The 113,359-nt window shown below is 36.5% G+C and overlaps 2 protein-coding genes and 1 long non-coding RNA gene across 8 annotated transcripts; 2 read left to right on the forward strand and 1 right to left on the reverse strand.

Annotated features, from left to right (window-relative positions):
• The first annotated feature begins 6,924 nt into the window (after positions 1–6,924).
• LOC144432969 (protein DOP1A-like) lies at positions 6,925–71,664 on the forward strand. 3 transcript variants are annotated; one of them, XM_078121284.1, is made up of 24 exons: positions 6,925–7,027; positions 16,733–16,885; positions 21,142–21,494; positions 21,916–22,105; positions 26,293–27,102; positions 29,768–30,761; positions 33,494–33,643; positions 34,243–34,511; positions 35,064–35,216; positions 35,506–35,609; positions 36,192–38,225; positions 39,005–39,224; positions 40,869–41,069; positions 41,598–41,870; positions 42,695–42,855; positions 43,229–43,428; positions 43,917–44,059; positions 45,050–45,159; positions 45,912–46,061; positions 46,969–47,030; positions 48,072–48,364; positions 50,563–50,765; positions 67,574–67,673; positions 68,674–71,664. In XM_078121284.1, the coding sequence occupies exons 2-24, from the start codon at positions 16,739–16,741 to the stop codon at positions 69,031–69,033; spliced, it is 7,680 nt and encodes a 2,559-aa protein (XP_077977410.1). In that variant the 5' UTR covers positions 6,925–7,027; positions 16,733–16,738; the 3' UTR covers positions 69,034–71,664. The 3 variants fall into 3 exon arrangements, with proteins under 3 accessions (XP_077977410.1, XP_077977407.1, XP_077977408.1); XM_078121281.1 differs by lacking the exon at positions 6,925–7,027 and adding an exon at positions 11,074–11,258; XM_078121282.1 differs by lacking the exon at positions 6,925–7,027 and adding an exon at positions 12,000–12,109.
• Positions 43,646–76,886, reverse strand: LOC144432970 (uncharacterized). Of its 2 annotated transcripts, none has more exons than XR_013480757.1 (3): positions 76,354–76,886; positions 46,263–46,443; positions 43,646–44,050 (listed from the first exon to the last, which is right to left on the reverse strand). It is a non-coding gene; the product is annotated as an uncharacterized LOC144432970 (long non-coding RNA). The 2 variants fall into 2 exon arrangements; XR_013480758.1 differs by lacking the exon at positions 76,354–76,886 and adding an exon at positions 68,697–69,029.
• A 229-nt stretch (positions 76,887–77,115) lies between these two features.
• LOC144453927 (xaa-Pro aminopeptidase 1-like) lies at positions 77,116–108,135 on the forward strand. 3 transcript variants are annotated; one of them, XM_078145293.1, is made up of 21 exons: positions 77,116–77,359; positions 84,621–84,760; positions 85,668–85,778; positions 88,805–88,868; positions 90,287–90,391; positions 91,089–91,196; positions 91,749–91,910; positions 92,636–92,731; positions 93,104–93,185; positions 93,574–93,808; positions 94,764–94,850; positions 95,227–95,339; positions 96,820–96,897; positions 98,778–98,849; positions 100,447–100,510; positions 100,979–101,048; positions 101,357–101,461; positions 103,469–103,540; positions 103,968–104,044; positions 105,184–105,282; positions 106,156–108,135. In XM_078145293.1, exons 1-21 carry the CDS (start codon positions 77,317–77,319, stop codon positions 106,366–106,368), a joined length of 2,196 nt encoding a protein of 731 aa, XP_078001419.1. In that variant the 5' UTR covers positions 77,116–77,316; the 3' UTR covers positions 106,369–108,135. The 3 variants fall into 3 exon arrangements, with proteins under 3 accessions (XP_078001419.1, XP_078001420.1, XP_078001421.1); XM_078145294.1 differs by lacking the exon at positions 96,820–96,897 and adding an exon at positions 96,998–97,075; XM_078145295.1 differs by lacking the exon at positions 96,820–96,897.
• Positions 108,136–113,359: the final 5,224 nt, after the last annotated feature.

Genomic DNA, 113,359 nt, shown 5'->3' on the forward strand with positions numbered 1-113,359 from the left:
AGCTCAACATCGTCATTCTTCCACCAAAAAAGAGACCCAAACTATAACTTTCCACTCTAAGATTTCTAACATGAAATTTCTGCAAGAAGAAACCATAATCAAGGTATTGCCCATTAATCTATACCATCTTCTGTTTGTCTCAATAAAACATTCCTAAAATCAAACACACTATGCAAATCAATCTTCACAATGTCCAAATAAGGTAAAGCCTAGCTTCAACTCCAAATAAGGTGAAATCTGGCTTCATCTCCTTATTAGGTAAATCACTGCCCAATCATTCAGGTAAACTCATGAATATTCATAGCAAAGATATATACATGCTAAAATTGACTGATGGCTACATCCAGTTCACTGTAGATACTATGTCAATCTCATTTTTTATGGCAAACCAATATCCTGACGTGTTATCACACTTGTCTGGTATTTCCTAATTTTGTCATCTGGATGATGTTCAATGAAGTGTTTGTTTAGGGGTGAGATCAGTAGGATAAAAAAACTAAATTCTTCGTCTGTGTCAAATAAACACATACATACCTAGCAACTAGTCCATGTTCGCAGCAATAGTCAAATAATGATGTATATTGCAAAACAACATGGATGGTTACTAGGCAACTGGATTCACTTTTTTTTAAAAATTGACATATAGTCTCCCAGCAACTAATCTACAGCCAATACAACATTAAAATGATGGCTTATATTGCATAGGTAACAATGGGGGTGGATCAGCATGTGGATAAACATTTTAAATATAATACATAAACTACATAGTCGTGCTACAACACCATTGGCACTATTTTTGTAGGATAACAACTGAAATGGTTCAAACCCCCACTTTCAAACTAAAAGAACAAAGTTTTTTATCTATGTTGAATTATTGATCTCACTCCTAATAACACCGACCTGTCCAAATCGGTCCTAACCTTTCTAAACCAGTCCAAACCAGTTCAAACTGGTCGAAACCAGTCCAACCCGGTCCAAACCGGTCCAAACCTGTTCACTGGAATATTGACTCAATTTGTACTCACTGGTATAAATCATGTTTTGAGGTTATTTTTGGAAGTTTATAGATCAACACGATGTTTTTTTGTTTTGTTTTGTTTTTGTACCTTTGCATTTAGGGGAGGGGAGGGGGAGGGGAAGGTTAGTATAGAAAGTTCTTCCATACTGATTCTTGCAGTAAATGTACAAGGGCAGCTAGAGACAACCAAGTCATTATCTTAATTCTTTGTGTTTTCTATCATTCACTTTTTTCAAAGAAGCTTGTTTTTAGAAAGAAAAACTTTGCTGTAAGGTCAAAAGGAAAGCACTACACAGTTTTGATATTAATATGGAAATTGAAATATAATATACAATCTATCAGTACCAGTAAAATTAGTCTAGAGGCTGTCCATGGCTTTGATTCTCAAGATTTCTCTTCACCCTGTCTAGCTCAATGTGAAATGAGGTACCAAAAGTTGGTTATGCAAATGAGTAAAGCCCTAACTGTGAGAGTGATGAAAACAGTGTACAAGTAGTGTCCTCATATGACAAATATACCATATTTGGACATTATGTAAATCATCTTGACAAATGTACCAACCATATTTGGGCATTATGTAAATCATCCTGACAAATGTACCAACCATATTTGGACATTATGTGACTGCCCCCAATAAACACTAAATTATTATTGAGCAGAATTATGGGATTTAGTTACAAAGACATAATGTTAATGACAGTGTGGATGGCTTCAGTTGAATTTGACATTTCATCCCGGCTCCTCATTGCGCTAGACTTGATGAGAGATATGAAGCCACAGCTAGCATCTAGACTATATAGTAAAGTACACCATGTACTACATTCGATTTTTGTAACTCAGAGTTGAGTTTTTATTTCAACTGAAAAAAAAAGTTTTGACATTTAGGAAAAGTCTTTATAGAGTGTTACTTTACAACTTGTCCAAGAGACAGAAAATGCAGAATAAATTATGTACTGTAATCTTTTCAAAAACAGCCATTGAAAAAAATGCAACTTCGTTAGAAATGGTACATTTTAAATGTATTGTACTGTAAGTGAGGGAGTGACTGTGATAGCGTAGCAATGAATAGAGGCACACTGCTAGACTGATCATAGAAGAAACTGGTAAATACTCACTACAGTATTTTTAGTTGTGTTTTCCCTTTCAAAAAAAGTAGATTCACCAAAATGTTTGATATTTTACGTGTGATGTTCTGATCAAAAGGGAATGTTACATATTACTCTAGTTTCATTTCCTCTTCTTTCATAATATATATGTAATATAAATATTTACAAAATGATTAAGAAATTGCAAATTGAGAGATTACCAAGTTTTTTTTTTTAAATTGCGAAATAATTTATTTGTAGATTGTATAAAGAAGTTGAGTTACTGTGTAAAGGGTATCCTTGACTACCTTAAAAACGGTTTGTTTTGTTGTCACTAACAAGAAACTGAAACTGGTCTTACAAAGTATCAGGAATTAAAAGTTAGTGCTCTCTACTTGAGTTTTACAATTAAATATCATGCTCTAAGTAGCTGTAATTGTATTTTCTATTTTTTGCTGATTTTTTTGAAAGATCAGCTAACGTTTACTTGAGAAATGTTTTAAGGAAAGTTCCAGCTAGTCATTATTATAACTTCTACTTACATTGAAATGGTATTATCACTGAGCATTTAATTTCTCATGTGATATGAATTTCTAGCTATGTATTTCGCCATATTGCGATGACAAAAGAGCCCTCTAGTGGTCATCTAAGGTAAATGTTACCAGATCATGTGAAAGCTGAGGATGCTGTTGTTGGTACATGTACATTGTGATTTCAGGTGGATTTGAATCAAAAGTGTTCACTATGTTGGAAATACTGACAGTCTGTTCACACTGCTTGTGGTTGCCAAAGTGACCTTGTACTGACATCTAGTGTCCAGGGATTAATAGTACTCTCAGAATGAGGCCAGGGGTAGGAACTACCGGTACCTTTACTCCTGAAACCCCCATGTGTCAGTACAGCCAAATTTTGAAGATCTAAAATTAGTGGATTTTCTACATGTCATGCATGTGTAACATGGAACATGCAACTCTTCTGAGAAAGAAATCACAGAAGTTGATAAAAGTGAATCATACAATTTAAAAAAAGAGTGAAATAAAGCATTGCTGGACCTTTCTTTCAGTCCTTTGGATTATTAAGTGGTCTGTAAGATGGACCATGTTGGGGGCGCCCTCACACATCAACCAAGATAGACCATGTTGGGGGCGCCCTCACACATCAGCCAAGATGGACCATGTTGGGAGCAGTCTCACACATCAGCCAAGATAGACCATGTTGGGAGCAGTCTCACTCATCAGCCAAGATAGGCCGTGTTTGGGGCAGCCTCACACATCAGCCAAGATGGGCCATGTCAGGACGCCCTCACACATCAGCCAAGATGGGCCATGTCAGGACGCCCTCACACATCAGCCAAGATGGGCCATGTCAGGACGCCCTCACACATCAGCCAACCTCCTTTGGAAAGAGTAGACTGATGATGGAGGAACAACATGACATATCTCACCTTGTCATTGTGTCCACAGAATTAAAATATGTGTCCAAACAGTATGAATGAGCAGTCTGGACTATTTGAATTGACACTGCTAGAGTTTGATAAACATTGGATCACTCAGTAGTTCAGCAAATACCATCTCAAAAAATTAGTCAAAATAAAGAATAATGGAATGATGTAAACCAAGTGAAAGTGACACAAGCTGATGAGTCTAGAACCTTTTCACCCAAAGTGTAAATACCTACATAAAAATTAAACTATTCTTAGTATAATGTTAAAGTGGTCATATGGATGAGGATTGGGTATTTATTTTGGAATTTCTAATTTATAAAACAATGCTATCAGGGCTTCCTACTTGACAAATCAATGTAAAACAACATATACCAAGTCTGTATTTGTAACTCAATACATTGCAAAAGATTAATAGATTGCAAAATGTTATTGTACATACAACAAACTTTTTACACATTTTTGAACTTTTTGCAATGTATTGAGTTACAAACACAGACTTGGTCAATGTCGTTTTACATTGATTTGTCAAGTAGGAAACCATGATAGCATTGTTTTATAAATTAAAATTCTGAAATAAATACTCAATCCTCATCCATATGTCATTGATCACTTGAACACCGATGCTTCTATAACTTAACAGTTGTCATCTGGCATCGTCAGAACACGTGATAGCATAGTATGTAAGGATTGCCACAACTTTTTATTTTTTATTTTTTTTTTTTATGTATAATAAATTACATCATTGGATCTTGTAAGTTATATCATATTACCAGGTTTGAGTTGAGTCAATTGCAAACAGTTGTCAAATTTTCTTCATCAGTATGCTGGCTTCTTATACTTTACAGCAAACATTATGCCCTCCAAAAAAACGTCTAAACTCAACTTGTGTCACTCTAAAGGTACTGAGGCTTTCAATCTATTTTATCATTTCTAATACCCCACTTATTGATTCATTACCTTGTATCTGAGGTATACATGAAGGATACTGGAACAAATCTTCTAAAAATAACATTTGCTGTTTAAATAGTCCTAGAAAGAAAAGACAAAAGTGATACATGAACTTTCCTTGTGTTGAATATATTTGACCATGATTTTCACACTTTACTTTGAGTAGCAAAATAAATTAGGGTAAGCAGTTTATATATTGAACCTATAGTATCCAATAGTCACCAAATCCATACCTACCATAAGCATTATTGAAATCTATCATTTGTTGATGCAGCATTTTTTTGAGTGTGACCATTCATTTGTCCACAAGACAGCTGTTGTGCCAGTACCAGTGGGTGGAGATAGTGTTAAATCTCTCAAATGTGTATAATAAATGGAACTTAGCTCTTATTTAGGTTTTTTTTTAAAGCCAAATAAATGTGTTTTGACAACTTTTTGGTTTGTTTATGTTTAATATAAATGGGGCACATGTGATGTTTGGTGTACATGACCATGAACTCTGTATGTTGTATGTTTTGCCATGGACCCATACAGTGCATGTGGCTGTTCAATACATACGTGTACTAAAAATTGTTTACCATTGAACCCATACAGTGCATGTGGTCACACACTGGATGTATGTTTTTGTAGCAAAGATCCCATACATTACGTATGGCCATACACTACATAAGTGTACTATGTTTGCCAAAGGCCCATACAGTGCATGTGGCTATATACTACATATGTATACTACCGTAGAACCCATACAGTGCATGTGGTCACACACTGGATGTATGTTTTTGGCAAAGATCCCATACATTACGTGTAGCCATACACTACATTTGTGTATGTTTGCCATAGACCCCATACAGTGTATGTGGCCATGCACTACTAGTATATTTTTCCCACAAACCCCATATGTCGCATGTGACCATATACCCCACACATTTCATGTTGCCATACACTTGCTACATGAGTGAATGTTATAAACTCCATGCAGTGCATATATTATATGTATATTTTGCCAGAGACCCCATACATTACATGTGGGTGGCGACACTCACACACCCTCCCTGTTAGCCATCGTGGTGATGCTTTTTCTCCCTCAAATCAAGATTGAAGGGAAAAGGGGCTAGGCATATCCAAGCATAGGTTACAGTACAATGTGCAAAGACAACATTCTATTTGTAAAGAAATGTATGTATGCTGAAATTGATTGCCACTGTTATTTTTTAAGCTAGTGTACCATACAGTTGTGTAATATATAATTACCTAAATAAATGCACATACAAAACTCTTGGTATACACTGGGGTGGGGTGGTGTGTGTGTGTGTGTGTTGGGGGATGTGTGTGACATTTTTGAGAGTGCGAAGGTGGGGCCTTTACTAAAATTTACTTAACTATTTTCTCCTCAGTGCAGTGTTTTATGTTAGTTTTTTTTCACCTGAATAAAATAAATCGACATTTCTCTTGCCTGTATTCAGCTTTGACTGCATTCAAACTATTTTATCAACATTTTTTTTAAATAGACCAGAGTATCAATTTAGTCATACAGAAGAACATTGTGCACTCGCTGCTCAGACAAAAATAAACTTCTGACGAATTTATTAGTTTAATAAAAGCCACACTTCTTGAATCATTTACCATACAATAGAGACAAGCCTCATTGGCCCTTCTACAGCCAGAACCAATTTGAGGGTTTTTTGTTTCTGTTTTTTTTTGTGTTTTTTTTTTTGAATAAATAGCGACCCCAGTGGGACGGTATAGATATATCTTGGCCAAACATGAAACACTTATAAATTACCAGATATGAGAGTGGGGGAAATCAGGTTTAGTTATGTTTACGATAAAAAACAAACAACAACAAACAAGCAAGCAAGCAAAATCCATCAACATTGACAAACAAAACCGACATATGAGCGACAGTAAAATTATGTGTTACCATAGTGACCATTTCGTATATAGGAAAACATACTGTAATTCTTTTTGCATAGGAAATTTTATGTAATTACCCTGTCGTTCATGTATGTCAGTTTTGATAGACTTTGTTTGTTTGTTTGTCTGTCTGTCTGTCTGTCTGTTTGTTTGTTTTTGTTTGTTCATTTTTTTTTCATTAACATAACTAAGTCTATTTATATACTGTATATATATATAAGCTTAACGCTTCTATTTCTAAAGTTTTTAGTCAATGATCAAGATCAGAGAAATAATAGACTAACATATTTCTACAACAGGAGATTGTTTTGAAGTTAGCCCACTTTCCCTTCTTGATTGTATTGTAAAATACTCACAATACATGTTTTCTTTATTGTTGAACACCGTCACATGATATTGACTAATGTATAAACACCGCGGTCGTGTGACATGCGGCGTCAGCGATCGCGTCAGCGGTGCAACCTCACCTGACATTTCCGCCCTCTATCGTCCAAATTACTATTTCACTGAATGACAACATGGCTGGTCAGAGGATTATTTGTTGATTGATCGGACGCTCACACCTGAACGTGTTTGTGAACTTTTCAGAGTATTTTGTATCGGTAACCAAAGAATGAGGTAAATATTCCCTATATTTGTGCTTATTGTCTATATGTGTTGCTGGTAGAAATGACCAGCACAGTGAACGCAGGGCCTCTCAGCTGACAAATCACGAGGAACCCGATCGTTCACTGAGTCAGGTCACTTCCGCCCCGAGGAATACAGCATTCCCGTTAATTAGTTGTTGATATTGTCGGGTAATTTTAATTCACGTGATAACGAAGTAAAATGTTATAGTGTACCTTAACTGTATCTGTTTTAAGTCAAAATTATAAGTCGAATATTTAAAAACCTTGGCATTTACGATGTTGGATGAAAATCGACTGAGGGGATATTTCGTACGACCCAACAATATTGTTTCCCGATCTGGGTCTCCGTTTCTTTATCAATGTAATATTATTACGATCTGGTATGAAAATTACACAGTATCCATATGTCCCATTCAAGCACCCACCCCAGGACAGAAACGTTACGGTGAAAATTTTAAAATCACTCATGACCTAAATCTGTACCATAAACAGCTGATATTGAACACGGCTAATTTAGTAATAAATGTATTGTTTTGTTTTTATTTGACATGCTAATTTTGATAATATATGCATTTTGAAATTTAACATTGCTTCCTAAAATGTATGTAAACGAATGGTGTTTTCCAAAAGATTTTTTCCCCAATTGGTAGTTTAACATCTTCTATAGAAAATTAAAATTTTGATGTACTACATTTTGTATATTTATTAGCTAAATAACATGTTCAATTTAAATCTATCAAAGTAATAACAGATGTTAAAAATAAATTAGAAATTAGCAGTAATTTGATAACTGCTTTAATTTGAAATATTCACAGACGATTAATGAATGTAATTTGGAGAGAATGTAGTCAGTAAAACTCTCCACATTGGGAAAAATATGAGTTGCTGATAAATATATCTACCCATTTCCAATATTGGTGTGAATTGTTATGTAATATGTAGACATTTATGCAATGTGGTTATTAATTATTCATAAGTGTTATACCTGTCATGGAAACGTGATCAGTGCTGTGAGATGAAGTGTTTCTGGTCAGGACATTTTGTACATATATATATAAAGTGGTGCGACGACACAATTTATTTTTTTTTTTTTTTTACTCTCTACAAACCTGTGTCACTCAATCTACTGTTTATGGCAGTTACTGTTCTTTTTATTTAGTACTTTAGAGCAAGTGTGTGTGCTTGTTCATGATTGACTCTGCAGAACTTGTCTTCACTGAAGTAAGGAAGGTTATTTTTGTGTTTCCCCTCGGATCTGCAGACTGCATGGGCTTAACAAACACGAAAAAAAAGACTGACGTGAGGGTATTTAAGTGATATGTGCGCTGACCAGAAATACTTCTCTTTTTTTTGGCCTTATGTTGTTCACATGTAATTAAATCTTGATTCAGTGGTAGAATATTCATATACAGTCTAACTTTAGTGAGTTAGTTGTGGATGGCCTTGGTCCTAACAGGTTTGTACCTGTCAGAATTGCATAGGATTGTATAGGATTTCTTGTGTATCAGTAGAAGATTGGATGGTTAGTAGTTGTTTTGTTATATTTTAGTGGCTTGGGCTGGTAAGTAGTGGCTTGGGCTGGTTGATAGCAATTTTGGTTGATCAGAAGGGGTTTTGGTTTGGCATGATGTTTTTGGTTGATTGGTAGTGGTTTAGTTGGTCAGTAGTACTCGTAGTAGTTTTAGTTTGCGATGATTGTTTTGGTTGGGCAGTAATGGTTTTTGATTTGTTAGTAGTGATTTTGGTTGGTCAGTAATAGTTTTGGTTGGTTAGTAGTAGTTTTGGTTGCTTGGAAGTTGTTTTGGTTGGTCAGTAGGTGTTTTTGCTGGTTAGTAGTAGTTTTGGTTGGTCAGTATTGGTTTGAGTTGGTTAGTAATGATTTTGGTTGGTCAGTAGTGGTTTTGATTGTTTAGTAGTGATTTCGGTTGCTTCGTAGTTGTTTTGGCAGGTTAGTATTGGTTTCAGTTGGTCATAATGGTTTTGATTGGTCAGTAGTGATAACTGGTTTTGTCTGGTTAGTAATGGTTTTTGGATAGTCAGCAGTGGCAAATCAAAACTGTATGCTTCAAATGTAATGCTAGGAGATAAGATGGCACTAAAAATCCATATGATCATCAAACGTAGAGAGGGCCAAATTAAGACTTGAGAGTTAGTGCTTGCAGAGTATTGTCTATGATTCATTTATGCAGTCAGAACATGGTCTATATAATTATGCCATGTATCTGAACATTACCAACACTTGTACATTGGTGATGAAAAATTGGAAAGTATCACAGGTTTTATCATGCCATGTGTACATGTACATGTCATTCATAAGACAAAATATATTATACTGGTATTCACTTCAGTCTATTTTAGACCACTTGTACAACAGTGTGAGTCTTTGTTGATGCTGATGTGTTACCATTGCTAGGAGGTTTATTCCTATCCACAGTCCAAAGGCCTGAAAAAAAAAAGTTGTTTGGTTCTGGTTACCCGACCCCACCTAGTTTTTCACTGCTGACCTAAACTTTTTTTAACATATCATGTTCGAGAAAAAAATAATCGCCAGAAATAGTGGATGAGGAAAATGACATCAACTTTTAAAAAGACAATACAAAACTGCAATCTGTAATGGCTGTACATCTGATGAGAAGAAACCAATAACACAGAGACCATATTCATGTACTAGATAACAACGGAAAACATAACTACCTGAACTAGACTCACATATGAAAAAAAATATATAATAATAAAATTAAATGCAAAATCTACCTACTCCACCTATTTTAAAATTAAGTGTAATCAGAACTACACAATTTTGTTGTGTTAGGTCTAATCGGAATCTACATGTAAGCTCCTTAGGTTGATGAATATTGATACACTTTTTACACTGTGCCTTTGGTAGAAGTTTAAGCATGGTTTGTCACTAGGTGAATACAATTTACAAATGTGTACACTTGTATTCTCCATGTTTTGCCACCAAATTCTGGTTCAGTGTTTGGAAATCTATACAATTTCAGTTTTACCGGAGTTACCTGTTATCAAATAGTTGTGTATACATACAGGTACCCGGCCCGGTATGTACATACCTTGCTGTGGAAGCCTTTAGCTTCCAAGAACATAGCACTATTTATTTGTAGTACTATATTAGACATACATTAGTTTATATATTTATCACATGCAACCATTCTATTTAAAACACCATGTGGAACAATTTTGTAGGAAGACAAAACAAAGTGTAGTTTGGCAATAACAAAAATGTTCTCTAAATGTCATCTTTTCACTACTTCATTATTTGGTATCAGAATTTCATATAATGTGTCATGTTTATATAAATATGTCCCTGTGCATTTAAAAGGGTGCTGTGTACCTTATTTTGTTCGATATGCAAATTAAGTGTGAATGTGAATAAAAGTCAACATATGGGGGTACCTATTAGACCCTCTAACTTCATGATTTTTGTCACCATCTGTTGCAAAAATTATGCAAATGAAGCTGATCTGATGACTTTCCGAAAATAGAGCTCTATCTACCTGTAGCTATTGTATTGTGTTGTACAAACGTGTGCTGCATAACGATAACAAATCCGCTATTTATCGGCTTATCGGCACAGAAGGACGCATAGGAAATAGTAGAGCTTTTTGAATTTGAAATATTGAATGTTTGCATATATATACAGTTCTATTTATAGTATTAACAGTTGAATACATATATAAAAATTAAACATATCAGTGTTATATAATATGGAGTTTTCATATGTATTGAAGGTCGTTCCATTATTTTTGTGGGGGATGTGTAAAATTTGACATGGCAAAATTTGAAGAAAAAAATAGGGGCATGATACCCTTAATATAAAAAATGTGCATAATGTGAAGGTTGGAATAATTAGCTTCAATGAGTAGTATTGGAATATCAAAGACAATTTGATGATGAAAGAGACTCACGTGTGTTTGATGACAAAAACCATATGGTCATTGATTTAGAGGCGTAATTAGTAAACGAAAAAGCTGTTACAATGCCACTTATGAATAGAATTATTGTCACAATGTAAATATGTATGGAAGAGCATTGAATAACTGAAACTGGAGTGTAATAACTGGCTAATGACTGGAAAGATCAACTTATATGGTGTCGTTGACGGATAGTTTATGATGGCTTTAGAAGTGGCATCCCTGTCAGCTGCGGTTGTAATCGGTGCATTGTCTTATCGTAAGAAAAAAGTTGAAGAGGAGCTACGGGTAGTTACTTTTTTTTTTTTTTTTTTTTTACTTTTTTGTCTTCTTTTTTTCAAGGACAAAGTTTACACAAACTGATTCTTTCACAATACAATGTATGCATAGATTTAGAGTAGATAGTTCAGTATGATTTGTAGGGAAAGTGGAATAAATTTGGCAGATTTCTTCCTTAGAAGTTAGAAGGTCCGATCACACTTAAGATCAACACCACCTACTAACCGGGGTTTGAATCATGAGTACAGAAAAACAATTCACCCGGATCAAAATAAACTCAGGGAAAGAATAACCAAACAACATACCTTCTCAGACAGTCAAATTTTTACAGCTCCCAAAAAATGTAGCACAAATGTGTAATTTATTTCATTAGCATGCAAGAAATTTCCATTTTATAAAAGTTGAAAGTGTTTTTTTGTTTGTTTCAGTGTTAAACTTCAGTGAACTTTCTCCTAGTAGTTGCCATGGTACTTACATCTGTGTATTTTTGTCACCTGAAAAAAAATGAAAGAAGGAAATCATCATAGAAACTAAGAAATATATCACAATATGATGGCTTCATTTGTAAAATTGGTGTCATTTATTTCATTGAATTTGTATCGTAAATGTCAGCATATTGTTCCAAATGTATACAGTAATCAGCATGCGGTGAAAGCACGTCTGTGAAATTTTACCATGTACAAGCTATAGAATACTTGATAATTATAGTATATTTAGAAAGAATGTAAGGGACTGTGACAAACATGATGGTAGATTATATAGCTTCATGCTACAAAGAGATCGATGAACAATGCTGCGTGGATATTTATGTCGTAAAAGTGTTCCTAATATTTTAGTCTAGCTTTGAACTGACTATGGGGGTGAGTAGATACATGTACCATGGTTAAAACTGTGTATATTTATATCGTTTGCATTTGAAATTAGATGTAAAGATGTCATTTATTCCTGCACAGGTGTGGTTCTGTGTAATCCATATGTGTAAACCTAATATGGCTACCACTCTATATTTTGCTGGTACAGTGTTGTAGAGGTCAGTTTTCACTTTGCATTACAACAGGACTCTTCATTTATTTCGAAATGGTAGTTCCATTGCGTGGGCTACCTTTTCCAAAATGGTGACCATAACAGAAGGCTCATCTACATTGCAAACTGAAAACAGGATGTCCATTGCAAATACATGTACACATGTGTGTTATTGAAATACTTGCATGTGTTATACATGGCAGACAGTAACACAGAACATAACGCATGTGTAATAGACTGACTCACACCAAAGTAAACTACATTGTTTCATCTTCTAAATCATTTCACAATCAGTGGTGGCCCGAGCTGGCTACCAGGTGCAAATTATGGTAGCTCCATGACAATTATGTGTAGACTCTTGTGGATGTTGAATTATCGATAATTTCAAGCCCAATACTACATGTACAAATAATATTGATTCCATTCTGATCATGTTATTACATGTTTAGCAAAGACACAATGTAAAACTGCATGGATGGTGTCAACAAATCTCCATTCAAAAGGTTTTCTATAAATTCTAACTACATGTAGCTTTCACCATTTTAACAGAATCATCAGGTCATTTTGATTAGCACAATTTGTTTCAATTTTGGTACCAGTTGAAATTTATGGCCAGAGATGTTTGGATATTGGTAATAAATTTGAACATTCAATGTATGTTTAAAGGTATATACCAATATTTATGTCCATTCATCTCAAAGGGGGTCATCCATTTGTAATATTTAGTCTTTGTATACATATGTACTATGATCAGTTTAATTATATAATAGAAAATACCAGTAATTCAGCTGATTACATGGATTGAACAGTTTCTAGTAAAAGTTTGATGTAACTTGTATATCAGTTGGCAAAAATTGAACATAACTAACCGAATAAGTTAGAGGCTTTTAAGTTTCACATTGTCCTCTAAGCTAAAACATTTCAATTTGAACTGTGTTGTGCTGTATATCTTTTAAAAACAAAGACAGAAAACTTTAAGTGAAGTGCAGTTTTATTTTTGTGTCTTAGTAGGCGCTGTAGTTTGTTATTCTTGTCATGGGAAAAGTGTATTTTATTGATATCATTGGTTAACAATGAATTAATCTGTCAAATAATCTAGTTTTAGTTATCATCACCTTACACTAAGAGCTATCAGATCTTCATCTTGGATCTGTGTTAATGGTTCTTCTTACGACAGTGGCACTGGCAGTCGAGGTTTCGGATTTTATGATTGACACATTAAAACTATTATTTAGACAAGTAGATATACATGTACATGTACATGTAAGCTATCGAGTGGACACTGGTTTAATTATATTCACAGTAACTTAAAAGGTAGCATTTCTGATGGCTTCCATGATCTTGCAGTGCACATTTTTGGGATGTCCAGAGTTTAGACTGTTTTGAGTTCAGGAGGGATTACATCCATACAACAGAAGTACTGCTATCGCTGCCATCACCCACATCGAACAACAACAGTTTTAGTTTGTATTTATCATAGTGGACCAACACCTTGATTGCCACTGTAGTAATTCTTCCATAACCAGGCACCTTCAACTATTAAAGACTGGTACATGTAAAATTTGCCATCATTCTGTATTCATTCATTCATAAAGATATTTAAGCCACGTTTGTTGATCTAAAATTGGTTGAAATTCATTGTTTCATGTGATTCATTCATTTGATTGTGCATGTACAATGTAGATGTACAATGTATATGTTGTTGGGGGGGGGGGGGGGTATTGCGTGTATGTGGTGGTTGTAGGGGGATCCGGGGAGAGAGACATTTGGGAAGTTTGGAATGTACAATCATGTACATTTGTACTGAGTTTCTACTGGAGAGGGAAGGAGAGGAAAGGGCCGACTCTGTAGGGTTGGGATGTATTGAGTTTCTACTGGCATAGGGGAATGAAGAGAAGGGCATACTCTGTAGGGATGGGATGTATTGTCCTACCTACATTTGTAACTATTCAAAGAAAATATTAACAAACAAAATTCTGTACTACTAACATACATGTAGAATTGATCTCAATCAATCATTACACCAATTTACATTGTATATTTACATATAACATGCATGTCAATATAAAAAATAACAATATAGGCTAAATATAAAATTATGAACAATAATGTAAACCTTGGGTTGATTAGTTATTTTAATGTACATCATTTGATCATGGCTGGTTGTGCTACATCCCTTTGTGTGATCTTATTTGATAGCCCCCTCCCCACCCCCCATCCCACCCCAACCCCAAGCGCTATGAACATATTGAATTTTTGTTATACAGCTATATGTCAGCTCAAAACTGAAAATATAATTACGTACCTAGTATATAAAATACATATCATAGTTAATTTAATATGAAATTTTTAATCAATAACTTGATGGAATGTACATGTATATAGGTCAAAGGTCAAACCTAGAGCTTACCCCACCCAATAGTGAATGATATGATAGCCTAACTATAACATGTAAACACCTACAGTCAAATTTATTATACTATAAATATAATATCATAACTAGAGCAGTGTCATAAAAATATGACTTTCAAAACCTGTCATAGATAGGTCTCAGTGTGTTCATTTGTACTTCCTACATGTATGTAGCCGAACACCTGGAACATTGACAACACCTGTATGTACAATACACAGCTGGAGCCAAAATGGGTCTGCTTCGTTTACAGGTTCATATTTTCATTTCATTTTGGAATATTGCAATTTGATGTGATGTACATGTATATAATTCTGATTGCTATGCTATGGAACCAAGGTCTGGGATGTTTGCCGGGGATGGAAGGTTAAAATGACGGAGGTCAAGTGACAGATGCTGTCACAATTTATCTTGAATGTCTTTGATCATGGGTAAATTTGTAAAATTGGTAAAATTTACACAGTTTACTGTTAATTCAGTCAGGGTTGCTAAGGGTTAGAAACCTTGTACTCGTAACAGAAAAGGGAAAATCTTTCCCCAACCCTGTATCCCAGGAATGAGGAAACCTATGTCAGGTAGATTTTATGTTGATTAAACTAAACAAATACACTGCATAATATTGTTAGCCTGGACATTTTTGCTGAGCACTTCCTTTCACTTATTTCACTACAAAACAAAAACGCAAAATAAGTAGTAACTAACAGTGTACCAGGCTTAGTAATCCATAAAAAATTAGTTTTTGAGAATTAGTTGAAGACTGTAATTCGTAAAATTACAAATTTTCGAATGACAAAAATATCTAGCTTTACAGTACAGTAGTACTTGTGTATGTCAATAATTTTAATATCTACATTTAAAAAAAAAAGAAATTAAATTAAAAAAATTGCAGAAAAATGTAAAATTACATGTACCTACTAATTTTACATTTCTAGATTTAACACTTTGCAACTTTTGTTTCTAAATTTTGAGAACATTGCTCACATAGATTTGGATATCTTGTATAAAACTTGAAGTACATAATTGTAATTTTGATGAGCCTGAAGAGCTGGCAAATAGATTTTAGGTGTAGGACCAACACGATGACTAAAACATTTTGTAACGTCTGTCCATTTTTGCTGACTCAGACTTTGCAATGCAAACTCATGAAACTATTTATTTAAAACTGAATGTAATCTGGTGTGTTTACTACATGACTGTACATGTATATGTATTATACAATCTGCATGTCAGAAACTACAAATCATTTCACACCATTTTAGTAAACCTAATATTCGTTCAGTAAATTTTTAATGGCATTCAGAGATTAATAATAGTGGAGAAGTACAGTAGTGTTTGTGTATGTAGTTTTAATTTGATGAGTATACCAAATATTTTAAATTAGTGGAGAAGAGAAGTTTACACACTTTTACAATTTGAATACTGTAACAGTGTATTTAAATATGTCATTTGTGTGAGATGTGGATATCTGTTATCCAAATTTCTATCAGTAAATATGAAAGCAGATGTTCCGAGAGTTTCGGGAACCAAGGGCATTTGACGAGAGTTATCCTTGCTGGAACATCACATGTATGCATGTACAAGGATTTTACCATACGGAAAGGACAGATTAAATTAGTCATGGGTGTGAATACTTCATCACAGGTCAAGTTCTCCTCAGTCCCTACGTGTATTCAAAGTTTTCTAAATGAAATTTTTTGAGATGATACATCCTGAATTTCAGTAAAAATTCTGTAACAGGTGTGTTTTCCTCAGGCAGGTATTAGATAAGTGATATCTACCTCAGTTCCTGTTGTAGCATAATACATTTGCATATAGTAGTTTTTCTGAAATTTTTCATTAAAAAAACTTGCACCTATCGGTAGTACTTAATACCGAGGTATGCAGAAAACTGGAGGTATCACTAAGAGTTGCTAATTACAGCTACAAGAGTTTTGCAGCGTTTCTAGTAAAAAAGACAAGTCATTGCTGTCAACATACATGATACTGTACTTGGGACATGTGAACCGACATCAATTTGAGTAACATGTTATTTCTGTGCACTTCCTCACAGGCACTGATGGCTAGTCTGCACCAAGAAGAGAGTGAATGGGTTGGTGATGCCAAGTACAGGGCATATGTAGCAGCAGTGGAGAAAGCACTGAAAAATTTTGAATATTCCAGTGAGTGGGCTGATCTTATTTCAGCTTTGGGTAAACTCAATAAGGTGAGTTGATCAACATCTTGATTCATGTACATGTATATAGAAAGGTCAAATTCTTTAGTTGAAAGTGGCACAATTAGCTGAGTTCATAAGCTGATTTTACTAAAAGTGGTTTATAAACATTACTGACGTACATGTATCAAAAACAAAGTAATGATAATTTTGATGCATGCCTTTATTAAAAGTGACATTGAAAACCAATCTTCTGGCATTGTTAGCACTAGTAATCTGGATTTTCCTAACTTTAAGTATTTTTCATGTAATAAATAATATTATTATTAGATAATATAATGTCTGAATACCAAGTTTTAGAATGGGTCTCTTTTAAAATGCAGCAAAAGGGTTGTCGGTGTGTTTAAACCATTTGCCTCTTACCACTGCAGTCGCAGTTTGAACCCATTCAGGGTTTGATTAAATTTACCACACTGTATTAAGTAAAAAGAGTGTCGTTGAGCTTGACTCTACCGAACAACGCAGGTTTTCCCCAGGTACTCTGGTTTCCTCTTGCAGTACCACTGAACCTTCCTCCTGTTATTTGGGACAATGTCTGTTGGATGGTTTTATAAATAAATAAATAAATAAATAAATAAATAAATAAATAAGTAAATAGATAGATAAATAAACTGAATGTGTGGCGTACTTGGGGTATTTATGTGTGAGTGTTTGCAGTGTTCTCTGTGGCTGTACTTTCTCTCGCTACACTTATGATGTGCTGCATAAAACATTTGCAAGCACGAGTTCAAAGACCCCTATTTGGGTACCCACACTGGTATTCACATGGCATGGGGTTATGTTATTATTACATATATAAAATGTATCTTTATATATAAACATACATAGTAACATATTACATACATAAACATAAACATCATATTGTGTAATCACATGCTTTCGTGTAGAGTAAATGATTGTGCCCTCATTTGCATATCATTTGCATGCTGGTATGTAGTAATGTGTTTGGTATTGCACTGCAGTGCAAACACCACCAGTACATGTATGTGTGTGCACCGGTGCAAGTAATCTCTGGTACGTGCATATATGGTAATACACATTCTTGTACTGGATTTGATAGTATTACATGATTTATAGAAAGCAGAACAACAAGAATATAAAAACCATCTAGTTTATTAGATCTACAACAGATATTTACATAAAGTTACCATGTCTGTAGTAGTAAACATTGGGGGAAAAAGATAAAGTGAACTTTTAGTAAATAGAACTGTGTGTAGTTTTAGGTAGGGTGTCTGACAATGTGAAATATGTCAACTATTTAGAGCAGGAGACACTGAGTGTAGAAATACAATTGTTTATTGTGTTCCTACCTTGTTGTCAGTTGGTAGTGTTTAAGTGTTCCTCTCACTGTACAATGGGGGATTGTCAAGTAACTAGAGATGTTGTCATCTGACTACGTCATTGTTAACATAACCCGAGGTTAAAGGTCAGTATGTTAAGAGAATTGTCAGGTGAAGGTTTATGTAAACTAGTGTTTGTTACCAAGGTATTGCAGGAAAGCTGATGGGTGTGAATAAACATAACACCCCCCTCCCCCCTCAGGTCAGTAGAGGTTGACTTCTATATAAGTAAAGTAAAGGTTGTAAAATAAAGATTGTTACCAAGGGGATTGTAGGACAGCTGATGATATACCAGGGTTTTAGTAAACATGCTCTTTGTAGCCCCCCCCCCCCCCCCCCCTCCGCCTTCCAGGTTAACAGATGTCAATGTCTTTTAGTAAAGGGTCTATAAACTAGATATACCAAGGCAATGTAGGACAGCTGATAATAAACGTGGGTTTAAATAAAAGTTCTCTTTAAGATGAGGATAAAAAAAATGTAGAGAGGATCATTGGAGACACCCCATTAAGAGAGACTCTCTCAAAATGAACAAAGGTGTAGTCTGTTGATTTCAAAATAGCAGAGTTAATTGTGTGGCACATTGGATTCAAGTAGTGGATCTCCTAGTAGGATAATGAACAAAGGTGTAGTCTGTTGATTTCAAAATAGCAGAGTTAATTGTGTGGTACATTGGATTCAAGTAGTGGATCTCCTAGTACGATAATGAGATATTAGCAAGTGAAAGGTAACAAGTACACACAGGGAAAGTATTGTCAACACATTGTGTAAAGGCTATCTGGGCAAAGGATTGAAAATCACAGATTGCTTTTAGACTAGGGAATTTAGTATAAGTCAGGCATGGATGATCAAGATTTAGTTTTTAGATACAGTAAATGCATGCACTGGAGTGTGAGGTCAAAAGGTCAGATGTTGACAGATAGTAAACATTTCGTGTTCTAACGCTTCAGCTTGAATGATGCAAAAGGTAACATATGTCAATGAAAATTAGATGACAGAAAACATTTGATGTTGTTGATCTTGTGGTTATCACTATACATACATGGGTTCTACCAGGGCAAAGAATTACACCAACTTGAGAAATGCCATTTGTTCACTATTTTGTCCCTTTACATTGGAATCCTTGTAGTCTTGATTTACCCATCATACATAGCTGTAAATATGACTTGTAGTTTCAATTTATACATTCATGAAGAAATTTTTTTGGTAAAAATACAGCATATTCATCATCATCCTCAAACAACTCTCTGTTCAACATCTGTGACTTGTACTTTGTAAAGAAAGGTTTCTGTTAAAATGCTGAATTGTCATCCTGCGATCTAGTTTTCGATAGATTGCAGAAAATCAATTTTTATGAATTATACATATTAAATTCTCCATCTGTCTGAGTCTGAAAACGACAGATAACTACCCTATTCTATCTTGATGAAGGACAGCTGTCAAAGTATAATGAGTATAGCTATTGTTATAATGATTAGCATATCTATTGTTATAATGATTAGCATATCCATTGTTATTATCATTAGCATAGTTTTTGTCAGGGACAAAGTACCATTCATTTATTATTTTTCATAAACTTTTTGTCTAGTTGACAGCGTCAATCCGCCAGGTGGCATGTACATGTATTAACGACTTCAATATCTGTTACCTGCATTTGAATATTACCTATTTATATATGAATATTTCCTAGGGTCATATTATTCATTGTGTGTTGAAAAATTTGTTTCTATTTTAAAATGGTTTTGTGAATTATTCCTCAAAAATTTGATTAATTGAAACCACATTTAAAATGTGCAATTTTGGTTTTATAAGAATGTTTGTTAGTGTAAGCCATTATAGAACTAACTAACTAAATAATAAATATTAAAATATTAGAAATTGTAAATCAGCAGTATTATATATCATTCAGTACATCCATCTTTGGTTCCAATGGTGAAGTTGAACTGACATGTTGAATTTTGTAATTGCACATGAGGTCAGCGTTCATTTTGGGAAATGACTTTTGTAACTTCCTGATTGGTAATAAATGATAAATACAATACCAGTGTATTTGAGGTCGGAGAGTCCCAGTAACAGAAAGGGAGAAAGGGTTAAAAATAGCAGTGTTTTCCCATAGGCTATAATGGTAATTTTGTTTGGGGACCCAGGTGAAATGACGTGGAACCTATCTGATTTTACCTACGTATTGCCCTTAGCAAAAACACTGGTAGGGAACCCAGGTGAAATGACATGGGAACTCTGGTAGATTTTACCTACTTACCGCCCTTAGCAAAAATACTGCAATGCACAGAAACACATGTAAGCATGCAGTTCCCCAAGTGAATTCAGATGAAGATATGATCCATATGATAATGAGATATTCCCAAATATTTTTTTTTTATTCAACCAAGGAAAAAGACAAGCAACCTAAGGAGCTTTGTCACTTCAAGTCACTCGATGAATAGTGGTGACAAACCCTTAGTATTTTCTGACTGAATGAAGAAAAATATTGGAGAATATAATTATACCTCTTCAAGCATACTTCATGAAAAATAAGGAAAATTAATGGTGATTTTGAATGTTTGACTCATATTTCAAGCACCACAGAATTGGTGATGTAGACATGGGTTGCCATGACGTACAATGCCAAGGGTACATGAACATGTATATAATTCATGCTTGCTGTTCAAAGACAATATCCTGGCCTGTGCATGAATAATTAAATCATGCCCATTTCCAGAAATACACCTGGCTGTCATCCAATAACATAATAGGCTGCATGATAATAACATTGATTATGATTGGTTAAGATGACCTGTTTTGAGAAGTACACCTGGCAGACATCCAATCAAATGACAGGCAACCCATCAGTCTCACTTAATACCCAATTCACTTTCTTCTCATTAATATTAATATATTCACTGTTTACAGGTGCTTCAAGCTAATTCCAAGTACCCAGTTATCCCTAAACGATTACTGATTGGTAAACGACTAGCGCAATGTACACATCCAGCATTACCGAGTGGAGTTCATCTCAAAGCATTGGAAACCTACGACATCATCTTCAAAAACGTTGGTTCCAAGAGACTAGCACAGGACTTGTTTTTGTACAGTGCTGGTTTGTTTCCATTACTGGGCAATGCAGCAATGTCAGTGAAACCAGTACTTCTAAATCTTTACGAGGAACACTATCTTCCGTTAAATGAACACCTCAAACCCGGACTAAATGGACTTTTGTTGGGAATACTGCCTGGATTAGAAGAAGGATCAGAACACTTTGAGAGGTAAACTTGAAAAGATTTGAACATATTCGATTTGAAAATATTTGAAATTGGCAAAATTTGAGTACATTTGAAAAAATTTCAAAATTTTAATTTGTTTACATACATTGTAGATCTATCAAATTTTGACTAGATTTGAACATATTTGTCTAAATTTGAATATATTTGACTATAGTTGTCAAAATTTGAGTACATTTGAAAAAATTTCAAAATTTTGATATATTTGCATCTATAGATCTATCAAATTTTGAATATATTTGAATCAATTTGAATATATTTGTCAAAATTTAAATAGATTTGAATCATTTTGGTTGTAGTTTGTTGATAGTTAGCTTTCCATAGTAATTTCCATGTTAATAATGACCTCAAAACAGTCACTCTTCATTCTTTTAATAAAACAAATGAATATTTTTTTCGGTAACAGAACCAATAGTTTATTGGAACAAGTATGTGGTGTGACTGACAGTGTAGCATTCCATACTGCATTATGGGATTGTGTGTTGTGTAGTCCAATGGCTAGACTACCAGCTATCACCTTTGTCTTGTCGTACGTCAGTAAACACGTACCACTAGAAGGACAACTATACTTTATGGGTAGTGATACAACAAAGATGGTGAGTATAGTAAAACTAACAAACAATAGTCATTGAAGTCAAATTTATTTTGGAGATTTCCTCCCCTTCCGTGTTTCCCTCACCCCTCATTCCCACCCCTGTCCTTCAGTCCCCTCCTTGTCCCTCATTCCCTTCCCTGTCCCTCATTCTTTCCCCTGTCCCTCACTTCCTTCCTTGTCCCGTACTCCTTTTCATTCCATACTCCAGTTTTAAGGCCAAAAAAAAATATCTGGTTCTGGTCAGGGTAAACTTTCTAAAGTGGTGCGACAACGCGAATTTTTTTTTTCTTAATTTTTTTTTTTTGCAAATTAGTAAAAACACATTTTTTTGACACTTTACATACTCTGTTCTATCATATTTATTTCTTGAAAAACTTCCTTTTTCTTCGAAGCAGTTTAGGCTTTGTATTTAAGCATTCTTGGCATGTAGGGTAGATTTCAGCTGCTTGTTCTCCTGATATCAGAAATAAATAAGGAACGGGAAAGCAAAAATTATTGGAAAAAAAAGGATCGACGCGAGGGTATTCAGGGCACGCGCACTGCCCAGAACCAGATATATATATTTTTTTTTGGCCTAATACATGTAAAAAAAATGTATCCCACAAATTAACACTTTTGCCATTTCACAGTTACCTGACTCTACCAAGTGCTTCCCTAGCAACTATCTGAGTGTTTACTTAGTAATCATAGACCTTATAGATGCATGCTCTTTGAAAATTTTGAAATTTTACAATATACAAGATAATGATGGATATTTATTCCAAAGCACAGACAAATCATTAATGTGAAGTTGAAATGGCGATTTCTGTAACGTTATAGTAGCTGCGACAGGAACAATATTTTCTATAAGAGTTAGTTTTGATCATATTTCAACTGAACTTATTCATGTTGTAGTCATGGAAACGTGCACCAATCTAAACATTTTTGTTGACATTTTATGGGATTCCTCAGTCAATTCAATTCATAGTAAACATGTCTAGTCATTGGACAAATGGTCACATAATCACATAATTCTACAGAGAGCTATTCAGGGTTTGGGGCTGTGACAGAGCTGTGTTACACACTTGCTATTATGTCACTGTGTTACTGTCAAGGCTTTCCCTGTCAGTCCATCCCAAAGTCAACCAGACCCAGTAACACATGGCATTCCATGAGTAAGTAATATCCTCCCAGGAGTCCCTCAAATTTGCACTCGTATTGTGAGTGAGACATGACTGAATGATACAGCCTATCCATCGAGTCTGTACAACACTCACCGTGGATTTGGGTCGTTCACAGAAAAATCTCCGGTCTCCAGTGGGATTCAAATCCATGACTGCCTGTCTGCTAATTCTGAGCTCTAACCACTACGTCAGAGGGAGCCGCAGTTTGTGAAAATGTCACTGCTACAAATCTCTTGGTTACTATGATGAATAAGTTTATAGTATACAGTGTATGTTCATATTTAAACATAGTAAAACAACATTTTCGAGTGTTTTAATTTAAAAATAAACAATAAATGCAGAAAAAAAAGTGTTCAGTTTATAAACTATTATAACATATTTAATTATTCATATGACACAAAACAAAAAATGCAGAAAATGAAACACTTTACCATCTATACACCAGACTCAAATATTTACAGAGATTAATGTCTGGGAACTGGTTGCAAACCAAAGAGTTCACAGAATTTCCTTGTGACAAAAATATCAAAGTATACAGTGTGTTTGACCAACAGAACAGGTACATGTATTTCAAGGCTACACACATGTAACATTATTCATAGTTTCATAACACAACCCTGGAGCAATGCAGGGGGCCAGAAAAAAAATATAAACTGCACATTTTTTTTTTTACAATTTTTAGTGAAGGCTGCAGCTTTTGCAGAGTTTGTAATGTGATATAACATGGTAAATGTATTCTTCTGAGTTTTGTGTAGACACACATACCTGTACCAACATCTAAAATTATCTTGCTATGCATTTATAGTCAAAATGCTGGTAGAGTGTAGTCAAAATGGGAGGGGACCTCAGGCTAAATATGCTATTTCAAGACTTTGACGTGTTGAAAATTGAATGATAGTGCAAATATGTGTATGTGTTCAAAACAAGGTCAATTCATGTATTTAAAGATTTTTTGTTTATACACAATTTAGAAATAATTTTCCCCAAAGTTGCATATATAATTTTTATAATGTATTTAGGACATTCTTTTTTAGCATTTTACCAGTTAGTGCTATTGATGTATGGGTCATAAATTTGAGAAGGAATAAAAAAAAAGAAACGTTTCTCTATCACTTCACTCTGAAATAATCAGCCATTTTGAAAGTAGCATAGTCTGAGTTAATAATATAATTTTATTTAAGTGAAATTATGTATAAAATCTTGATTATTAACACTAAGTTAATTATAATATTGATACATGTCTATGACATTACATTTGTGTTCTGGCATTGTTAGAACAGTTGGTTTCATTGTACAGATTTTCTCAACATTTTTTAGACAATCATATAACAAATAACATCATCAAATCATTTATAAGTTGCATCTTACTTCATTCAATTGCAAGTGATGATTAAGTAAGTACATTACTATGGTTATCTTTTAAAATATTCTGCAACAAATTACGCCACAATATGTATAACCTCAGCTGGTGGCCATTTCAATATCATTATATCGGTACCTTGCACATGCCAAGTTGGACAAAAAAATATGACATGTATGCCCTGGTCATTTTACATCACGACAACATGTGTGTACCTCACTGGTTCTGCTGTATTTGAAATATGAGTTAAAAAGTTCAAAATTGCCATCCTTTTCCCAAATTTTTCTTTGATATCACTGGCGCTGGTATAATATGTTAATCTCCAATATTTTTCTTCATTCAGCTGGAAAATACTTGTGACCTAAGGGTTGTCACTACAAGTCACTAGACAAAGGCTCTTCTTTAGGTCATGAGTATTTTCCTTGGCTGAACGAAGAAAAAAATTGGGATATTATTCACCTCCAAAAAAAATTGTAACTTTATGTCATACATTTTTGTTGATACTCTTGGCCTTCGTATGTTTTCATCAAATATGGTTGGAAAATAGTGATAGATTTAAGACTGTCAATATTTGATAATTATTTGAATAATAAAATACTCTCCGCATGGTTTTGCATAATTTTTTGTCTGATCTTAATAGACACTATTGTTTGGTAACTATGGGTTGATTTTTGTTGACAAATTAATAGTCAAGATAAATTTGCTTATTCAAATGGTTAGACCTTGAATTCAGTTTTATAAGCATTTTTCAGTGTATGTGTGATATGTATTTACATGTACCCATCATATTGAAGGAAATTCAAGATAAAATGTAAATTTAGATTTGAAGGTCTAACTTCATATCCGACATGTACCATGACATTGACATAAATGCCAGTATGATATTACATCATCATATATGTTGCCATGACAACTAATACCATCTAAAACATGGTGTAAGTCATCGCTTCATGTATTGATGTCATCGTTATGATGTATAGTTCCATTTATATACAGTACAGGACAATACTTTCCATAATAAAGCGAGTCAGGAATCGATGTCCCTCAAAATCAACATTCTTACATAATATGTAAAATCTCTCCAAACTTTGCCAGCTTCAATTTTTTGGGTGCATCCTCTTGTTTAGGAAATCAGCCAGCTTTGAATTTTTCCCAAAAGTTTACAGCCGTATTGGATTGTAAATATTACAGTTACAATATCATTTTGACTTGTGTCTCAAAATTTTGAAGTGTAACCCCAGATTTTTTTCTTGATTTTAACTGCATGAGAATGGGTTATTAAATTTTCTTGAACAAAGTAACAGCAAAAAAAATCAGATTTGTATTTCTGAGATGCATTAATTTCTGTCAATTGTTTTTCAATAAAATTATAACATGCAACAGTTCATCAACATATGTTATAAATATTTTCACTAGGGTGTGAGACCACTGATTTTATTTTAATACTACAGTCCACCATAGTGCCATAGTATTCATTAATGAGAACCCCAGTATTAAAAAATGACTTTCAAAACAGAGTAGATTTTATCTACATATATTAATTGACAGTGCTAAACAAAAACACTGTGTGTGACAAGAATAGAATAGATTGAAGAAAAAATGACAGAAAAAATAAACAATTTGAAGATTCACTTAATAACTGCCTTCATGATGTTCTGCTTTTAGGTGACTGCTGTGACCGCTGCTCTACATGATGCGAGTGTACTAGTACAGAGAAGTATGTTGGATTTCCTTCTGCAATGTCTTCCAATGCACACAGAACGTCTTGAGAAAGAAGACACCGTCTTGGTGACTATGGCTTCCTTAAATGTTGTCTTGAGGCGCGACATGTCTCTGAATCGGCGTCTGTACGCTTGGCTTCTGGGTGGTGACTCGAATAGCATTTCTGCCGGTCAGGATTTTCGTCCGCGACTAAGCCACGCTGAGAGTATTTCCAGTTCTATTACAACAATCAGTGAAGATGAAGTATCGTACTTTGATTTACATTCTAAAGAGGTCTTGATTGAAGCGTTGCGGTGTCGTCTCCATGACGATCAGCTGAACACTGCATGGGGATCGGGTAGTGATAAAACTGCTGCGTTAAAACCGTATCGTATTTTAATCAGTTTGCTTGACAAGCCCGAAATCGGTGCCGCTATCTTAGAAGATATCCTAATTGAAGTTTTTCGATCACTATACATGCATTGTTTAAACGGAGCGGTTGATACCAGCAAAGTAACACGGAAGAAAAGACCGAAGACGCGAAGAAGTAGAAGAAACAAAGAAGAGAAAGGAGTGTCAGAGTTGATCAAGACAGCTAATCTGTTGTTTAGTACGTTTGAACCATACTTTGTGTGGGACTACATTGCTAGGCAGTTTGAGACATGCTGTCGTCTCAAACGTGTTATGAGTGATGAGGATAGTATAGCACATGGCAAACTGACTGTGCAAGAACTATGTAAACTGGTGGATTTCCTGCTTGATGTCATTTCCCTGGTAAGTGTTCGTGAAATGTAATTTTTTTTAAAAAGATTTTTAAATGATTTTTATTTTGAGGAAAATGGGTCCCAAGGTACAATCTACCATAAACTAGTCTCTAGGGATGTCATAAAAATAACAATCCTTCAATTTCTGAATTGACATCTTGACATCCTCTCCATGTGCTACAAATGCATAATTATGACATACACATGTATGTGAGAATAAAATGACCTTTTCTTGTTCTCTTTTGACCCTCCAGCAGTGTTCTGCCAAGGTTTCCAACTAGTGGGGACAAAGGCCCCCTGGTTGGAAAAAGGGGGGTCATTTGACAGGGAGTGGGGTCTATTATTTATTGTCTATGAAATTATATATATTACCTCAGACCACTATGGAGATACCGTGGTCTGAGATATTCCATTACACATAGACTATTACCTAACTACATAAAAAAATTCCATTCATAATAACAGTTCCCAGTAAGCTATTTTGTGAAAACTGTGCACTACACATTACACCTTAGAAAAAGAAGGCAATTAAGATTATGTAATTTTAAGTCATTTCTACAGAGTATATTATATATTGTTTAGAAAGATTGGACAGCCAGGTAGTCACAATTTTTAATCTGAATATCAATGAATAGCAGTGCTCAAATTTATGATTCCTTTTCTCAGACAAGGACAAAGAACAACTTCAAAATTAGAGAACATATGATTGATTAAAAAATTTGAGAAATCCTAATCTTGTAACCACTTGTTTCATTTTTACAACTGTTACATTGCCATGTTTATCATTCCCTCTTCAAATTCATGACAAGAGTTTTAAAAAAAAAACATTTTGAAGAAAATAAACTCCCTAACTTTAAAAAGTACCAAATGTGAACGAAAAACTTACAAATAATACAGTCAAACAAACTTTCAAATAATTTATTTTTATTAACTACCATCACTGGCTGTGTAACATGGTTTGGTCCTGCTATATCAAATGACAGCATTAGTTACATACATGTATTGTAAACTTGATACGGAAAGCTGACATTAGGTGTCCTTGAAACTCAGAGATCTTGAACTAAAACTATCAACAACGTCAAAGTTAGGATGCTTTGTAAATACAACTGTAATTATTTTCTGATTTCATCTCTGAGTTCATTCTTCATGTCTGACCGGGCGCACATGCATCGGCCGTCTCGAGTGGTTATGCCAGTGATCACTCATTGATTCAGTGCCCAACATTCACATGTGTCACTGTCAACATCATGCAATACGATCCCCTAACACAGCTTTGTCGGAATCAAAATACACATGTACTCATTTTGTTTCCATTAATTTAACCCATCAACAAATGAAAATCACAACCTGTCCCATAAAATTTGGTTTCCTAAGGCTTATGTGGCAGAGAGATGTTCCGATTTCCCGTAGCAAGTTCAGTGTTTCACACACGTCAGTGAGTAGGTCAGAGGTCGAGACAGTGATGCGTCGGTAGACAAAACATGTGAAGAGAGACGTCCATTTCGGCGCCTCATCTACTCCCTCTAATGTTTCAATTAAAGATTATGTTTTATCAAAGTTGGATCTTTTTGTTGCATTTGTTTGCATGTTGACAATAGAACTGCGCGTTGTCACTGTATCTTATATGATGTCAACAAAACTGTCGCTTACGGAGTCAGTATACTTTTTGTGGTATTGACGCCGGCCAGGGCAGGGGCTTGCCCTGGACTTAGGTGTCTGCCGTATTAAAAATGAATGCGCCAAATTGACGCAAGGTGGGAAAATTATTGCGCCATTTGTAATTTTAGGGGGCCAATGTCGCAAGGCCGCGGCCTCGGCAGAACACTGCTCCAGCATTATGTCAATAGGGAACTTGCAAACCCGCCATATTGAATGTTGCATCATGGGAAATGTGATAATAAATACTAATAAATTGGTATTGTAAACAATACTGTTACGTTGTTTGCAACCATGAATGGTCAATTCATAGTTACCCTGACTATTGTGGGAGGTTTTTTTATCAGTAGCTCCAGATTAGGTATTACGAAAACCACAGATAATCCCATAGTCCTTTGCATCTGAGCATGCTCAGTCTGGATTGCAAGTTCCCTATTGCTGTTGCAGGTACTGAGATCATCCATCAGTTACGGTCTCTAGATGTATGTGTACATGTACATGTAGTTGCCCCAGTAAACGTCTTCCAATTTCACAGTGAAATATTGTCTTCTGTGACTCACAGTCTCAACTAATGGTAGAGGAGAGAAAAACTATTTGGAAGATGTGTACAGTTCCTAACTTCTCAACTTCACATAAATATGGCCCACATATCATACAAAACTAATACCAAGACATTCACAATGCTCCTGACTTTCCCTTCCTGGTCTCCAACTGGCAAGGAGGTACCATCTAGTCTTGTTGCTAAACTGCTTGGGCTATTCTGCTTACTGTGAAGGCGACCAAAGGTTGAGACCGTGGGTGCTACCATCCTCAGTTATAGCGACGTTTGGTGACCTTTTAAAGCAGAACAGCCCAAGGGGTCTAGCATCAATGTGTCATCAGTCTCTGAGCCCATTTGTGAAAAGAATTCCAAGAAAAACCTTGCATGTTACATATATTTGATGTGAATTCTATATTTGATTGATTGATTGATTGATTGATTGATTGATTGTCTGATTGTCTGATTGATTTATTGATAGGAGACTTACATGGAGACACAGACAGAGCATCTTCCAGAGTTACTGTGTCAGCTGACTATGTCCATGACCAATCACAGTCTGATGCTCAGTGTAAATGACATCAATGAAGGTCTGAATCTCTGTTCTAAGATTCTCACCAAAGTCCTTCCCTCTATGGCTACAACCCCTATAGATGGTGCAATGACGACATCTGGTGAATACCAAGAATCAGTCATTGAAAATGATACTGGAGAAGTTAGGGTAGCAAAGAGTCCTGTTGTTCACCGAAAGTTGTCGAAAGCTCTCGACGAGGCTCAAGCAGGGGAAAGAGTCATTGAAAATGGTGTGATGGATGATGTCGCCACAAGTCAAGAAGAGGACTCTGTCAAAGATGATGATGCTGCAGCTGTTGTCAGGGAAACTGTCGCTAATGAAATAGAGGTCAGTGGTGATGAGAAGGAAGATGATGATGATCACTCAACCACTGTTGGAGAAGAGGAGGCTTTTGATCCTGATCAACTTGGGGAGGATGAAATTCCGATCGACAGGATGGATGAAACAAATGTGTCCTGGAATGACACCGATTCTAGTAAAAGTTCTTCTAAAACATCCAGTAAAGATGGGAAGGAGATTGTAAACCAAGCAGTCCAATCTGCTGAAGTCGCTCTCATGAAAGCTGGTAAAATTGCTCCACTTGGACAAGATACCGAAGATGTTGACGACGAAGATGAGGAGGATGATAATGATGATGAAGAAGAAGATGAAGAAACAGAATATGATGATGATGGTACCTCATCATCCATCACGAGAAGTGGTTACTCTGAAAATGCATTAGATAAGGAGGATCAAGATGAAACTGGGACAGTGAAAGACACAGAGAAAGAACAACCCCCACTGTTTTTGATGCAAGCATGCATGCAGTGCTACCAGAATTTCTTTGCCAAGTTCATCACAACAAAGATTCTGCCATGTTCTGAGATAGTAGGTACCTGCATGGAGTACATCACAAGCTCAGGTAAAAGTTCTAGAACTTGTTCTGACATAGCCACAGAAGAGCTGCAGCCAGAGACTTCAGGGAACGCTCCTAACTCTGCAACTGACGGCACTCTTTGCACAGCTGACGTTCTTCACTACTCTTGTCTCTTTAAAAGAGTGCATATCTCAGGATCCTGGGATATGTACTTGCATGACTGCTCATCTCATCCGCACTATCATCCTTCAACAGGAGTCAGGACTACCAGAGACATTGTTTTCTTAAGATATGGTAGAGGTGGGTTGCGATGTCTGTCACGTGGATGTCATGCGATAATCATGCTATGATCATGTGGATATTTTGTGGTGTCATGTGATTGTCATGCTATGGTCTTGTGGATATGTTATGGTGTCATGTGATAATCATGCATGCTGTGATCATGTGGATATTTCATGGTGTCATGTGATAATCATGCTATGATCATGTGGATGTTTTTTGATGTCATGTAATAATCATACTAGAATGTCAGCGTGGATCTGTGGTATTCTAGATTAACATGGCATGCTTATTTTGATAGTGTTGATTGCAAATCAGGTTGTAAATATGAAAATACCGAACCTGGATGATGTTTCCATGGCATTGGTACCACATACAATGTTTTGACAAAAATAGTTTACTTGTAGAGCCTTCATCAAAAAGGCTACCCCTTGATATACAAATACAGTCGAAATCTTTGGTGTAAACTACTTTCCCAAGACCCCTTTTCAGGTAAAACAAATGCAAAAAAAGCACACCCCATTTCAGACTTGGACACCCAAAAAGTAGATCCCTTTTGGTGGCATGTCATGCCTGTACATCTTTTCAATCGGGGGAGTATTGATCCCCCTAATTTGGGGCTCTAAATCAACATCTACAAATTAACTTAGCACATTTTCACAACAAAAAGACAAAAAATTAATTCAAGACAAGTTGTGGAACAAAATTCCCCCTCGTCATAAAGTGACAAATTTCAAACTTTGTCGTTGCAATCAATGCTATACTAGATTCTGTTGTTTTGAACTATAGTATTATACTCAAATGTTAGGGTGTGGTGTGGTGTGGTTTGGTGTGGTGTGGTGTGGTGTGGTGTGGTGTGGATTGGTTTGGTTTGGTGTGTTGTGGTGTGGTGATTGTGTATTTTGAAGTTGTGGGATAACTGACTGACTAAAGTTGTACTTCTACTCAATTTGCACTGTGTGTGGTGTGAGGATTATGTTAACACATAGGGTTTATTATCAATCATTCATTCCCATGGCAACAATTCATTATTCTATCATGGTTCATACACTCCTAGAAAGTCTTTGAAAGTCTTGGAAAAATATAATTTACTCCTGGAAACTCCTGGAAAAGAAGGCAGTAGATTGTCATCCATTAACTGTTCAAAAAAATTCCTATTTTATGATAAAGTTTCTATCACAACAAATCAAATGGCTAGATGTCTATTAGCGAAATATACCGGTACTACAAAATACTCCTGGAAAATTACAACAATTGACCATGAAAACATCGTGGAAACTTACATGACTTTTAAATATATAAGCTCTTTAGTTTTATATACTTCCCAGGGATATTTTTCTGACTCGTTTTTCAGGTAGAAAAATTGATGCAGAGTACGATTGGTCCATAGACTTTAGTTTCCACATAGCATTGCTGTAGTCCGTAATAGTTCTGTACTTCTGTCTATCTGTCTGTCTGTCTAACGTCTAACGTCAAATGTCTAATGTCTAATGCTTGCATGTACTTACATCTAGCTCTCCTCACTCACTGACAACAGTCGTTTGTGCCTTTTTTGCTACGTTTCATCTAAAACAAAGTCATCGCCTCGCTCCGTAGCACTGAATACTAATGCGTACTGATAGGAACTGCGATTGCCGAAGGCACGAACTGTGAGTGCTGAAGCTCGTGCCTCTGGCACTCGCTGATCAGTACGCGGCTATAGTATTCCTCCGGATCGAAGCGAGGAGATGACTTTAGTTTTAGATAAAACGTAGCAAAAAAGGCACGAACGATTGTAGACAGTCTAACTCACTGACTGTAATTTACATATTTGGTTTTTTTTCTCCAATGTCTGACAGAATGCATTTACTGCATGTACATTGTCATGCAATTTATAGTTTTGATGTAAACTTTTTAAAAAAATCCAAACTTTGGCCACAGTTCTGACTTGATGTTGTAAAAGTAATGTACCTTTCATGTGTATGTGAAAGGTTTTTTGTGGGTACTTATATCCTCTTTACAATAAAATGCACACTATCATAGTATTTTTCAAAGGAATTTGAAAAGCTAAAAATTTAAACCAGAGGTCTTCCTGACTGTAATTTACATACTTGATTTTTTTCTCCAAGGATATTTTTATGTGGTTCTTCTATACAAAAACTATAGTAAAATATAATGAAATCCACTTTCTGTTCTGTTACTAAAGTCTAAAATAAACTGTTCAAAACTATCCTGATGCATGTTGAGTCGACAAAATGAATATCATGTCAGGATATAGTCTGCAAACTACAGTACAGCGCCCTCTGTGTCAGAACCGTTGGCCAATTAGTATGGAAGAAACATTACTATCATTTTGAATGTGAATTATTTAATTTACATATTGATGTTCTATGTGTGCATTGTTTTTAATGACTCACCTGTTTTTTCATGCACTTAAAAGAAGCAATTTTCATGTGTGCCTCCTTTTCACATCATTAACATCTTACTTGACAACCTATGTAATTTTACCCCCATTACAGACTCAGTTAGGTTAGGTGGTAGTTCACTACCCAAGGCACAAATCAATGCATTTATAACTGCATGCCGTCTGCTGGTGGAGTTCTCCTGTTTTCCATTGTATTGTGATGAACACATCACAGCTAGTATGCTGCAAGATGCTATCAATAAAGGTAAGGACAATCTAAAACAGCTGGTTTGGGATGTCAATGCCCACAGTAATCTGTAAGGCATGCCATGATGGGGCGCCCTCACACATCATCAGCCAGTGAGGGTGGAACGACACAACATATCTTACAGTCTACACCTGCAGGTACTCAGTCACAAATTTAAAAGTTTATTGTATGGCTGTCTATCTGATTGAAATCTAATGAAAGAGAGATGATAAAATAATTAAGATCAAATAATCTCTTGGACATGGATTTAAAAGCCCTGTTCAAATTAGGATTAACTGCTTGATGTAAAAAACAGTTACCCCTGACAGAGCTATAGAAAAAGTTGGTCCAGAACAAAAGAATGACTGTATATTATTCTTATTACTCTACTAATACAATACAAATGAAATGCGAGAACCTGGGATTGAAACTCAGATCTTTGAAAAGCATCTTATAGATACTTACAGGAGCAACATGTCCTTGATGATGAAGCTCCAGACCCTCGTATTCATGTATATGTATCATGATTTCTCCTTAGAGACACGACTGTTAGGTATATGATATAATCGTAGTTCTAATAACCAGAAAATGGTATATTGTAATTATTGTGATTTCAGATCCAGATTCACTTCCAGATTGGCTTCAAGCTCTTGTCACATGCGCCTGTTTTGTCAGTAACTTTGAAATTCAAAGCACAGCTGCCTCTACCATGCTGGACCTGATTAATTTGACTAAATCTGTGCCGACTGAGAGTACTGGAAAGTCTCTGATTCAATCCCCACCTAGCAGTCCTGGAACTAGTCCTGGTAAAGTGGCTGTTGTTATTGTACCAGCTATAGCAAAGACTCATTTGGAATATATCACCAACCGTACAATGTTCTTTCAGGTAAAGCATGATGTTCTATTGATCTCGATTCGACCTATGTAAGTATACTCTGAAGGTAGTACAACCTGTAAAACACCCCCAAGTCAAGTAATTCCACTGTGTGCTGAAGGTAGTACAACCTGTAACACCCCCAAGTCAAGTAATTCCTCTGTGTGCTGAAGGTAGTACAACCTGTAACACCCCCAAGTCAAGTAATTCCACTGTGTGCTGAAGGTAGTACAACCTGTAACACCCCCAAGTCAAGTAATTCCACTGTGTGCCTCAATCAGTTATAGTATTTGTATCAAGTGTAAAAGTTTTACCAGTTTAGTTGTTGTAAATGTAATCAATCTGTAAACAATGTTAGCAATGTAAAGCAAGTAAATCATGAATGACTTTGACAGAACCTCATGACATATGATAGCAAGTGCATGCATTTGCATGAGTGTTCTCATACAAGTATGTCAGGTGATTCAACATAAATGAATACCCGGTACCATTATTTCAATCTATATATTGTACTTATTAAAAATATTTGACCATTGTTCCTTGATGCATTTTGGATATTTGCAGTTAGTTGCAAGGAATCTGTGGGGATGGTTGAGTGCCCAGACACCAGAGTATCACCAGAAGAGTGCAGATCTGTTCTATCAACTACACAGTGTATCACCCAATATGAACATATGTGAAGATGTCATTGGTAGATCATTGGTACATGAAGATAAGGTATTGATACTGTTTTATTAGCAGTGAGTTTGCTAAGCTTTGGGAATTCTGAAATGGGGGGGTCGAGGGGGGGGGGGGGGGTGGGGTGGTTAAAACTTGCTTAGATTTCTGTACCTTTACCATAATTTTGGTATGGGTAGATTTTACCTACTTTAATTACCACTAACAAAAGTACTGGTAGAACACTGCTAAAATGAATGGGGAAACCAGGTAGATTTATACTTACCATCTACTCCCACTGATCATGATTTTATTCTACAGTTCCTGACTCTTTTTTTGTGAATTGTAGGCAGTGTCTATTGAGGGACATGTAAAGTTTGCACTGTTGTGGCATCTAATACGTGGAAGGATACTATCAACAACTCCTGCTAGTGTACCACGGACATTTGACAGGTAAAAACACAGTATATAAACACCTCTCTAAGGGACATAATCCAATTTTTGTTGAAGTCACAATAGCTTTGCCTTTATAAGTATTTGTGTGGTTTTGTGTAGATAATGACATACAATACTCTTAGTGTTGTACATTGTGAAGTATACTATGTATATTGTATGAACTACATGAGAAAGCACCTCCACACATGCATTCTATGATGCAAATTTGATGAAAAATGATATTGGGTTTTCACCCAATGTAGACTTACTGGCATTGTGGCTATAGCATCATAAAATGTTTAAACAGTAATTATGCACTCTCATTAAAAAAATGGTGGGGGGGGGGGGGGGGTGGGGGGTGGGGGGGTTATTTTTTGACCATTGCTACAAACTGATGTATGAGGGCGCTCCATCATAATGTACCTTTACAGACTTCAATAATGCTTGAATGTATGTACTACTATGGAATGAAAACAAGTATCAGTATATATGGAATTTCCATCTTCAAAACTAAAAAAAAGGACATATGCTTCTGTAGAACTCTTCAACTGATACTTGATCCTCACAAAGGTTTCTGCTATTCTACTGTTTTATTTATAGATCTATGCTTAATATGTTGGATCATTTGTATGACACGGATAGTATCACAAAAGCTGTTGTTACAACATGGTTGAATCATGCGATAGAAAGAGGTGATGTTGCTAGGATACTAGAGCCTATGCTTCTTATACTCCTTCATCCAAAGACAGCAAGAGTCTCTGTTCAGTTCATGAGACTGAACTCCACCGACGCACTCCAGGCACAGCTTCAGATTCAATCAGATGAAGAGAAGGCAAAGGACGACGCACTGAGTGCTGCCGAGAGACGTATCCATGGCATTTCTAATGTGGATGGAGAGATTAGTTACTTTGTCGAGAGAGATGGTGCACAGACACTTATGAGGAATATGGAGAAACAAATTCCTGTGTTTGCCATGACGTCTATCGATGGAAAGGCCAAGTATGTCACTAAAGCAGATCGGGGTATCCTGTATCGGTTGCCATCTGAGTCGGAGATGAAACCTATGAGTGTGATTGTGAATCCATTTGGGTCTCAGCATTCCTTGGTTAGTGATTCTGGAAGTGATTTCAGTTCCACTGTCGTGTCTAGTACTTCAACAGCTAGTAGAAAAGTCAGAAGGCTTGCAGGATCACGGGATAGCCTCTTAGAGAGTGGTGGTGCTGCTGCTAAGGGAGAACATGATGATCCAACAGATGAGAGCATCTATGGAGGGGCTATATTTGAGCCTGAAGCTTTCTCATATAGTGTGAGCGAGTCCCCTCAGGAGATAGCAAGTGGGATCGTTAGGGACTTGGTTGATGCTGCCGTCTCTATCACATCTGTGGACGGGAAGGAGGGTAGCGACAAGGAAGAGGTAAAAGATGAGGATACTATCCTTTCAAGGGCAACCGATGTAGACAGTCATGTTGAGGATGATCCCCATGGTAACAGTGCGGATGATGAAGGGGGAGATGAGTTTGAATGGGATCACTTTGAAACCAAGTTGTCAGAGATTGATACTGAACCGAGTGAACTTGATTCCCCCAACCGCCAGATCAGTATGACATCGCTGACATCTGAGACCAGGCGATCCTTTAACAATGTCCATCCTCTCCACCAACACATGTTAATGTACAAACAGGTGTATGATTCTAGAAGAAGTATCTATGTATTGTCAGCTCTCAGAAACGTCCTTCAAGTTACCCCTAGAGCCTTTGTGTGTGCTGCATCCTCCACCAGCATCAGTAGCATCCATACCCCGCACCTAGCCACCATGCAGAATCTCCTGGCTAGGCACCGAAGATCTATTGTCGGAAAGAGCTTCTATGATGACCTTCCTCAGGAGGCCATCGCCAGCTTTAGAAGCAACACCTACTTAGAGATTCTGATATCCGTTTGCATGTATTTCATCCGTGGGTATTATCCCAGAGGCATGCAGACCACCTCGGAAGATATCCGTGGAAATAAGGATGTCCAGATTCTAGGCATTGAGATCATGACAAAGATTCTTGGAGAACTTGTTCAAGTAGTGAAGGAAAGTGGCAAAGGTACAGCAACATTCATCAAAGATTTGCTGTCAAGATGCAAAGTACAGAAAGCGATTCTTCACTGTCTTCTCGCGACTGTTCTAAATGCGAGGAAACAAGCATTACGACAAGGCTTTAATATGTCCGATAAGAGTTCTCAGGCAGTGCAGATTCATCTACTGCAGCTTGTCCACACTGTTATGATACTAGAAGAACAACTCTTCAGTTTGAAAGACGGCAGCGACAAAACAACCGTGGACGACGACTCTTCCAGTGAGTGGGAACATGTTAGACCAACGTTCCAGCAGCCGATGTCATCATTGCGTTTCTTGCAATCTGAGAGAGTCGCGTCTCAAGGGATGTTCCTGTGTGCAATTCTGAGTGCTCTCAGGCAACCTCACATGAGTCATGTGCATCGCCATTGGGTTGCTATAGTGACTGACTCCTTACCATATATGGATAAAGGATTGGGCAACATTGTGGTGCCAGTGGCCAATCAGCTTTGCAAGAATTTAGAAAGTTTAGCATATCTCTATGACAACAATGGTGGCGTCCAAAAGGACAAAAGGTAGGTAATATATCATAATTATGAATTAATGTAAATTTATAACGATTTCAAAATACTGAGGATATTGAAATTACAAACACTGATATTTCATTTGTTGCAGTAAATTTAATGGTGTACCTTTGACAACAACAAAAGTTATCAAAAGTTTTAAAGCCTTTCTTAGAGAGAATATTGCATATAAGTACGCGTATGAAGGAATCTGTATCCAATAAGAGAAAATGATATAATATAGTAATATTTAAAATGAAAGATGCAGCTGTTTTGTATCTAAAAGCTTAGTAATATGGTAGTTTTCTTGAAAAACTACTGTTGACGCTCCGAGAAAGTTATACATTTCACTTGTTTGTGTATGCAATTACTATACAGATTCCGATGTTCTTGGCACTCTCTGTTCTCCACTGTGTGTAAACTGTGTTTTATTAAGGGTTGCAAGTACATCAAGTCTATCTCAGTTCCCCACCTATTTAATTGGGGTTCTCCACCAAAATGATGGTAACAGTTATCATTTCAATCTGATGCAAGTGTTACCAGATTTCCCTCCTCTCTGTTCCTGTGATTCCCAAGCCTTCCCAATTACACACTCAAGTAGATTATAGGAGTGTGTTGTCGCTGAGAGGACCATATTTTACAGCCTGAGGTCTATGTATTTTAATCCTGTGCATGGACTTGTTGTTGGCTGATGACAAAGTTTCAGTACATACCACCTGACGCCATGCTGTGAAAAACTACTTACACGTGTAAGGACTCACTAGTATACCATGTGTATTGACTTCTTGTAGGCCGATGACAAAGTTGGAGTACATCCCACCAGACCACGCTGTAACACTTCTTGAGGGACTAACTACCATGTGTCACTACTGTTTACTGGAGAGCACAACCAACCTATCAGCTGTCAGCTCCAGACATGGTGTTACAACATCTGGCAGTGACAGTGAAAGTGTCAATGCAGCACAGTTACTCAGTAATCTGTTTGGTGCTCTGAGTGGAGATAAAGCCAAGGTAGGAGAAATTTAATATTACAGTTTGCACCGTGGAAAATATAATATGAATAACAGAAACTAAAATATAAAATTACAAAATGTTAGTACTTGTGAATCAAGAATTTCTATGCAGACCACCAGAAGACAGTATCAGTCCATTGTTGTTGTTGTTGTTGTTGTTGTTGTTGTTGTTGTTGTCGTTGTTGTTAGAATTACCAGCTAAAACTGATTACAACATTTTTTAAAAGTGAATAAATAAATAAATGAATAAATATATCCCTTGAGCATAGATAATAACTATTATACCACATGCAAGCCAAATTGAATGTGTTAGAACTAAAAATATTGGATTTATACCCTGATTGTTCTACGTCATGACAATATGTGTATGGCATACATGTATGTTCCTCTGATGCCAAAACAAGGAGTTCCAAACATTCAAGGTCTTCATTACTGCACCTGATATTTCATAAATTGTGCTTGCGCAACTGTAACGCAGAAAATGTGAGTGGTCCAAGGGTTTTGTTATGGCTTATGTCTTTGACTCAAAGTGACAAAGCCCCTTAGGCTAATCAAATTTTGCTCACATGAATGAGGAAAAATATTGGAGAATAATATGTACATTGTATGACATCCTGTGTTAACCATGCATCCATCTTGATGATATAATTCTATAACTCTTTCAATTCTGATGGTACTTGATAACAAGCACTCTATTACAGAACTAACAATCAACTCTTTTCTCTCTTTACTTTCCTCGTTCATTTCAATCCCATTTATTGTCATAATTTAATATTAATTATTTTCATATCCATCCCATTGATCCCCACATATTACAAAATGTATAATTACATTGTCTGATATTAATATATTAACATATGTTTTGTGAAATGACGGATGTTTTTTTTGTGCCTTGATTTTTTTTCCTGATCTGAATTTATATTTAACACAACTAAATGTCATTTCATTTTTTGTATGGCATACAAACTTTTCATTTGATCTCTAAAAACTATTGTTATTCTGTTCTGTTCGTTGTCTTTATTTTGATGAAAATCCTTGCCATTTCCCTTCTCAAATTTCCAACATTTATGTTTGTATTGTCCAAACCATTCATTCTTGTCAATTCTACCCTTTGTCCATTTTTTTGAATTTCTAAACTTTATCCCATGTTTCCATAAATTTCAATCTCTGCCCTTTATCCTTTACTTCCTTAATTCTTTATAATAATAACTGATCACACGCATTTTTTGCCTGAAATATGGTGACGTGTATACTTATTTACCTTAACACTCTGATTATTTCTAAACATGATAACAATTGTTTTGCACATGCATGGTGTTGTCAAATGTTGTCATTTTATCCCCATAAAAATTCACTCTTTATTTGAATGCCTACCAATTTCTTTGTCATCAATATCCACATCATAACATTCTTCTAACAATGCCTGATCTGCATGACCTTTGACCTCTCATGTTTGTTGTCTGTAACTTCCTTTCTCCATACCCTGCACATCTTTGGTCTTGGGTCTCCCCCCCCCCCCTCCCTTCTTTCTCCTTCGTGGCCCAATATCTTTTTGCAACTTGATGCATACATGATATAGAGGACGAATTCATGTATATTAGTCACAGCCGAATCTACAGAGCAGACAATGATTCATCAACAGGGTGTGTCATCTACTGCTGGCACACAGAGTGCTAACCCAGTCACGGAGACCAGAAAGGGACTATTGGCAATCTTACCACGTATTATGTCAGCCATTTCTGTACTGTGGTCAGCTGTTCATAACTGTGAGGCACAGCACAGTAAAGTTGGCAGTTACCAGAAAGAAGAAAAACAAGCTAACTGGTTGATTGGAACACCAAGGGTATGTCTACTTTGATAAATACCTTTAGACAGACAGATGAACAGATAGACAGATAGACAGATGGACAGATAGACAGATAGACAGATGGACAGATGGACAGATGGACAGATGGACAGACAGACAGACATATGTGGGAATTATGTTATCCAGAGTTGTTGTATATTGTTTGTTTTACAGTCAGTTCATAAGCAAAAGTTACCCATCAGATGGGAAGTATTCATGTTACTTAGAGTAGTTATATATGACATCCATCCATCCATCCATCCATCCATTCATCCACCCATCCATCCATCCATCCATCCATACATACATACATACATACATACATACATACATACATACATACATACATACATACATACATACATACATACATACATACATACAGACATCCATCCATCCATCCAGACAGACAGACAGACAGACAGACAGACAGACAGACAGACAGACAGACACCGGATGTACATGTACATGATACCCTTTAGATTTTAAATAATACATGGATTGACTGTATTATTTATTTCACAGGCTGTACGTCAACAGATGTTGGAATTCCTAAGTCCAATAGCATTACATCATGGCGTTAACTTACTTGGTGCTATAGGTGTTGTATGGAGTGATAGAAGGAAATACACCAGACCTGTCATGGGATCTCGTAAGGTGATTGTGATACCAGAAGCCAATGAGGAGCAAGCGTTACTGGTTGATTTAGTGAGTGCAATCAAAGCCATGCCAACAGATACTATTATACAGACAATTAGACATGTATTGAAGGGACCACCGTATACTATTAAAGACAAGGTAGGACACATTTTACATCTGTGGCTTCTCTTTTGACGTTTTTTTTTGTTTTTTTTTTATTATTGCAGTAAAGGGTTCATCTCTTTGTAAATAACATATTACCGGTAGTAACATCTTTATCTCAGTGAGGTCAGTATTCCAAAGCATTACAAGTAGATTGTACATTTCACTGAGGGCAATATAGTCAATATCAACTTCAGATTTACTGAGGTTAATATGGTTATATATCAACCTCAAGTCCAGTTATATGCATGCTATATATTTCAATGAGGTCAACATCATAGATATCAACCTTAGATTTTACTGAGGTTAATATGATAGATATTACCCTCAGAGTCCAATCCATTATATGCATGCTATATATTTAAATGAGGTCAATATCTTAGATATCAACCTTAGATTTTACTGGATCATATGACAGGTATTAACCTCAGAGTCCAACCCATTATATGCAAGCTATATATTTAAATGAGGTCAATATCATAGATATCAACCTTAGATTTTACTGAGGTTAATACCATCAATATCAAAGTCAGAGTCATTTATTATCATACACCATACATTGCACCGAGGTCATTATTATGGATATCAGCTGTAATCAGATACTACAGTAATAGTATAATTTGTCTATGAGGGCAATAACAGAATAAAATGAATATTAACCCAAAGTCTGTGTAATATATCATGCTAAGTTTGTGTGTCAGTGTGTGTGTATGTCTGTCTGTCTGTCTGTCAGAGTGTGTGTGTGTGTGTATGTCTGTTTGTATGTCTGTGTATGCTATGATGGCATAATTTATTGGCTCATTATATATTGTATTTCACAGAATCAGCCATCATTGGAGGTCAACATGCTACAGTTCTTTTACCAGTATGTCCAACGTAGCAGTACTTCTCAGTTGTTAGATTCCTGGACCACACTCTTAAATCTCCTAAAAGAAGGTCTACAAATAAACCTACCACCTCCAGGACAATTCTTACTATTTGGGTAAGTTAGTTAAACATCCTGGGACGAGCACATAGGGACTTCGCGTGTTTTTTATTGAAATGAGGCCAAAGTAATCATTTGAGTGTGACACTGCAGCACATAGCTGATGCATGGGGGCACTGTTCATATCCACAGAACTGAATTAGGAAAATGACCGATGAGGGCACTGTTCACACCCATCGAACATATTTGATGGGGGTGCTGTTGACATCCATAGAACAATATTCAGGAAAACCCAGCGATAGAAGTTATAGGTGTACACCAGGGATATTAAGTGTGTGTCTGCACCTAGAGCTCGGCTTTGTAGAGATACATGCATTATGAATATTCATCATTTTCATTATTAGAAATTCCTCAAATTTTTGTCCTCCAGAATTCTGAACGAGTTCATCATGAAGGCAACAGGGTTTAGTACAGACAGGAAGTATCAGAAAGACTTACAAGAAATAGCACAGAAGTGTATTGAGAACTGTTATCACATCGCTGGATCTTCACTAGGACAGACAAGATGGCTGAGAAGACAGAAATCTGTTATTACTGATCCACATGACGCATTCTCTGAAGATCTTGATTGTAAGCACATCATTTTCTTGTTAATATGACTTTAACAGCTTTGTGGCTTTCATTAAGGTGTAACAGAATTTTTTTAAGACAAAGAGATTGTGTTAACTGTGATGTCATTTCCTGCAAGGTTTTTCCCACAAACCCTTGCACAAAATCCCCAAAATGGCAGAACACATGCAGTGCAGTAAGGCTTCTTAACAAGATTTCAATTATATAAAGTTCTCAACGTTATATTTTATTACCCAAAACTCACGTAAGTTCAGTAATCAATACAAGTGTACTGAGGACAGAAATAAGTCTGACTGGACTTTTCCTTTAAGTTGATAGCAGTAATCAATACAAGTGCAATAAAGACAGAAATAAGTCTGACTGGACTTTTCCTTTAAGTTGATAGCAGTAATCAATGCAAGTGCAATAAAGACAGAAATAAGCATGACTGGACTTTTCTTTTAATAACCATCAAGAGAATGAATTTCTTGTATGTTTGTTTATCACAGTGGAAGAAAGTCTTGTTACACCTGATGTAGAGACATCAATGAGTAGATCAAGCAGACATCACGAGGTGTTGCCACCCAGTGCAACATCCAGTCCAACTAGTCAGGTAGCGTACAGTGTCCAGGCTCTCACTCTACTGGCAGAGGTAAGAAATATATAATACATAATAGTTAGTAATATAAAACAATGTATGTGTTTAGGGTAGAACCAAAAAGATGTGGCTTTTTTAGTTATTTTTCTCGAACAGTTGATGCGTCATTTTTTGCCCAATTGATTTAGTGTGTGTCTTGTAAATGGTCAAATCTAGGTAGATACACATATTAAAGTATGCATGTGTTTATCACTACATATTACACTATAGGGTAGAACCAAATGCTTTTTGGTTATTTGTTATTTTATTTTTATTTTTTTCTTACGCCGTTGATGTGTCATATTTATGTATTTGACCATAGACCCTCCACATGATTTGACTAAGCGATCTAGTGTGTATTTTATAAAACGGTCATGTGATGTCAAGACATGGACAGACACTCTCATAACATTTATCAGTCACTGGCTGCAATATGAAATTATAATTTTTGGGCAATATAAGAATATGACAGAACCTCATGGCATTAGTGTCACGAAGGCATATTTAGGATACTTGGGGGTTGTTGGTGGCCATGCAGTTAGATTTATTTACCTCTTACGACTGCATTATTCCATCTGGCCATACTTTCACAAGTGATGCAAGGGACAGTGCAGTAGAAATTACTGCAAGCCAGGGTGCTAATAACCCAAGTACACGCATTGGCACTCCTGTGACTACATGACATTAAGTTCTGTTATTGCATATGTTTATCCATACACCACATTTTGTATTACTGTGAGTTAATTCATTTTATTTTATGTATATCATGGGACACAGACATGTTCATTTTGTAATGTGTTTGGTAATGTAATAGATTGCAAGATAGTTAAAGCCATGTCATGCCATTCTCGCCAGCCTGTGAAAAAGGTTGACTGATGTGTGAGGGCGCCCCATCACAGTGTACCTTATGAACTGGTAATGTAACTGCAGTGTAAAAACATATAGTATAGGTATACACTGATGCAAGTAATCTGTAACTTATTTCACTTTCTTGTCCCATCACAGAATCTGGCACTCATGTTGGATGTCATATATGGTAGTGAAGAGAAAGAGAAAGTGGTTCCTTTACTGACCCAAATTATGCAGAATGTAACACCATATCTACGAAATCACAGGTAATTCAACCACAGTAATTAACATGACGTGCATCTCTAAAAATTACTTGCTTGCATCTGCACAGCAACATTCTCTACTTGTAGAATAGCATATTAAATTTTTGTGTTTGCCCACTGTAATCTATGTTTCATGTTGTGTTTCTCAAAAAAACCCTTAAAGGGAATACTCAGCAAATTGTACACTGCTGTATATGTCTTTAGGCACTGGATTTATTTCAGGTGAATAGTATGTTAATGTAACTTACTTCTATGGAAAATACTTTCATTGCATGTATTGCAATAGTATCATATTTCTGTATTAAACTGTTACTTATACAAAAGGTGTCAACAACAGTTGTATTGAATACTGCAGACTGACCTGATAAGTTACTTGCAATTAGTAGTGTTTACCTTCCCTTGCACTGTCCGCCAAATTAAAGTGTGCCGGAAACGTCTTAAATTGTCACAGTATGTAAATGTATGAGGAAGATATTTCACCTGTATTGATGTTGTATGAAGTACATGAAGAAATTGAGAAAGTTGGGGGGAGGACTCTACCAAAATATCACATCATTATAGACAGACTTTCCTTGACCCCTTCTGGATGTATATGTACTACCCCTCTCATCAACTGCTGTAGTATTGCCACTGCTTCTCATTTTCTTCATTGGCTAAGTCTTGAATGAATGAAAACTTTAGGAAGGGGTACAAGTAGTGGATTTTCTGAATCTACGACGGAAATTCTGACATCACATCTTTGCATTGCATTCTAGTGCTGCTAACATGGCTGCATTCCGTGCCTGTGTAGCATTGTTGTCCAGTCTTAGTGGATATCAGTACACCAGGAAAGCTTGGCGGAAAGACACTATAGAACTATTTATGGATCAGTCATTCTACAAGATGGATGCTGTGTGTATCAATGGGTAAGTTGGTGTCAATATTATCGTTTCCGATGGTCTGTGTGTGACCTGTGTTCATTTTTTCTGAATGCTGCCCTCTGTGCAGTCACTGGATATGTAGCCGTGGGACATATTCTATTGTAGGAGACACTTTCGTAGAAATATGGCATGAACACCACAAAGTTATTAGTCTAGCTGCTAGACCCCTTGGGATATTCTACTTACTTTAAAAGCAACTGAAGGTCGCCACAGATGGCGCTAGCCCAGACTAAAGTACACATCACCTTTCAGCTTTATTCGGCAATCTTTCAAGGTGCAGATCTGAGGTCTTACTGCAAGACTACACAGTTACTGGATGTGTTGTGTTAATGTCCTTCATATCTCTGATGTCATCTTCATTTGTCACCTGTCATATAGAGAAATAAATAAACATGACATATCACACGAAGAACATAAAATATTATTTCCCAATATTTTTTTCCATCAATCTGAGGAAAATACGAGTGACATAGGGGGCTTTGTCACTCTGAGTCAAAGACGAGAAGTGATAAAACCCTGGTATATTATGTCACAAGTATTTTTTAGCTGAATGAAGAAAAATATTGGAGAACGATATCATAAAACCTGCATAAACTTGATTTAATAACAAAGGGAAGGGCATGGCGATTCTGAATGTTTGCCACATATTTCAAATACCACAAATCAAATAATGTAGATATGTATTGTTTTGCACCCAGAGTAATAAATTTCATGTTTTCTGTTTGAATGTGTATAACTTGACTTGTGAGTGATGTAAAGGCAAAAAGACTTTGTGTATGCAACAACCATTATAACAAATTAATCTGTTGATAGAGGTTAGGTTCAGTGAGTGTATAAATTTCAAGACTAAGCAAATATTAATATGGATAATTTTCTACTATTTATCTGATAGATGGCGATCAATTGTTGATAATTTGATGACACATGACAAGACAACATACAGAGATCTTATGAGTAAGTATACATTACTAAACAGGAGTTAGAATTTATTACATATTTTGGGATGTAATTCTTGTAGATTAAATGATACCTGTATTACTAGCTGCAACTTGAACATTTTTTTGAAACTTTTTTGATAGATATAATGTTGTAATCATAATATCATACACTCTGAACAGTATTGAATCACCTGTGGGTAAATGCATTTGTGTAGTTGTACACATACATGTAGATTGATAGAATAAATTTATTTCTATGTCTGTACTCAAAAATCATTGCCCCCAATGTAATCATGACTTCAACCAATTACTGTACTACTTCTGGGTACAATCGACCCCTAATTAACATGACTGTACAATGTCTAATTAGAATATTGGTATTTTAATCATTTTCAGAGAATATATTGTCGGTTGTCTGATTGAAAAAAAAAATACTCCAGTTAGGCCCCCCCAAAAAAAAATTATCTGGATCTGGTCAGGGTAAACTTTCTAAAGTGGTGCGACGATGCAAAAATTTATATTTTTTTTCTATTTTTTTTTTTTTTTTTTTTTTTTGCAAATTAGTAAAAACACATTTTTTTGACACTTTACATACTCTGTTCTATCATATTTATCTCTTGAAAAACTTCCTTTTTCTTCGAAGCAGTTTAGGCTTTGTATCTAAGCAGTCTTGGCATGTAGGGTAGATTTCAGCTGCTTGTTCTCCTGATATCAGGAATAAATAAGGAACAGGAAAGCAAAAATTTCGGAAAAAAATTGGATCAACGCAAGGGTATTCAGGGCATGCGCGCGCTGACCATAACCAGATATATTTTTTTTTGGCCTTACTCTAGTGTAGCTTTAATGTATACATACAATGAGATATCTTTTAGTTTAGTGTGGAATGTGGTATTGATAGTTACTCATCAAAATATACTTAGAACTGGAGATATATTGATAATAACATATGACAACAGGAAGGAGGGGGTTGTCTGTAGCATGCTTGTCAAAAATCCTTGTACCACTCTGAAAATTGCTGGTACGATATTTGACATCATTTGATTTTTCTTTTATCTAGGTAAAGTGACAGCTATCAACAACAGTACTTCTCTAAATCTATTTACCAACAAGGAGGCTGAAATGGAGCAGAGAGCACAACTCCTAAAGAGGCTGTCCTTTAGTATCTTCTGTAGTGAAATCGACCAGTACCAGAAATTCCTACCAGACATTCAAGAAAGATTAGTTGAGAATCTACGTATGACCAACGTACCCAATGTCCATGAACAGGTGTTTATGTGTTTCCGTGTACTACTACTCAGAATGTCTCCCCAACATCTGACAGGACTATGGCCTACTGTCATATCAGAGATGGTAAGTTAATGATAATGATAATAATAGTACTTGTAAAGCGCCATATATCCTAAAAGTTCATAGGCACTGAAACACTACAAAAGCGATAAAAACTACTAGTGGAAAACATACTAAAAGAGTCTCAAAGTTCACTGACAATTTAAAGAGTCCCATGTAATAAAAGTCACTAGTGATAAACAAGAATCACTGGTAAAAAGTACTTGTGATAGCAAAAAGTCACTTCTAGAAGTCACTAATGATAAATAAGAATCACCGGTAAAAAGTCACTTGTGATAGCAAAAGGTCACTTCTAGAAGTCACTAATGATAAATAAGAATCACCGGTAAAAAGTACTTGTGATAGCAAAAGGTCACTTCTAGAAGTCACTAATGATAAATAAGAATCACCGGTAAAAAGTCACTTGTGATAGCAAAAGGTCACTTCTAGAAGTCACTAATGATAAATAAGAATCACCGGTAAAAAGTCACTTGTGATAGCAAAAGGTCACTTCTAGAAGTCACTAATGATAAATAAGAATCACTGGTAAAAAGTCACCAGAAAGTGTCATCTGTAATAAAAGAAAAAAAAAATATTAAAGAAAAGTCACTTATGTTAAAAATGCTTTTCTGAACAGGTGAGTCTTCACTTTAGTTTTAAAACACGATAGTTCATCACACTGTCTGATGTCAAGAGGATTGCAGTGGATTTTATCCCGATCTGTATATTTCATATAAACAACATGTGAATGGCTGAAGGGCCCAACTTTATAGGGTTCCATACCATATGGAATTTGGTTGTAATGAACATGTTGACATGTGCAATGCTTTCGGCTACCATTAGTCTCAGTTACCCATACTCTCCACCCTCAAGCAGAGAGTTTGGGTATTACAACACCAATGATTTGAACAAGATGTCAACGCCAAGAGGCTGACCTTAACATGACCTCTGTAATAAAATCACACGGTAGCAACTCTTTCTGAGAGTATTTTGGTTAATCTCCTAACAAAGATAGTTTTCAAAACGTTTATACTATGAATTCTGTTCAATATATACAGAGGTAATGAAAAAGAAAATTCAGAATCATATCAGTTGACTGTCACAGATCTCAAAAACAGCCGTGTTGCTTTTACAATAGGTTACAACGTAATGACCCAGACTGTCACTAGGTGAGTGTAGCCCCCAGCGACAAGAGTCTGCATGGGTAACGGAGACTAGGTTACCATAAGATTTTACTTGGACAAGTTTAGAACGGTGGCTATTTGTGGTGGAACACTAAATGGTGCAAATCTGGTGATAACATCACAAATATGCTAATATCTAAAGTTTGTTTTCACAAATACAAAGCATGTCAACACAAAGAGATTGAGGTAGATGTGATGTCATCACCAGAGGTTTTCCCAGAAACCCTTGCAGGAAATCCCTAAATGACTGAACACAGGTCAAGTGCAGTAGGGTATTTTGTTTATAAGATTTCAAAGTTGACTAAGTTATCAATGTGTTATTTTATCACCAATGATCATATGCAATTTGATACAGCAATGCATACAAGTGTACTAAAGACAGAAATAAGTCTGACTGGACTTTTCCTGTAAGTTGATAGCAGTAATCAATACAAGTGTACTAAAGACAGAAATAAGTCTGACTGGACTTTTCCTGTAAGTTGATAGCAGTAATCAATACAAGTGTACTAAAGACAGAAATAAGTCTGACTGGACTTTTCCTGTAAGTTGATAGCAGTAATCAATACAAGTGTACTAAAGACAGAAATAAGTCTGACTGGACTTTTCCTTTAAGTTGATAGCAGTAATCAATACAAGTGTACTAAAGACAGAAATAACTCAGACTGACCTTTTGTTAAACTCGGTAATGAGTATGTATGTGTCAATTGTACGAAATGTGCAGTTGATGAGATATACTTGAAGATGTCTAACCATATTTCTTGTCCTTATTTTAACCCTAACCCTAACTTCCTAGCTTGGTTACAAATCTGTGTCTGTTGCAGAGTTGGTCCACTCTTCAATATATACAGTCATGCCTTAAAGGGCCATGTTTCAGTCCCAGATCATCACATTAGTCAAGCCATGAGGATTACATGGGATCATTCTTTTGTTCTGGCCCAACTTTTGTGCATAGCTCTACTACCAAAGAACTGTTTTTCACAGCTAAATTTTAATCGTAATCCGAAATGTGCCTTCAACGGTTTCTATTTTTCACCACAGGTTCAAGTGTTCCTACACATGGAGGAGCAATTATTTGGTGGTACAGAAAGTACGTCAAGTTCAAAGGACTTGCCAACATTTATATCACTGAATGGTATGCCAGCAAGATACCAGACATGGTGGCTAGCATTGTATCTTAGTGCTTGTAAATTACTGGACCTTGCTTTGGTTTTACCTGTCGATATGATGCCACAGTTTCAACTGTAAGTATACCGACAGACAGTTACAAAGTTTTATCAAAATAGAGTATGCTGTTGAGTGTAGATTGTCAAACAGCAAGTCTCTTAGCTAGCATGTTGCCTGTGAGTCCGGGGGCCCGAGGCTACTCTACTTATTTGAGTATACATATATGTGCTGCCCATTTGGGTGCATTTCTAGCATTTGGTCTAAAATGAGGTCTTTTTTTTTTGAGCTGAAGAGTCTAAAACAAGGTCCACTTTGCATTTTTTTTTTATTTTGCTTGGTCTAAAATGTGGTCCATTCTCCATTACCAAATCATAACTGCCATTAATTGTCCCAAATGTTGCCTCCTATAAAGGAAAATGTATTTAGAGGCCTAAACTTTCATCTTTTAAAAAACTTGCAATGGTCTAAAATGGGGTATATTATCTTTTGGCAGTACAATGCCTATGAGTCACCACATAGTAAGGGATAGGGGAACACCAGATTTTGGTGCATTACAAGAAATTGTTATGGATCAGTGGCATATTAAATTGACTTGGATGTCGCCCTGCTTTTTTGTGTATTGCCCACCTCAAAAACCATTTCAAAATGTTGATGTGTGAGGGCGCTCATCAAGTCACTGAATAGCCTTAGGCTATTAAAAGTATGTAGAGTAAATAAATGCTGCTAATATAACTATAATGAGTTGTACTGGTAGTGTAACGACCCTAGATTTATACAGATTTACAGGGGTCCCATTTCAATGGTGTTATGTTCCTGTTCAAAATAAACATAGTCTGTGCAATTATAAATATTTACATTTTCGTCATTATATGAACTTGTCCAATCTTGTTGAGATAGTAAAAGAGATGGGTGGGTACTCTGGGTGGGTAGTAAGTTCATTAAGGGTTAATAACAATTTCAAATGGAACACAACTTGGTATTTATAAACAAGTAAAATGTTGTATTTTGATACGGAGTCCGTAGTGTTTTCATAGGAGAGGAAGTTTAGAATGATGTTGTGACTTTGTATAAAAAACAGAGCACTAAGTGATGATTGCATAATGTCACACAGGTTCAATCTTGGCTAGCACACTGCTGAATGAACATTCACAAATGTGACATTGTCACATGTATATTTTAATTTAAACCATGGTGAAAATTGTAGTGGTCAAACCACTATGATTGATACAATAAACATACATGGTAAACATATTAAAATATTAAACTTGAAATCAAGTAAATTTTAATCAACTTATCAACATCTCAGTAGTAAATACATGAACGTTTTAACTCTGAAAGTTTTAAAATTTGGTGAGCAATCACATAGATGTCAGACCCCCCCCCCCCCATGAGTTTATCATCAAGCATGGTGTGACATTGCACCATGACCCTAACTGAGTTTAAATTCTTGTTTGTCATAATCTGAAAGCTTGTTTGATAACAATCACTTCATATGTGTTTTATATGTTAGTCTTTGGTGTAACTACAGTTAGTATTTGGTACCTTATCAGTTTTATAGTTCTCAAGTAGTGTTTACTTAGACTGATTTAGTATATCTCTGACTTTTACTAGATGGTGGCAAACTTTTACCACCCCAAATGATGAATTGAGTTTTAATTCAGACTGGAGTGGCAACACTTGGACAGAAAAATTTTTGTACAATGGATCTATAGCAATAGTAATAAAGTTATATCATATCATATCATATATTCATAACCACGTACAGTCTGAGTCTCATACATGGATTTAAAGTCCAATAACGCCTGTGGCTGTTATTGTACACTGCAAATGCAGTTATAGCATTAAGGGAACTGCATACAACTCACAAGTCTTCAAACTATACGTAGGCTTGTTTTCTATGATCTCTCTCCACCGAACTATACGTGGACTTGTTTTCTACGATCTGTCTCCACCGAACTATACGTGGACTTGTTTTCTACGATCTGTCTCCACCAAACTAGACGTAGGCTTGTTTTCTACGATCTCTCTCCACCGAACTATACGTGGGCTTGTTTTCTATGATCTGTCTCCACCAAACTATACGTGGGCTTGTTTTCTACGATCTGTCTCCACCAAACTATACGTGGGCTTGTTTTCTACGATGTCTCTCCACCGAACGATATGTGGGCTTGTTTTCTACGATCTCTCTCCACCGAACTATACGTGAGCTTGTTTTCTACGATCTCTCTCCACCGAACTATACGTGGGCTTGTTTTCTACGATCTCTCTCCACCAGACTATATGTGGGCTTGTTTTCTACGATGTCTCTCCACCAAACTATATGTGGGCTTGTTTTCTACGATCTCTCTCCACCGAACTATACGTAGGCTTGTTTTCTACGATCTCTCTCCACCAAACTATATGTGGGCTTGTTTTCTACGATCTCTCTCCACCGAACTATACGTGGGCTTGTTTTCTACGATCTCTCTACACCAAACTATACATGGGCTTGTTTTCTACGATCTCTCTCCACCGAACTATATGTGGGCTTGTTTTCTACAATCTTGCTCCACCAGACTATACGTGGGCTTGTTTTCTACAATCTCTCTCCACCAAACTATACGTGGGCTTGTTTTCTACAATCTCTCTTCACTGAACTATACATGGGCTTGTTTTCTATGATCTGTCTCCACCGAACTATACGTGAGCTTGTTTTCTATGATCTCTCTCCACCGAACTATACGTAGGCTTGTTTTCTATGATCTCTCTCCACCGAACTATACTTGGGCTTGTTTTCTATGATCTCTCTCCACCGAACTATAAGTGGGCTTGTTTTCTACGATCTGTCTCCACCGAACGATACTTGGGCTTGTTTTCTATGATCTCTCTCCACTGTTTAGTCTAGCACGACGTTCCGTTCCTACCACCAACAGTGGTAGTTTATTGCTATTGGAGCATTGAGATTAACATGATGATGATATATTGCATTCTCACGTGACATACTTTAAACTGGAGGTTGAGTTTGTAGTAAATTGATTGATGTAACTCAATCACAACCACCTGTCAGTGTGTGATGGATTACTACTGACATGTGCTGTTCACCCTTTCCCCAGCATTCAATTTTGCTAGATTTTCAGTTGAATTGTTCATTTGATTACACATAGAGAGAGAGGTCATAGAAAACGAGCCCATACGTATAGTAACTAGACTAAACATGGGTCTGATATCACATCCAACTCAATACAGGGATTACTTGTGATAATAGTCGATATGTTGTCAAATCTAGGACTAAGATCTGCTACACTTGTTCGCTATCCATGCTGTTGATAGCAGATCAAGTCACACTAGATCCAGCAACTCTGGCACTACATCCAATTCAATACACAGACTATCAGATCGAGGTCCGTCTACATTGCTGGATTTGCCATCTAAAGTATATCCATGGCCTCTCTTCTAAAGAGAGATATTTAAACCCAATGGATAGCCTTTAGACTACTGGATCTGTAGTTGGGTAAAGAGATCTTTAGATTCAAACCCAGTGGATCGCCTGTAGACGACTGGATCTGTGACTCTACTATACTTGTGGTGAGATTCACTAAAGACCAGGGCTGACAAGTCTGTGATCTGTGAATGGAAATGGAATAACATGATTCAACCTGTAGATAAGCTAGTATAGGTGGGTCCTGGGAATGATCATAAATTGAAATGATAAATTAGTGTATATTCCAAAATAAATGTGTCTCCCGTATCAGATTTGTCATAAAATAACCTTGAAGGTATTTATGATGTGTGTGTAAAATGAAATAATAGTCACACTCCGTCTGTGAGTTATTATTTAAAGAGCGATTATTGTGCACTGTAACCTGACCTAAGTCACAGTACACACAGGGATATGTCGTTAATGTCTGCTATTTCATTGAGAGATTAAGATTTGTGTCAAATGTTAACGATTTAAGGTCACTCTTAGTATTATTTGTCTAGAAGGCTATCCATCACTAAGAAAGATACTCAATGTAATAAAAGTTTGTTTGCACAAATGTGCTACCCTTCACATTTAAAATGGGGTCTCCTTCCATTTCTAATAGTTTCTACACTACTTTAAAAGCATTTGTTACCCAGGAATTTCACAAACCAACTTTTTGAAATATTATAGACAGCCAGTCAATCTTTTTTTTTTTTTACAATGTAACTCATGGCACATGCAAATACACCACATAATGCAAAAAGGTTCGTACAAAATTAGAACTTGGTCTAAATTTGGGTGGGTGGAAGGGGGGGGGGGGGTGTATTTGTAGACACAACTGGGATCATGCTCCAGGACAACACATCTCTTCTAAACCAGTGGGTGAGTGGTCCAAACGTAACAGACTAATAATGACTGGGGCTTGGATTCAGGGCAAATAGCCTTGAGACTTGTCAGTCTTTTTATCTCTAGTTATCAGAGACCAAGTACAGAAAGTTATGTCTCTGGGCTACTAGACGTATATAGTCCAAAACTGAAACTTTTCATTTTTATCACTAGCCCAGTGACTTGGCTATCTGACTTGACAGTATATAGCCCAGAGACTTGGCTATCTGATGTGACATACTAGCTTGACAGTATATCTATCTATCCCAGGGACTTGGCTATCTGACATAGCATACTGGTTTGACAGTATAGCCCAGGGACTTGGCTATCTGACATAGCATACTGGTTTGACAGTATAGCCCAGAGACTTGGCTATCTGACTTGACATCCTGGCTTGACATGTTTTGGCAAATAGCATTTTCAAGTCAGATAGCCAAGTCTCTGCCAGGGCTATTCCATCACCATGATGTATTGCCAAAACACTATGTGAATAATATCTGGGCAAGTGAAGTATATAAGCTATTGAGACAAGACTGTTAGTAATTTAAGTTCTGGTTTGAACAGTTTTGAATATTTGCCAACTATATTACCCAATTAGCTGGGAATGCAGAGTGTCCTGAAGTCACTATGCATGCTATGTAGTGATCAGTGGGGTCAAAGGTCACAGAGTTTACTACTGAGCTACATGTGCAGTCCAAAACTAGAATTTAATTTTCTTTAATGCAACATATTTGTTATTTTAGTGTGTATGTATATTTATACATTTACAAATTTACTATAATTTGAATTATAATATCTTCCATTCAACTGAATTTCCTGACTCACCCTCTATCAAGATACATGTATCACGGTCACCATGTAGAATCACTGAACCACCCCAAAATAAGAGAGAACAAAGCAGGAACACTTCCAAAGTTAAGTTCATGTGGCATGGAATCTCAAGATCTCTGGTGGTATTGAAAGAGATGATTGGATACCATCAGTAGCTTGTAGATTAGATTTCAACATGTGTAACATATAGAACCAATTAGCAAATAATGCATGCTGACTTTATAGTCACTATTATATTAATGATATATTAAAGGGACACCATTTCTATCTCAATAAACAGACTACATGCTGTCCAAAATCTTTTTTCCCCGTACTCCATAACAGCAACAACAAAAATAACGGCACTTTGCAAAAGCCCCACACTGAATGATACATAACTGCATTAAAACTCACATGTTGTGATATGATTGGTATACATGTACATATATCAATATTGCCATGACAACAGTACTAGCAGAGTACCTTACTATTAAAGCTTCACTCATTCATTCTAAAAATTTGATTTTTCTCTTCTCATGAATGTGTGTAGCTGGGGGGAAAACAGACCAACGAGTTTGATAATTTGGATCAGCAAATAATTTATGCTCTAGGCCACAGACACTTAGTCTAGTTCCGATATGATATCGATATCAATACGATTTACACTGTGGTTTAGTTTAGTTAGAGACCACGTTGGTATCCGGACTACAGACACTTGTTTTCCCTGAGATATATTTAAGAATATAATAAAATATCAATAAAATATCGATGTGAAGGGGTAAAGGGACCATCACACAATGTTGCACAAGCTCAACAAATGAACATTGTTCGTTTAGGACAACATGCATGTATCTCGGGAAACAAATGTCTGTGATATAGGCCTGGTACTCATTTGTCAAGTTTCATACCAGCTAATGTACCACATATTAAAAACAGTGCAATCGGTTTACTTGGAAGTTTTGCACCAGCTAGAGATGTACTAATCTAGTTCCTATACGACGCTTTACGATTACTACGATTAGCTCCACTCACATATCGGGAAAGTCGATATTCTCAAGCAGAAATCTGTGCTACCCCCACTGGGCGAAGGGTAAATGACACATGTCAGTAGTTATTCATCACAAATTGACAGGCAGTTGCAATTGGTTAGTTCCTTTAGAGAATTGCTCATTAACCAAACTCCACCTCTCCACTCTGAAACTAAAATCATATGGGGACATGATAACATCATTACATTTATATGAATGCAGTGGGGAGTAGCACAGATTTCTGTGCTAAATAATGACTATATCCCTATACATGAGTGGAGATGATCGTAGTATTGTAACATGTCTTTAAGGAACTAGACTACCGATGTACTAAACATCATTTATGATACACACAGGTGTATTACAATAAACTTACATACACACATAACATGTACTCTGATGTTTAACATATAACCAGGATTCCATGCTGGGATATTTTATTTCCCATTATTAGGCAGCACAAGTCAGCATGGATTCCAGTTGACATTACACAAAAAAACAATTAGCACTCCATGGTTGAACTCTAAACTTTATGTATTGGCCAAAATATAAAGTTACCATATCTTGTAAAAGTTTTGATATGAGTGCACTGTACCTCATAAATTTGAATTTTGATATATTTGTTCAGTGAATTAAAACAATAGAGTTCAAAATACATATATGTAGGAAGTAGATGACCTATATAAACATTGGTTTGAACAATAATTCATACAACCTCCAAACAAAAGAAAGTTTACTTCTCAACAAATCTGATTGAGATCTGATTGTTTAGGGTATTGTGTAGTGCTGCTCCTTGCACTAGGAAGAGGCCCTTAAACCATAGACCCTACACATATAGGGTCTATGCCTTAACCTCAAACCAGTAATGAAATGGTCTGAGCCTTAACCAAGGACATAAAAAGTGAATGAAGTCATGATATGAAGGAAATAAAGAGATCAATGAAACTGAACTGGTTCCTAGATCAGATTTTAATCAGATTGCTTCTTCACATACCTCATCCCTCCCACATTTGTGTGACAAAAGTTTCCCAAAAAACTCAATAGGTTTACCAGCATTATTAGCATACCACTTGGTCATCAGTTAAAAGTATATATGCAAGGACACAGTGCAATTTATCATTTTTACACCCAGCATGAGTAATACTATCTGATTCCCTGAGACCCAGGGAGAGAATAAATTTGGAAATAATCTGTTATTAATTGGATTCAGTCCAACAAGTATGTAAGGAAACCGTTCCATCAATAGCCAGCCTCATGTCCATGGAATCTGGCAAAGTATGTCCATTGATATGTAGCCATGGTCTAGTTACTCTACATGCAATCGACGTCATCGTTTCTATGATCACTCTCTCCACAATCGGATCGCATTGTAATGTGTATAGTAGACTAATGTTGTAAGCAATCCATGCTGTTCTACACTTGTGAGGAAAATGTTCCATAGATAGTTAAAACCTTAGTGTCCATGGAGACCGTCAAACTATGTCCATTCATTCCAGCCAAGAATCCATACTGTTCTATTATACTGTTCTTACATCCAGTAAATATTCAGTTCAATAAATACCTATAATAAGGAAATCGTCCAGTAACTACAGGCAGCCTAGTGTCCATGTAGTCCATCAAACTTGTTATCCATTCATGTAGCCAGGAATCCATGCTGTTCTGTTCTACAGTTCTAACATGTTATGCCTGATAGTTAACATGGGATATACAGACCCAGGACATTGTGGAAGTAATGCAGTCTATTTTTCTATATACAAAATAAGTGTTGAATGGACAACTAATACCAATAAGTACAAAAAATTTCATAATTTTGGTTGATTATGGCATGTGTGATAATGAAAAAAAAGGCAAGAGATATAAAAACTGAAATTCAGACAGTTCCTTTGAATAGCTACAGTCTAAGAATCTGTCATGTGTGTGTGACCTTGTTTTCTATGATATCTCTAACCACCGTATAGTCAAGTAGCACATTGTAACCGCTATCCTACCAGGTCCCCAATTATACAGCTGAGTTTGACTGAGGCACAATCTTGGTTCAACTCATGTAGAAGGATTTTAGCTATTCAGAAATAAATGGTGCGATGGGACTCGAATCCACAACCTGCAGATTCAGTCACTTTTCAGCTACAATTTCACGATTACTCACTGGTAAATGTCTACCAAACAAACCTGTTATCCATTGCTCAGTATTCTTTCTCAGTGCAGTGAAACAGGTTTCTAACGAAAACATTACACATGGACTTGCTGATTTTAATGGCTGCAATTGTTTATTTTCTAACTGATAATCAACATTTCAACTTGACTACTTCTACATCCCCACTGTGTAAGGCACCTAATAGTATGTAATTGTTAATTTTGCATTTAAAAGTTGTCTGAATGTGTGTATTAAATGTCATGTTACATGAGTGAAACACCAAGCCAGCCTCATTTTAGCTATAAGTGTGGCTGAAACAAAATGGAAGCTTTTGCCGACCTTTCTTATCTATGGTACCATGTAGTTTGAAAACTCCTCTTAAAATAAAATATAAAATAATATAAGAGATAGATAAATTTGTTTGTTTTGACTATCATCTCTTGACATACATAAGATAAATGATTTGCCTCACTGTTATTAGTCTGGTGTCTGTTGATAAGACAGTCATTAATCATATTATTACATAGTTTAAGTGTCATCATAGACAATTTATACAAAATAGTACTTGTATCTTTTGACATTTTTATATAACTTTATTGAAAGATTGTAGCTACAACAACAGTCCTAGGCAATGTCCTTGATCTATCAGTTTTCAATAAGCCAAAAAAAAGAAGAATTGTTTTTTTGGTCAGGACAGTTTGTCTGAAATGGTGTGATGACACAATTTTTTTTTTAAATTCTCAACAAACCTGTCACTCAGTCTACTATTTATGGCAGTCACCGTTCTTTTTAAATTAATACTTCAGAGCAAGTGTGTATGTGGGGCAGATGTCATTTGCTTGTTCATGATTGGCTCTGCAGTTGTCTTCACTGTAGTAGGGAGGGTTATTTTTGTGTTTCCCCACGGATCTGCAAACAGCATGGGCTGCCATGGACAAACACACACAAAAAGACTGACGCGGGGGGGGGGGGGGGGGGGGGGGGGTATTTAAGTGATGCGCCCACTGACCACAAACTTTTTTTGGGGCCTAATACTACATTATGAGATAAAACATATTGCTGTGTGTTTATGAAAAGAGATAGATTTAAGTTAAAGGGCCACATGTTGAGTTTATATGCTTTTGAGTGTTCATTTTACTACAATATATTTATCAGATACTCGCAATGTTCTGCTTATTGAGGCATACTTGACTATCACTTGTAATTGACTGACTGCAAACCTGCCATTAGGATAATATCCGATGATGTAATTTATCATACGTATGAAAAATGTAGAAGAAATCCCTTCCAAGTTCTATGCTATCAACTGTTCTAACTATGTAATACTGTAGTAATGTCATAGATGACATGCATCAATATTATTTATTCTAGAATAGTTAATCAGTTATTTATATAATTATTTTCACTTGAATGAGTAAAAACCTCTCAGCTTGTGTCACTTTAAGGCCACAGCAAACAGGACAAGGTTTTCTGGGTCACTCAGATATGAATTGGATAAGAAATCAATATTTGATTTATGGCATCTCAGATTACACAGAATCAATAGTACACTGCATCTCAGTCTACCAAGTCAGTGTCACCTTGACCATTTTGACATAGTGTGGGGGCAGTGTGCCACCATAAATAACAAGCCAATCTTGGATACATTACAATACAATAGCCTGATTTACTGAAAATCTTATTACAGTTGTGATGTTACAAATTGGCAAATTGTCAAAGAATAGAAAGTATATGAATTACTACCAAACCAGAGTGACTATAGAGTTTCAATTACTACGAAATTAGAATGACTATAGAGTTTCAAATACTACCAAACCAGGGTGACTATAGAGTTTTAATTACTACCAAACCAGAGTGACTGTAGAGTTTCAATTACTACCAAACCAGAGTGACTATAGAGTTTCAATTAGGTGGCATGCTGGGTTTACATCCAACACAACTTTTTTTGTTATGAATTACACAAACTACAGGCAATGATAGCATACACACACATAATATGTTACATTTTATCTCACTTTAAAAACACATTTAAATAAAGAGCTCTGTATTTGAATCTTCCTTGTCTTGTCATTGATGTTGATTTGTCTTCACAGTGAGAAAACGGTATCATTTTATATAATAATACTTGTGTGCTATCAGTGTCTGTATTTTGTTTTATGTAATTTGTAACAAAAATTTTGTATGAGATATAAAAAATATCATGCTGACTGTAATTGAAACTCTATAGTCACTCTGTGATTTGATAGTATGAATATGACCAACTTCAGATTAACTTATTAAGCAACAACACAGTATTACATGCCCCCCCCCCACCACCCACAACACAAGCGGATACACCTCAGTTACAGTTCACTAAACAAAAGCAACTGAATGTATTCCATTCAGCTGTTCAACCTGCTATACCCCCCCCCCCCCCCCCCCACACACACACACACAATGTTATAACATACAAAATATTATTTTTGTTAGTCCTCAAATCAAGTTATACAGCTTAGCAGTACTTGGCAAATAGAAATGACAGCCTGAGTGTATACTACTGAACACAACAATTCTTTGGGATAATTCTTTAGATACCAGCTGGACAAGTCTGATACTGACCTGATCTTTGTCTCCGTTATCGGAATCAAATCATCCTAACATCTGGAAATATTTCATCATCTTAACTATGAAATATAGGTTATTACCAGAGGTGTGGATGTCACAGATATCAAACTGTGTCAAAATACACAACATCATACTAAATACATCATTAGCTGAGAAACCATGTTGCCTTGCAGGCACTTTCCTACAGCTGTAGTGTCTGGAAAACGGCAGTCTGTAATGAAGGAAACCACTGTACACATTCTTTACTACCCCCATATGTAGATCTATTAACCTAAGCCTACCTGTAGATGTGAAATAACACTACTACATTATTGTCGCTATCCTTTCTGTATTTGTCAAACTATAAGACAGTGTAAGAGATTTTAATGGACAATCGCACAATGTCACACAAGCTCAATAAGCGAACTTCTTCATTTAGGGGGAGGGGAGGGGGTCTGGCATCAATGCAATAGCTGAACTTCATTTTCGCACTTTCAACCAAATTTTGATGAAAAAATTTCACTCCTTCAATGATAACAGCTGTTAAATTTACTACTAACTGTAATGTGAGATATGGTGCTGGATTTCATGTACTATTTTAATGTGTTTACAATCATGTTTTTACGTTACACCAATTGTAGTGGTGTGACCACTGCCGTTTTCATCATAGTTTACATCATATATATAAACGTTTGATGTTGCACTTGTGAACGTTCGATGGGGGGAGGGGAGGGTGTCAATATGATTAGAATCAACTCGGGAAGGTTGAGCTATACCAGGTGGAGTGTCTGTGGCTATACGGTGTAAATATAACTACCATATTCAATTGGGGTTGAACGTCACTGCAGGAAATCATAGACTAATTATAGAGTTTAAATAAATGGCCACTAGTGAAAAGCCAGGCGTGGTAGGGGAAAGACAGAAGCCAAAAATCCCCACACAACTGCTATGACTGAAAAGGCGGTATGACACATCATATCTTACAGGCTAATTGTAATCCAGTGTTTATCTAAATGTTTTGACAAATACAGACCACTTCATTCTGTCCACATTGTAGTCTAATTTATAACAAATGGGTATTGTGGAGTATTTTAATACTTGAGTTATAAAGGTGATCAATCACAAAATACTTGAAATAATCATTGTTATTACCACCCAAAAGTAAATATTACCAGGCACATTTTTGACAGAACCTGTTTCAAAATCCAATAAACAGTATGCCATTTATTATATTCTACTCTATTGTTTTGTGATAGAAATGTCAATAACTAATTGTATCAGATATGTTACTAGGTTATCGCTAACAGTTTGTTTACTTTGCAAAGGTGTAACTTGATAATAAAAAATGAAGCAAGTTTATAAAATAGAGATGTAGCACTGGCAGCAATAATTTGAAACTCAATAAACAATAGACTATTTATTATATTGTGATTTCTTGTTTGATGTGCTATGACGATGCTTTGTTGAAATAAATAGGTACTGAGAAATGTCAGTTTTGTGTGCACAACAAAGTTTGAAATATGACAACAACAATGTCAAAAAAAACTCTAAAAATAGAGATGGTGTAATCAAATCTAGCTCTTGTCAGAATCATGTGAACTTCTAGAACAATAGGCTGTTAGTACTAAGTGGATTGTTTTTGGATACAAATGTCAAAAGTCTAATTCAGTGTGTGACAACATTCTTTGTGAAATGTTGACATAAAACAGTGAACGCTGATATCAGTCACTGCACCAAATGAAGATGTGACATGATAGGCAAATTGATAAAATGTACAAAATGTATAAAATGGAGGTTATGCAAACTGCCATATCTCTCTCTCTCTCTCTCTCTCTCTCTCTCTCTCTCTCTCTCTCTCTCTCTCTCTCTCTCTCTCTCTCTCTCTCTCTCTCTCTCTCTCTCTCTCTCTCTCTCTCTCTCTCTCATTTTTGACAGAATTATTGACAATCTATAAAGAAAGGATGATTTATTGTTACCAAGTCTATTACTTCTGAATATAAATTGCAAAAATCTAATTTTATGAGTGATATTATTGTCACAAAGACATATCAAAGAAAATAGTGTACAGACCAAAGGTGTGATGTGATAACAAAATTGATAACACTATCAAAATAGAAATGATTACAATTATTGTTATTTAAGACTATGCAAAAGTAGGTCTGAGTAACGAGGTCAGCTTAGTTTAAGAGTTTTGTGTATATAAGTTCAGTGGTCAAAATGTATCTGAATACAGGCAGGTAAGATTATGTCTGTGTATTACAAGGTATGCATGCACACTACTGATATGCAGGCACTCACCGGTACATATGTCTGAAATATTATATCTGCATATTGCAAGGTGTGCATGCACAATATGCAAGTAATCACTGGTATATAATGTATGATATGCAATATATACATGTAGTCCAAGGCTATCCGTGGCGATGAATCTCTTCTCATCAGTGTCTAGCTCAATAAGGATCTGAGATGAAATTACAAATTCAAATGAAACCATCACACACAGTCAAAACATTGATGTCTTTGTTAATCAATCACAGAATTCTGGCCACTAGTTAAGGTCGTATTTATTGGGGCAGTTACATGTTACATGTTATATTTGTCAGATGTTATGTTCATGTATACATTATTTACATCATTCTACCAACAATTGGGTGTTTACTCATTTGCATGAAGAATTGTGGTTCATAATTTCTCACTGAGCTAGATAGGGTGAAGAGAGATCGTGATATTTAAAGCCATGGATAGCCTCTAGACTATATGTAATATTTTATGACAGAGCCCCATGATATGTAAGTGTAAATGCAAGTGCGGTGTGCATATTCAGGGAATATTTGCATGAGTGCTTGTGCATGTTCTCAGTGGTCATGTGCTCGTGAAAGTAGTCCCGACAGTGTATTAACACAGAACCCCTGAGGTATAGTACAAATCTTTGAACTTAATCTGTGGAAAGTAAATATTTGTTTCCCATATTCTTATTTCCAGCATTTTAAACTCCTTATCTCTGTGTTTGTTCATGGTAATGTATCGCTTGCTTACAGTGCTAGCAGTACGTATTTATATCCCATACCATGCTTGTGACTAGAATTGCCAAGAGCTGATTTTATGATTTGGCAATCTCAATGCATAATTACCCTATCAGTTTGTTCGTCAGCGGGATGTCATATGATTTACATAGATATGTTAACAAATTTACATGCAAGTTGTATGTAAATGATCGCACTTTTCTACCACCAGAGCTTTAATTGTACATGTAAAGGGATCAGGGTCAATCCGAGGTCACTCTTCCAATTTCTGCCATCTGGGTGTCATTTCCAAAGAAATGCAAGACTGTCTGACAACATTGACCTGGAACCACTGAGACTTCTTTAAGTTAAAGTATTTTTTGGTGATGCTTGTCAATCGAGACTATGTCCTGCCTTATTTATTTGTTAATGTTACCTCATTGTTCATCTTAGCTGCATGTGTTCATCTACATATTATTAATGACTTCATTTGAATGCACACATGTAACATACCACTGACGAACGACCTGATTGGGCAATAGTGCGTCAAGATTTTCAAATTGTAGTCACATCTCTATGCAGATCTACTAGGCACAAGCATGTATGAAGGATACCTGTCGTACACTCTTCAAGTCTTGATATGTTTTCCCTCTCTGAACATTTTTTAATCACCCTTCAGTTCACTACACAACATGGAATGCAAACACTTGTGTATCGCAGTGTGTTCAAAGTAGAAATAAAGCTGTCATTGTTTTATATGCAAGGATACAATACATGTATACTCATTCTTAAAGATTCTCAAGTGTACCTTAGTTACACTGTAGAGTCAAGCTGTTGCCTTTAAGATATTAAAATATGTATACTATAAATGTGTATGTACACAATCATTAGAGTTGTTGGTGGTCTAGTGGTGAAATCACTGCCCTTGGTTACTACTGTGGTTTGGATTTGTGCCCAGTATGTAAGGTGTTTAAAGGTCATTCAGTTTGATTCTACCTGACTTACTTTAAGACTGAAGGTTGAGTTTAAAGTAAACTGAACAAACTAACCATACAATTGCCTGTTATGGATTACTACTGACAGCACTGTTCACCCTTTCCCCAGCAGGACATGTAGCTAGATTTTTGGTACTAGAGAATTGTCCATTTGACTAAAGGTGGAGAGAGAGATCGTATAAAATGTATAGTTACTAGACTTTTGGAGGCCAGCTTCTGTATTAGCTTAGAGACTTGGCTATTTGACTTGACATATTGGCGAATGACATTTTCAAAGTCAGACAGTCGTCACTGAGCTACTTCTGTTATATTACAGATGAATTGTTCAGGTGATCAACATAACGTGTAGTGCATAGAAATCTGATTGTAGGGGCTACAAATGTTAAGGAAATACAGTCATACTATCATGTACACAGTCATACCAGACTTCTTTGTTTTCAAAAATATACAAACATGAAAAACATGCAAAGGAAAAAGATTTGTTCAATGAGCCACAGAGTACATTGTATATGAAGTGAAGCCAAAACAAATTCCAAGGGTTAAAGCAGGTGAGACAAACACTTATGGTACTTGCTTGTGCATTTGATGGTATATTAAGTAGAGTGTTTTTCCTGGCATGTTGCCATGTACTACATGACATAAAAGTTTGACCAAATTATGCCAAATCAATAAATGTCCCTGACCTACTTGTAATTTTAGCGTAAACAATTGGCTTTTAACACCATTTTGTGGCCTGCACAACCTAACGACATATTCCCTAATTTGTAAGATTTTACCACAACATCTAACCCTTTCATGATATACACAGAATACAATGACACAGTTGTGATGACTAAAATTATTCTTAAAATACATAACTTGCATTAATTTCTTCTTCCAGGGTTGTTGAAAGTGCTAACGCGGATACATTCATGTCTTTACATGAGTATTGCAATAAATACCATGAGTGTTTAGCACTCTAGTTGTTGAAAATTTCCAAGTAAAAGTTTTGTTGAAGGACAAAACTTAAATCAAACTTTACCAAGTATTCAATGTCAGGTTCTCACTTTTAGTACTTTCAGGTCACCCTTTCTTTGTTGTATGGTTTGAATGAGATATTCTCCAGTTTTATATGAACTACCCCCAGTTTATTGGAACATATGATGTCATGCAATTTCATTACAGGCCAGGGATTCCATCCCAGGTTCTTCTTGCATTGGTGTTATCTTATCAATGGAGAGATAATGATTATACAGAATCATTCTTTTGTTCTGAACCAACCTTCTCTATAGCTACACCAGATGGTTTTAGTCTCACAAAGGAGGTATCATTACATTGGGCTCTGTCTACTGTCCATCAGTCCATACATTGCACTGTCCGTTATATCTCATTTCTCAGACATGCAATATCTGATTTCTTGCAAACCTGTTACAAAGGTGATATGACTCATATGGGATATATGCATGTCTCTTTGTTTTGCAGTTGAAATTCAAAATTACAGGATAACTCAGAACTTGTAATACATAGAGACTCCATTCAAGTGTCTAACCCCCTATTATCAGGTACAAATTTTAGACTTTGATCATGACCTTGACCTTTTGGGTTAATTTATGCTAAACTAATCCTTGTGTATATTTTCATTCTCCTATATTATCTGTGGACATGATGTAAAAGAAATAGGCAACAAATGAATATAACAAAGTGTCTGCGATAGACAAGAAATGGCTGGATTTTGATAATTAACCCTAAAGACATCCTTGCAGGAAATTTCCAAAATGGCCAAACACATTTCAAGTGCAGAAAGGCTTCTTTGCATGATTTCAAGGTTGAATAAGTTACTTCTCAAGGTGTTATTTTATCACCCCAAATAATATTCAAGTTGATAGTAGTAATCAATGAGAGTGTATTAAGCAAGAAATAAGATTAACTGAAATTTTATTTTAAACAAGAATGAACAAAGGTTATGAGCAAATCCTTATATATTCTTAAATATCAAAGTAAAATTGCAATATTTTTTATGTCAACAGGTACAAATGGGCTTTTATTGGAGATAACAGTGGTTTGGACATGTTAAAGAAACAGTTTGTTCCTCACATTGCAAGACTTGCACATTTACTGAATAAGAAAGTAAGTGGTCATGGATTTGATGCATCTTTTAAGGTAGATTGTGCCTCTGTAACCAATTTGCCTGCAATTTATTCAAATCTCTTCAACTTTGCAGTGAAAGCTTGTTTTTTGAAATAATGAAGATTAAAAGACAGATATTTAGGGGTTCGCCATTTTGTTTTCAAGGAAATCAACAATCGTTTATTTTCCCATAGAATTAAACACACTATTCAGCCGCCATATTGGATTCGGTGGCCATATTGGATTTAACAATGAGTACATTTTGATGCCATTTTGACTTTTTCTTTCAAACTTTGTATGGCGACCCCAGATTTTTTCATGATTTTAACTGAGAATGGGTTGGAGTTTCTTGAACAAAGTGACAGCAAAAGTTGAAATGGTTTACTTCTGAGGTGCATACGCTGTTAAATTGTTATTTCTCTTTGTTGTGACTTTAAACCGGCACCTGTAACCAGGGTATTACTTTTTTTGATCAGGCAAGCTACAATATAGTGACTGAAAATTGTTAAAATACCATTAATTAGACATTGTACATGTCACTTGGAGGTATATTTTATCTGTAAGTAGTATAATAAGTTGAAATTGTGATTAATTAGGGGCACTAATTTTTGGTGTGTACCCAAAATTAATTTGATTGAGATATTGCACCATACTATATGTGTACTGCTACAAATATGTTCACCTACAGGTGTTCCAATACTGCGCTGGGTGTAAGATAGGTGATGATTAATTGTATCTGACAAAACAGTTTCAAAAATGAATGAATGAATGAATGAATGAATGAATGAATGAATGAATGAATGAATGAAATTTATTTCACCAGATAATGTTCCAGTTGAAGCTAATGCAGCATTAACAATATCATTAACCTGCCATCTCAAATGTCTTGAATTGTGCATAACTGGAATTGTGGTAACATTCCATTGTTAAACACATCGCTTGAAATCTTTGTGTGCAAAATAAATCATCAGAATGCTGACTCCTTTCTCTTTTCCCACAGCTTGATAATGCAGAAGAACATACCTTACTGAAAAGTTTCCCTGGAAGACCACTCCTGACCATATACAGTATCAAGTCAATGAACCATTTACAGCAGTTCTTCAATACACTTTGTTACATCCACCAATTAGGAGGCAGTTCTGCATCCCTGAGCCAATCACAGAACAGTATCTACCCAGCAGATCTACAATTTAGCCAATCACAGGAAAGGCCCTTCGGCAGACATATTAGGAGAGACAGTATGACCTCTGTAGCAAGTAAAGTAGATGATGCAGAGAGCAGAATACAAACACCAACTGATCCTTTGCAGTTCATTGAAAAAATGATGGAACGAGACTTTCTGGTACCTGTTAACCAGTAGACAAAGAAATGTACCTTATTCTGTGCTGAACTTTGAATATTTACCTACATTATGCAAAATTTACTTTGATGACGTAATCACCATGGAAACCTACATCATCATACTGTTTGAGCAGGCATTATACATGTCTTTTAAAAGTACCAATTCAAATTTTAAATCTCCAAATACCCTTGTGATTGTTTTCAAGTGTAGCAGGCAATATACACTCACATAAAAGTTACATACATTTTACAGGATATGGCAAAATCTAAATTTTTAAGTGTACAAATTGTCTCAAAATATAAAAGTAATTTCATGTGTTTGTCTTTGTAAAGTTAATACCAGTAGTAAATATATACTGCAGTTGATAATAGAGGTAGCAAGATAGAGGTGTGTTGCCATGTGATATGATGTACTGATCATGAACTACGATATCATCTCATTATTCAAGAACAGATATATAAATATTTACATGTATTTATACAGGATGATTTGTTGAGTTATTTTCAAAGATGACATGCGTGGGTTTAACCACATAGGTACATGGAATATATTCTCGCTACAGGACATTCATACCAAGACAGCCTTGCAACCATCTATCCATATATACTAAAGGATTGACCATTTCATACATTATACATGTAGAACAAGACAACCATATCCAAGGTATTACAGCTGGCAACCCATCCAGAGTATTTTATTTCCTATATACTTTATACAACCCATATCTAGGGTATTTCATTTCATATACTGTTTAACAGGACAGCATGCAACCCATATTCAGGGTATTTCATTCCCTATTCTGTAGAACAGGACAGCCTGCAACCCATATCAAGGGTATTTCATTCCCTATTCTGTAGAACAGGACAGCCTGCAACCCATATCCAGGGTAATTCATTCCCTATACTGTTGAACAGGACAGCATGCAACCCATATCCATAGTAATTCATTCTCTGTTCTGTAGAACAGGACACCGTGCAACCCATATCCAGGGTATTTCATCCCGTATTCTGTAGAACAATACAGCCTGCAACTCATATCGAGGGTATTTCATTTCCTATTCTGTTGAACAGGACAGCCTGCAACCCATATCCAGGGTATTTCGTTATGAATTTAGTTCAACAGGACAGCCTGCAACCCATATCCAGGGTATTTCGTTATGAATTTAGTTCAACAGGACAGCCTGCAACCCATATCCAGGGTATTTCATTTCCTACAATATATATACCGGTAACTTAGAAGAGGACACCTGCAACCCATATCCAGGGTATTTCATTCCCTATTGTGTAGAACAGGACAGCCTGCAACCCATATCCAGGGTATTTCGTTCTGTATTTAGTTGAACAGGACACCCTGCAACCCATATCCAGGGTATTTCATCCCCTATTCTGTAGAACAGTACACAGCTTGCAACTTATATCAAGGGTATTTCATTTCCTACACTGTTGAATAGTACAGCTTGCAACCCATGTCTATCGTAGTTCATTCCCTTTTCTGTACAACAGGAAAGCCTGCAACCCATATCCAGGGAATTTCATCCCCTATTCTCAACAACAGTGCAGCCTGCAACTCATATCCAGGGTATTTCATTTCATACACTGTTGAATAGGACAGCATGCAACCCATATCTAGCGTACAATGTATTTCATTCCCCATTGTTGAACAGGACAACCTGCAACCTAGCTATGTACAGGGTATTCCATTTCCCATATAATATAGCATGGCTATTTATAGCCTGGAATCCATGCATGCTGTACACAGAGAAAACAAAATCTCCTGTAGCGAGCATATGTTCCCAAGTGATGCAATATATTTTATCAGCTGCAACAACAAAGAATCACACAATGCTCAAATCTGCAATCTGTTCTTTTACATATTGACTGTATATAACTTTAATATTTATTAACTGCAATGAAACGATGTACAGCCTGACAGTGAAGTCAAAACATCATTTGCTTCTATTTACCTAACTGGAAAAATATGTATTTAAAGTGTTAGCTTTAGTGTCACAAATATCAAGTATTTTATGTATTTATATTACATTTTTAGTTTTCCATGTAGATGATAGTCTTGTAGTCACATATGTACAGTTAGAACAGACAAAGTTGTAGCTAAAATGAAGTTGGTTTGGTGTTTCTCTCATGGTACATTACGATTTTGACACAAAGACAGACAGCTTTCAACTCTAGACTAAAAATAACATGGATACAATCACAGCAGGATCCTTTAACCCAATTGCATCAACACTGATAAGCATTGATATTAAAGCATTGATATTCTTTTACAGAAGGTAAAAACAAGCTTTTAATGAAAACATTACACATGGACTTGAAGATTTTAATAGCTGCAAATATTTAATTTCTAACTGATAATCAACATTTCAACTTGACTACTTCTACACCCCACTGTGCATAGCACCTATGTAATTGTTTCTTTTGCATCAGAAGTTGTCTGAAGGTGTGTATTAAATGTCTTGTTACATGAGTGAAACACCTACCAAGCCAACATCATTTTAGCTGTAATAGTTCAACAGAAAAAGCAAACATATTACACAAGGTAGATGGGTGTTCAAAGGTTATGTTAAGTAAAAACTAGATTTTATAAGTCTTGTGTTTATCTAATTGAGTTACAACATCATGTACAGAGTTCATAGTGGGAGGGGTGGGGGGTGGGGGGTTAGAGTTGACTATAGTGGACTTTAAGTCATAAAACTAATAAGCTTTTATTTATGTCCAAACTGTACTACCTGTCTTATTAGGTCTGACTTGTAAATTATATGGTTAATGATGTGCAATCACTAACAATGTCATCAAGTGGGACCAAAATCAGCCTAGCCATTCTGTAGTCTTGAACAACTAATGCTACAACTGTTACACTAATTTCAGCTAGTCTAATAGCCTGGAATCCATGCGGAGGGGGATTTTAAATTTGAGTTACCTCCTCACGGCTTTCTAACTGCCATTTTTTTCAATTAAATTTTAGCTCGTCCTCTAATGAAAATTCAAGAAATCAAAATGGCATATAGCATAGCTGTAGTACTGCACTGTTGAGATATATCGTTAACTGGTTGTACCTACTAGCCGTCATAATCAACTGTTGATGATTACGAGAGTTAGGAGGTACGACCAGCTAATGATATATCTCAACAGTGCAGTAAACAGGTTAGGAGAGCTGAAACAGTGTACATGCAATTCTAGCATTCCACCTCATGCTAGAGGGTCAAAATAGAACAAGAAGGTCGACTTTAAATATTCTCATGCACGCCTGTAGAACGCATGTGTAGCACATGGGATGGAATTCAATGCGTTGACCAAGATATTCATAATATCCATGTAATCTTACGGTTCCATCTGTTATCAAGTAGAATCCAATATTTTTAACAGAAGATACTGAACATCAAATAATGCATGATAAAAAAACTGGACTAAATTTCAATTTACATTGGCTACCACAGTTATGTTCCATGTTGAAAGCTTCTTCTGCTTCACTTGCAAAGTAGACAAAAACTAGTAAAATTTCCAGGGTTTATTTTTTATGTATTTATTTATTCATTTATTTATTTGCCATAGATTTACATAAATGTCTGGTCCATTTCATTTTAGAATTTAAATTAGTCGTACTTGCAGATGGAGGAAGTTAGGACTCAGTTGTAACACTGTCCCTTCTCTTTTCAAAAGCTCTGAGTATCCCCACCTGAAGCAATTCAGTTAAATCAGTGCAAAATCAGTTTCTAGAATGCTACTACACTATTTCAGCTATCCTAACTGTCATTTTGATATTTTTAATTGTTATTCTAGGCTAGCAGATCTAAAGAGTGTTTGTAGACTTGGAGGACAAGTGAAAACTGAATCAAAACAGCACTTAGATTGCTGAAATAGTGTAATTATGTGTTAATAGTCCTTCAAGAATACAGGTAGGCTAGAATCATCATGACACCAGATCAACACATGTTATAGGCTTAGAATCTTCTCTGGGTGATATAGACTGTAAGTGTCATACCATGCTGTCAGCTATCACTTCATTTTGGTTGAGAATCCTAATAGAGTTGTGAACAACAAGACTTTAATATACCATGGCCAAGCTGAACAAAAAATATGGAATATACCGTAGACTCTGGTCATTCAACACAAGTCTATGTCATGACAACATGTGAGTCTACATCACTGGTTCTGCTGTGTTCAAAATATGAGTCAAAACATGCAAAATTGCCATTACTTTCACCGATTTTTCTGTGATATTACTAGCGCTGGTATAATTATGTTATTCCCCCATATTTTCATTCATTCAGCTGGAAAATACTCGTGACTTAAAGGTTGTCACTACGAGTCGCTAAACAAGTAGTGACAAAGACCCCTTAGGCCACTCATATTTTCATTGGCTGAATGAAGAAAAATATTGGGGAATAACATCTAAATATCTCACAGTCCATAGTTGACATATATGTTGTTCTGTTCAGTTGGTTAGGGCTTTGATTTTATCAGAGTTACTTTCAATGTTTGCTATTGTGATATTAAAGTTCCTGTGCAAACACTGAGGTGGCTTTCATGACTTTGACCCACTCATATGATTGAACACAAACAATTCACAACCTGCCTTGTGCAACTGATGTATTGTATTTTTCATGTAACCTTGAATTTAACATGATAACTAACAAAGACATTCAAGTGATTTTACCTGAATTTTTACAATGCAGCATTTTTCAATTCTTATTGATAAAAAATAATTGAATTCCTTAAATAATGATACCAAAACAAACATACCATGGAATGGAATGCTTTGTTGTTTGTTTTAATTAAATGTACTTGTTAAATGGTGACAGTAACTTGCATTGTGGTGATTACAAAATGATGCAAGAGTAAACAGACACTTTTGAAAGCTAGGCATACATACATACATACATACATACATACATACATTGCTGTTGTATATACTCTTAACTTCTGCAGCTGCATGCATTTAATATTTTTTCCAAGCTTAATTGTGAATATTTTGATTTGCTGCATATAGGTACCATACTTGGTAAAAAAAAAAAGTCTTGTGCAATTTCTGGCGCTGTAGTGCAATGTATTACTATTAATGTCTGAATTTTAAAAAAAAGATAACTTTTATGCAAGTATTTATTTAAAGTATGAATAAATAACTTTGATATGGTGTAGGCAAATATATGTCCCTGTTTCTGTATCTGTGTTTGATATGGTGTAGGCTAATGTATGTCCCTGTTTCTGTATCCGTGTTTGATATGGTGTACGCAGATGTTTGTCCCGGTGTCTGTATTTGATATGGTGTAGGCTAATGTATGTCGGTCTGTATCTATGTTTGATGTGGACTGAAATGATATGCAAATGTACAACAGGACTCCACCTCCAGTCTGTTTAAACTAAAATCTCATGGGGATGCTATGATGTCGTGTTTATATGAACGCTGTTGGGGGGGGGGGGGAGCACAGAATTCTGTGTGAGAGTGACAAAATTGCCTAGACAGTATGAAGATAATGCAGTACGGAATATGGCCCGTCAGGAACTGAACTATTGTCACAGTGTATGTATACAGATTTGAAACAGAGGTTCAAGTGATATAGCAAAATTAAGCAATTTTAGAATCCAATATGGATTCTGAATACTAAGTATCTTCCTTAACAACCATCTGGTTTGGACTCCAAATTTCTTTCATTATTGGCTACCAATAGGCAAAGTGTAGAGGGGATTATATGAATAATCCATGTCCAACTGTGTATGTCTATCCATCCATCCATCCATGGTCAGCCATATCTCTAACACCCATGGCTCAATTTCAAGCAAATGTGGCACAAATGTCAAACACTATAGAGTATATGTACCTCACATTTTAAAAACTTTGGTAATCAGGAAAATGGTTACTGAGACTTGCCTTTTTGGCAGAAACAGTGTTTAATGATTGCAATAAGTGTCTTGTAATGCTCAAACCAGGGATTGAATCAATGATTTGCAAATTAGGTATTTAAGAAAAGGATGACTTTGGTGAGCTTAAACTCCAAAAGCTGACCAGTTAAATATTTGGTGGTAATTTCTAGCTAGATTATGAACTATTCCTGGCAAGTTTAAGATATTATAACCACTACCAATAATATGCAAAATAGGTGTCAAAAATGTGATATTTCGGTCAAAGGACAAACTCAGAAGTTGCTTGGCATTGATTGGCCAAATGTTTTGACAGATTTTTCCTTTGGAGCAAGATCAAAATAATTGAACTGAGAAAGTAGTCTGTAAAACACAACATTGTGTCATGCTATCAGCTACCACTCAAAACAGACGTATCTTACAGTCTCTTAAGAATGACAATCTGATTGTAAAAGTCAAATCATTTGTGAATTTGGTCAAAAATGTCTTTCATTATCCCAGTATCCATATTTAGTCTGGGTGATCCTAGATATGTTTAGATGAGAATTATCCAAGTCACACTTGTCTGATTTGCGTCTAAAGAGAGGATTTGCCAAACAAACATTATAACTCAGCTTGAGTGCTATGATGTTTCAAGTTCATGTGGATTTTTGACACAGTTTAATTCTGAGTTCAAAGTCTACTGCAGTAGTGAACATATTGTTGTTGAGTTTTAAAGAAAACTGCTTGAATTTTTAAAGGAAAAAATTCACACATAAGCAGGCTTTTCCATGTGATGAAGTATCCAGACTTCTATATAATTCATTTGAAATATGATAAACGGTCGACAGTTGAACTTTACAGGGTTCTTTCACCGTAAGATCACTTAGACGAGCAGGAGCACTTACAAAAATACACTCACATCCATTAAGAATGTGTGAAGGGAATTTAACAATGTCGTTTATCAGAAAGGCTAAAAGACATAGACCAGACATCCCAAAGAAAGTGAAAGTTTTAAAATGTCATGCAGACTGTATACATAAGGTATGTATGTATGTATGTATGTATGTATGTATAATAATTCATGGAGGGCTAGAAGTAGACTGTCGACAGTCGTTCGTGCCTTTTTTGCTACGTTTAATATAAAACTAAAGTCGTCGCCTCGCTCCGATCCGGAGCAATACTATAACCGCGTACAGATCAGCCTCTCACTGTTCGTGCCTTCGGCAATCGCAGTTCCTATCAGTACGCATTAGTACTCAGTGCTACGGAGCGAGGCGAAGACTTTGTTTTAGATGAAACGTGGCTACAAAAGGCACAAACTATTGTCGACAGGCAAAGGTTGGGAGGTACGACCAACTATTGTATCCCAACAGTACAGTGTATACTTTTGGTGAGTTGCTGTCGCAAACTCAGAATTCATGTGTTCTGCTTGCCTTATTTTACATGAGAAAGATATTTATTAAAGCTAAGATTATACACTTACTTTGAATAATTATGAAGTTTGAAAAAAGTCCGCATCCTGTACTCCGAACTTTACCGCTCTGGATATACTGAATACGAATAGGAATTCTTCTGTGTCAGCAGACGACATCCACTTTTCGCGCCAAATTCACCGTGTTCAGAAAAAAGCTTGGAACTTGGTAAAAAGTTCATAAAAGTGTTGGGATAAGTTATAATATGTGGTGGTTTGACAATGCGTTAATCCTGTTAATGTTAATCCTGGAAATTACTGCGCAGTTTTGAAATTTCACTGACTGTGTTTATAAACCACGATAATGATGGGTGAGGCGTACGCGTGACAGAAAGCTATGTAACCGCGGTAGTTGTTCGAGAGGATGCAACGATGATGTGTTGACGGTAGGAGGCTTAGGGTGTCATTGATGGGTGACCGATATCGCGATAGTCCTGCTTGCAGACAGGGTAAGTCGTCCTTTCCTTCTCCGAAAGGCGTGCATCGTCTGCAAGCAGGACTAGGTGATAACCAAAAGCCAATAACGGTGTAATGATGGATAGTAACACACAGTGATTGAACAAAGATAACATGGAAGAAACAATGTGAATGATAATGTATGCATGATACATACATAATTAATAAAGACGCCATTTTGATAAGAGTTTACTAGTTTGTGGAACACTCACTCCGGGGAAACACTACCCACTATTTTCTGACGTGCATGGCGTGTGTGTGGATGGTAAAACCGCAGTGACTTGGGGGTGAAAGGTCAACTCCGTTCCTTGGTATTCTACTTAGTTCACGCTGGGCAAACAAAGTTCTATCTAATCTGAACCATTTTATCAGAGGTCAGACACTTCTCATTCAACTTTTGAGAGGGGCGGTTGTACAGCTCGATTGTTGTTTTAGCTGAATTTCGCCTTTCTGCTACCAGACCCAATCAGACGACGCTCAGATCAAATTCTTCGCAACTGCTGCTGGTACCCAATCACCATGGCAAAGAAGTTTGTACAACTCATGGCGATCTTCGCCAGCGGTAAGACTTCATATCATTACCTCTCATGTGTGATCAGGACACGATGATGTGATATCCCTGGAAAGATCGTGTAACACTAGAAGGTTCCCAAGCCTTTACACTAATATCACTCATATCACAAACAGTTTGCATAACGATGGTTTGTTTTTTACTCTAGAGTTATGAGAACTTTCCACCAAACATGTTGTTTTTGCTGTGCGCATTAATGACAAAGGAAGTATATGAACTGTATTGTTATTTCTAGAGTATGTCAAACTTACAATGTATGTTCAATACAGATGCCGGGACCTTTTCCACCCGACTTACTGTTGATCGCGCCCGATTGGAACAGTGGGTATTTCCATCAGTAGCTTTCATAATGTACCGGAAACTGCGACGATATGAGACGTGATAGACTATGATACAAGCTTGTTTGCGTAATTCATTTGCAATTTATCTCTGGAGGGAATCGCTGTCGTTAAAGTTTTGGCGCTGAAAAAACTTCACAACTATACTCGACTTCAGAGCGCCTTTGATAGTTTAACGATGATTTGTAAAATTTGTACTTAAAACTATAACCTTTTGGTATGCATGGCTAACCCAGCTAGTTAAAAATACCCTTTCATGTTGGCCGTTGTATTACTAGTAGGCTACGTGTATTGTACGTACTGGTAAAAGTGGTATACACAGGACCGGACGATGAGTATAAAGTTAGTCTCAGAACGAGTATAAAATTGGCGTCAGATTCAGATTCAGATTCAGCTAGCGTCATATTGAGCGTCAGATCCGAAGACACCCGACGGACTCAATCAAAACTGACATAATACCGTTGAGACTACAGGGAAAGATACTGCTTCACAACCTTTTGATGGAAGATGGAATGTCTCTGCTTGCACAATTTTTAAATTTTAAATTCAAATTTTTAAAAATGACAATATATTACATACATAAACTTAGCTTTTACTGACACCATGTACATTGTTGGCAAAAAGTATCAACCAACGAACATACACTGGCTGAACTTGGGGCTATCAATGTCTCGGTTGCAAGTATTTCAACTCTATTTCACATATTTTTCCCAAATAAAAATTGTGCAAGCAGAGACATTCCAACTTCCATCAAAAGGATGTGAAGCGGAATCTTTCCCTGTAGTCTCAACAGTATTATTTCGTGTTTGATTGAGTCCGTCGGGTGTCTTCGGATCTGACGCTAGCTGACGCTCAATATGACGCTAGCTGAATCTGAATCTGAATCTGACGCCAACTTTATACTCGTAGTCTCAGATTCAGAATCAGATTCACTTTGGAGGACAATATGAGGCCTGTCTCATACATGTATATTGAGCATAAGGTTCATTCTCATATTCGATGTGATATATTCGAAAAATCACGATACACCAGAAGAAAATCAGTCTTTATACACTTGTGACCGGCCGGCCGGACGCTATGTTTTGAGCTAAAGCTTATAGTACATGTAACTGTATAGTACTAGTAGGAAAGTCTCGTTCTAAAGTTTAATACAATCGTGTCGGTGTTTTTGTCCCTTGGGACTTTGTTGGCTTTGTTTTGCCCTTTTTTCTCATCACGTTTTGCACTTTGCCTGTTTGTTTTTTAATGGAATACGCCTCCCATACGATACGGCTAGGGATCTAGAGACTTTGTTTATGCTGTGCTCGGAGCTATACAGGCAAGTGCCGCCTATAGCAGTTACCGTAATATTGAATGCGAAGTAATGGCTTGTGTAACCAGCGAGTCGGAGACCCCGCTTTATCGATTGATTGCTAGTTGTTTCCATAGTGATGTCGTAAATTAAACCAAATTTATGGCACATGTATTTTAAATCTTGTCAAGTGAGATTTAATACTCTGAGATGGAACTCAATCCTATATTTCACGGGCCATTTGGGGATCGGGTTACACACGTACACTTGTTTGTTTTACCTACAGTATTCCAAAGCTTGTAAGAAATGGGCACTGTATGCGAACTGTGCAAGAAAAAAATAGCTATGTATAGGATATTTTTTCAATTTTTCGGTAGCTGTATTTCGTAATTTTCAATATAACTTATAAGACGTGGCAACACTACTTCAGCAAAATTACATCTCGCTAATGTGCATAACTGTTTCATCATTCCTCCAAACACCACATAAATGGTTTCGCAAAGTTTGCGGACTTCTATAGAACTCTATTCTGAGTGTCAAGGTGGTCTCTCACCAAAGAAAAAGAGATGTGAAAAAGTCGATGGGAGCACTAGATTTTTAGAAGTCGTGCTTTTACGCAACAGTAAGTGGGGTGGTACTTTACATGTACTGTGGAATGTTTCGCCGTTCACAAAGCTCCTTAGACCTAGATACTAGATAAGGCTCCCTTAGATAAGGTGTAACTGACCGATACTGGTGGATAGACTTGTGTTATCAGTGCATGCATGTATATCACTCTAAACGACTTAGTAGACATGTGTGATATTCACATGATACCAGTGTACATATATGATATCAGTTCTTAAATAGACATTTAAGATTAGCCAAGGAGACTCATTCTTCTTTTCGTCTGTTTTGTTTTCACTGGTTTCTAACCCTATGTATGGAAACTTTAAGGCACCCTGCTTGAATTGTCACAGTTGCGTGCTAAAAGATATCTTCATGGGTTCGAGCAGAAATACCTTTTTTTTGACGCGATTTGTTCAAACTCAGACCACTATTCATTTAGTCATCTGACATACAAAAGGTGTGGTCCACGAGTTACTGATTAGTTGAGTTGTAATGTTCATTATCTGATATATAGATAAAGACCACACATTTTTTTTTCATACAGGGCTCCACGCCTAGCATGTTTGTCCAATCAATCAGTCAATCAATCAAATAATCAGCCAATCAATCAATATAGCTACGCCTACCGTGTTTGTCCCATGGAGCCACCGATCAGTCAATAAGCGTTGTGTTTCCATAACCACGGTTTAATACTCAAGTTACTGTTTATTTTTGCTGTGAATTATTTTGTGGTTTGGTTTTGAACGGATTTCAACGCTTGGTTGACATCCGTAAATGATCCACTACTAGTCTAGTCACGGATGGCGTGTAATTGTGATGAGATGTCAAGCGTGTGTCGTTGCCACAATCCATCGTCGCAAACCACGGCCTGTTTACGGCAATGCCACAATCTGGCTTTCACGAAATTTCCCCGTGGATGAACACTACATTACATTACATTACTCGGAGTACGTCTAGACTCTATTCTGACATTGTATAGAAGTACGCTTTAATTAAATTGAGCAATATATGAACCGAGATATACTTCTCAATGTCATACACAGATGAATGAATTGTCATTTCATGCAACATATGTAACGGGATGGTGGGCTCATAAGGGCGCGTAGTATTTCTTAGATTGTTGTTTTCCTGATCTGCAGGCTAAATATAACAACGTTTTGACTATATTTTCCTACCTGTGTTGAAGAAAGACTATACTTGTGTTATTTCTACTAGTGTAGAGATTGATGCATTTGTATCAGCAGGATTCGTACGATATTTTCTTAAGAAAACTTTAGCAATAATACGTGCCCCTGTGAGATGATCGTAGTGATTGTAATGCTTACAGGAAACTAGACTACAGTTACATCTTCTGCATATTAAAGTTCTTTTGAGTCATCTCATCTTGTTACACATTTTAAAGAAACAAATTGCGCGTTTCCATAGTTACGTCAGAGTGCAATAAATGAGTCCAGAAACTATGGATTAAATGTCTGACCAAACTCATTCAATCCTGTATGAATTTGTACTTAATTAGTCCCTGCGGACGAAGTCTGGGACGGGCACTTATGGATTGGGTTCCGTCCGTCCGTCCGTCCGTCCGTCTGTCCATCCGGAGACGTTTCTTGGAGATGCCTGGACCGATTTTTTTTTTCAAACTTGGTACAGGGGCAACATACTATGGCATACATATGCACGTCAATTTATTTCATGACATGATCCAATACGGCCGCCTAGCAGCCATTTTGTTTGCGAATTTTCCCTGTCCAAAGCCATAACTCACACATGCTTGAACAGATCTCATTCAAAGTTGGTATTAGGACAGTGTTCTATGACATACACGTGCATATTCATTGTTGTCGTGATACAATCCAATATGGCTGCCTGGCAGCCATTTTGTTGACGCAGTTTTCATGTCCAAAGCCATAACTCAGACATGTTTGAACAGAGTAGTGATATCAAAAACAACCATATGAGGCCACACATCATTAACCAGGTTTGAAAATGACAACATAAACTGCCAGTTCCTTAAAACCCAATCATAGCGGGGCCTATGTCATTTTCAATGACTTGTTGTTGAATGGTTTATTCCATGAAGTAATCTTGAAGAGTAGGCATGTCCCATGTCCAACGAGGAGACACAACATGAGTAGGCATGTTCCATGTCCAACGAGCAGACACAACATATCTAAGTCTGTTTGATTTAGGTTCACAAGTGTTGTTGCGTGATCAGAGTAGTGCTATCAAAAACAACCATATGAGGCCAAACAACATTAACAAGGTTTGAAAATGACAACATAAACTGTCAGTTCCTTAAAACCCAATCATAGCGGCGGGGATTATGCCATTCTCAATTTGTGTCGAACCGAAAATTCCATCAATCTGTTACATTTTTGCAATTCATATACTGTATGCCTCATCTTCTTCATTCAGATATCAGCTCATTACCATATATAAGCCTTATGTCAAGACACACCGTGTCTACTATTTTAGGCGAAGCGTAGACTCTTACATGTAACATGTTGTCCACACTATTAAGTAATTTGAACAAAGGCTGCATTTGTTTATGCTTAAGGTTCCCAAAAATCATTTTCATTAATCAATAAATTAATTATAGTGGCCATATGGATGACAAGGGAGTATTTATTTTGGATTTATAATTTTGAAAACCTCTCTATTATCATGTTTCCTTACTTCAAAAACAGTGTGAAACAGCATCGACCAAATCTTAAAAAGTGTAAAAAGTATGTTATTATACATATAGTCTGTAAGGTATGCCGTGACAGGGCGCCGCGCCTTCACACATCGGCCGACTCCTCTCACGGGTGAGAGGAGGCCGGTGAGGGCGGAACATCACGACGTATCTTACACTCTATTGTACGTACAATAACACATATTTTACACATTTTGTATTTTTTGGGGGCAATTTATTGAGTTACAAACAAGGAATTCGTATATGTTGTTTTGTTTTTATAAATTATAAATCCAAAATGACTACCCATTTGTCATCCATATATCCATTTTAGTTTTCATTCTTGTCCAAATAGTGAATGACGCCCCCCCCCCCATTACAACATGCTCCTTCTCTAAAGCAAGGTTTTTCAATTGTTATAACTCCGTTTCAGAGAGGTTGCACGATGTAAAGTTGATGAAAATGAGATCCTGTGTCCTCTAAACCAGCAAGATTGTCGTGTGGTATAGTCATATAATATATATACGATTGTAGGCTAGCTGATGACCCGCTTTCTAAGTTTATTTGTACGAGATAAGATCTAGTTACTGAGGGTACAGCTATTTACAACTGCAGCTGGCATTCATTCATGACTATACTAAACTACATACAAGATAAACCCATAAATTGTCTCGGTCATTTTGATATGATTTGTAACATAGTTCGAAATTGGTGTCGAGTTCCGTCATGTGCTAGAAAACAGCGTCCTCAACGGTATATATCAGCCATCTATACTACAGTCTGTATAATGCCTATAATGTACATCATGGCTTTTAACGGGAGGTCCTTGGACCAAATGTTGTGTTTTGCATTTAAAAAAAACAGTAGCGATGGGTACCAATCAAAACATGTAGGCAAAATGATGTCCTGCAAATCACGAACTCCCCAAAAGCTTGAATGTCGGACCTTGAATCATTCGTAAATTATATATATGCAGGTGTGCAACAATGCCGTTGACGCTATTTTATTATCCTTTCTTAATACAAACCGTCCATGTGAGACTTCAACCACTTTCTAGATATGCTTCAATTATGTTTTTAGTAGTAGGAATAATACAAGCATTTTCAGATATGGAATTACTAGTATCAGTCGAATAGTGTCGCTTCTCTGTTAATTGAATTGGTTCCAAGGGAACATACCTCAAACAGCAATGTACTCAAGTCACTACCTCAAACAGCAATGTATTCAAGTCACTACCTCAAACAGCAATGCACTCAAGTCACAACGTACATTTCATTCAGTACTGAAACATCGGTCCGTGACAATACCACAAAATCGTAGTATGTATCCATTTCGACTGACAATATTGTGATTGTTATTATTCTCGGATGTCATGGTGCCCATATTGTTGTGTGAGCCTTAATCATAAAGTGAGTTATATTCATCCTCGACTTGTGATTCTTCTATATTTATCCCGCGTTCTCGGTTCGAATATATCGTAGATCCCAACTGGAGCTAGTCTGTGAGACAATGTCGTGGCACCCTACGATCAGGCATTTGCAACATATGTGGCTGTTCACGTTGCCTAATAAGGCAGAAAGACACGTTGTGTGGTACAGACCACCCTAGACTCTCTTACAGTCCTTGGAGCTTCGCATCACTAAAATTTGGTTTGTTTTGTATGAACCGATACCTACACTGCATATTGAAATTGTACTTGAATATCCTTGTAGTGTGCGCCCTCACCGATCACACAGGGCGAACCGTTTGTTGATGTGTTAGTGCGATCCCTTGGGCTTCGCCTTAACAAGATCGTATTGTTACTGCTAACTCTGACATTTCTCATTGCTATAGGTATATGATAACAGAACGCCACTCCAGGAAATATAGACATTTTCATAAAGAATGGGTTCTGGAGAGTTATTTCATGATGTTAATCACTTGCAGTTACTTTCGATTGCAGAGAAACATCAAGTTGATATTGTGCAAAGGGTGTCTTTGATATGGGCTATTGCATCATGGGAGTCAGCAGAAATGGTGTATTCAAGCATAGATGGGAGAAAATTCTCCTCTGTTTATGATTTAAGTTGCAAACCATAATAGCTAAGATACCCTACAAATGCACAAGATCAACTTCATCTTTCTCTGACATCGCAAGTAATTGTAGATGAAAAATCATGAAAATGGCTCTCCAGAGACCATAGTTTATGAAAATGACTTCATTTTATAGAGTGGCATTCCCCTTTAAAACACAGTCTGTGACCGATCCTGAGGCCCTACTTTCGGCTAAAGTCCAAGTATAAAATACAAGTTGACCACACCATTCACTAGGTATTTATATTTTTATTTGTGACTTTGTTACAGTGCTGTACCTATGCGATGCTCTCCCAAGTGCTGTACCCGAGGGATACATCTTTCCCGAAAGATCCAGCCTAAAGAGGGCTAAACGCGAAGATCCTACAGCACCACCAGATACACAACGAAACTGTGCCGTCAGCCCTCCGGTAAGAAACGTGTAACATGATCAGACAGACAGGTTAGGTAAAACAAACCAAAACATCTGAGACTCCAAATATGCTGATAGATGAATAATTTAATAAATCATAAGGTGAAATGTAAAAGAAAAATACACCAAAAAACACAAATGCAAATTTAGTATTCCAATAGAGCCCCAAGAAATTGACAAGGTGAGAGTTACGAATCTTTTGAATGACCAGGTGAAATGTTAGTCTGTAAGATACAACATTCATGCCTTGCAATCAACGTGGTTTAGAAGCCTGATAAGGGCCTCAGACCATAAGAGTGGGTGAACAACACAACTTATCTTACAGTTTAGTGAAACGTATAAACCAATCAAATGACCGTCAGGCAAATCAGGCAAAGGCTATACACCAATGAAATGGCAAGACAATAGAATGATGTTAACAATTGGTGTAAGCCAGTCACATGACCAGGCAAACGATATAAACCAATAAGATGACTAGGCAAATGGTGTAAGCAAATAAAATGACAAGGCAATAGAAAAACAATCAAATACTAAGTAAAAGAGTAAAGGTATGAACCAGTCACATGATCGGGTAATTATACATGAACCCATTCTCCCAAGCCGGAATATTTTTCTGTTCATACTCTTTGGGGAATGCATGAACTCAAGTTACCACCTTGGCGATAGGCTTTTCACGCATATGTGTGTGTGTGTGTGTGTGTGTGTGTGTGTGTGTGTGTGTGTGCGTGCGTGCGTGCGTACATACATACATACATACATACATACATACATACATACATACATACATACATACATACATACATACACACAGAGAGAGACAGACAGACAGACAGACAGACAAACAGACAACATGTAAATACACTAAGTTACATGTGTAGTATTCTCTTATTTGTTTTTGTCCACAGTATTATCCACCAACAACAACTGAAACTGGAGACAGGCTTGCCGACCTCAGGGTTGAAATGGCGAATATTGATGCAGCAGCGTATATAATACCTTCAGAAGATCCACACGATGTAAGGCGATTTTTAACACAACTTCCCTTTGGTAAACCACGCCCTCTATGGCCAGTTGTCGTTGTGATTCCTAAGTCAATTCTTACAAGTTTAGATTTTAAAAAGCCCTTCAAAGTCGAAGGTATAAAGTGTGCCTTTTAGCACAACTGAACTGATTCAGTGGTGCTATAGGCATGGTGAAATGTCAGTGTGTGTGTGTGTGTGTGTGTGTGTGTGTGTGTGTGTGTGTGTGTGTGGAGGGGGGAGGGGGGACTGCAATTCTACTTAGTGTGTCTAATTATAAACTTGTCCAAAGCAATACTGATAATGATGACCTGGTTATACTAGGCTATATTTAAAAAAAAAATCAAAAGTGATATTTCAGTGGTCAAAAAATTCCTTGGCCAATTCATCTGAAAATTGATGGATGTAACAGAGTGGTGTTGCACATGTAGGTGTGTCCAGATGAAGAATTAATAATCAAGACAACATGGTTCCACTATTTTCTGTTCAAATAAAGCAACAAAAATGGGATTGCTCGAAAAGCTAAAACTGCAAACACTACAAGACCAATCTTCTGAAATTTGGTGTCTGGATGAAGAGCTGTTAATCATGAAAAGATTATTCCAATCATTGATATATGCATATTATTTCTGTCAAAAGTTCCAATTTAAGTTTGAAACTACTTTTGGCAGATCTACATACCAAAAGGAACATCCTCTTATAAAAATAACAATTTGGATTTCAGTTACGCACAGCACCATTGGCTCTAATTTATGTTTATAATTGCCTTTAAAGGGAGTAAACCTGCACTAGAGAAAACTGTGATATTTTTTTAACACGTAACCAAATATATATTCACTAACAATTGGTGAGTTACTTGTTGACAGACGTTATATCTGTTAATTAGTGGTCAACATTTGTAGTGACATGTTTAAAGCTTGAGAGAAATTGTAGTCTTGAATCTTTCGCCTAGACTGTCGACAGTCGCTCGCGCCTTTTTCCCTAGGTTTTATCTAAACTCCGGTCCGGCGCAACACTAGTAATAGTATAATCGCAAACTGATATCGAGGGCCGTATTGCGAAGGCCCAAGCGACTGTTGTCCCTTGCCGCGCCCTCATGCGATAACAATAGGAACATTCAGTTTGTAGACTATTGACATTTAGGTCATAGTTCACAAAGCTTGTCAATCAAAATGAACATGGCGTAGTCACCAAGCGAGTCAACACATCGAGATGCATTGGAAAAACTTTGATACTCGCACTTGAAAGACTTTCAGAGAAGAATTATAGATACCTATGTCTCTGGGAAAGATGTTTTCGTTAGTGTACTGACAGGAAGTGACAAGTCCATAGCCTATGAAGCCCGGGCTATGAAGTCGCAGGCCTGTGGGTTATACTTCCATGCTCCGATCGTTCTCGCGATACAGCTAACAACATCTAGTCTGCAATTGTCTCAGTAGTATCCTCATTGATACAATGATAGCTCTAATATAATCCCGTATATAAACGGCGAAGGCCCTTTTATTTGTGGTAATTTTGCTAAACAATAGGGAAGTGGTAACAACCTAGCGGCCGACCCAAAGGTTCACCCCCCCCCCCCCCACATCAACAACAAAAATCACATGCCAAAAAGAAAACATCAAGGAAAAGACACAACAAACTGTCATATCATATAGCATCGTGATAAAGATTACGTAAATTGACTCCTCAATCGGTATCTGAAATAATGGGGTACAATAGCGTTAGGGATATATAGACTCAGTACTCTGTGGAGGCACTAGTTGAAGACGTGTCGGATCGGAGCACGATCTCCGTGCCGTGGTAAATATGGAGGCACTTTTCTGTTTCAGGTAGAACGTCTACCATTTGCACATTATCTGCGCCTCACTATCAAACATTTTATACATGAATATTATTACTATATAATATGCTAGCGAGGGAAGGTAAAAAAGGTGTCCAAAACATCTGTTGCTTGACTGGAGTGTCGGTCGGAGTTGGTACAATAAGTCGACTTCCGTAGCACTCTCTCGCTCCAGTACCACTGTAACAGCTAGCTGCATGCTAAACATGGCAATAGACTAGTGAGCATGACAATGTATCGGGCGTCGAGTTTGTCAACGACGTCATTTACGAATGTTATAAAAACGCGCGGTTTCAAGCTTTAACAAAGAAAGATAGGAAAGGAAAAAGTACTTGATTATGACCATCAAAATGCATTTACGAGGTCAAATTTGCGCTGCAGTTTACGTGTGTTGCACGTTGAGTAACCTTACATTGAACTGTATGCAAATTATACGATAGAGTACCGCCCCATTAAATGACGTCACATCATGAATAAGTAATAGCAAGGGAGATGCGGCAAGGGACAACAGTCGCTCGGGCCTTCGGCCCTCGACCTCGGGCCTTCGGCCCTCAATTTGCGATTAGACTAGTGTTGCGCGGGATCGGAGTTTAGATAAAACTTTGGGAAAAAAAGGCTCGAGCGACTGTCGACAGTCTATCTTTCGCCATGTTAAAACTGCACAAGTTTGTAACTGTAACTTACATACATATCACTTCTCAATCAGACAACCAGAATCTATACACTGACAAGTGTTAAAATACCAATGATCAGACATTGTACATGATAATCAGTGGTCGATCTTATCCATAAATATTGCAATAACAATTTTAGATCGCGATCGCCGTTGAGGGCGCTGTTTGGGGTACTGACCCAAAATTCAATTCGATTTGATTTATCATGTAAACATCTACAAAAAGATACGTTCACTTATTGTGGTTCATTACCATTCAGGGTGTACAATATTACGAGTAAGTTATTGTATCGAACAAAACATTTCCACCTTCAAATTATTTTATAATTATTTATGAAGATACTTTTAAATAAGTTGCAACCAGGCTAGACTGTTAGACGTCGCCGGGGCCGTATCATTCCCCCCCCCCCCCATTTATTGTAAGGGTAGAGAAGAGCGCCTTCAATGTCAGACCATTTAATATGACAGAACATGTTACCTTACTGCAGATAATGAAACTTAATTTTTCAGAGTGAATACATCGCAAAGTGTCACGAGAGAAGATCTTGGATCTGTGGAATGACGGGATCTGCAGGTCAGTTTACTTTTTAACAAATGTTCCTACAGATCTAGACAAAAGAAATTGAAAATATGTTTGATAGAAACAAATATTTATGGTAGTTGAGTTCTGTCTAAACTCAGCATTATTACTGCGATAATTCTCTTCCTAAAACGTTGATACACAGCCGTTAAATCATCGCTATTTCTACAATTTTTAAGACCATTTTCATTTTTAGTCCCCCGCCAGACGAAGTCTGGGATGGGGACTTACAGATTGGGTTCCATCTGTCCGTCCGTCTGTCCGTCCATCGAGAGCCATTTTTGGAGATGCCTGGACCGATGTTTTTCAAACTTGGTACAGGGGCAACATACAATGGCATACATATGCACGTCAATTTGTTTCATGATACGATCCAATATGGCCGCCTAGCAGCCATTTTGTTTGCAAATTTTCCCTGTCAAAAGCCATAACTCAGACATGCTTGAACAGATCTCATTCAAAGTTGGTGTTAAGACAGTGTTCTATGACATACATGTGCATATCCATTTTTGTCGTGATACGATCCAATATGGCTGCCTGGCAGCCATTTTGTTTGCGAATTTTCCATGTCCAAAGCCATAACTCAGACATGCTTGAACAGCCCCCCCCCCCCTCCCATACCCAACCCATCCTTTATTGTTGAATGGTTTATTCCATCACGTCATCTTGAAGAGTAGGCATGTCCCATGTCCAACGAGGAGACACAACATGAGTAGGCATGTTCCATGTCCAACGAGCAGACACAACATATCTAAGCCTGTTTGATTTAGGTTCACAAGTGTTGTTGCGTGATCAGAGTAGTGATATAGAGGAAATGACAATATAAACTGCCAGTTCCTTAAAACCCAATCATAATACTGAAATGACATTTCAGTATTACGTAAGTCTGCGTGCACACACAAACACATAGATAGATAGATAGATAGATAGATAGATAGATAGATAGATAGATAGATAGATAGATAGATAGATAGATAAATAGATAGATAGATAGATAGATCCATCTGTCTGCTTTACACACACATGCACACACACACACACATACATACATACATACATACATACATACATACATACATACATACATACATACATACATACTGCATGCACACATACATACATACATACATACATACATACACATACATACATACATACATACATACATACATACATACATACATACATACATACATACATGCACACACGCATACACATACATACATACACACAAAGACACACATGCACAGACACACACACATGCACACACACACACACGGACACACATACTGTCATACACACACATATATACACACAGACACACTGAATATTGATAAATTTGAGAAACAACTGACTGCTAGTAAGCATATTGATAATACTCATGACAAGAGTTTTTATAAATTCTTTTGAAGGTCTTGCCATTGTAACAACTGGCGAAGCAGCTATCTGGACTGATGGTCGATATTTCCTACAAGCAGAACAACAATTGGACTGTAACTGGGAACTTATGAAGAGTGGTAAGTCCTTGATTATGGAACATATATATGCTCTATTCGTTCTTGTATTAGTATAGTCTGTAAGGTGTGCTGTGACGGGGCGCCCTCACACATCGGTCAACCCCTCTCACAGCAGATATCATGCTTTTAGATTTTTATCATGGGAGAGAGGAGGCCGTTGAGGGCGAAGCGACATGTGCTGGGTATATTGGAATGGTGATGATTGCAGTGGTGGTGGTGGTGGTGGTGGTGGTGGTGGTGGTGGTGGTGGTGACGATGACGACGACAGTACACGATAATGAATAATGATAATAATAATGATAATGATGATAATGACGACAACGACGACGACGACGATAACGATGACGATGATGATGATGATGATGATGATGATGATGATGATGATGTTAGAATCATAGAAATGTGGTTTATTCATACTTGTTATTTAGGTACCATTGACTTGATTAAAACCTCAGCCGAGAGAATATTCAATATAAACTAGACGTAACTTGAATGTCTTGTTATTGTCGTCCAAAAAGCTTTGTGAAGCGCCCACAACGACGAGTCTTTCAATTTAGGACCAGACTCAGGATTCAATTGGTGACTGATGAAGACAAATTATTCAACGTTATAATAGCCATGTTCATGGTATATATAATTTGTAGCTTGTTGTGTTTAATGTGCCAATGTTCTTACATAGTACCATGGCCTCTTGCAGGTCAATCTGGCACCCCTTCACAGTCGGAATGGTTAATAGACGTATTACCAGCAGGTACAGCTGGAGATCCCACCAAAGTGGCATTTGACCCCACTCTTCTATCACTTAGTAAGTAAAGCAACATGTGTGCATGAGAGGGGCATTTGTTTATGTGTATGTGTATGTATGTGTGTGTGTCTGTGTGTGTGTGTCTGTGTCTGTGTCTGTCTGTCTGTCTGTCTGTCTGTCTGTCTGTCTGTGTCCGTATATTCATATTTATGTCTTTACGCGTGCTTGTATGTATGTATGTATGTATGTATGTATGTATGTATGTATGTATGTATGTATGTATGTATGTATGTAATACTATGCTATACATCGGTCTTACCAAAGTAATACACATGAAATTAATGCCATGGAGTACGCCATAAACGACGAATCGTTTATCACAGAATGCAGTGACATTTTATGCCCACACATTCAGTCGCCAAGACATGCACGCAGCACTCGCACATAATATCACGAGAGTTACCACTCGTGAGAGTATCTAGTGACTAGAATAGCTCTAAGCATACCATCGTGTGTATGGCACAGGCTCATCAACCGACGCCTATGCGCATACTGCTGTCTATCATTCGTCTAATGTTTGTTTGTATGTCAACATATTCATTTCCTTTCAAGGTTCTCACGATAGTTATGCTGATGCTTTCAAGGCTGCAGAAGCAGATGGTAAATATATTGTAATGTATCCATACGAAGACAACAATTTGGTCGATGTGGTGTGGGATGACCAACCTGAATGCACTAACGAGCCTTTGATGGTCCTGGAGAAAAAGTGGACAGGTAAACGTAAAACACATTTCTTGATAAACACGTGTACGTGTACTATTATGTAAAATACATGTAAATTCGCGAGAACAATGTTTGAATAACCAATCAGATTGTTAGATACAGTCACTGCCACGACTTCATAAATCGTGTCGCGCTGTGAAGTGAGAATAATGAGGTGTCACCCAGTGATTAATAGTTCATGAACTAAAAGTAATATAAAAGCAAACATGAAAAAATATTTGTTTCCGATAACATGACTTCAGAAATTAGGGTAGATAGGTCGAAATTTTATCTGTTTTATTTTTATTTAGTTATTTTAGTTATTTATTCATTTGTATTTTTTTTTTTTTTGGGGGGGGGGTACTTCAACTCTAAGACAAGATACTCGTTGGCTACAATACTTCTGTGATCATAATTTAATGAGGACTGGTGTAAAAAAAAAGCAAAGGAAGACAATTTTATGTGAATTAGACGAATACTACGATCGATATGCAGAGTGTACTGTGTACATTCAACTTTGCACTCAGTATCTCTGGAATTCGGGATTTTTGAAAAGAATTATTTACTATTGCAAGAACATTGATACAGAAGTAGAAGTTAATTCTAACTATCCTCTGGATGTAAAAAAAATGTTTATGGACATTGGTTGGCGGCTTGAATTAGGGTCGGTCTGGTTATTGGGGGAACACTATTTTTTTTATTTTAAATGGTTTTCTTTTTCATTGTGTTACCCTTAGGTCAAGACTGGTGGGACAAAATTACAGAAGTACGCACAGAAATGGAAAGTGCCAGCACACAAATGATGGTTTTGCATGCATTGGATGATACAGCTTGTAAGTTTTTTGTTTTAGATTCTACGTTTAATCTTTAAAATGCCTAAAACATAAGAACTATTGGAAGCATTTCTACAATACTAAAATATTTCCAAATGTAATGCATTTAGTATTTCGAACTTGATATTTTGTTGAACCCCTGTTGTTATAACCCAATGCCTTTGAACATCTCATTTAAATTGCCGTAAAACCAGTCCCTTTTACGGCACCGTCAAAACCATAAGTAATTAATTGTCCTTAAAATATGCCACGACTTTCTAGAACACATTTTGTACTTGTTGCGCATTTCCATGCCAAGAAGACTTCACAGCAAGGACTTTGATCTTCACATCGAAACGATGTGCAATAATTTAAATCTTACGTCTTTTTCAGGGCTTTTTAATATGAGAGGTGCTGATATTCCGTACAACCCAGTTTTCTTTGCATATACCATTATTAAAAAAGATACAACTATGTAAGTTGAAATTTAAGATGTAATGTACCATTTTAGTGGAGGTTCGGGGGGGGGGGGGTGTCTTTATCGCTACATCAATGGGAATTACACTAAAAAGATACCGAGGTCTGACCACTACGTTAAAAATCATGAGTATATAGTGTTGTTGTTGTTGTTGTTGTTGTTGTTGTTGTTGGTGGTGGTGGTGGTGGTGGTGGTGGTGGTGGTGGTGGTGGTGGTGGTGGTGGTGGTGGTGACGATGACGACAAAGTTGATGATCGTGTGTTTCTTAATAACGACTTCTTAACGAATATCGTTTCAGTAACTGAGAAGTTACCGTGATACCTCATATACATAGGCTTCAGATTGCACACAATATTTGATTATGTTTCAACTTCTTATCACACAGCCTATACGTCAAAAATCAGAAGGAGCTTGTTGAAGATGAAGACGAAATCAATACACATTTACTGCAGAATAGTCAAGACACAGACTGTACAGGCTCTTCAACAAACAAATGTCTAGAAATCAGAGATTACAACAATTTCCTTGTTGATTTGAATATGGAGGCCGCTGACGAGGCAGTTACTAAAGTATGGGTCAGTAACTCTGCAAGCTATGGTATCTATGACAACGTCAATACGGTGAGTATATCTTCAGTTTAGGAATAAAATGATCCTCTTACAAGAGAAATGGAGTTGTCTTGCTGTTTAACTCGTGGGGCACGATGTTTTAACACAAAGATATACAAATTCAATTCTCTACTAACAATAACGGAGACACAACACATACAGCAAGATCTTTTACTCAATTACATTGAAAAGTGATAAACATTGCTATTATTTTACAATCACTGTGATGTAGAAACAGGTTTCTGCTGAAAAATACTCATGGACTTTATGATCCATGGCCAGTGGGTTCAATTGTTCACTTTCCAACATGGATGGATGGATGGATGGATAGATAGAGACAGACAGACAGACAGACAGACAGGTCCGTCTGTATGTCCGTTTCAACGTTGTAACTTGTCTACTTCTACGTTGGGCGCGGCACCTCGTTTCTTTTGCAGTTGAAATTGTCTGTGTGTGTGTGTGTGTGTGTGATATCGTGTCTCATGACTTAAACATTTCTCCGGTATCAGGACTTGTCAGGGCGACCCTTGCTAATATTATGTTTCCGATCGCAATACCTTAACAATGATCAGACGGTCGATCGGTTAAAAATAAGAATAATAAGTGTGTTTTATCAGGCTGGTGATGTATGATAGAGATGTTGGACAATGAGATTATATCACAGTCTCACACATTTGATCGAGAATCCATCAAATGAAAATTGTGATGATGATTTAAGAGTTGGAAGTTGAAAGTGTCCTCAAACACTGATGTACCTTGAGTCCAGCATGTTGGCTTAAAAAAGTAAAGAGCAACTGATATCCATGTATATTAGATTTTTTTCGCTTTCGGTTCGGCGAGAAATTACCCCTATTTTTTTTCAAATGTGTTAATTTGTTTACCGATTGACCCCTACTTTTCTATCGACCTAGTCTTGCAATCATTATGTTTGCCTTATATGTTTTCAAAACTATGTTTTGCGTTGCAGACAAAGCAATACTCGGCAGCTGTACCGATTCGAGTAATGAAAGCCGTCAAGAATGAAAATGAAATCAATGGAATGAAGGAAGGGAATGTAAGTTACTTAGCTCATGATTTTGAACTGCTTGACTGGTGAAATGTGTCACTGTGGGAGTAAATGAAAAGCTTTGTTCATGAACGTGATCCCATTATCAGTGACGTATACCCCTTTTCAATGACGTATACCACTTAATGTAGTGACTTACATCACTTTAAAAGTCACATCTTGGATTGAGGTGTAAGGGGAGACTTATACCTCTGTGGACAAATCTACCATATCAGTAACTGTATATTCTGACATATATGCAATCTTCAGCAGTGACCTTTCATATTGTTTGAAATCATATATAGTTTGCTTAATACAGATGTATACATTCTGTGGTAAGAGTCAAATTCATTCACCTCAGGACCTGTACGTTTTCTATCTTTAGATCCAAGATGCCATTGCTAAAATAGAGTTTCTTCATTGGATAGAGGACGCCGTCAAAAGTGGCATGGAGGTCACCGAACTGTCAGCTGATGCAAAACTAGTGTCATTCAGACAGTAAGTGTGTATTTAAGTGTATCATGTTATACAAAATTGTCATTCAATGTGTATTTTAGTGTATTCTGTAATACAGAACCAAAACCAATGCCATTCAGTGTGTATTTTAGTGTATTGTGTAATACAAAACTAAAATCATTCAGTGTGTATTTTAGTGTATCATGTAATACAAAGCTAATGCCATTCAGTGTGTTTTTAGTGTACCGTGAAATACAAAACTAATGTCATTCAGTGTGCATTGTAGTGTATCATGTAATACAAAACTAATGCCATTCAGCGTGTATTTTAATGTAGCATGTAATACAGAACTAATGTCATTCAGTGTGTATTTTAGTGCATCATGTAATACAGAACCAATGCCATTCAGCGTGTATTTTAGTGTATCATGTAATACAGAACCAATGCCATTCAGCGTGTATTTTAATGTATTATGTAATACAGAACCAATGCCATTGTGTGTATTTTAGTGTATCGTGTAATACAAAACTAGTGTCATTCAGACAGTGTATGTTTTAGTATATTATCTGCATATGTCAAAAGATAGATTTTGATTAGATTAGTTCCTTGCCTTTTAAACAACTAGGCGATGTTATAATTGTAATATGTGTGTAAAGACAATGTCATTTTAAGGTGAGTAAATGTATATATGCACTGGCAAAGTATTAAATTCAAAAATCTTTCTTTGCAGAGCGAATAAAAAGGTAACTTCTGTTGTAGATTTTCATTTCAGTGCAGAACGCAAACCCCGTGACATTTGTTAAACAGTTCTTGTTCTTGTTCTTGTTCTTCTTCTTCTTCTTCTTCTTGTTCTTCTTCTTCTTCTTCTTCTTCTTCTCCTTCTCCTTCTCCTTCGTCTTCGTCGTCGTCGTCGTCTTCTTCTTCTTCTTCTTCTTCTTCTTCTTCTTCTTCTTCTTCTTCTTCTTCTTCTTCTTCTTCTTCTTCTTCTTCTTCTTCTTCTTCTTCTTCTTCTTCTTCTTCTTCTTCATTATTAATCACATTATGTGATTTGTCATACATTTTCCTGTGAAGAACTTGGCATCTTCCCCTTCTCCATTTGTTACATGTACCACTTTATACACAATGATGTCACTTAAACGACCTACATGTGTCACTTACACAGAAAGCTTTAGTGAATAATTTGCATAATTAATTATTCTTGGTAATTAGGCTATATCTTAAGACTGCACAGTCAATTTCAATGTAATTTAGTACATACATTAACCATAACAAAGCGCATATGTCCTATAAAGTTCGTTGATATAGCTTAGTTGTAATGAATAATTTGCATGATTAATGATTTTTCGTTAATTAGGCTATATTTTAAGAATGCATATTTCAATTTTATTAGCACAATTGAACGACACAGCTTACATTTGTTTCTAATATGTATGGTGTTTTGTGTCGGACTATGTGGACGACCATGAATTCACCTCAAACAACTGAACTGATCTATGAATCTGCTTTCCACATTACAATTTAGGGATCAACCGGACTTCGTAATGCCAAGTTTTGGCTCAATTTCAGCGTTCGGTGCAAATGGCGCCGTTATTCACTATAAGTAAGTGACGTCATGACAAAATGGCGGATATCATAGCTGCTACTGTCATGCTCTTAATAGAATGCGTATGATCTCTTCTCTCTCATATTTGCTAATGTAGACAACAACCCGACTTTGTCATGCCCAGCTTCGGTTCCATTTCTGCTTTTGGCGCAAACGGAGCTATAATCCATTATACGTAAGTTGCGCCACATAGAATTTAACATAGAATTTAATGTTATAAGTCTTCTTTCTCTTATTTGCATTGTTTTTGCACGATATACAGCCAAATAGTCTGAAAGATTCAGCCGTTGGTCCGCTTATGTAACCACTCACTACCCCAGCTCAGCGAGAGTGCTCGTATAAGCGGAAGGAACTCCTGGCTCTTTCAGGCTAACAGCAACGTATCATAAGTGGACTGTTTCTATACTTTGTGTTTCAAGTTAAGTTCAAACACAAACAGGGGTTGCAATTTTGACGGTACAATTTGGGCGGAAAAGTGACAAACACCAAGAAATGTTTTTTTTTATGACGATATGCATCTCCTAGTGTTTTGCTGTATATCGAAATGATTATAGAAGTAAATCTTTCAAAGGAAAATCATATGGGGTAGAGTGATAGACATTGTTTCGCCATTTCCTGTTATAAACATTTCAGATGTGTGAGCTGAAAGATATGATATGATAAAGATAATTTAATGGGGAAAGGACCATATTGTATTACATGCAAACTCAAACAACACAGATGAAACTTTAACAGTCGAATGATATCACTATGCAGGTATACCAAATGACGAAATGGTGGGGTATTATGGCATTCAATACGTTCGACTCATTTCAGGGATGCCATAGTGAAACAATTGTCTATCACTATCCTGAAAGAGGCAAAATGGATCAGAGATGATAGTTGCTCCTTACTTCTCCTCCTTCTGCAACCTATGACAAAACTGGAAAACTGATTACCTAATATCGACCATCTTTACTGTTGCGTTTCAGAATGAATTTATCAGATTGTTCAATATCTCTACTATTTTGGCAAGCATTTGTGGGGGTAGGGGGGAGGTAGGTGTTAAGAATCACAATTATACTGTGAAACTAAAATGTTAGTCTGGATGCCAACGTGGTGAGTGGAGGTGTAAATCGTAACAATGCTGTATAGGGACTAGACTACTAAAATGTTAACTTCTGAGCAATGACGCTGTAAGGATTATATTGCTACTACGTTGTAATCTGAAGTGGAATAAGTAATATGCAGCAAAAACTTATTACGTATCAAGAACTCCTTCAAATATCTTATGTGGGGGAAATTCACTGCAAAAGAACGAAAAAGATTTGGACTCAAGATAGCAATTATTCTTACTAACAATTGTCATTGCGTAAAAACGATTTTATTCAGGATCCAAAACACCCAGATTATGTTGGAGCAAAATCTTTAGGTCCAGGAGCTAAAATCAGTTTAGTCACATTTAGTTGCATGTGTAGGCTTGACTGCCAAATGTGTATTATAAATATCAGGCAGGTTGTCGTTCTGAAAAAAATTTCCTTTGAAATGTGAAACATAAGCAATAATGATATAACAACTAGTCAAAATTTCCAGACGTTTTTGAACTCCTGTATTATGACTGATAATGCCAACCTAATCCATTTTGCCTCTTTTAAGTACCATTAGAGTTTTGTTATAGTCTCTACAATCAGTAAGACATCATTCTTTCGCTTACCACCCTATATATAATGGTATCTTCTGCTGATCACGTGTAGATCACCGTAATTGATTATGGTAATGAAAATAGATAATGATATTTAATGTATCGAAATGTTGTTCATGTAAATGTACCTTGTGTATGGAACGACACCATGTTCTTTGTCATGTTCTTCAACCTCTCAACTTGCTGATGCCTCTAGATCCACTAACGAGACGAATACGAGGATCACAGACGATAGTATGTACTTGTTGGATTCTGGTGGCCAGTACAAGTAAGTGAATGGTTTTTTCCAATCTCATGAATCTAGATATTCAAATCTAACAGTCTAGATGAGCTTGCCAAATTTGCAGTACCTTATGTTACTTTTACGTTGATGCTGCACACAGGCTCATATGTGCCGTGATGTTCAGCTATGTCGTGCATTCAGAAGTTGATATCGCTTTGCCCAGTCTTGATCGCATGCAGCAGTAAGTTTATTAGTCCCCGCAGACGAAGTCCGGAACGGGGACTTATGGATTGGGTTCCGTCCGTCCGTCCGCAGCTGTTTCTTGGAGATACCTGGACCGATTTTTTTCAAACTTGGTACAGGGGCAACATACTATGGCATACATATGCACGTCAATTTGTTTTATGATACGATCCAATATGGCCGCCTAGCAACCATTTTGTTTGCGAATTTTCCCTGTCTAAAGCCATAACTCAGACATGCTTTAACATATCTCATTCAAATTTGGTATTAGGACAGTGTTCTTTGACATGCATGTGCATATCCATTTTCATTGTGATACGATCCAATATGGCTGCCTGGTAGCCATTTTGTTTGTGAATTTTCATGTCCAAAGCCATAACTAAGACATGCTTGAACAGATCTCATTTAAAGTTGGTATTAGGACAGTGTTCTATGACATACATGTGCATATCCATTTTCATCGTGATACGATCCAATATGGCTGCCTGGCAGCCATTTTGTTTGTGAATTTTCCATGTCCAAAGCCATAACTCAGACTCCATTTTCATCATGATATGATCCCCCATACCCAACCAATCCTTTATTGTTGGAGGCATATTCCATGTCCAACAAGCACACACAACATATCTAAGTCTGTTTGTTTTAGGTTCACAAATGTTGTTGCGTGATATCAGAGTAGTGATAATTCCTTAAAACCCAATTATAGCGGGGACTATGTCATTATCAATGACTTGTTCGACATTTATTTGATATCATGGGTTGAGAAGACAGAAAACTGTCAAGCAAGTTGTTCTCTGGCAAGTTGCTCCACATACACTGACAGTCAGCATTTTCTGTCACCTTTGAGTAAATGTCTGTAAATGTAAATGTATGGTGCATGTTTTCAACAGTCTCTCTAGCTGTCACTCTCCCATCGTAGACTCCCGACATGATCTGAAACATTTCAATTAGGTCGCCTGTTCTGAATTTTTGCGTTGTGTACAACGGATTTGTTTCCACACTTTTTGACCTTCGTGTATTCCATTTCCTTATTTTGGTCTTCAATCTTTCCTCTATTTCCTGAATATTATTCAAAAGCATTTAAGTCCTGAAAGTGAACATGCATCGGTTGATTTTCTTTTGGGTAGTTTGCCTACAAATTGATTGGGATGTCCTTAGTGGATCTAAGTTTTTATGACAAGATGTCCCGTGCCATTATTGGCAAAACAGGTTCAGACAATATGCTCGGGGGGGGGGGGCATAAGGATGTTTAATCTGAAGTTTGAAGGGTATCTTTTTGTTCAATATAAGACGGATTTCTCTGTCTATATATACAAATCAGATCGAACAAGTTATGCTGGGTAAGTTAGGATGATCTGTCAATGAGAACAATGTTTACTTTACATTTGTCGTTCGCCAGGTGTGGTACAACAACAGACACAACAAGAACAATGCATTTTGGAACCCCAGAGGAGAAACACATGGTGAGAGAAACTCAGTGAAAATGGATAATCTTTTAGTGTAAAATGTACAAACAAAAGAAATACTGTGAGTGAGTTCAAAATGCTATGATTCCGAATAACTGTAACAGTTCCATAGGCGACTGCAAATGCAAATATGAATATGTTAACCTTATCTTTTCATAATGTACAACAACAAACCTTCTGTAATGACGAAACTACTATGATATGGGGAGATTTGATTTATTCAAGTTTTGTAATTTAGTAATTATCCAATATACAATCATAATGCTTGAGCTGATTAAACGAATGACACACGATAGTAATATGAGCACATAGTCAGACAGTTAGAAGACAACAAACCAACCGACAAACAGACAGACCTACCGACAGACAGACAGGCAGGCAGGCAGGCAGGTATAGAAATGTGAAGATAGAGAAAAAGATACTCTATAAGATAACATTATTAAAATGAAAATTTTCATTTCGCAGCAAGCTTACACCCGTGTGTTGCTAGGTGCCATCGACTTATCTCTATGTACTTTCCCCGAAGGAACTTACGGTATGTAAATGATTTTGATTTGATTACGTTTTAAATCAATAACATCATAACATTAATTCGATGTGCAATGCACAACATGATAGTCTGGATTTTAATAGAACACAATGTTAATGTAGTCCACATGCATACATTATGTAGTAATAAATTAAATACCTCTATTATCTTTTAGACGATTTGAAAATTTCAGAATAAAAATGTTCATTTTGCACACTGCTTGTCTTTCGTTGTATATTTACAGTTTATTTAGTCACAAATGCATTTTGTTGGCAAATACGGTTAGTTAATATATTTTCTGTTTACGATGAAAGGTCGTGATATCGATGTACATGCTCGTCAACATCTCTGGAACCACGGATGGAATTATCGCCATGGTACTGGCCACGGTTTAGGCGCCATGTTAAACGTTCATGAAGGTAAACTTACGAATTCACCAACATGCATGGTTACATTCCCTTTTATAGGATGGAGCTATCACTTGTATAATTTTCACCTTGACTTATAATATGAAGGTCATAGATAAACATGATTCCAATATAATGTGGATTTCCTTCGATACATGATACAAAACCGCTTCCACCTGATTATAAATATATACTTAATTATAAATTACTTCTTCGCTCCTATAGATATAACTTAGCTATACAATTCTGTATATATCAATACTCTTTGTATCACTGGTAATAATTTATCTTAGACTAGTGATTTCGTATTAAATTCATGGAATAAGCTGCTATTTTCTTCTTACTTAAGGGTTCTTTACCAGTATTTTTGCAGGACTGGTTGAGATTTATCCATCAGTAATTACTAGTAGCCCATGACTGGTTCATTGATGTAATTAATTTACTCGAAAATGTCTATGATATATAATTGACCCTTTCTCAATCTTTATAAGTCCTGTGAGTCCCTATTTGAATTAAAAGCTAACTTCCGTAAGCAGTTTTTCGCATGAAGTTAGATTTCTTGACTGAGTTAACTAACACTTTACCATAAGTCTTCTTCTGTCTTGTTTGCTAGAAATGGTCTCGTCTTGAGTTTCTATGGCACTCTTCGCATGTCTTGCCTCTCTCTCTTCTGATAATGTCTCGTATGGTCTAACCACCGTAGAAGAGCATGTCGTACTCAAACTGCTTGCTACTAACCCAGAACACAACCGTAGAAAAGTAACTTGAAAACTAACTCTATACAACGCTTGTCTTTCTGTACCTTTTCTTCCTGGTCATGTAGTTGTATTGCAGAGTGCCATGTGCTACAATCTGAATTACACATCCATATAATCAAATTGCACTTCAGCAGAATTTGCTTGATGCAATGCTTTAAGTTAAGGGGCTGATCTGCATGCCTGTCTAGAAAGATTAAGTCTGTATGACGCAATGTTCAGACAGTTCATATTACATGTATCACTGTTTCATCGTTGTCGTCGTCAGCATCATCATCATCATCATCATCATCATCATCATCATCATCATCACCACCATCATCACTATCATCATCATCATCATCATCATCATCATCAACATCAACAACAACAACAACAACAACAACAACAACATAATTTGAATGTGTGTATGAAGTTGATGGACAGGTGTGCTATATAATGTATCACTTCATATAACACCTCATGTGTTCAATGTCCAAATGTCAATGCATACAGTGTGATGTTCACGTCATAACGACAAGTAAAATCTAGCATTGACAAGTGCGATGTATTGTGTTCCTTGACATTGGACAATGATTACGAGGGAGGATAAATCTCACTGGACGGCAGTTACATAGCATCCCGGATGCAAATCCAGATTTTTCAACTTTTACATATTCCATGGTTTAGTATTATAATCCAATTTTAGCAGACGATGAAAACGGCTTTCTTTAAAGTTTAAAGTTTACAGATGATTTTTACCGTTCAAAAAGTGCGGATTGAGCTGTATACTGAAACAAATTGACCAGTTATGGCGAGGAGACGTAACATTTGACAGTTACTCGTGAGACTCTGAATAGTTGATATTATATAGACAAAATTTTCCAATATGTTGATCCCGATGATTTGGTGATCGTATTTTGGACTTACGCATTCAAAATATATAAGAGTAAAATAATTTTTAAAAAAATAGAAATAAAAAATGAAATAAAAACAGAACTATATTGAATGTTCGTTTTCAGATCACCATACCCTGTTGACAGTCGAGGTGTAGGGCCTCGGGGATGGCACCCAAATACCTAGAAGACCGAGGGTGACATTCCTGAAACCTCACAACTCGGCTGTAAACAGGCCGGAGTCGTCATAGCGTCATGTAAACATCTGTATGTCATATTTTTGGGCTCTTTTGAACTGCCTGAACATTCACAACACATATTATGGCCACCTTTCCAGGATTGCACCTCACCAGGCTTTAATTTGACATGGCGATTTGTTTCAAATTTAGGGCCCCATCGTATCAGTATTGGTTACCGCGAGGGACAAGCTCCGTTGGAGTACGGCATGTTCTCATCGGATGGTAAGGTCTTGTGCAGCGAAACCTTTTAGTTTTTTTTTATGTTGTTGTATTTATTCCTTATGATGTAGGTCCCTTTAGCATTGGAGGGTATACGGCTTTGGAAGCAAATGTTTTCTTGTCTGATGGTAGGTAAAGATTGTGTATAATTTATCCTAAATCTTTCACCTGAACGGTAAAATCAGCTCGCCATCAGAAATTTCAGGATACAGGAACACTGCACCATTGTCACATCACTTGTCGAGGTCTATTTTATCATAATTATGTGAGTCACTTGGAAAAGTCAGTTTTGTTAATATTCAAAGTTGATATTATTGTCAAATATCAGTTTAATAAAAACAGAATTAACTTTGGTAAATTTGGTTAGGTTCAACCAAACGTGTCCGACTTTTCTCTCTCTAAATACTAGTATCACTTTTGTTGTTGTCAGAGCCTGGTTATTATGAAGATAATGACTTTGGAGTGCGTTTGGAAACAGTGTTCATGGTCGTCGAAGCTGATACCCCAGTAAGTTCTGCTAAATACAACTTCTTTGGTCTCCTTCTTCAAATGCATGACGTACAGTGCACGTGGCTTAGAGGCTATATGTGATGACGTAGTCATGCAGTAGTTTAGAGACTATATGTGATGACGTACAGTAGTTTAGAGGCTATATGTGATGACGTACAGTGCACGTGACTTAGAGGCTATATGTGATGACGTACAGTAGTTTAGAGGCTATATGTGATGACGTACAGTAGGTTAGAAGCTATATATGATGACGTACAGTGCACGTGGTTTAGAGGCTATATGTGATGACGTGCAGTAGTTTAGACGCTATATGTGATGACGTACAGTGCACGTGGTTTAGAGGCTATATGTGATGACGTACAGTGGTTTATAGGCTATATGTGATGACGTACAGTGCACGTGGTTTAGAGGCTATATGTGATGACGTACAGTAGTTTAGAGGTTATATATGGCTTAAAATATGGGGAAAGATTCACAACCAAGCTGGGTTAGTCTCTAGACAAAGCACAGGAAAATATCAAGACATATGATATAACTGCGTCCTCTATTGTTCTTTAAGTTTATTCAAGGTTGAGATTATTTTAATAACAACATAATTATTAATAGTAAACTTAACTATGATTATCATTTTTACCCATGATATTCATATCATGTTTCCCATATTTCCTTAATGTTTTCGATACACCTGATGGAGACTGATATTGATTAAATTTAACACGCTGTAAATAAGAAGAGTGTCGTTCAGTTTGACTATACCGAACAACTCCGGTTACCGGGCCCCCTGCATAAGGGATGGCCCTAACTGTATCTCTTGGGAGATAGGTGTTTATATACTTATAGAGCTATCCAGTATAAATAAAAGATTATTGACTTTTATGTTGGGGTTAATAGTTTACAGATTGGTTGGTCGTGATCGCTCGACATTACGATAAAAAGTATTTCTTAGAAATTTATGACATATGATCGCAAATTCAGGCAACTGTGGCCTGGGTTGTTAATGGCCCAAAGCCAGAATTTCTTCTGTTACACATTGCAATGATATTTGTAATTTTGGACATAACATTATATCTGTGTATGAATGGAATAGAATGTTAATCATGAGCAGACGAACTGATTATTTATTTGTTTTCCTGTAGAATAACTTTGGTGGTGATACATATTTTACCTTTGATGAAGTTGCATTCGTGCCCTTTGACCCAAAGTTGATCAAGTATGAATTATTTGAAGCACCACAGGTGAGTTACTCACATATCGCTACATCATATGACCTGTTTGAAGCACCACAAATTTGAGTTGGGTGGACTATCTCCCTTCATGTTTACTTTTGTTGTGAAAGATATGGTAACCTAACCCTCTACATGTATTTTATTGAAAGGAAACACACTTCATGAACTTTTATTTAAAATCTGAAAGTGAAAGTGGAGAAACAACGTTAACAATGTTCCTACTTTGCTTAATCTTAAAGGAAAGGGTAGACTGTAATATACGTTGTGTCATTCCGCCCTCACTGGCCTGTGAAAGGGGTCACCGGTGAGTCGAGTGAGGGCGCCCAGTCATGGGGCGTATCTTACAGACTAAGGGAATGTTTAGTCAGAATTATTTTTGTCGTATTACATTTGTGTTGTATTGATTTACTGATATGAACTAATTTACTACGATTTTTGGTGGTAATATAGCAAATCGGTAACTTACTCTGTTTTGAACTCTTCTAATAAAATACTATACTAAAAAGAAGCTGTAAAACCCCTGACGTGTGTTTGACCATTTTGGTGGGACTTCCTGCAAATGTTTACTGGAAAAAGTTTGGTGATGAAATAACATTTACCCTATTCTCTTTATCGTGACAAGTACAAAGAATGAAACGTATGGATTCTTACAAGATTTCAAAGTTGAATAAATTACAGAGGTACTATTTTATCAAACAAAAACATATGTAAGTTGATAACAGTAATCAATACAAGTGTACTAAAAGCAGAAATATACTAAATCCTGGTTGGAATTTTCTCATAACTTGTGGAGTACACCTCGTTATTATATTATGGTATTCCTGAACACCTTATAATAAGTGACATTCTACTCTTGCTATCCTCTCTCAATATCTTCTGTAGTTGAAATGGTTGAATGAGTACCATCAGAAAGTTCGGGACATAGTCGGGCCAAGATTACAAGAAAAGAATAAAGACGCCTATGACTGGATGATACGTCAAACAGAACCTGTTGAAGACCCACTCACCACGGGAGCTGCGAGTTTGATGATGAATGTGGCGTTTCTCTCTGTCGTCACGTTCTTCTCACTTCTCATCAATATGAAACTCATGTAAACACACAGTTTGATATTAAAGAACTCTTTCTTCGTAGCTATAGCATAGACAGTGTTAGACTATAGACCATACACGGGTCTATGGTTAGACAGCGTCCCACAACTAATTGCTTTATTTGCATTATCTAGTTCCAGTGTGAATATACCATAACTACATACTAATGGTCAGGGAATAATTATGTGATACCAATGAACTTTCATTTTAGTCCTTACACAACGAATAAAACAATATAAATCACATGATCAATACGTCGCATGGATCACGTGATCAATGGCGTCATATGACTGCGTGCCAAAATAATTCACAAGATTTTTACAAAATATCGAGATTGTTTATATAGTTGTTCCTACTTTTATGATTTCTCCCTACATACTTCACGAGTTTTGCTAAAATTATGTTCCAATTACTTCAGCATGTTTAAGGTAGATACATCGCCGGGGGCGTCCTTACCACCCCTTCCCAGTTTGTGGAAAGGAATGAGAAGAGCGCCCACAGCGACTGAACTTTCAGACTAGTGTAGGGTCACATGTCAAGGATGGGAGAAACGCTGTATTCCAGTATGAACGCTGTGCAGCAACTGCTGTAAAACCTCGGGCCTTTTTACGGCATCGTTGCAGACAAACCGGGAAGAGGTACTATTTTTTCATTGCATCAGCAGAACACGATTCTCAAGCTAACAAGAATGGACAAGGCTTTCTGTTTAGAAAAACTTATGTCGAGTTGATATTCATGCCAAACATCGTGTATTCTAGTGTCGCGCCGGTCATTGAGGTGGAGATTTAGAATACTGATATTAAAGTTGGGCTGTGCTACATGTATTTCCTGAAAACGTGTTCAAGCTTAAGTGTTCACTTATTCGACCATTAAATTGTTATGATAAAGTTCACAAATCACCACCACTATTATTATCATTTAATTTCCCAAGATTGTATATCTGCCACGGCTTCCGTCATTAGACAGGAAACACTCGTACTGAAAGGTTTGATGGTTTTTGAGTAGCCGTGTCGTAGTGAAAAGTCCCTAATGCAATCCATATATTTTTTATTAAATGCGGGGGGGGGGGGGGGGATAGTGATTAATAGTAGATTGCAGTAACATAGTTGCAGAATGTACTCTCAGTAAAACATCAAAATTATCATTATATTTGTGTGTTTTAATGATGAAAAGGAATCTATTATATGGTTTTACATATGAAACCAGAATCTTTCCAAGTTTGTATTTTTTTGGACCTACAGATTCAACCTTACAGCTTTGTAGATTTGACGATAAGAATCATAATATATACCAATGTACTAGTATTTAAGCTTAACTAGCCTAGTATTATTAGCATTCCCTTGGGGTTTTTTATCGGGGAAGAAGGGTGGGGAGAGGGTCACATGCAAAGGATATTACGTTCTCAAGTGACACACATGATGTCAACAGCCTCGTTTTGAATATGGCCAAAATATGACATGGCGTCTTTACGTTGTGACAGTCCTCATGATGGCATTTTTATTTGCCAGACAGGGACGTAGTTTTACAAACTAAACGATAATTTCTGTTGTACCTTCAAAAAACGTAACTTGATTTTCTTGGTAATGATCAAAGTTAAACTGTTCTTATCTCTTGTTTTCACTTTTCTATTGTGGTATGAGGTCTTGTGTAATAAAGTATACACACATTTAGCAATATATTGTCTTTGTCTTCATTTTAGGTACTAGTGTTTCCTTGTTGTATTAATATGAGGACGGACAGGAAGAAGAACATGCAATTTTTCGATAATTTGAAATGCTATTGTGAACAGTGGTAAAACTAGACTCTCTCACAGTCCTCGGAACTTCGCTTTACTAAAATCGACGCTAAATGAATTATTTTGTATGTACCGATACCATCGACATAACGTACTCCATCGTACTCGAACAACCTTGTACTGTGCGCCCTCATCGACCACATAGAGATATATGTTCGCTGACGTGTGACTGCGACGCTCCGTATTTTCGCGATAACACGGAGCGTCGCAGTCACACGTCAACGAATGGTTATCTCTATCATGGTCGATGAGGGCGCACAGTACAAGGATATTCGAGTACAGTTAATTAGCTGGCATCGGTACATACAAAATAATTTGTTTAGCTTTAATTTTAGTAAAGCGAAGCTCCGAGGGCTGTAAGAGAGTCTATGGTAAAACTTACTTCAATGAGGCGATTGTATTCATAGCCTTTTAGCCCGTAACCTTCATCTTTATGTGTTTTATCCCCCAACGGACGCACAGTCAGGAGGTATATCATATTGACGATCTATTTGGAAGTGTGTCGGGGTCGGGGTCAACCATAGGGTCTATGGGTCAACCGACACTTTTGTAAGTGATTTTGTTACATAAATCCAACGTTTGAAAGTACGACCTTTGTATATCATGAATAACGTTGGTTTGTCATAATTTACCAATTTGATTGCATATTGCGTCATCCTATGTTTTCCAAGCCTGTATTTTTCTGTGTGGATAAATACCTTGTTAGAATGAGGATTAGGACAAGTCCCATTTGAAATGAGGATTAACAACCAGTTTTGACTAACAATAAAAAAGTTACATTTTACCTAAAACAGACGAAAAGCCTACAGGCCTGGTAATATAACATTGGAATATCACAGCAATAATAAAATCCAAGAAAGAGGTAGTTGACCATGTACATGTGCACAGAAACTATCATTTCAAAATCCTCAAATGAAGTGTTCAATGTCTTGTATACATGTATGCATCCCTGTTTAGGTGTGTATGTGTGTGTGTGTGTGTGTGTGTTTGTGTTTGTTAAATCATTAAGTAACAATAGAAATATTGTAATGCTGTCAAATACGTTAGTGCATGCGTTAGCTATCTGAAACTCATAGCACTGTCAAACTACAAATTCTGTGATATTTCATCTGTTTAGCAATGTGTGTGTTAGTTTTATTTGCTTGTCCATCAGGTACATTAAGTATATGTTTTAATGCATGAATGATCTATCTGAAAATTTGTAGTGTTTGATGGTTTCAACCGTCTGCCGGCAAAACAAGCTGTGAGGATGTCACAAAACAAGTATGTACATTACAACGATATTAGTCCTTGTTAGCTCAGTAGATACAACTTGTGTATATGACTGTGTTTTACATATTTGATTCAATACAATTTTTAGTAAATAAAGAGAAGTGTTTTGTTGTTATTGTGAAACTCGTACCAGCCCAAATTTGTATTCATTATCTACATGTACGGTCCATGGACATTGATTAGTTCCTACGAACTATTTCCATGGCCCTCACCAGAAATGTTCTATCCGTTGCTTTCAGAGTTTGTGTATATATTTTTCTCTTCTGGTGGAATAAATTTCAATAAGTTCAATAAGTAAGTTCAATAACAAAGCGCATATGTCATATAAAGTTTATTGATGTATCTTATAGTTTTAATGAATAATTTGCATGATTAATGATTTGAGGTAATCAGGCTAATTCTTAAGAATGCACTCTTCAAATTCCACAACATTTAGTGCATACCTCAACTACATGTATAACAAAATACACATGTTCTAAAATGCTAGTTGGCGTAGTTTTTAGTTTTAATGAGTAATTTGCATAATTAATGATTTTCAGTAACTAAGCCATATCTAAAGAAAGCACACTTCAACATTTGGTACATACACCAACCATAATAAGCACACGTGTCGTGCAAAGCCTGTTGGCATTGTATAGAGCTTCAATTAGTAATTTGCATGATTAGTTATATATATTTGGTAATTAAACCATATCTATAGAATGCAAGCTCCACATTTCATATAATTTGGCACACATATCCTATACAGCCTGTGGGCATAACTAATGATTTTCAGTAATTAAGCTATATCTTAAGATTACACTATTCAAATTCCAGATAATTTGGCACATACATCAACCATGACAAAGCACACATATCCTACAAAGCCTGTTAGTATAGTTCTTAGTTTAATGAGTTATTTGCATAATTAATGATTTTTAGTAGATAGGCTATATCTTAAGAAAGAAAACTTCACATTTAATTTAACATGGTACATACATCAACACTAACAAATCACATGTGTTTGATGTAGTTTCTTACGTAGTTTGTCATCGTGATGTGTATTTTTCATAAACAATCATTGTTGGTAATTAGGCAATATCATTAAAATGCAAGTTTTAAGTTTCAGATAATTTAGTATACACATTGATGATAAAGAAATGCATGTCATGATGTGTCCTTAAAAGCTTGTTGATGTACTTTAAAATCGTAATGGTTAATTTGCATAATTAATGATTTTTCGATAATTGGGCAATATGGTAACTATGCAAGCTCCAAATTTCATACAGTTTCATGTAAGTAATTTTCCAATTAAGCGGTATATCATGTATAATACCTATAGCTCAGAATTTTGCATTCTAACAATGTGTGTAAAACCAAATATCTATGGTTTTGCCCTTGCATTCAGTTTAAATCTGGTAGTTCTCATCCTACAAAAACGATTATACTTGTAATGAATCTGTTTGTACCTCTAAATATAAATAATTCTATTAAAAATGTCGTCAAATTGAGAAAAAGAAGGATTTCGCTTTAGTAGGTGCGTGTAGTCGGGAGTCAGAATATAAGAATGGTCCAGTTGAACACATTCTATAGCTTGGTTGGATGTTGCCCATCGTCAACCTTTTTCCGTCTTGCATGTTTTAAAACGATCGCTGTTTTTACGAGCCGACGACATTTTGAAGAATGTAATACAAAATCTCTATGGCAAAAAAGCATATTAACGTAAAACGGTGTGAACTGCGCAACCGTATACGCAGGTGCGTTTTTAAAAATACCTATCGCTACTCCTTAATGCATCACTAAAATACATCCATATCTATAGTTGGCAAAGCAGCTTGCTTGCTGTACTTATGCTGTTTTGTAGTCCATCCTAGATTATGCTCAAAGTGCCACCACAGACAATAGTCGTATACAGATATGCACGACTTTCGGTGACCAAAGTGACAATAATTTGTCGTGCAAGGTATTGGTGTCGTTGAATAATTCTTTTTTACAAGCAGTAAGTACAATTTCGATTAGTTTTGTATTTCAGCCAGATTTTCTAGGGAGTTTGAGTTGAAAAAAGTTTAGAGTTCAACCATGGAGTGCTATTTGTTTTTGACAAGTACATTTACAGATGGTAGGAATTAAACTTGTAAAACACAGTCATATACACAAGTTGTATCTACTGAGCTAACAAGGACTAATATCATTGTAATGTACTTTAGCCGACAGACGGTTGAAACCATCAAACACTACAATTTTTCGTATAGTTCATTCATGCCCTAAAATATATACTTAATGTATCTGATGGACGAGCAAATAAAATTAACACACACATTGCTAAACAGATGAATTATCACAACATTTTTAGTTTGAGAGGGCTATGAGTTTTAAATAGCTAACGCACGCACTAACGTATTTGACAGCATTACAATATTTCCATTGTTACTTAATGATTTAACAAACACAAACACAAACACACACACACACACACACACACACACACACACACACACACATACATACATACATACATACACACCTAAACAGGGATGCATACATGTATACACAAGACATTGAACACTTCATTTGAGGATTTTGAAATGATAGTTTCTGTGCACATGTACATGATCAACTACCTCTTTCTTGGATTTGATTATTGCTGTGATATTCCAATGTTATATTACCAGGCCTGTAGGCTTTTCGTCTGTTTTAGGTAAAATGTAACTTTTTTATTGTTAGTCAAAACTGGTTGTTAATCCTCATTTCAAATGGGACTTGTCCTAATCCTCATTCTAACAAGGTATTTATCCACACAGAAAAATACAGGCTTGGAAAACATAGGATGACGCAATATGCAATCAAATTGGTAAATTATGACAAACCAACGTTATTCATGATATACAAAGGTCGTACTTTCAAACGTTGGATTTATGTAACAAAATCACTTACAAAAGTGTCGGTTGACCCATAGACCCTATGGTTGACCCCGACCCCGACCCCGACACACTTCCAAATAGATCGTCAATATGATATACCTCCTGACTGTGCGCCCGTTGGGGGCTAAAACACATAAAGATGAAGGTTACGGGCTAAAAGGCTATGAATACACTCGCCTCATTGAAGTAAGTTTTACCACTGTTTACAATAGCATTTCAAATTATCGAAAAATTGCATGTTCTTCTCCCTGCCCGTCCTCATATTAATACAACAAGGAAACACTAGTACCTAAAATGAAGACAAAGACAATATATTGCTAAATGTGTGTATACTTTATTACACAAGACCTCATACCACAATAGAAAAGTGAAAACAAGAGATAAGAACAGTTTAACTTTGATCATTACCAAGAAAATCAAGTTACGTTTTTTGAAGGTACAACAGAAATTATCGTTTAGTTTGTAAAACTACGTCCCTGTCTGGCAAATAAAAATGCCATCATGAGGACTGTCACAACGTAAAGACGCCATGCCATATTTTGGCCATATTCAAAACGAGGCTGTTGACATCATGTGTGTCACTTGAGAACGTAATATCCTTTGCATGTGACCCTCTCCCCACCCTTCTTCCCCGATAAAAAACCCCAAGGGAATGCTAATAATACTAGGCTAGCTAAGCTTAAATACTAGTACATTGGTATATATTATGATTCTTATCGTCAAATCAACACAGCTGTAAGGTTGAATCTGTAGGTCCAAAAAATACAAACTTGGAAAGATTCTGGTTTCATATGTAAAACCACATTCTACAACTATGTTACTGCAATCTACTATTAATCACTATGCCCTAACCCCCCCCCCCCCCAATTTAATAAAAAATATATGGATTGCATTAGGGACTTTTCACTACGACACGGCTACTCAAAAACCATCAAAACTTTCAGTACGAGTGTTTCCTGTCTAATGACGGAAGCCGTGGCAGATATACAATCTTGGGAAATTAAATGATAATAATAGTGGTGGTGATTTG

The sequence above is a fragment of the Glandiceps talaboti genome, chromosome 3 (genome assembly GCF_964340395.1).
Source record: "Glandiceps talaboti chromosome 3, keGlaTala1.1, whole genome shotgun sequence".
NCBI lineage: Eukaryota > Metazoa > Hemichordata > Enteropneusta > Spengelidae > Glandiceps > Glandiceps talaboti.

Excerpts from the sequence above, each read along its gene's own strand:
- LOC144432969 (XM_078121281.1), top strand. The coding sequence starts at position 11,169 with ATGATGGCTTTAGAAGTGGCATCCCTGTCAGCTGCGGTTGTAATCGGT. Across the intron at positions 42,856-43,228 it reads GGACAATTCTTACTATTTGG|AATTCTGAACGAGTTCATCA; the intron begins GTAAGTTAGTTA and ends TTTGTCCTCCAG. Across the intron at positions 48,365-50,562 it reads CTACTGTCATATCAGAGATG|GTTCAAGTGTTCCTACACAT; the intron begins GTAAGTTAATGA and ends TTTTCACCACAG.
- LOC144453927 (XM_078145293.1), top strand. The coding sequence starts at position 77,317 with ATGGCAAAGAAGTTTGTACAACTCATGGCGATCTTCGCCAGCG. Across the intron at positions 93,809-94,763 it reads TCTATGACAACGTCAATACG|ACAAAGCAATACTCGGCAGC; the intron begins GTGAGTATATCT and ends TTTGCGTTGCAG. Across the intron at positions 105,283-106,155 it reads AATTATTTGAAGCACCACAG|TTGAAATGGTTGAATGAGTA; the intron begins GTGAGTTACTCA and ends TATCTTCTGTAG.